At 37.9% G+C, this 144,179-nt stretch overlaps 14 protein-coding genes and 1 pseudogene across 15 annotated transcripts; 8 read left to right on the top strand and 7 right to left on the bottom strand.

The window, feature by feature from the left end:
* Positions 1-3,245: 3,245 nt before the first annotated feature.
* LOC307109604 (olfactory receptor 52E2-like) lies at positions 3,246-4,184 on the bottom strand (the record flags this gene model as incomplete). The annotated part of the gene is made up of 1 exon (XM_079788420.1): positions 3,246-4,184. One exon carries the CDS (start codon positions 4,182-4,184, stop codon positions 3,246-3,248), a length of 939 nt encoding a protein of 312 aa, XP_079644546.1.
* Positions 4,185-14,044: 9,860 nt separating this feature from the next.
* On the top strand, positions 14,045-14,980 carry LOC307109612 (olfactory receptor 52E2; the record flags this gene model as incomplete). The annotated part of the gene is made up of 1 exon (XM_079788429.1): positions 14,045-14,980. The coding sequence occupies one exon, from the start codon at positions 14,045-14,047 to the stop codon at positions 14,978-14,980; it is 936 nt and encodes a 311-aa protein (XP_079644555.1).
* A 3,567-nt stretch (positions 14,981-18,547) lies between these two features.
* Positions 18,548-19,480, bottom strand: LOC307109618 (olfactory receptor 52E2-like; the record flags this gene model as incomplete). Its single annotated transcript, XM_079788435.1, has 1 exon — positions 18,548-19,480. One exon carries the CDS (start codon positions 19,478-19,480, stop codon positions 18,548-18,550), a length of 933 nt encoding a protein of 310 aa, XP_079644561.1.
* Positions 19,481-24,344: 4,864 nt separating this feature from the next.
* LOC307110122 (uncharacterized protein) lies at positions 24,345-46,052 on the bottom strand (the record flags this gene model as incomplete). Its single annotated transcript, XM_079789166.1, has 3 exons — positions 24,345-25,315; positions 37,636-37,724; positions 45,115-46,052. The coding sequence occupies 3 exons, from the start codon at positions 46,050-46,052 to the stop codon at positions 24,345-24,347; spliced, it is 1,998 nt and encodes a 665-aa protein (XP_079645292.1).
* Positions 34,981-35,922, bottom strand: LOC307109600 (olfactory receptor 51G2-like; the record flags this gene model as incomplete). Its single annotated transcript, XM_079788413.1, has 1 exon — positions 34,981-35,922. The coding sequence occupies one exon, from the start codon at positions 35,920-35,922 to the stop codon at positions 34,981-34,983; it is 942 nt and encodes a 313-aa protein (XP_079644539.1).
* A 1,371-nt stretch (positions 46,053-47,423) lies between the features above and the next one.
* On the top strand, positions 47,424-48,419 carry LOC307110123 (myb/SANT-like DNA-binding domain-containing protein 3; annotated as a pseudogene). Its single transcript has 2 exons — positions 47,424-48,057; positions 48,309-48,419. The product of its transcript is annotated as a myb/SANT-like DNA-binding domain-containing protein 3 (transcript).
* Positions 48,420-51,672: 3,253 nt separating this feature from the next.
* Positions 51,673-56,644, bottom strand: MMP26 (matrix metallopeptidase 26; the record flags this gene model as incomplete). The annotated part of the gene is given in 7 exon segments (XM_079789167.1): positions 51,673-51,698; positions 52,378-52,539; positions 53,225-53,297; positions 53,300-53,358; positions 53,960-54,076; positions 55,070-55,319; positions 56,546-56,644. Coding segments are annotated over 7 exon segments (786 nt in total).
* Positions 56,645-80,101: 23,457 nt separating this feature from the next.
* LOC307109599 (olfactory receptor 51A4-like) lies at positions 80,102-81,043 on the top strand (the record flags this gene model as incomplete). Its single annotated transcript, XM_079788412.1, has 1 exon — positions 80,102-81,043. The coding sequence occupies one exon, from the start codon at positions 80,102-80,104 to the stop codon at positions 81,041-81,043; it is 942 nt and encodes a 313-aa protein (XP_079644538.1).
* A 6,599-nt stretch (positions 81,044-87,642) lies between these two features.
* On the top strand, positions 87,643-88,584 carry LOC307109595 (olfactory receptor 51A4; the record flags this gene model as incomplete). Its single annotated transcript, XM_079788408.1, has 1 exon — positions 87,643-88,584. One exon carries the CDS (start codon positions 87,643-87,645, stop codon positions 88,582-88,584), a length of 942 nt encoding a protein of 313 aa, XP_079644534.1.
* Positions 88,585-93,216: 4,632 nt separating this feature from the next.
* Positions 93,217-94,188, top strand: LOC307110126 (olfactory receptor 51A4-like; the record flags this gene model as incomplete). The annotated part of the gene is made up of 1 exon (XM_079789168.1): positions 93,217-94,188. One exon carries the CDS (start codon positions 93,217-93,219, stop codon positions 94,186-94,188), a length of 972 nt encoding a protein of 323 aa, XP_079645294.1.
* An 11,151-nt stretch (positions 94,189-105,339) lies between these two features.
* OR51G1 (olfactory receptor family 51 subfamily G member 1) lies at positions 105,340-106,299 on the top strand (the record flags this gene model as incomplete). Its single annotated transcript, XM_079788368.1, has 1 exon — positions 105,340-106,299. The coding sequence occupies one exon, from the start codon at positions 105,340-105,342 to the stop codon at positions 106,297-106,299; it is 960 nt and encodes a 319-aa protein (XP_079644494.1).
* Positions 106,300-111,305: 5,006 nt separating this feature from the next.
* Positions 111,306-112,247, top strand: OR51G2 (olfactory receptor family 51 subfamily G member 2; the record flags this gene model as incomplete). The annotated part of the gene is made up of 1 exon (XM_079788410.1): positions 111,306-112,247. One exon carries the CDS (start codon positions 111,306-111,308, stop codon positions 112,245-112,247), a length of 942 nt encoding a protein of 313 aa, XP_079644536.1.
* A 4,258-nt stretch (positions 112,248-116,505) lies between these two features.
* OR51A7 (olfactory receptor family 51 subfamily A member 7) lies at positions 116,506-117,459 on the bottom strand (the record flags this gene model as incomplete). The annotated part of the gene is made up of 1 exon (XM_079789169.1): positions 116,506-117,459. One exon carries the CDS (start codon positions 117,457-117,459, stop codon positions 116,506-116,508), a length of 954 nt encoding a protein of 317 aa, XP_079645295.1.
* Positions 117,460-131,893: 14,434 nt separating this feature from the next.
* On the top strand, positions 131,894-132,829 carry LOC307109616 (olfactory receptor 51A7-like; the record flags this gene model as incomplete). Its single annotated transcript, XM_079788433.1, has 1 exon — positions 131,894-132,829. The coding sequence occupies one exon, from the start codon at positions 131,894-131,896 to the stop codon at positions 132,827-132,829; it is 936 nt and encodes a 311-aa protein (XP_079644559.1).
* A 5,993-nt stretch (positions 132,830-138,822) lies between these two features.
* On the bottom strand, positions 138,823-139,818 carry OR51T1 (olfactory receptor family 51 subfamily T member 1; the record flags this gene model as incomplete). The annotated part of the gene is made up of 1 exon (XM_079788445.1): positions 138,823-139,818. Exon 1 carries the CDS (start codon positions 139,798-139,800, stop codon positions 138,823-138,825), a length of 978 nt encoding a protein of 325 aa, XP_079644571.1. The 5' UTR covers positions 139,801-139,818.
* Between the last annotated feature and the right edge of the window lie 4,361 nt (positions 139,819-144,179).

The following is a 144,179-nucleotide window of genomic DNA, read 5'->3' on the forward strand; positions in this document are numbered from 1 at the left end:
GAACAGAACTGAATCTCTGAGTTGTTTTATAACAATGTAGATACCTGGGATCAATGATAATCAGCCTAAGGGCAGGCTTCAAATTTTTTAACTTACAAATGCTTCCAGGATGGGAACCAAGTATTTCTAGCTTTTGGCTTCAGATTTAGTTAAAATTAGAGAGTTTCATAATTATAGAAGAGAAGCATTTCAGTACAAATTAAGCTTAACCAAATCTTGAACAGAATCTATGAAGTGCAGTTTAATTGCATTTCAAATTAACTACTAAAATTTGTATTCGGCCCGGCCAACACAACCTTCTATGTGGCTGAGCATCAACTTACTATGAACCAGGAGGCCATGGTTTGATTCCTGGTCAGGGCACATGCCTGGGTTTTGGGCTCAGTCCCCAGTAGGGAGCATGCAGAAGGCAGCCAATCAATGATTCTCTCTCATCATTGACGTTTCTTTCTCTCTTCCTCTCTGAAATCGAAAAAAATATATTTTTTAAAAATTTGCATTTGGTCTTTTTGACATATATGGAGATTTTTCCTAAATTCTAGCTGGCACTAATCTGAAAACCTCCAATAGATTGTAAAAGTAAATCTCTTTAAGAATTTTTCAATTGTATAAAGATTTAATCTTGCCTTCCCCCACCTCCCAAAGAAGAAATCTGGCCACCACCATATGCCATCCATTTGCATAACTGTTTAATAACAGTATGCATATGTATTAGCAGTGTTAACCTATAATCTCCATGGGAAAAAACTTATTCACTGGAGTACAGTGCTTAGGCATGGTTATTTTTTGCCTTTAGTCTCTCAGATTCCACTCATTTCCAAAGTTACTTAGGTTAACACATTTTCCCCCATCCACTTTAATGAGGTTGTTCTTTTTCCCTATATTTATAATGCACTGTATTTGTCAAAATCTTCATTTCATTTTGGGATCCTCTGAACTCCTACTAGTAAATGGTGTTTTTAAAATTACATACATTAAGGTATATAATTCTATGGGTTTTGTCAAATGTATAGTATCATGCATCCACCCTTATAGTATCATACAGAATATTTCACCAACTTAAAAATTCCCATGTGCCTCCTGTGTTTAACAACCTTCACTCCTCTTTCCTCTGCTAAGCCTGAATATGTTTACTGTCTCTTTAATTTTGCTCTTTCCAGAATGTAATATTACTAGAATAATAGAATATGAATCTTCTTCAGATTAGTTTTTTCTAAGTGAAATCACTCAGCAATGTGCATTTAAAGTTCATTTACGTCTTTATATAACTTGATATCTCATTTCTTATTAATGTGGAATAGTAACCATTGTGTTGTATACAATGGGTATAGCACAGTTTGAATAGCCTTTTATCATTTATCTGTTGAAGGGCATCTTCATTGTTTCTAATTTTGGCAATTATGAAAAAATAATATTAATGTATATGTGCAAGTTTTTGTGTGAATGTAATTTACAAACTAGTTGGGTCAATTCCTTGGAGTGTGATTGCTGGATTTTACAGCAAGACTATCTTCTATCTCTATATTTATGAGGTGTATAGACGAATATTTTGCTCAAACTTTAATTGCGTTATTTTTATTATGCATATATTTAGTTGTAGATTTTGATTATTTTTAAATCAACTTGAGAAAGTTCTCTATACCTTGTTTGCAAATGTTTTTATAAATATGTGCCGTGTTTTCTTTAAAGATTTTTCTTGCCCAGCCAGGATAGGTCAGTGGTTGAGCATCCACCCATGAACCAAGAGATCACTGGTGTGATTCCCAGTCAGGGTATATGCGCAGGTTTTTGGATTGATCCCCACTAGTGGGCATGTAGGAGGCAGCTGATAAATGTTTCTCTCTCATTGCTGTTTCTATCTCTCTATCCCTCTCTCAACCCTTCTCTTGAAATCAATAAAAACATATTTTTTAAAAAAGATTTTTCTTTAATCATTCATATGATGAATAGTATTTTTCTCCATTAAGCTGATGGTCTAGGTTGTTTTTGTTGATTATTTTTTGAATGTTGAACCAGCTTTGCATATCAGGAATAAACACCATTTGATCATGCTATATAGTTATTTTTATAAATTATTAGCTTCAATCTCCTAATATTTTATCAAGTATTTTTGCATCTGTTCATGAGAAATATTTTTGAGAAATAGTCAGCATTTTAAAAATTGCTTATTTTTTGGATAATATCTTGAGCTGGTTTTGGTGTTGGGGTATTTCCAGCTTCATAAAATAAGTGATTTTTTTCTGGAAGTGATTTTAGGTAATTGCTGGGATTTTCTTTTCCTTTAGTATTTGGTAGAATTCACTGGTGAAGCCATCAAAACCTGATTTTGGTGAGAAGGTTATTAATTAGTTATGCAATTCATTAATTAATATAGAGACATTTAGGTATTTAGAAAAATAAATTTCCTCCTATGGAAATTTATGTATTTCTATATTTATGGGCATTATATTATAAGTATATCTGAGGAGAAACTGAACTTAAAGATATTTTCAGTACTTTTACCACTGATTTCAACTTATCTTTTAGGCCATAGCAATATAAAGAAAAGTTAATGCTTAGAGACATATAAAAGACTGTTTAAAAAAGGCATATAAGGTAGCCTTTATAATTTTAATAGAAAACATATATCAATAGAAAACATAACTATTTATATCAATAGAAAACATAACTATTTATAGATTAATACATTTAAATTTTATCAATCACAGCTGGAATAAAGCACAGAATATTCCAAGCATCTATATCTGGTTAGTGTGACTCAGTGGTTGAGCCTCAACCTATGAACCAAGAGGTCATGGGTTCAATTACCAGTCAGGGCACATGCCCAGGTTGCAGGTTTGATCGCCAGTAGGGGGCATGCATGAGTCAGTCAAACAATGATTCTCTCTCATCATCGATGTTTCTACCTTTCTCTCCCTTTCCCTTCCTCACTGAAATCAATATATGTATATTTAATCCATAAGAATGATATAGAGTAGCTAGTGCACAGAAATATGGCACATTCTATAAATCCTACTTAATATCTACTGATACCATTGATGAAAAATTACATATAAAGACTGATGAGTCATATTTTTCAATATGAATTGGATAACAAAGGTTAGACTTTTGACTGCTTGAACTCATTAAAATGCTTACAGAAGGGAGCCAAAATAAATAAAAATTTATGTCAAACACATTTAAATTTACTGAATTTAATATAACAAGGCATTTTATCTCATATATTAAGCACTATTTCTTTTTAATTACTTATTTTTAAATAATATTTTTTTCACATGATTATATATCTGCTTTGTTCTGACTCCATATATGACAGGGTTGAGCATTGGTGGTACTATAACATAAAGATTCGCTAGAAGTATGTGAATATAGCGAGGGACATTTCGGCCAAAGCGATGTGTCATGAAGGAAAAGAGGGCTGGTGTATAGAAGGCAAGAATTACACAAACATGAGAACCACATGTGCTGAGAGACTTGAGCCGAGCTTCACGGGAAGGAAGGCGGAAAACAGCACGGAGTATCTGAACATAAGAAAGGGCAATGGCTACAATGTCAAACACTAGGATTGAAATAGCACCCAAGCCATAGATGATATTGATCTTGATGCTGGCACAAGACAGACGAGCAAGACCCATGTGCTCACAGTAGGTATGAGGAATGACATGATTCCCACAGAAGGGCAATCGCAAAATGAGAAATACAAATGGAATCACAGAAATAAATGACCGCACTACCACACCAAAACCAATCATTGAAACGACCTTATTGGTGAGGATGGTGCTATATCTGAGTGGGTTGCAGATGGCCACATAACGGTCATAAGCCATTGCCAAGAGGACTGCGGATTCCATACCAGTGAAATTGTGAATAAAAAACATCTGGGTGAGGCAGGCATCAAAGATGATCTCCCTGAGATTGAACCAGAAGATTCCAAGCATCTTAGGGATAGTAGCTGTGGAGAGACCCAAGTCAATGGTGGCCAACATGGCCAAGAAGTAGAACATAGGCTGGTGTAAGCTGCTCTCAGCCTGGATCACAAACAAAATAGTGAGGTTCCCTATGAGCGCAATCATGTACACAGCACAAAAGGGAAAGCCAATCCAAATGTGGAGCGTTTCCAGTCCTGGGATCCCCAGCAACAAGAAGGAGGAGGGGTGATACTGAGTGTCATTGAGAAGGGACATTCTGATGGGTAATTCATAAGTCCACGTTGCTTCCAAATGTGCTACTGCCAACATGTATGTAGGTTACCAGGAAAACTTTGCAATGTTTTAAACCTAAAGAAAAATGACAGCTTACAATTGTGAATATTCTATTTCTTAGTTAATTCACACAATTAGAAATGTACTACGTAAAAAGCAAAGTGAAGATGTGAATTATCAATAAGAAGGCTTTGAAAGAAGTTACACATAGATTTTAACAAAAAATTCTACATAATATATTCATCCTTCTTGGCACCATTTTTCCTCTGTTAGAAGAATGGTCTCCTTTGCAATGGTTACCTCATTGGTATTATGCTAAGATTTTGTGTTAATATCTGCTTCATTAATTACATTATCTTATCATCACCAACATAATTTACTTTCAATTTTGACATTCAAAGGGCTCTATCATCCTCTATAAATAGGTATTTCTATTCATTCCATTTGGTTGGTTGAATAGTAACACTTAAGTTAACATACAGGATGGGCAGTAAGTGCTGTTGAATACCCAGATTTGTTAAGATGTGTTCTCAAATACTAAAAATAAATCTAAAATATTAAAATCAACCTATTTGTTAATATTTATTTCTTATTATTACAAAATATGAAGTAAATCTAGTGAAAACATTATCAACTACCATTTATTGAGGTACTGCCTACCACATTCAATGCTGTCAGAACCTTTGCAAATATCATCCCTAATCTTTATAAACACACTTAACTTGAACTTTTACATATGGATCTGAACCTGAAATAGCTTAAATGACTTGCCAAATGCTTAAAATACTTATAATTGATAAAGGTGTATAAAAAGTAAGTAGAAAGTGGAGAGAATATAATTCAATTGAAATGGAAAGATAATGGATATAAGAAAAAGATAATCCGTGCCTCACACACATGTCATATATTCACAGCCCCCTCCTTCACACACATTTACTCAAACACAGTCTCTTTTAAGCTCACATATATCTAAAAAAGAGATATCAGTATCTTCACTATAAATCTGAAGCAATTGTATTTTTAAGTGTTTAAGATACATGGCAAATATTTTGAAGAAGGAACTAGATAAAAAGCATATTCTGAACCAATCATTTTCAATGATACTTACACTGTTCTTATGTAATTTCATGTACCTTACTTAGGACATTTTTTAGAGTGTATATTTTCAAAGCATTTGACCATTCATTATGTGTAACTGTTTTATAGTAAAAAGTGCCTTTTTATGATTTGGTATCACTGGAAGATTCCAAAGAATAATACTAATTACGATCACAGTTTCATTAAGATAATTGTGGTATTATGAAGACACTGATATCTGGGAAACAAAGCCAAGAAGAGTGTCCTTCCTGTTCAGGATAAATACATAATAAAAGGAAAGTACAATATGGGTGAGGAAACAAGGAACTCCTAGGAGTAAATGTTAAACATTGGAAAGGGATCTAAGAACAATAGATGTCATTTGTGTGGTAACACTCTGTGAAATGTCCAAAGGAATAAAGTCTTTCTACTATAATGTTCTGTCCTGGTCATGGAACAATGAATATTGCAAAAAGGTGTGACATGGACAACATAAAGAATGAAAGTAAGATTCAATTATGGAAGCAAAATTTTCTGTGATTTATCAGTGTAAGTTCCAAAGGCAACTTCTTGTATTAAATAAAGCTTTTATATTCATAAATAACATCTGGGAAGATCAGAAATGTGGGAAAACAGTCTCAGAAGATTAAGAAAACAATGTTTTCCTTTTTTCATCAACCCTAAGTGCACTAGATTCTCAAAAAATAAGAAAATTACTTTAGCTAGTAGGGGCAGAGCTCATCATTAAAGAAGAAAATAAGCTACCTTTTTGGGTTTTGTGAGGTTTTTTTAGTTGTTCTTAGAGGAAAGGATGGTATTATATTCTGTGGTCAAAAATAAAATAATGAGGAAATTATATCTCTCAACTCAGATAATGGTATTCTGCAGTAGAGCCTTATTAGCTAGTTAAGTAAAAAGACAGTGTAGCAATAATTTGAAGACATACAGAAAAATAAACTTTTGTACTTGTTTGTCTTGCATCATTATTATTCTGTGAACTGGCTAGATCAAAAAATCTGAATAGCATCTTGTTCCTCCCCTCCCAAACATTAAAAGCACAACTGATTCTACGTCTTCAATATCTTTAAAATCAGTACATTTGTTCTATTCTCATAGAGCTAGTTTAAATCCTCATCATTCCTTGGGTTTATTATAGCACAGAACTTTGTAATACTTAAAAGCATGAGCTCCACCATCAGACTAATTATGTTGAAACTAACTTATAAGAAAGATAAATGTGTTCATAGTTTTAAACAAGTAATTCATTTAAAACATTTTGAACCTATTCCAAAAAATACTATGTTATCTGTCATTCTTTAGATATCAGGAAATGGATTTTTCTAAAATGCACAACAAAAGGATTCAGGTTGAAATTTAGTGTTATATGGCCCTTCCTAAATGTGAGCCTATTCGATTCCTAAATTTCAGCCTTAATCTTCTTTCCCCAAAGCGTATGCTGTGACTCTTCTCTTCCTCTCCTATGCTTCTTTCTTCCTTCATCCATCACTGTGAAGTAAGGATGCACTGAGAGCTGGGACATGGGAAGACTCACCAGGCTGAGCACCAGGAATCTGGTCTCTACCTTGTCTCAACCTCTCAGTTTTTATGAGGGCACTACTCTTTGCCTGGGAGGAGCTTCCAATGGAAAAATCCCCTATGGGGCATTTTGTAAAGGACACAAGATCTCTGGGGATCTAGTGTCTAATCTGGCTCTAACTCAATAAGAGAGAGACATAAGGAGTTCTGGCTTTTAAGGAAATGAAGGCAGAAAAGTGAGATTTAGGGTAGTATGATGACAGAATAGGAGGTAGTAGCCCCCTTCCCCTCCCTCCCCCCTCCCCCTGATTGAAACATCAAGATAACAACCATAAATCTATGAAAGACCTTTGTGAGAGTTCCAGAATCCAGAGGAGAGGTTAGGAGAGGTTATAGGACCCCGGTAGAGCATAGAAGAAGAAAAGACATATTGAAAGAATATGAAGTAAAGTTTTACTTTACCAACATCACCCCTCCTCCCACCTATACAGCAAAAAGTTGTGGGCTCAATTCCCGATCAGGGCACTTACGTAATCTGCAGGTTTGATCACCTATTAAGATGCATACAGAAAGCAACTGATCAATGTTTCTCTGTCACACCAATGTCTATCTCTCTTTCTCTCTCTCTTTTCACTCACTCTAAAATCAGTGGAAACATATCATTGGGTGAGGATAAATAAATAATCAGGAAGGTATCTCAGTTGCAGAGGTCCCCCTTGAGGAGAGAGGAATCCCAGCCCCACACCAGGACCCCCTGAGTTCCAATGCCAGAAAGAGAGGTCCCCGTAATTTCTGGCTGTAAAAACAAGTAGGAATTGTAGCTGAGTGAGATGGAAAACTGCTGGTGTCCCAGCCATTTCTCTTAAAGGGCCCATGAACAGACTTAGTTGGATTCATCACCCTGAGCTCTAGTGCTAGAACAACAGATTGAAAGGAACCAGGGAACTAAGGGGAGGAATTGAAGTATCAGGATGACATCTTTAGGGGCAGCTTTCTCCCAGATAGAATGGCTGGCAGAGGCCATTGTTCCTTTTCTGAGCCTTTCCCCAACAGAGAGGGCAGGAGCTCTGCCCTGATAATTCCCTGAGACCCCAGCCCACCTAACTTGTGGGCCCACCCACAAGTGCTTCCAGTGGCTTTTCTATATGAATGGCCTGTCTTGGATCATGCTTCACACTTGCTTAAAATTCTTCAAACAAGTATCATCTGGCCTCAGTATGCTCTGTACCTCTCACTAAGTTGCTCTGTAACTCTCACTAAGCTTGGCCTCTCCTGGGCACCTCCAAGCCCTGCATAAGTAGCAGCCATCTACAGATCACTTTATAGCTCATGGCTAGTGCCACAGGAAGAATACCGGTGGTGGCTGACCTTGGCCTGCATCTTCTAGGACAGTGGTCGGCAAACCGCGGCTCGCGAGCCACATGCGGCTCTTTGGCCCCTTGTGTGTGGCTCTTCCACAAAATAACACGTGCGGGCACTCACATACAGTGTGATTCAAACTTCGTGGCCCATGTGCAGAAGTCGGATTTCAGCCTGGGAGAGTCTATTTTGAAGAAGTGGTTCTAACGCCGAGCCACACTCAAGGGGCAAAAGAGCCACATGTGGCTCGTGAGCCGTGGTTTGCCGACCACTGTTCTAGGAGGTTCCAGAGCCAGTGCATCTACTGGAAGGCTTCAGACCATATTGAAGCACCAACCAACCACCTCCACAAGCAATACACTCAAGAAGGAAAATCAGTGGGCACCAGAGATCAGCTGAAATAAGTCTTGCTCCATGAAGTGGGCCCTTGCACAGCTGATCCTACGTGGTTATAGAAGTTAGTCCTTGCAGTCAATTGGCCTGGGGTTAAATCCCTCACATTGCCATGCCAACAGCAATCAAGACTCAACTACAATAGGTGGGTGTACAGAATTCATACAGAGGGTGCACCTGGAGTGTCCAGCTTGAGTAATCAGGAAGCCTGTGCCACTGGACCCTACAGGACACCTATTATATAAGGCAAGTTTACCAAGCCCAGGAGATGTAGCAGATCTACCTAATACGTGGAAACAAACAGGGAGACTGCCAACATAAGGAAACAAAGAAACATGCCCCAAACAAAAAAAACAGAACAAAATTCCAGAAAAAGAACTAAACAAAATGGAGACAAGCAATCTACCAGATGTAGAGTTCAAAATACTGGTTATAAGGATGCTCAATGAACTTGGGGAAGAGTAGTTGAACTTAGAGAGAATTTCAACAGCATAAAAGGACATGGAAACCATAAAAAAGAACCAATCAGAAATGAAGGAATACATTACAGGAAATCAACAGGGGAGTAGATGAAGCAGAGGATCAAATTGGAGATTTGGAAGATAAGGAAGCAGAAAACACCCAATCAGAACAGCAAAAAGAAAAAGAAATTAAAAAAAAAATTAGGATTGTATAAGGAGCCTCTGGAACAACTATAAGCATACCAACATTGGCATCATGTGGGTACCAGGAGGAGAAGAGAGGGAGAGCAAGGAATTGAAAAACTATGTGTAATAATAATAATGAAAAACTTCCCTAACCTGGTGAAGGAAATAGACATACAAGTTCAGGAAGCATAGAAAGTGATAATCCCAAAGAGGCCCACACCAAGACACATCATAATTAAAATTCCAAAGGTTAAAGACAAAGACGGAATCCTAAAAGCAGCCAGAGAAAAGCAGTTAGTTACCTACAAGGGGTCTGTCAGCTGATTTCTCAAAAGAAACTTTGCAGACCAGAAGGGGTTGGTGCAAAATAGTCAATGTGATAAAAAGCAAGAATCTACAACCAAGATTACCTAGCAAAGTTGTCATTTAGAATCAAAGGACAGATAGAGCTTCAAAGAAAAGCTGAAGTAGTTCATTACCACCAGACCAGTATTACATAAAATGTTAAAGGGTCTTCTCTAAGAAGAAGAAAAATATATAAAATATGAATAATAAATGGCAATAAATGCATATCTATCAAAAAATTAATCTTTAAAAGAACAATAAATGAACAAGCAAAACAGAAATGAACTCACAGATACAGGAGACATTTTGATGTTTGCCAGATGGAGGGGGATGGGTAAAGGGGATGTGTGAAAAAGGTGAAGGGAATAAAAAGTTCAAATTGGTAGTTACAGAACAGTCACAGGGATGTGAAGTACAGCATAGGGAGTATGGTCAATAATATTCTGGTAACTGTGTATGGTGTCAGATGGGTACTAGATTAAGTGGGATGATAAGTTATTAAGTTCTAAAATGCAGTTAGTAAGTCATAAAATGTCTAATAACTGGATTTTACACCCAAAACTAATATAATATTGTACGTCAATTGTAACTAAAAAATAAAAAAATATATTTAAAAAAAATATGTGAACTCTAAGCACTTGGAACCTGAGTTCTGAACTCATATCTGCAACTCCCACTGGTTTCTTCCCTTGACACCACAGGGAGGCCATCTCCACTCCATACCCATGGGAGTCTCAGAAATTAGGAGACAAGTCTATAACTGAGCTCATTTGGAAAAATTGCAAGTCTTGTGAGAACTAATGTCTTCCTCAGACCAGGTAGGAAGACATTAGCTCTCAACCTGATCCCCACAGAACCCCTGGTGAGGTAAGGCAATGTGCAGTCACTCTCATCTGTGTCGTGGCTTCAGCACTCTAGTGAGAAACAGGCTTGTGTAAGTTTTCTTAAGAAAACTGAACCCACTTGGGTTTGTGACACCTGAGTAACTGCCTCTGTTTTACTCTGCTAGGGTTAGATTAGAATCCAACTTTCTTTGAGAATAAATCCAGGCATGGGTTTCTCTGCTTAGTTCAGTACATCAGAGGAAGGCTGATGAAGCAAGGCTGGGAGTATAGATGCATCAATCCTAAATTCTGAGCAAATCTATGATACTTGAGCAATGTTTCATGCTGCTCAAAGCAGCCTTACATGCATTGTTGTTTTACATTTACAAAATCCTATGGAGTATTCATCTCTTAAGGGATAATGTGAAGATTACAAATATTATAATTATACGTGGGTTCAAATTCCAACTCCTTGAATTTAGAGAATATTTTAAGGAAACTTAAATGAACATTCTTAGCTTGTTTTTTATCTGTGTTATGATTATCCAGAAATTCCCTTAAGGATTAAATGGTAATGTCTTCAATGTAAATAATACAATACCTAGTATAAACCAATTCACGCAGACTTATTTTACTCTTGTTAAGAGATGGATAGGAATATAGAATTTATCCAGAAGATATTATACTTTACTTTATTCCTCCCCCAAAGCAGACATGAGTTTCACTCCATTCTCTCTTTTTTTCTATTCTGGTATTCAGACAAGGAATGAAATGCCGACAGAATTCAATTTTGTTGGAGAGTGATCCCTGGGTGTGTTTGAAAGATTTAATATTATAATCAAGGAAACTGTTAATGAAGAGTTGTTTAGAAATAGTATGGACTAAAATAGATTCATCATGATTTCACTATCTTAAATTTATATTGAAATTATTTATCAGAAAATGAATAGAAATCTCTTATTTTCTCCTTTTCTCTTTTTCTTTATTCATTCATTGGAACAGCAAATATATGAAAATGCATGTCCTCTGCCAAGTAAGAATTTGTAATATAATAAAGGAAAAATATGCAGAAATATAAAACAAAGTGACAAGAGATAGAAGACAGGTAAGAGCATAGACTATAGGGACACTAAAGAGGGGCATGATTGATGGTTAAAGGTTTCTAGAAAAATAATCTCAAGGAGCTGGCATGTGATTAGACTTCAATTCTAAACAAGTTACTGAGGGGTTTTGTGTGTGAAGATATATCATGAAGAACAAAGACATATCATCACTTTCATGAATTAAATAGGTGAATAGTTTTCTATGTGGAGAAATACAGGAAAATGTATTTCAAGAGTTTTGAACAATTCTTAATATTTTAGATGACATGGAAGACAAAATCTTATTTGTAATTTCTTTTTTGTCTGATGAATACAATTGTAACTCTGCATTATTTATCTACTTACTTAAAAATACACAGATAATATATGAATATATAGAATACATTGGCACTGTTAAAAAAATCAAATCATAATGATACCAACTAAATTATGCTGTCTTTATACCTTTCCATCCATCCCACATTTTAGACATCTCCTTACTTAAATATGATCCTTTTAGGTCTTTTCTATATTTATAAGTGTATGTATGTATATATATATATATGTATATATATATATATGTGTGTGTGTGTGTGTGTACATATATATATATATATACACTTATATGTGTTTGTGTATTTGGTTATAGATACACACATATATATAAAGTATTACATAATAGTATACATACTTATATAATAATATACATAATTACATATAAATGTGTATATTTATATAACCACATTCATAAATATACATGAATATATGTTAGCTTTTATTGTGTTTTAATGTTAATGAAAAATCAAATGTCTACTTTATTTTTTTCATTTAGATATTTTCCTGTCAGTTTATATAAATATACTTTATTCTAAGTGCTTCTGAGTACTTCATAAAAATTATGCCACAGATTTTTAAGTTTAATATTTCTTTATTAATGGACACTTTCAATGTTTCAACTTCTATTTTATTACAGGCACTTTTACAATAAGAATCACTGTATATCATAGTACATCCATGTGTATATGTGAATATTAGTCCCTATTATGGCAAGTAGTTAAATTGCTCTGCCCAAATTTTTGCTTTTAATAATAATGGTTACTAAATAATCTTTTCTAAATGTTAGGTCAATTTTCTCCAATCAGTTGTGCACAATAGTCACTCTTTAACACAAACTAATGCTTGTTATCGTAAATCTTCATATTCTGTTATTTAAAAATATAATGTATGAGTTATAATCATTTTTAATTTTTAATTACGATTGCAAATAAGGATAAGACTTATCTTATGTGATTGGACATTTGCATTTATTTCAGTGTGAATGTTTTCACTACATAATTTATCCACATATTTTTTATTGATAAAATGTATTTAAATTTTGTAATAAGATAGAACAAGTAGAGAGAAGGTTATAGTTTATGTGAATTATGAGAATGATTATGGAATCACAAATATAAATAATATATATAGAGAGAGGTTTATATTAAGACCAAAAAAAGGAAAGCATTTATCTGATGACAAATGTTAATTTTTCCTTCTCAGGTATGTGCAAGGTAACTCTCATCTTTTCTCGTATTTTGAAAGGCATTGCATTGAGAGAGAGAGTTAATTAGGCAGAGAAAAGCTTAGATTTTTGACAGTTTCCTTTATGGGCTTTAAAAACAAAAGAGATTTTTAAATAATTATCCATAATGAAATTAATGGTGTTGGTATTTTCTAATTTTAGATACAGAACAATTCCCATCCTTTTACTTATATGCACAAATGCAAATAACTTTTCTTTCTTTTTTTTAAATTGATTTTATAGAGAGGAAGGGAGAGGGAGAGAGAGATAGAAACATCAATGATGAAAGAGAATCATCAACCAGCTGCCTCCTGCATGCCTCCTGGGAATTGAGCCTGAAACCCAGGCATGTGCCCTGACTACAAATCGAACCATGAACTCCTGGTCAACGCTCAACCAGTTAGCCACAGCGGCTGGGCCAAATATCTTTTCTAATGTCACTTTTACTAGTTAATTATTATAGCAACAATAGAAGTGTTCTGACTCTAGAGCCCTTGTTCTTGAACACAAAATTATACTGTCCACCTAAATAATGATACAGGATGCTGAGAGTATGTGTTCCATCTATCTTTGTGTGCTCTAACACAGATCACATTAACAAAAGGTTAATGGGGATTCACAAGGTAATCAAGAAACCTCTCTCTCTCTAAAAAAAAAAAAAATCAATAAAAACATATGGCTCAATACTAACAGATGGACCAATTTTAACCCTTTAAAGTACATTTTATATGTTGGCATAAATGTTGATGACTTCCGTATTTTGTTGATAGTTATTATCCCTGTGTGTTGTCATTTAATTAACTGGAACTAATTGTCATCACTATATTTATAAGCTGGCAGAATCCTAAATTAGTCAAACTTGAAGGGGAGATTCTATTGGTGATAATAACAATAACGAGAGAAGTTGGCTTAAGTGTTCTTAAATTATATTTAGGTCTTCAAAGCTACAGAACACTACCTGGTGACCTGTATATTGGATGAACATAAATTTCTGAAGACTTATGCATTATCTATCAGGATGTCTCTTCCCAATGCCACTCAGTTTCACCCCTCCTCCTTCTTGTTGCTGGGAATCCCAGGACTGGAAACGTTCCACATTTGGATTGGCTTACCCTTTTGTGCTGTGTACATGATTGCGCTCATAGGCAACCTCATTATTCTGTTTGTGATCCAGGCTGAGAGCAGCCTACACCAGCCTATGTTCTACTTCCTGGCCATGTTAGCCACCATTGACTTGGGTCTCTCCACAGCTACTATTCCTAAAATGCTTGGAATATTCTGGTTCAATCTCAGGGAGATCATCTTTGAAGCCTGCCTCACCCAGATGTTTTTCATTCACAAGTTTACACTGATGGAATCATCAGTCCTCTTGGCAATGGCTTATGACCGTTATGTGGCCATCTGCAACCCACTCCGATATAGCACCATCCTCACCAACAAGATTGTGTCTGTAATTGGTCTTGGTGTGGTAGTGAGGGCATTTATTTTTGTGATTCCATTTGTATTTCTCATTTTGCGATTGCCCTTCTGTGGGAATCATGTCATTCCTCATACTTACTGTGAGCACATGGGTCTTGCTCGCCTATCTTGTGCCAGCATCAAGATCAATATTATTTATGGTTTATGTGCAATTTGTAATCTAGTGTTTGACATTATAGCCATTGCCCTTTCTTATGTTCAGATACTCCGTGCTGTTTTCCATCTTCCATCCAATGAAGCCCGGCTCAAGTCTCTCAGTACATGTGGTTCTCATGTTTGTGTAATTCTTGCCTTCTATACACCAGCCCTCTTTTCCTTCATGACACATCGCTTTGGCCGAAATGTCCCTCGCTATATCCACATACTCCTGGCCAATCTTTATGTCGTAGTGCCACCAATGCTCAACCCTGTCATATATGGAGTCCGAACTAAGCAGATCTATGACTGTGTAGAGAAAATATTATTTCAGAAATAAGGAATGAAAACATAATGACACCTAATAACTGATTTTCAATGTGAAATTTTATGAAAGTTAAGTCAGAAAAATACTGTCTCACAAAAAACAATGTCAAAATATGTATTTATGTTGGCTCTCTTCTGAAATTATCTTATTTCCATCTTTGTTTCAGACCACTTCTCAATATCCATTGCTACATTATCTGTCCCTTATCATTTTATTTAGCAGGTTATATTATTTTCCCCTATGTTTTACAAAGTGAAATTTTTAGGTCATAGGAGAGGTGTAGCAGAATGTACATTTAACATTATAATACTTTTCACCCTCCACCATCAATTTATGAGATGTATAATTGTTCTCTATTTGTATTGTCATTTTGTATTGTCACCACTTCATGTTGTCAATCATTTGTCTGCATCTACTGAGTTATGAAAGGGCATTTTATTAAAGAGATAACTTGTATTTTCTTTATGATTAAAATTTCTAAGCATTTTTCTTATATTAATTTGATATTACATATCTTTTTTACGAGTATATGTCTAAGTTCTTTGCCCACTCTTTTATATTTTTATTTTTATCTCTTAATAATGAACTTATAGAATATCTTTATATGTCTGGTTACATGACCTTTGTTAGAACTATGTATTATAAATATTTTCTCCCTGTCTGTGGTTTGCCCTTTCATCTTTGTTTCCTTAAACAATAAAATATTTTAATGTTGATAAAATCCAAGGTATCTTCTTTTCTATGTCCTTTTTAAGATATATTTTCCTGCCCCAAGATCTCAAATATATATCTTACTATTTCTTTTAGAGATCTTATATTTTGAATTTTAATAATTAAATTAATAACTTGGATTTATCTCAAGAAATACTCAGAGCTTGGCTTTATCTCAACAAATTTTCAGATTTTGCACATAATTTAAAGGCAGAGTAAATGCAGTTGACTCAAAATTTGTATATGGATTTTAAGAGAAAGAGATGTGTCAAGGATAAATCCATGTTTTATTTTCCTTAAGATGTTGGAAATGGGATAGTGATGGTCAATAATTAAGATGTGAAATACAGGAGTGTTATGTGTATTTAGGAACATTGGCAAAGCTTTCATTTTTAAGTTAGGTTAAAAAGTAAACCGAAAAATGTGAAATAGAAGAAATGATTAAATAGTAGATACCAAATGTTTCTTTCTTTTAATCTTTTATTTCTTCCATAGTTTAATGGTATTTTATGATGATAAAATTACATATGTCCAACATTAAACATTTATGTAATTAATAAAACTTCCAAAAAAGAAATCTCAGTGGCTAGGTATAAATTGCTTAAGATCTGATAAATTTATATGTGAAAATTACATTTTTTTAATTTTGCATACTGTATACAATTTCATAACTTGAAGTTTTTCACTTAATACTGAATCATTAAAAGTTCCATTGTGAAAAGAATATCTTAAAATATTTCATTAAAATTATATATATGATTATATTGTAGCATAATTGTAAAAATCGAACTGGAATCACACTGGCTGAATTGGAATCCAAGCTCCATGTCTCACTGCTGCATGACATTGGGCAAACTACTTTAAGTCTGCACTTCTCATTTTCCTCACCTGTTACAGCACAGAAATAGCACCTATACTGAAGAATTGCTGTTAGAATGAAATCAAACATTTTATATAAGGTATATAAAACTATGCCTGATATACAATAAGAGCTTTAGAAGTATTATCTATTTTATGATTTTGAATAATTTATTTGTGTATTTTTATTTTAAATTTAAGGTCATACTGGTACTGATTTCAAATATACTATGGTTTGATTCCCATACCTAAATTTGTGGGCACCTCTTTCTTATTCTTATAATCCATAATATGTATATCTTAGAATAAAATCCATTAACCAATAATGTTCAAAGTGTATCATTGTACTTTGAGTATGTTAGTTTTAGTTTTAATTTAAAAAGAGCAAGAGTAAATTTACAATTAAATGTAAGAATAATGTGAAAGCAATAATGTTCAATAAGGTCCAAACATAGCAGTTGTCTAGGAAAAAATGAAATAATAATAGTCTCTTACAATTTAAGTCCATGTTATGTGTCCAGATTATCTCTTTTTGTCATAACAAATGTAATTTGCCCCTAGATTACACATGAGAGAACTTCTCATGTTATAAAATCTAATAATTATAAGTCAAATATCAAATCTTTTAACATAGAAAACAGGTGGTACATGATCTGATGTAAATCTTACCCTACTTGTATGGTCCTTTCAATCTCTATATTAACTCTACTGCTCCACCTTACATATGAATCTGCAAAAAAAAGGTTTTATCAAATTTCTCTGATCATCCTCATGTTGTTTTCTGTTGTGGAAATGCCTTTGTGTACCTAACAGAAAAGTAGTCCTGGGAGTCCATAACAATAGTTAATTTATACATGCTATCTGAGCTTGTATTCACTCCCCAAATAGAAATAGTCTCTTCCTATTGAGCAATTTGGTAGTATTTTGTAGATTTATAGGTTTCACTCTCAACATATTTCATTGAAAAATTCTATGTTTTCTAACAAAAACACAGCTGATTTTTGTAAATCAAATTACTTTTACAACCAATGTGTATAAACAAGACCAGGCAATTAAAAATTATTTTTAAGAAGAGGAGAGAGAGATTTGATATGACCAAATTGTATCCAAATGAATACTGCTTCTGTAAACCATATAGAAACTATTTTTAATGAGATGCTTATGTATTTAGTTTTAAACACTAAATTTCTAATACCTGTAAGAATATAATTTCCTTCTGCTTAGTTCCCAGGTCTCCTGCCTTTACCTACACTTTCTTGTTTCTAATTCCTTCTAATGTAGCTCTTTGATGAATATATTTTTAAATGCTGTTCCCCCACACTCACCACACTCTAGTCCTGTGGCATGGTCATTAATTTAGGGACTTAATTCAGTCTCTTCATTATCTAAAGTAATCCATTTACTGAATCAATCAACTACTCAATGAAACCAATAAGAAAAAAAAGCTATTTATGTTTTGAGAGTAAATGGAACAGAATACTAAACAAAGGTAGGAGGGGAGGATCAGGGCAGGAAGAGAAAGCTATAGTAAGATACACTGAAACAGGCTGACAGAGAAATATTGGAAGGAGTGAGAAAGAGAGAGAAAAAAAGAAAGATGAATAACAAAAGAAAGAGAAATAGGAGGAAGAGCAAGGGAGGTAAAGGAGAGAGAGAGAGAGAGAGAGAGAGAGAGAGAGAGAGAGAGAGAGAAAGAGAAATACCGTTACCCATAGTGGAAGTGGCAAAATGTCTTCTGTAATTTGACCACTTAGATTTCTGAGAATCATGAACATGGCTTATGTTATTCTTCAAAATAGTTATATAGAATCATTGTTCATCTATCTTAATAGTATTTAAAATTAGAAGCTCCTACTCCCTGAAAGGGTGAAATGCACACAAAAAAGACATTAACCTCCTTCCAATTAAGTGGTCATTTGCTGTTTTCAAAGCCTCTACTCTTTCCTTATATGAAAACATATTAACATTTAAGCCTCTGGACAAAACCTGGAGGGATCCGTCCACTATTTATCAATGGATGAATATTCTGAACATCCTTTCAAGGATCTGTTTGGTCCTAACTCCATAAATGATAGGGTTGAACATTGGTGGAATAACTACATAGAGACTGGCCAGAAGAATATGAATGTAACGGGGAACATTTTGGCCAAAGCGATGTGTCATGAAAGAGAAAAGAGCTGGGGTGTAAAAGGCCAAAATTACACAGACATGGGAACCACAGGTGCTGAGAGACTTGAGTCTGGCCTCATGAGAGGGGAGAAGAAAAACAGAACGGAGAATATATATGTAAGAGAGAGCAATGGCTATGATGTCAAGTCCCAAGATAGCAATGGTCCCCAAACCATATATGATGTTGACCCCGATGTTTGCACAGGCCAGGCGAGCAAGACCCATGTGCTCACAGTATGTGTGTGGGATGATGTGGTGTCCACAGAAGAGCAATCGCAAGATGAGGAATACAAAAGGGAAAACAGCGAGGAAAGATCTCCCAACCACGCCAAAACCAATAAGGGATACTGTCTTGTTAGTAAGAATCGTGCTATAACAGAGAGGATTACAGATAGCTACATAGCGGTCATAAGCCATGGCAAGAAGGACTACTGACTCCATGCCAGTAAAGATGTGAATGAAAAACATCTGAGTGAGGCAGGCATGAAAAATGATCTTCCCAAGGCTGAACCAGAATATTCCCAGCATCTTAGGGATGGTGGCTGTGGAGAGACCCAGGTCAATGGTAGCCAGCATAGCCAGGAAGTAGAACATGGGTTGGTGGAGGCTGCACTCAGTCTGGATGACAAACAAGATGGTGGAGTTTACAATGAGTGCAATCAGATACACAGCACAAAAAGGAAAGCCAATCCAGATGTGGATGTGTTCTAGTCCTGGGATTCCCAGCAGCACGAAGGAGGTGGGGTAGAGCTGGGTATTATTAGAAAGGGACATCTCTCTTGTGATTTCTTATGAATGTGTCCATTGCAGATGTGTGCTGACTCATATTGGAAGGTACCACTCTGTTACGACGATGCTTTATAATACTGGGGGGGAAAAGCAAATATCTTACCTGTTTATCACGTTATCAATAACCTCATCAATAGCTTTGTTGTCAGAATCATTGAAATCTTCATAGTAAAACTTTTAAAACTGGAATTTGATTATAGAACACTTAATTTTATTATTCTAAAATAGTTTCATAATGCATTTATTTATTTATTTGTTATTGTATGCAAGGTCATCTTTTACTATATGCATTTAATTATGTATCTCCTGGTTTACATATATATGTTTTATATACATACATGCACATGTGATACATGCACATGTGGGTATACATGCACTCATAATTAAAGCATAAGGTGTGAATGAATAAATGGGCTTTTATATGCACATGCTCACATAGCACACACACATTCACTACCCTCTTTATCAACTTGTCTCTGCTCTTTTCCCACATAGCAGATTATTAACCAGGAGCATATTCCTTTGTGCTTATTAACCCTCTCTGAGTTTCCCCCATATGTACTAATGACAACTGATGCCTGCTGATGAATTAAAAATCTTGACCAAAAATACAACACAATAACACACAGGCACAAGTTATTCTTTCTTCTTTGTCATTGTATTTTTAAATTGATGAAGGAGCTCCAGAGACTCTTAGCAATCACATCAGAAGAGGTATGTTTAAATTCATTATCTCTGAATGATGATCCTCGGAGGTTTTAATGTACTGATCTCCATAGTGGGTTACATGCAAACTCAGATGGCACAAAGAATGTTAATAATATATCAGTTTCCTCATTTATGCTTGTTAGTGACCAGTGGTTCAAAAATACTCATCAATTAACCAAAGTATTAAGGAGAAGATGAAATAGACATTAGACTATAAAGAACATTCTAGATCTCATAATGACCAACCCACTTGAAACCAGTAAAGTATCCCAAATCTTAAGGGATTCTTTATAGCACTCCCCCATTATAGTGGAAAGTCAGGTAGAGAAAATATCCTCTGATCTAGTATTTGATGATTTATAATTCCATTATGGTTAAGGCAAAGTAGATGTGAAAGTATTTGTTAGGATATGTAAATATTGGCCTGAAATTAAAAATCAGGTATACCCAGCAAGATGCTCCATGGCAATAGGAAGGTTTAGTTTAGATGCTTAAGTATGAAAGCCTTGGCTATTCTACGAAATGTTTTAATTGGGAAATAGAAAAAGGGAGAAAGGGAGAAAGAGACCACAAGTAAGATGTTATATATTGTTAGAAGTGGTTTTTTAGTGGAGCTTCTTCATTTTAACACAGCATTACGTGTGACCCTTGCTTCAAAAGGTGTGCTTCCTGCCAAGAATATGGAGTGGTAAGAGAGGCGGTTAGAGGGCTGAAAGTACTATTACTATTTGGCAACACACAAAAAAAAATCACAGACATGACAACCACAGGCTGTTTCTTATCAATACACCAATACATGCTCCTCCAAGGCAGCAGATGCTGAAAAACCTGGACCCGAAAAGATAGGTGGTAGCCAACACTACACGTGGAAATATGTTTGCAAAATCTCGTGACTCCTGGAGACAGAGCACGTTTGTCTTTTTTCTAGGGTTCACGGTCATCTGTTTATACAGCACAGTTTTCTTTTTTAGCATGGATTGAATTTTTTTACCTGCACTGCAAAAAGCAGTGCTCAAAAATGCACTAAACTGTTTCTATTGTTGTTTCTTAATGTCTTTAACTTGCCCTAGACTTGGGATGTGAGAGGACACATTTACAATTTATTTTATTTTATTTTATTTTTGCACCTCACCCTGATAGGAAGCAATAAATAAATCTTCCCAAGTTGAGACATCTGACCTTACAAAGATTGAAAAGATAAAAATCTAACAAGAGTTATCAGTGATATTTTGGCAATTATATGTAAATATAGAACTTCCTTCATGTCATGAACCCAGTCTCAGTTCTTCTGCTCTACAGCTTTATGCTACTCCTATCTTTTTTCCTTTCTTCTTTGCTCTCTTGTCATCCTATCCATGGGCTGGAAAAATGGGTAGTAGACTTACCAAGCTGTGTAACATAGGTGATTCTGAGCCTGTGAACCCAAATAGAGAATGGACTTTTTATGGTTTACATGATGCTCCTAAGGGAAAGACTCGTGAATTCCCTAGAGCCATATTTGTGAAGGAGAGGAGGGCCCAGAGGTCACCCCCCAGAGTGTCTGCCCTCCTCTAGGGATAAGGAGATCAACTATTCAGAATCAGTATTGTGACCTGAGCCTATGTGAATTGATTACACTCCTTTCCTAGGAGATAGGCCATTACTCAAATCAGAACTCTTACCCCCTCAAAGCAAGTATACTAATGTGATCGAGCCCTAAAGCAGCAGATTGTAATTGCCTGTATCCCCAAGATGGCTCATTCACTTACTACCTGAGTTATGTTGAGCAAGACACTTAATCTCATTAAGATATAATATTCTTATGAAGAAAGGGGGGAATGAAATAGTATATACCTCAAGTGGTTTATGTAAAGCTTAAATGACAGATAACATATAGTTTGCCTGGTAGTATGTAATTCACAAAATAAGTATTTAATAAATGTTAATAATAAACAGAAAATGCCCCTAGCTTTGTGGCATTTATTTTATGTCAAAATAATTCCCTAATGTTTCTTCACAGAATCAAAAACAGACTTGACTTACCAAATGCAGTTTAAGATCCCACCAAGTAATTCTCTTTTGCCTTCTCCATTTAGCATAGCAGAGCTTTCATAATTTTCAGTATATGATTTATAAGTAACTTCAGACTTCTTTATATTTGTATTTAATAATTTTCATTATGAAAATATTTTAAACAAGGAAATAACATAAGTAAAAAGTCATGCACTCATGGTTTAGACAAATATTAAAACATGGATTTAAATTCAAGTGTGCTATGGACTCATTTCTTGTTTTCTCATAAAATATAACTACTACTATCTTTGGATTTTATCAGTATCTTTTTTTTTTTACTTTATTACACATAAAAAGCTCATGAAGAAATAGATATCACTGCTTGGCATTAACTAGGCCCATGTTAATGTACCCTAAATTCCAAACTGTAGTGTAATATTGCCCAAATGGAAAAACAAACATGAATCGTCTTCTTAGCTATTTAATGCAAGAGCCAGTTGGTGCTTTTTCATAAATTATTATAAAGAACAAAAGGAGAATAAGAAAATTATAGGATAATCAGCTCTAAAAATTATTAAAATGTATTTGATCAAAACATCATGATACTGGTTGAAGAATAAACAGGTAAGCTGACTATATTAATAAAAACTAACTCTTGTACATAATCAAATTTAATGTTAAGAAAGAATAAAAAACAGTTCTGAAGTGCTTAATTAGTAAGCCAATTATATTATAAATCATTAAAAATAGACACAAAGTATTTAATTTTCTTACACTTTACACAAAAAATAAATTGCAGTTATATTAGAATTAAATGTAAAAATTAGCACACATATATGCTCTCACACACACAAAAAAAAAAACAATAATAAAATAGATGTTGGAGTGTTGACATATAATAAAACTATGCAAAAACCCTACATATAAAAGAGATAGAAGGGTGTGCAATAGGTACAATAATCAGTGTAATTTCCTTTAAAAATTTAATCTATTATATGAATATAAAGTATTAAATATAAAGACTTTAATCTATTATATGAATATAAAGTATTAATATAAAGACTTTAATCTATTATATGAATATAAAGTATTAAATATAAAGTCTTTATAGGATAATGTTAATATGTAAAGAGTACTCAAAAACACATGCAATGAGACTTTTAAATAACTGGGCAGAAAATTTGGAAATTACAGTAAGTATGAAACACAATACAAGAAAGCAAGAACATGACTTATTTAATCAGTAACTTAGTACCTAACAATTCTACCTCTAATTGTAAAACCTTCAGAAATTTTTCAAATATGCACAAATACTATTCATAAAGATGTCACAACATTAATCCTAAATTAAAAATACCAAATTATTTTACATATCAAAAGATGAGATAAATAAAATGCAAATAAAAGATTTTGTTACATTTTAAAAGAAAATAATGATATCCCAAAGGTATCAGGATAGATGGATCTCTAAACTTAATATTTAATAAAACAATTAGCTATGTAATGATATACAGTGAATTACCCTTTACATTAATTAAATTTACCATTCCAATTTACTTTCCCACCAAAATGTTTGAATTTGAAATGATAAATTCAGACTCTAAGACCAACAAAACAAAAAAAAGCCTGTGGTAGTCATTCTAGTCTCTGAGGATAAGAAAAATAGTGAATCCAAATTGGGGTAATAATCATAGAGTATTTCAACTCAGTTGTCTCATGTGTTTGATTAAAAATAACAGTTAAGATAAATAAATTATAGTAATATTTTTATGTCTGTGTTGTGAGAAGAAGTGTATTTGTTATATGTTTCCTTGTCTTTTTGTAAACTAAGGGACAATATACAACAATTTAAGGGGAGGGGGGTGAAGCAATGTTAACAAACGTAATGATGAAATGGTCATTGCTTGCACTATTCACTGTTACTCAAAGTGAAATAATGCAAACAGTTCTTGCTTCCACAATGGGTATTGGTCCTTGAACTTAAAACATGATGAAGATTTCTTCACAGACTTAATAAGGAGCCAGATCAAATTCCCTGGAATGTAATTTAGCTGTACTAACTTTAGGCAAAGAAATGTCTTTCTGAGAAGAACACACCAATTTTGTTTGCTGGATCAAAATGCTTGCTAAACAAAGGAGGTAGACATCCCTATTTTTTAATAAAGACATGGAGCACTTGCTCTCGTATCTGTTTGGTCCTCACACCATAAATGATGGGGTTGAGTGAGGGTGGAATAACCAAGTAGAGGTTGGCAACAAGAATGTGGATATACCGGGGTATGTTGTGTCCAAATCGGTGCGTGAGGAAAGAAAAGACTGAGGGAATATAGAAAATACAGAGGACTGCAACATGGGATCCACACGTGCTTAGGGCTTTTAGCCGTGCATCCTGCGATGGGAGGCGGAAGACAGCACGGAGAATGTAAGTGTAGGAAACGCCAATTAGAACCAGGTTCATAAGAAAGAGAGAGACTACAAAGAGCCCATAGATAGCATTGATGCGGATGTTTCCACAGGACAACTTTGCAATGCCCATGTGCTCACAGTAGGAATGAGCCATTATTCGGGCCTGACAAAAGGGCAGGCGGTAGATGAGATAGATCATAGGAAGTGTGAATAGGACTGGACGAATTACAATGTATAAACCCACGCCCACCAGCACCCGGGATGTTAAGATGGTGGTGTAGTGGAGTGGAGCACAGATCGCCACGTATCGGTCAAAGGCCATAGCCACAAGGACCTCAGCCTCCATGCCAGTGAAGGCATGGATCAAAAACATCTGGGCCACACATGCTCCAAAGTTAATCTCGTGTGCATCAAACCAGAAGATACCCAGCATTCGGGGCACGGAGGTTGTAGAAAGGGCCAAATCAACTGTGGAAAGGATGGCCAGAAAGTAGAACATGGGCTCCCGGAGGCTCTGCTTGGTCTTGATGACCAGCAGAATTGTGGCATTGCCCACTAAAGCCACCAGGTAAACAGAGCAGAAAGGCAAGGAGATCCAGGCATGGACCTCTTCCAGACCTGGGATTCCAATGAGGAAAAATGTGGCTGGGTGAAAAAGGCTCCTGTTGTGATAAAACATCCTTCCAAATGACAGAGGAGGATAAGCTCTCGCTCCTGGGAGGGGGAGGGGAAGAAAAGAAGTTGAAAGGAGAGATACTTATGAAAATGATTAGCTTAGTTTCTTTAGTATACATAGTGAAAATGAAAAAATTTGCTATTTGTAAGGGCCTAGTCATCCATTTTTTAAAATTCTAAATCAAGCCACGCTCACTTGAATGGGTCATTTTCAAAGCACTTATACAGATTTAATCTTTTTGTTTTTCCCCACATATAAGGCTTATCAGCAAGCCCATGGCAGAGTTATAAGAGAACTTGATATTAAGTATGGAGTAATTTGCCGTGCCCCACACCTACTGTGAAGCCCCTGTCTGAAGAGAGAAACATGAAAAATCAAGGATACACACATGGCAATGCAGACATAATGATAAGAAAACGGTCATATGAGAAAGTAAATGTATAGGCACAGATGTGCAAGATACCTCCATAATTAGAGAATGCAGAAGTTCTCTAATGATTCCTTCATCATCTGTTGGCACAGAGAAAATCCAGGATCAAGCCTAATACCCTGTCAGAAATACAAACAGAAAATCAGATGCACATTATCACAAACTAAAGTGCAGACACTCTGGGAATGCCTGCCCAGGAGCAAGCACAGGCTAGGTCATGCACCTCAAGAGCCCAGAAAGAAAGATAACAATATACCTCTGCATATTTTCATTGATGTCTCTATTTTCCCAAGACCATCCTATTTCATAAGAACTACTTTTAGGGAGTTATGATTGTGATGGATTCTAGTTCTGCTTGAAAGCTTCTTCATTCACTCTTTACTCCACATCAGTTCCTCTGAGGAAACCTGTGAATTTTACCACCGTATAGAGCTAGTTATTACTGTGTTCATTCCTTCTGCCTGGCTAAGGCAGTGGAAATGTGGGTAGAGGACAACCTAGAAGGCTTCAGGTGGTTATGAACCTAGAGAGAGCATTTTTGAGCAGTACTACCTGGAATAACAAAGTCTAATTTGAGAGAGAATTACTTTCTGTAATTATTTAAAGGAAATAGAGAAGGGCACTTTGCAATGGCTTCAAAATGATGAAGAAGGAACAGGGAACTCATAAGTCACATCATTAAATAGAGGCACTTTATCTGGGTCTCCAACTTGAGGCAGAGTGGATGAACATCAGGATAAAGTAGAACAGACTATTATTGTTATCCTTTTTAATTATAGCTTAATATTTATGGGATATATATCAATATGGAAATATAAAATACATTCATTTTGAGATTAGATGAGAGAGAAAGAGAGATAAGAGATGTATTTGTAGTTTTTAAGAACTGAAACATCCAGGTAACAGCTGTTGCTCAGTGGCAGGATGATGGCCAAGAATAAACCTTCTAGGCACCCTGTTGCCTACCTTGGGTTCATCTCCATAAATAAACTCTCCGTATTATGCCATTGTTCACCTCATAGTTTCATCATGTTTCCAAAGTCCATTTCATTCTCTATATCTCAAAACAGATGCAGAAATTATACTTTATCAACCAACTATGTAATAATTTTGTACATAGATTTTAGATGTAGAAAGAGTCCCCCCCACCCGCCCATTAGATTCAGAAATTGGACTGCCTGATGCATAGCATATCAAGCCCAGTTGTTCTCAGCCACCTTTGATCATCTCTCTTCCCTTTCAGTAAAACATTCATAAATCAAAAGGAAATTCACCTCTGATGCTTCACTCTTCAATAAAAATAGAGACACGAGTAAAATATTGAGCAGCAATGCTCTATCTCCCCTTTTTTGTACAGTCCACGGGAAGTTGTTTTATATTAAGCCTGCAACTATTTATGACAGCTGGAAAACAGAGTTAACTCAGTGTACTACTATTATGGTGTCCTGGGATTTAATCCTCTGAGATTGCTCACAAAACTCTTAGACTGTGATTTAGAAAAACAGAAGCCCAAGGGAAAGTGACATGGATAAGAATTTACACAGAGAAAATTACAAATGTAGGTCAAAACCATACAGATATTATTGCTTATATGTGGCATATATATAGATACATTTCCATGTATTCTATAGCCAGAGTCTATGGGTTTCTGTTTCTAGATAAAATTGTGTTTATATTCTACTAGAGGCCCGGTACACATAATTCATGCACTGGGGTGGGGGGTGTCCCTCAGCCCAACCTGCACCCTCTCCAATCTGGGACCCCTTGGGGGATGTCCTACTGCTCATTTAGGCCTGTGGGATCTGGCCTAAATGGGCAGTCGGATATCCCTCTCACAATCCGGGACTGCTGTCTCCCAACTGCTCACCTGCCTGGCTGCCTGATTGCCCCTAACCGCTTCTGCCTGCCAGCCTGATCACCCCCTAACCACTCCCCTGCCAGCCTGATCAACGCCTAACTGTTCCCCTGCCAGCCTGATTGCCCCTAACTGCCCTCCCCTGCATATTCCCTCTTTATTAGATAGGGTTTTTTTCCCTCAACATATTGGACAGCACTAACCCTTTTGGCTCAGTGGATGGAGTGTTGGCCTGCAGACTCAAGGGCACCAGGTTCAATTCTGGTCAAGGGCATGTACCTTGGTTGGGGGCACATACCCAGTGGGGAGTGTACAGGAGGCAGCTGATCAATGTTTCTCTCTCATCAATGTTTCTAGCTCTTTATCCCTTTCCCTTCCTCTCTGTAAAAAATCAATAAAATATATTTTTTTAAAAACATATTGGACAGTGTACCTGCCATGGTCTTGACAAACCAGTAAAAATGTAAACCCAAACTAAGTGTCATAAAATAAACTCCTTAAACAGGAATTTCATGAGACCTTGGAAAGGTGATATCATGTGGTTGTTTCTTCCTTTTTTCCTTCTCTTTCTTTTTCTTGATGTTTCATCTTTTGTCCTTTCTTTCTTTTCTCCTTTTATTCCTTTTCTGTCCTCTCTTTCTCTTAACTTTTCCATTGGTAGAATCGTCAGTACTTGAATTTGTCTCACTTCCAGAAGACAAAGAAGTGGGAAACACACCGTCATCTGAAGAAAAAGATGATCTATGTTGGGATCGGTGGTGTTTCTGGTTTTGCTCTTTTCCCTGTTTGTTTGTCATTTCTGCTAGCCCAGCATCTTCAGGACTTGTGCGTGGGCACTTCTTATTCATGTCTACAAAACCTCCCTGCCTTGGTGAGAACTGTAGGGGAAAAGGCCTTCCTGGGTGGGTTCAAGCCCTTCCCGAGGTGCTGAGGAACCAGGGCAGGGAGCACCCGACACTGCCTCTGCAGAGACCAACCTCCGGACCATGGGGTACTCTCCAGTAATGTAACTGCAATGTCGCAGTTTGCCTTCAGAAATTAGTTGTAAGTTACTTCTGATGTGAAACCCTACCTCAGACATTTCCTTTGCAGTTTGTAAAGATTTTAAACAAAACCCAGTTACCACCCCCCCTTTCCAATCACTCCGCTGGGGACAAGGGAAGTTCAAGGTGGACTCCCCTAGGCTGCCAGTGAGGCAGGATCACTGGCCCAGGTCACAGGCGCTTTCGAGGCTGACACCCTAAGGCTGCAGGTGTGTGTGTGGGGGGGGGGGGGATCACTCCATGGGGATGCACAATGTTCCGAGGCTGAGACCCCAAGGCTGCCAATGGGAGGAGATCACTCTGTGGGGGCGCTGGCGCTTCCAAGGCTGAGACCTAAGGCTGCAGGTGTGGGGGGAGGGGGAGGGTCACTCCGTGGGGATGCGTAAGGTCCCTAGGTTGAGACCCCGAGGCTACTGCTGGAAGGGATCACTTTGTGGGGGTGTGGGTGCTTCCGAGGCCGAGACCCTGAAGCTGCAGGTGTGTGCGGGGGGGGGGGGGGGGGGGTATCACTCCGTGGGGATGCACAAGGTTCCTAGGCTGAGATCCCCAAGCTACCACTGGGAGGGGATCACTCCATGGGGGCCTGGGGCTTTAGAGGCTGAGACCCTAAGGCTGCAGGTGTGTGTGTGTGGGGGGGGGATCACTCCGTGGGAATGTGTAAGGTTCCTAGGCTGAGACCCCGAGGCTACCACTGGGAGGGGATCGCTCCATGGGGGCCTGGGGCTTTAGAGGCTGAGACCCTAAGGCTGCAGGTGTGTGTGTGTGGGGGGGATCACTCCGTGGGAATGTGTAAGGTTCCTAGGCTGAGATCCCGAGGCTACCGCTGGGAGGGGATCGCTTCATGGGGGCCTGGGCGTTTTAGAGGCTGAGACCCTGAGGCTTCAGGTGTGTGTGTGGGTGGGGGGGGATCGCTCCATGGGGGTGTGGGCACTTCCAAGGCTGAGGCCCTGAGGCTGCAGGTGTGTGTGTGTGGGATCACTCCATGGGGATGCACAAGGTCCCTAGGCTGAGACCCCGAGGCTATGGCTGGGAAGGGATCGCTCCGTGGGGGCGTGGGCACTTCCAAGGCCGAGGCCCTGAGGCTGCAGGTGTGTGTGTGGGGGGGATCACTCCGTGGGAAGTGAATTTGTTTCTGTTTTTTTATAAAGGGTCAGGAGGGCCTCTGGGCAGCATTCTGCCAGGCCATTCACGCTGCCTGCTCTCAGCGGCCACCCTCCCCGGGACTGGGGGACTCTGGTGGGGCTGAAAGGACTGGGCACCGCCATCTTGTGGCTATGGGCGCCACCATTTTGTTGCAGAGTGACGGTTAATTTGCATATTACTCTTTTATTAGATAGGTTTGGTTTTAGATAGAGAGGAATAGAATGTTGGTAGAATATAAACATTAAAGGTGCTCAGGTGAGGTCTCAAATGGAAACAAAGGAAATACTATTGGAGACTGGGAGAAAGGTGATTCTTGTTATAAAGTAGCAAAGAACTTGGCTGAATTGTGTTTTTGTGGAAGGTGGAATTTGTAAGTGATGAACTTAAATATTTAGCTGAGGGAATTTCTAAGTGTTGAAGGCACAACCTGATTTCTTCTTGCTGCCTATAGTAAAATGTGAGAGAGATAAATTGAGAAGAAACTGCTAAACAAAATGAAAATAGAACTTGAAGATTTGGGAAATTCTCAGTATATTCATATTGCATTTATTTTTAATGTGCCTTCTGGAAACAGCATCAAGAATGTGGCTGGACAACCAGTTCCTGAAAAGATTATGGGTGTGACTCTCGGATCCATTATCCATTTTTGCAGAAGCCAAGAATAAAGACTGGGTTATCCAGGGAAGATCTGTAGACAACCCCGTTGGCTGATGACTTGGACCACTGTTAATTGTATGGAAGCCAACAAGTTTTTTGATAATTGTATACCAGCAAAAAAACTTGTCAGTTCATACCAATTGGGACAGAAATGGGACAGAATGAAGGACTTTGGGGAGGCTATAGGACTGGCCAATAGCTGAGAACATGTGTTAACCTTCAAGCAAAGGGTGGAATGATCCCAAAGGTGGTTCAGAGATCAGCAGTGCTTCCAAGGCGACCAAGGGCCTCTGGGGGACAGAGCTCTTTCCTCTTTGGTTTCAAAAGGTGAAGTCACTTCTTTGATTTCAATAAAACAGGATGTCAATACCTATTGAAGTGACACGGGCCTAAAATGCAGGGACATATTGTATGCATATGAAAGTGCAGCCCTTGCCAGTTTTTCCCAGTGGTTAGAGATTCAACTCTTAGACTGAAGGGTCTCAGGTCTAATTCTGGTCAAATACATGTACCTCAGATGCAGGCTCAATTCCCGGGTCCTGTCGAGGTGCGGGTGGGAGGTAACCAATCAATGTGTCTCTCTTACATCATTGTTTCTCTCTCTCTGTTTCTACCTCTCCTTTCCATTCTCCTTAAAAGAAAAAGATAAATGAGAAAAATAATATCCTTGGGTGATGATTAATATACAAAAGTGCAAAATAAGGAAATCTATTGAGCCAGAAAGTAGATTAGTGGTTCCTTAGGATCAGGTGGAGTATATGGGGTGGAGGTAATAGCTAAAGAGAATGAGATTTCTTTCTGAGATTATAAAAATTGATTGACAGTTATACATATCTATTAATGTATTTTAAAACATTGATGTATTTTAAATGGATGATGTATGTATGCAATGTAAATTATATCCCAGAAAGCTTAAAAAAAATTTTAAATAAAATAATACTTAGCAAACTATGACCTGAAAATACATATTTTTAGGTAAAGAAAAGGAAAAAGATATATCATGATAACATTAATCAAAAGAAAGCTAGACAAGCTAGATTAATATCAGAAAAGACATATTTTAAAATGAGAAAAAAACTATCTAGAATAAAGAAGAGCATTAAATTTTCATGAGGTGATTTCCAAGAAGACATAACAAATTTTAATATCTACACGCCTAAAAACAGTACATCAAAATACCTGGGGTAATGCTGATAGCATAACCAGGAAGAATAGACAAATTTATTATGATATTTGGAGACTTTAACATCTCTCTCTCAATAACTGACAAATTGAAAACAAATCAAAATGGATGAAATCTAGGTCTCAGAAGTATCTACCTAATCAGAATATTAAGGCTTCTATAAATTCCTCAACACAGAAACATCACAGTTTCTGGATCATTTGAGAGCCACACAAATCAGTTGAATTATTTGGGCCATGTTGCTTTCCTTTCATGCTTCTCAAAGTGTGAACTTCATTCATTTGTCATTTTCTCTTGATAGAAATTTTTCCTCTTGGAAACATTTTTCTGTGCTAAACAGAAGATCAAAACATGCATTTAAAATACATTCATATTATACCAAAACCAGATAAAGACAACACAATGAAAGAGAATTACAGGCAAATATCCCTCATGAACATAGATGCCAAAATCCTCAATAAAATTCTAGCAAATCGGATCCAGCAGTACATCAGAAATATCATACACCATGACCAAGTAGGATTTATCCCGGGGATGCAAGGATGGTACAATATCTGCAAATCAATAAACGTGATACATCACATAAACAAATTGAGAGATAAAAACCACATAGTCATATCAATTGATGCAGAAAAAGCATTTAACAAAATCCAACACCCTTTCTTGATAAAAACTCTCAGCAAGGTGGGAATAGAAGGATCATACCTCAACATAATAAAAGCCATATATGACAAACCCACAGCCAACATCATACTCAATGGGCAAAAACTAAAACCATTTCCGCTAAGAACAGGAAAAAGACAGGGATGCCCACTCTCACCACTCCTGTTCAACATAGTACTGGAAGTACTAGCCATTGCGATCAGACAAGAAGAAGAAATAAAAGGCATCCAAATTGGAAAAGAAGAAGTAAAACTGTCCTTATTCGCAGATGACATGATACTGTACATAGAAAATTCTAAATACTCCATCAAAAAATTATTAGACTTAATAAATGAATTCGGCAATGTAGCAGGATACAAAATTAATGCCAAGAAATCTATGGCATTTCTATACACCAATAATGAACTTACAAAAAGAGAGACTAAAAAAGCAATCCCATTTACCATCACACCAAAAAAATAAGATACCTAGGAATAAACTTAACTAAGGAGGTAAAAGACCTATATGCTGAAAACTACAGGACACTGAAAAAAGAGATAGAGGAAAACATAAACAGATGGAAGAACATACCGTGTTCATGGATTGGTAGAATCAACATCATTAAAATGTCCCTACTACCCAAAGCTATCTATAGATTCAATGCACTCCCCATTAAAATACCAACGGCATATTTTGCAGACCTAGAACGAACTTTCCATAAATTCATCTAGAAAAAAAGACCCCAAATAGCTGCAACAATCCTGAGAAAGAAGAACAAAGTAGGTGGGATCTCACTACCAGATATCAAACTGTATTTATTACAAAGCCACTGTTCTCAAAACAGCCTGGTACTGGCAGAAGAACAGACATATAGATCAATGGAATAGAATAGAGAACCCAGAAATCGACCCAAGCCACTATCTTCAATTAGTATTTGACAAAGGAGTCATGAACATACAATGGAATCAAGACAGTCTCTTCAATAAATGGTGTTGGGAAAATTGGGCAGATCCATGCAAAAAAAATGAAACTAGACCACCAACTAATACCATACACAAAAATAAACTCAAAATGGATAAAGGACTTAAACATAAGACTGGAAACCATAAAAATACTAGAGGAATCCATAGGCAGCAAAATCTCAGACATATGCCAAAGCAATTTCTTCACTGATACTGCTCCTAGGGCAATGGAAGTTAAAGAGAAAATAAACAAATGGGACTACATCAAAATAAAAAGCTTTTTTTACAGCAAAAGAAACCATCAACAAAATAACAAGAAAGCCCACTGCATGGGAGAACATATTTGCCAATGTTATCACTGATAAGGGCTTAGTCTCCAACATTTACAGGGAACTCATACAACTCAACAAAAGGAAGATAAACAACCCAATCAAAAAAATGGGCAACAGACCTAAATAGATACTTTTCAAAAGAAGACAGAAGGAAGGCCAAAAGGCATATGAAAACATGCTCAAAGTCACTAATCATCAGAGAGATGCAAATCAAAACGACAATGAGGTACCATCTCACACCTGTCAGAATGGCTATCATCAACAAATCAACAAACGACAAGTGCTGGCGAGGATGCGGAGAAAAAGGAACCCTTGTGCACTGCTGGTGGGAATGCAGACTGGTGCAGCCACTGCAGAGAGCAGTATGGAGTTTCCTCAAAAAACTAAAAATGGAACTCCCATTTGACCCAGTGATCCCACTTCTAGGAATATATTCCAAGAAACTAGAAACACCAATTAGAAAGGACATATGTACCCCTGTGTTCATAGCAGCACAATTTACAATAGCTAAGATTTGGAAACAGCCTAAGTGCCCATCAGCAGATGAGTGGATTAAAAACTGTAGTACATCTACTCAATGGAATACTACGCTGAGGTAAAAAAGGAGGAGTTCTTACCATTTGCAACAGCATGGATGGAACTGGAGAGCATTATGCTAAGTGAAATAAGCCAGGCAGAGTAAGATAAATATCACATGACCTCACTCATTTATGGAATATAATGAACAACATAAACTGATGAACAAAAATAGATCCAGAGACAGAGAAACATTGATCAGACCATTAAACCTCAGAGGGAAGGTAGGGAAGGGTGGGGGTAAGGGGGAGATATCAACCAAAGGACTTGTATGCATGCATATAAGCATAACCAATGAACACAAACAATAGGAGGATGAGGGCATGAGGGGGGGATGGGGGAAAGGGGGGAATAAGGACACATATGTAACACCATAATCAATAAAGAAATTTAAAAAATAAATAAATAATAATAAAATAAAATATATTCATATTAATGTCAGTTTTGTGGGAAAATATTGTTGCTCTTGACTACAGTGTCTATATTAGAACCAGAGTCATCTTGAAATTTAAATTTTGTTTAGAAATTCAGAACTTTATAAAGTATAATGAATAACTTCACTAAATTGTTGATTTGCTGTCTGTTTCTCAAACATTTATTGCCGATTATTAAAAGGAAAGTCAGAGTTCTTCTAAGAATGGCCTAACCTGGGTTTGGTGACCCTATTCTTTAGTATGTCAACATGAATATAAAACAAAACAAAACATGCCTTTATTCTCTATACTGAAAAGATAGGATTTACTATTATGGAAGTTGGATCTGGTTTCTTAAAGGCAAAGCATTATCAGTGATATTTAAACTAAAAATTCTATATTAATATGAAGTACTCTCATAAATATAAAGAGGAGGGGGAAGAGAGTTGTGTCTTAGAGTCTCTTACCTAAACTTTCTGTTGTTTGAATTTCTTGAGGATTCTGTCACGAATCTGCTTGGTTTTGACACTGTAGACAATGGGGTTCATGAGGGGTGGAACCAACAAGTAGACATTGGCCATGAGCACATGAACAATTGGGGAAGCATTCTGCCCGTAGCGGCGGATCATAGATAGCCCAATCATCGGTGTATAGAAGGTGAGTACAGCACAGATGTGGGAGACGCAGGTATTGAGGGCTTTCACCCTCTCTGTTTTGGAGGCTATACTCAACACTGTGCCAAGGATGAGAATATAGGAGAGGATGAGGAGTACTGAATCCAGTCCCATGGAGCAGATAACCACCATGAGGCCATAGATGCTGCTGACTCGATGGCTGGATACAGTTGTCTTTATGAGGTCCTGGTGCAGGCAGAAGGGGTAGGAGAGAATATTGACATGACGATACTGAAGCCTCTTTAGGAGGAAGGAAGCTGGAAAGACCAGAGCCAAGGCCCTTCCAGCAATTGCTGAGCCAATTCCAATGATTACACCATTGGTTAGAATGGCTGAGTAGCGCAGGGGCACACGGATGGCTACAACGCGGTCAAACGCCATGGCTAACAGCACAGCTGACTCAATAATTGAGAAAACATGAATGAAATACATCTGGACCAGACAAGCATTGAAGGAAATATCCCGGGCATGGAACCAGAAGACACTGAACATGGTAGGCAAGGTTGTAGTGGAGAGGCCCAGGTCAGTAAGTGCCAACATTGACAGAAAGAAGTACATTGGTTGGTGGAGGGAAGGTTCATTTCTGATGATAAAGAGGATAGTAATGTTCCCTGCAACTGAGGTGGCGTAAACAAAGAAGATGGGGAGAGAAATCAAGCCATAGCTGCTTTCAAGGCCTGAGAAGCCTGTTAGAAGGAAGCGAGGGTACAGAGCAGAGTTATTGAAGACAGACATTGTGCGGATGAAGGCACCTTCAGTCTAGGTGGAGAGACAAAAACATAGAACAATTAGAGTAAAAGTCAATATTGCAAAAAGAAGCTCTGATGCATGCTGCTCTGTTTACTGTTTCAATTACTCTTCTGCTCGTTATATGTAAATTACTACCAGCATTTATTATTTTACCAATGGATTAATTATTTGTTCATTGCACATTTGTTGAGAACATATTTTTCACACTACCCAAATTCCTAAAAGGAAATTATAGAGAAATATATAAAACATGCCTTCAAGTACTTATACCCGGATGGATGGAGAGAGCTAATATTAAAGCCAAGTGTTAGTTTAATATCAGGAAACTATCCTGACCCAGGGAGGTCAGGGAAGTTTTATTGAAGATAATTCTTGAATTAGGTTCTTGAATGACAAATATGAGTTTGATGGGAACAACTAGCTGATTGGCACCCATGTAAATGCAGAAAGGTTTTAGTATTACAAGTATAAGTAAATATAATTGAGGAAACTTATAGGGCTGATGGCTTTCCAGAGGGTTATGGGGAGCTAAACATTAACTAAAATGAACCAGAATTTCTGAAGGAAATTATGCATAAATATAAAGAGTTTGTATTTAATCTTAGAAGGTAGAAAATGTCTTTTCTTTAAAAGTAAACCATTTGACCAAATTTATATCAGTGCCAAATTAGAACAAATGTTATCTATAATAATAAAAGCATAATATACTAATTAGACTGGCTGTCCTTCCAGATGAAGCCGGGGCTGCAAGGGAAGCCTAGGTCCCAGGTGCCAGAGGGAAGCCGATGCCGGCAGCTGGGGGAAGGAAGGCCTACTCTTGCACGAATTTTGTGCATCGGGCCTCTAGTTTCTTTATATTTTTTCAACACAACTGAAACAGTTGTATTAAATAAAAGTTTATTGTCTACTGTTTACACTCATGTTGCTGCTATAAAGGACTACAATATACATGAATGGTCTAAATGCTGACAAAAGAGAAGGCAGGGAAGTCCTTTAGAAGGCGAGTGTAGTGATTTTTAAAAGTGGTTAAAGGTAAAATGTAACAGTAGGGATGATAAAGGTTAAATAGATATAAAAATTTATAAGGAGAAAAAATAAAATATTGGTCAATGATCATATGCTAAAAATGAGAAAAAGAAAGAAACCCAGGACACGTTCAGTTATTTGGTAGATTTTAGTGTCATTAAATAAAACAAAGAAAAAAATTAAAAACTTGGTGAAATTAGGGTGTATGATTAATACAGTTTGGTTAGGATTAACTTGAGGCATGTGTGTCAAAGAGATAGTGATATTTTTGGATCTGTAAAGGGTTGTCAAAAAATAAATTACTCCTACTCAGAAAAATTGGAAGGAAGAGCGAGAAAACAATCCTTAGAAAAAAATCAAGGCAACAATCAAAAAGAACACATGGGATGTTAGAAGAAGAGTGTAACAGCTTTAGTGCTCAGGACTCGGACACCAAGCAGATGAAATGTGCTCTAGGACACATAAGAGGCAGGGTTGACTAAGGACTGAAGAAGATGGGGCATGATAGGAAGACTCCTAGAGACTTCAATTACTGAGCATGATGGCCACTCAATTCCAATTATTCTGGGCACCAAATAGCAATAAAAATATCCACTTGGTATATTTGATGTTAATTTTTTTTTTCAAAATTCATCTGTTCCCCAATCTATCCTGTTCCACTGATATACTTACCTTTTATGGTTTCCTCTGACAGACTTAAGCTAAATCCCTGACCTCCTACAGGAGTCACAGGAACCTTTTCCTTCTGAAACCACTTCCTGCTTTTTTAGGAGCAGATACAATGAAAAGAGAAATTGCTTTACATATTCTCATCTTGTGATTTATATACTAGACTAATTATAGCATATTAGGCAATATTGGTCTTTACAAACCTCCCTCACTATCTTAGCTTTTATATCACAAACTTTTCCTCAGCTCATTGAACAGCACTAAACAATAATTGTTATCTCTTTGGTAGTTGCACACAATGATTTTCTTCTTCCTTGATACCCTCTCTCAAATCTTTCAATGTCTTCAGAGATTCCATCCTGCCCAGGTATGCCAGGCCTTCCCTCTAAGATCACTCTCACCTACTTCTTTGTAGAAAAGTCTCTGACTTAGGTTATTCATAAATCATCTCCCCTAAATGGGTCTGTTGGATATAGATACAAGCACCTTGTACTCAGTGGCTGCTCCTCTAGGGTCAGAGAAAACCTGATGATAACTGACATTCCTTATTTCTATCATTTTGAACAGATTACCAAACTTCTTTGAACATGAAAAATTGGGAAATGCATTACCTTATGTAATATTTAAGATATTCAAGAAAATGTATCTAAAGTGTTTAGCAAAGGGTCTGAGACCTAGGAGATACTTTAGACTTAAGTAAAGCAAAATCTTAATGGATATGCTGAAGAAGTCACAATCTTAAACATATCAGCCATATACAACTGTGATCCAAAGGCAGATGTGACCTGCAGTGCCCAACGTATCACTTGTAAAGATATCCCCCTCAGGACTTCTTTTGAGAATTACTTTGCCTAAATTCCTTTTTTGGCTCATAGTATTGCCAAATATGTATGATATGCATGAGATAGAAATAGAGGAGGTACTTAAATCATCATAAATATCATCATTATCATTTTGAACATTATAATATCAGATAGAAATGTTTTGAGAGACTGGAGATTTCAGTGCATGAACCAACCAGTTATAGTATCTATCCCTGGAGGTGGATTTTAAAGGCATTCCTTCCCAAAGCCCTTTTGAGCAGCCTTAGATGATGATGGTCTGGCTTCTCTAGGAGCATGCCAATCTGTACCTCTGACTTACCCGAAATTAGTAATTTCACTTGGTCAAATTCTTCAAATAGGTACTCATTTTTTACCCATTCTTCTCAACTCAGAAGCCCTCCTTCAGGCACACCTGAGCCCTCAGGTGTAGATAGCCATTCATCCTGCTATAGGTTGGTCAGACAGGCCTAGGGACTTCTTATAGACAGAGAGAGCCACAGTGGATCCTAAGGCGGATATTTCCTCAAGGAAGCATAGATTTCCTGAGTGAAGCATCCAATTTTCCTTCAGCAACTCCAGAGCCAGGATAGAATATGTTTGGGTTCAACATCCTTGACTCCATCCAGCGATGTGCTTCATCAGTACTATATTCTGTGCTTTAACTACCCTAAACTCAGCACCCTCTCTGGGTTAATCCATTCTCTCAGGACCTTTTTTTTTTTCTTAATGAAACCTCCAGGGAGGAGAAATTATGCCACTGCCACTGGAGCTTTTTCTCTTGCTTGGGGGAAGGAGATGATCATGTCAAATTCTCCAGCTGGGAGTCCAGCTATGGTAGCAACAGAGAAGTGTCCCTGAGATCTTCTGATGGAGGCTCAGTCAGTCAGAATCATGTACAAAAAGAAGACTGTGCTCTGAAAAACCAGAGACAGCAGTTACTAGCTGCTCAAAAATAATAATTCTTCATACTCCCTATATCAGATTTTCCTAAAATGTACAATAGGCTACTACTGAAATAGAATTAATGGCCAAACATATAAGAAAAGCCTTGGTCAATTATGTTTGGGACAAATGGTGCGTTGCAGTACCATCTACACTAATAAAAGAAAAACATGCAAATTAACCATCACTCTGCTACACCCACATGCCACACCCACCAGCCAATCAGGAGTGAGTATGCAAATTAACCCAACCAAGATGGCGGCTGGCCACGGAGCTAGAGCAAGCAGAAGGCTTGGGTTGCCCCCAGGGATGGAGGAAGCCAAGCTTCCCGCCGGCCCTGGCCTCCGCTCAAGGCTACAAAGTTTCAATTATAGAAGATAAATAAATCCTAGATACTTGCTTCCAAACAGCCCTGGCCTCCGCTCAAGGAGGCGCTGAAAAAAAAAAAGAAAAAAGAAAAAGGAGGGGCTGGGACCTTGGGTTGCTGGGGAGGTGGTGATCAGGCCAGGATGGGATGGTAGGGGCCATTGAAGGTAAGCAGACCAGCAGGGGGGCCAGTTGGGGGTGAGCAGGCCGGCGGCAGGGGGCAGTTGGGGGCGAGCAGGCCTGCAGGCAGAGTGGTTAGGGGCAATCAGGCAGGCAGGCAGGCAGGTAAGCGGCTGGAGCCAGCAGTCCCGGATCGTGAGAGGGATGTCTGACTGCCGGTTTAGGCCCAATCCCTGTAACTGGCAGTAGGACATCCTTTGAGGGGTCCCAGATTGGAGAGGGTGCAGGCTGGGCTGAAGAACAACCCCCACCCCCCGCAACGTGCACAAATTTCATGCACCAGGCCACTAGTTGTGCATAAATATCTATATTGCATGCTAATGGTTTCAGACTTTTCCAGACATATTTTATCCAGAAAGCATTTATTAACTTCTAAAATTTGTGTTCAGCAAAACTCCATTTGGGAAATGGGAGTTGAGAGAATCCTTAATTTAAGACAGTAATTCTCAGCAAGAAGAAAAATTTTCCTAACAGGGGATATTTTACCATGTCTGGTGGCATTTTTAGTTATCACATGCTAAGGCATCTAGTTTTTAGATATTAGGGATGATCCTAAACACCTTACAATGAGCACACAGGATCATTGGAGAATTATCCAATCCAATTGTTAATAATTCCAAGGTTAAAAAAAAAATAACACCTTTTTTTCAAGCTGGGGGAGGAGACTGTGGGTGTAAAAACTGATGGAGTGTGGTGAAGGGAATGTGACAAAATTAAACTAAAACTCAAAATTCTATGTTTCAGTCTCAGGGTAATATGTAAACAAAGAACGTGGCCTCTTTAACTATAACAGTAAAGAGCATGGACTGTGGATCCAGAGGTCCTTACCTTTGAATTCCTCTTCTGGCACTTATTGACTGTGTAGCCTTGGGAACATTGTTACTCAGCCTTTTTGTCTGTTTCCTTATGTATATAATGAGTTCATAATAATTTTATCTGTCTCCTATGTTTTTTAAATGTTCAATGAGTTAATATATGTATAGCATTTAGAACACAGTAAATAATTAATAACAAATCATCAAAAATTGATTCCCTGATGCTTTGATACAGATTTTTATTAAATTAGTCATTCCTACTATTCTGCCAGTCTACTAAGTCTGTGATCCTGTATTTTATTCCCTGAGCTGAAACTGATTTCAAAAACTTTGTCAAGTATTTGCAATGGGTGTAGAAAGCACCTGGGAAGGCACATGGGCATTTCTTTAATCATTGTCAGCTGAATCCAGTGGCGTCGGCAAAGCCACATCCTGGAAACATGCTTTGCCAAAAGGCAGGAGTGTTGTCAGCTTGACCTTCAGCCCAGGTGCCAGCGGGTGGGTTTTTTTATTTAAATTCAGCCAAGCACTAGGAATGAATAGGACTCACCCAATAAGCTCACCCAAGAATAATAAGCCCACCCAAGAATGCACATAATCTCCTTTGTCTTGACTTTTAGTAAAACTTTCTGTTTTTTGCTGTATAAAATAAACATGCTGTATTGGCTCGGGGTCCCTGTCTCTGTCCTTGTCCATGTCAGAGAACAGTGGTCCCACCCAGCCACAGCTTTTTCCTTCTATCTCTGTATTTGTCTCTTTCTTTCATTTTCTCAATCCCCAGCCTCTCCCACTTAGGAACTGGACCGCTCTCTAGCCACGCTGGACGCGGAAAAGAGAGAAATATTTACAAACGGGTGTATGAAATTACATAGCCATTATAATTTCATCATAAAACTAATTTCCCTGGATCTGATTTCATAAGCATCAGACGGCTTTTTTTATGCAGAGGCAAATGCATATTGCTTTACTTTTAAATTAAATTTATTGGCATGACATTGGTTAATAAGATTATATGGGTCTCAAGTGTACAATTCTATGATGCAGCATTATTCACGATGTCCAAGATGTGGAAATAACAGAAGTGTCCTTCAATAGACTATTAGATAAAGATATGTTACATATATATAATGGAATACTACTGAGCCATAAGAAAAGATAAAATACTGCTATTTGTAACAACATGGATGAATTTTTGAGAATATTGTGCTAAGTGAAATAAGTCAGACCGAAGAAGTTAAGAACCATATGATTACATTCATATGTGGGATATAAAACTGAAAGCAACAAATGAACAAACAGGAAAAACAAATGAACAAAAACTCATAGACACAAAGAGAACCAATATTTTAGAGACTGGCTCAGAAATTTTCATCTGAATGTGGTGTTCTGCAGGAATTTATGTCTTTCTTGAAAACCTTATTTTAAGGTTTGTAGAGAGAAAACCCAGGCCCAGAAAGCATCTTTAATGAACCATCCTATATTATAAAGAGGTGATATGCAAATTGACTGTCACTCCAACATACAAGATGGCCACCCCCATGTGGTCAAAGATGGCCACCCCCATGTGGACACAAGATAGCTGCCACAAGACGGCCAGCAGGGGAGGGCAGTTGGGGGAAACCAGGCATGAAGAGGAGGGCAGTTGGGGGCAACCAGGCCTGCAGGGGAGGGCAGTTGGGGGTGACCAGGTCAGCAGCAGAGGACAGTTAGGGGGACCAGGCCAGCAGGGGAGAGCAGTTGGGGGCAACCAGGCCTGCAGGGGAGGACAGTTAAGGGCAACCAAGCTGGCAGGGGAGGGCAGTTAGGGGTGACCAGGCCTGCATGGGAGGACAGTTAGGGATGACCAGGCCTGCAGGGAGGGCAGTTGGGGGAGACCAGGCCAGCAGGGGAGGGCAGTTAGGGGCAATCAGGCTGGCAGCAGAGCAGTTAGGCATCGATCAGCCTGGCAGGGGAGTGGTTAGGCGGTGATCAGGCTGGCAGGCAGAAGCAGTTAGGGGCAATCAGGCAGACAGGCAGGCGAGCGGTTGGGAGCCAGCAGTTCTGGATTGTGAGAGGGATGTCCCAGATTGGAGAGGGTGCAGGCTGGGCTGAGGAACACACACCCCCATGCACGAATATTGTGCACCGGGCCTCTAGTTTAAAATATTTAACTAAGAATAACAGAAACCCTACACATGTATTTCTTGACAATATTATAAAAGGGTCACTTCATAATGATTTTTATGAGGCAAGCATCACATATTCCATAATCAGATAATGACATCACAGCAGCTTAGGCTGCAAGTTATTTTTTTAAGAACTTCAAATTTTATTTTTTAATTACAGTTTACATTCACTGTAATTTTATATTAGTTTCAGATGTACAGCATGGTGGTTAGACATCATACTTTATGAAGTGCTCCCCTCGATATTTCTAGTACCCATATAGCACCATACACAGTTATTACAATATTATTGACTATATTCTCTATGTTGAACTTTGCATCTCCATTACTATTCTATAACTACAAATTAATACTTCTTATTCCCTTCAGGTTTTTCACAAGTTATTTAGGGGGGTGCTTGATCAGAAGGATTTGGGCCCCCCCTTTCACAAGTTCTTGATTGAAGTATGGTCTGAGTAGTGCATGTCCAAATCCACTTCAGAGTCCTTTCTAGTTTGAGATAGTGAGATAGTTTGGGCAAGTCTTAAGTTGCTCCTGGAGACTGGAGAAAATGTTACTCAGACATGTTCTTTCTACACTCTGCTCTCTTCATGCTACCTCCTTTTCCCGGAACGCCTTGCCCAGTGGTGTGCTGGTAAATACTTAACAACCAACTCTTCAGGAAAAATTTTAAAGCCCTGAAATTTAGTATTTATTTACCAGTTTCTGTTTTGTAAATACTCCCATCATGACCAAATCTAAACTACCAGTCTGACATTACAGAACATGCAGTTGGAATAAGACATGCACAATTGTCTTTTATAAGCCAATGTAAGTCAGCTGAAGCACACCAATTTTTCACACTTTGCCCAGCTGGCACTACTAAATTTGACTCACGAGGCACAACTAAAATGTCAACTACTTCAATTCCTGATTCTTAAATCTTCAATTAAAATTGGCCACTCTTCAGTAGTAATATTTATTTATTTCAGTGCTAGCATCTATTAATTTTACTAAGCTTTATACATATGTATCTCCACTATTAAACATTAATTTTTTAACATTAGAACCCATGCATTTTATTTTGTAGTTATCCACAGTATTTAAAGCAATAATTGTCACAGTTGGTATTTCATGTTTCTTAGTATAGTTTCATTGGATGAGTAAATAGGCAATAGGATTTACACTTACAACTATTTTATGAGTACTCATGATAGCTGGGGGAGATCAGACCCAGAGAGATATGTTAGTGTAGCAGCCATGACCCATACTCAAAAAGTTTATATTATAGCTGAGAAGAAAGTGAATATGTATGAAATAGGAAAATATCACTATTAATGCACATGTGTAAGTCATCTTAATGAAGAAGAGAAGAGTAACGGGTTATCTACAATAAAGATACTGAGAAAGATACAATATTAAAGATCTGCACAACATGTAGAATAAGAGTAGAAATAAAATTGTTAAAAGATGAGGGTGGTTATTGTGCACAACTCCCAACCCACTCACAGATTAAAACATGAAATCCTGTGCTGCCCTACTGAACAGGGAAGCTACACATTTGCCCAAATGTTTAGACCTGCACTGTCTTTTAACTGTTAAAAGAGTAGATAGATCTACAGTGGCAGTGGGAGAAAGACATCATTGCCCAGTGATGAGGTGAAGACTTAGCTCGTAGCCAACAGCCACAGTAGCATTTCAAAGTTCTGCCAGGAACTCAAGTTTCAAACTTGCTCCAAGAAGTCGGAAATAGTTTCATAAACAGTTATAACGTTTTGACAGGAGAAACAAAATATGGGCAAATGTATTAGAAAAAGAGAGAGAGAGAGATGGATTTCTGGGTTTTAGATCATAAGCATGGGAAACTATATAAACATAGTTACATTTTATAAGGAAAATTATTTCTATTATCATTACAAATAATAATTTAATAACATTGACAAATTTTACAGTTTTCCAAAACAATCTCTTTTATATACATTATCTAATATAAGTCTCATAATTAATTTGGGGATAAAAAAGGCCATGCTTATCACAATTTGACTCTGAAAACCTTGAATCTCATAAGGATTGTTAATTAACTGAGAATTAAAGTGAATTAGAAATTTAAACAGATGACTAAATCCCAAATATTTCATTTCTCATCTACTACAATAGCTGCCCCACAGTTTTTCAGTGGGAAAGCTAGAGGATCTAATTACTTAAAGCCGCCTCTCTAGCCCAAACTTACGGAGAATTCCTAGACGAATCTGTTTTGTCCTGACGCTGTAGACAATAGGATTAAGCACTGGGGGAAGGAGCAGGTAGATGTTAGCCATGAGGATGTGGACTATGGGAGACAGATGCTTCCCAAAGCGATGGGCCATTGACACCCCAATAACTGGCACAAAGAAGATGAGCACCACACAGATGTGGGATACACATGTGTTGAGTGCTTTTAGCCGCTCTTCAGGAGACGCAATGCTCAGCACAGCGTTCAGAATCAGGACATAAGAGAGAAGTATAAAGACTGAATCCATGCCCAGTGTGGCAATAACTATGCACAGTCCATAAATACTGTTGATCCTGGCATCTGAACAGGATAATTTCAGAACATCCTGGTGCAAACAAAATGGATGGGAGAGGACATTGACATGGCAATAGTGATATTGTCTCAGTAGCAAAGGTGTGGGGAGTACAACTCCCATGCTTCTTAACAAGCAGGCCAAACCAATCTTGCCTATTACGCTGTTGGTGAGGATGGTGGTGTAGTGCAGTGGACGGCAGATAGCAACAAAACGGTCGAAGGCCATGGCCAACAGCACTGAAGATTCCAGAAATGTGAATGTGTGGATGAAGAAGAGCTGAGCAAAGCAAGCACTTGCCTGGATCTCCCGAGTATTCAACCATAATACAGAAAGTATAGTGGGAAGAGTAGACAGGGACATACCTAGGTCATTTAGTGCCAGGATGGAAAGGAAATAATACATGGGCTGATGGAGCGAGGACTCGATCCAAATGACAGAGAGAATGGTAACATTACCAATAAGTATTGCCAAGAATACAAAGCAGAATAGAATTGAGAGCCAAGAATGAGCATGCTCCAGTCCAGGAAAACCCTTCAGAATAAATATGGGCTCCATAGTATCATTGGTATTCCAGACCACCATGATGACCCTGGCAAACAGGAGGAATAGTTCCTGTTATTCTTTTTTATCTGTCAGTTATATCCCTTGTGAGCATAAGCAGTGCAATCAGAATACAATGCAATCAGAGGTTTCCTCTAACCTCTCTAACCTCACAGAGAAAGAAAGGAGGTACCTCTTATGGTTTTCATATAAGGAACATTTTCCAGTAGCAGCGAATTCTGGAACAAAAGTGTCTACCACTCAAATCTGGTAATCTCTGACAAGAATTTTAATAGATTTGCATTGATAATCTTCCACTGATCAGCTTAAAATTGTTGAGAAAGATTGGAGTAAAATACTATGATATTTAGTACATCTCAAAATTGTTCACCTCTAAAGAGGATGACATCCATTTTTTCCCTTGCATAAATAATACATTGTTATTCTAGTGATTTTACTCTCTGTAGCCCTTGTAGATTAACACAAACTATGCCAAAACCTATACCTACTATTTATTTGCAATTTAAAAATTAACACTTACCTGAAATTTACATATAAGCCAGTCTCATCAATATGATGTTAATCATGTTACCAGTAGTCTGTTTCCCAAATAATCCAGTTTTATTTTGTCTGTCTCTGCCTAAATTTTCCTCCATTGTGGGTAAAGTCTCTCTCTCTCTCTCTCTCTCTCTCTCTCTCTCTCACTCTCTCTCTTTCTCTCTTTCCTCTACCCCTCCATTTATTTATTTTCTAAACACTCATAATTTATATTCATATTTTTTTCCTGGCTACCATTTCTTTCTATTTCATTTTATATAAATTTCTGTCTTATCACTATGTAATTCTCTATTTGTTTCCAGTCCTTTTATTGCCTCCATCTTTCTTCCAATTTTTCTTTGTATTTTTGTGCTTTTAGTTCTTGCTCTGTCTGGTTTATTTCTCACCCAAGAAGAGTTCCATCTCTATCTTATATATCAGTATAAAGTCAAATTTATATTGAATACAGAGGCTACAATTACTATCTCTATAAATACTCCTGGTTTCTCCTGAGGTAGATTGGATCTTCATGATTAGTGTCACAGTCTGCTGGATCCCCAGAGATGTAATTAATATAAACATCTCTTAACAACCACTGTGCCAAAAACATATGATGATTATCCTGAAAATTGTAGAAATGTGTTACAGGCCTCAGGTTCTGCTTTTATTGACATCAGGTTGGGCCGAGGATTTTTGGTGTCTCTTTTAATTGGTGAATTTAAAGTGTGGGAACAGAAAAAAACAAAAGGCCCAAATGGTCAGTTATCTAAGGAGCCTGGTGGAGGAAGAGGGGTTGGGGTGAAGGCCTGGCTCTTTAATTGTGTGGCTCACAATGTGTTTGAGATAGCCCGTCTTGTAAGTGGATGCCTCTGTGAAATGTATGACTTAGCAATCAAAGCTTGTCATACAACTGCATTACAAAAGAGAAAAGCCAGGGGTGTGCTGCAGGATAGCCAAGGGCCAGGAGAAATAGGGTGGAAAGTGCAAAATAACAAAATTATAAAACCTGACAAATACGTCTCAGAATTGGAAAAGAGCATCCTGCTTGCTTTAGTAGAAAATTACAAGTATGTGCTGGCATGTAAGAAAAGTGATGTCCGAACTATTGCCCTCAAGCAACATATCTGGCAGGGCCTTGTCCAAGAATACAACTGTCAGCCAAGATATGAGACAGCTGAAGAAGTGCTAGGAGAACATCAAGACTCCCACACAAAAAAACAATGGCCCATGAGAGGAGAGAGAAAGTAAAAGAGAGTCAGCCCATTTCTGAGTACCCTCCTCCTGGAGAAGGCAATCTCCAGCATGCTGCTGGAGCAGCTCTGCTCTCTGCAGATCCCTCCCTGAAGCCCACAGAGCAAGAATCCTTTGCTGTTTCAAATAGAGAATTGTGTGATGATGAGAAAGAGTTCATACATTTTCCGTATGTAAGGGGACCTCTCAACCCGAACCCTCATGTTCAGCTGTCAGAATAACAGCCAACAAAATCTACAGGAGCCAAACCTCTCAGGAAGTTGCTTTAAAAAAAAAATGCATGAGGGCCCTAGCTGGTTTGGCTCAATGGATAGAGCAGCAGGCTGCAGCCTGAAGGGTCCCGGGATCATTCCTGTCAAGGGCACATGCTTGTATTGTGGGCTCCATCCCCACTGAGGGGTGTGCAGGAGGCAGCTGAACAATTATTCTCTTTCATCAATGATGTTTCTATCTCTCTCTCTCCCTTCCTCTCTTAAATCAATAAAAATATACTTTTAAAAATTTTTAAAGAGCTTTAAAAAAATGAATAAGGAAGAACACCATGAACAAATGTCCATCTTACAGCAGCAGCTGATGCAAATGAATGAGGTGCATGTAGCCCAAATCCAGCAGATAGAATGAGAGAGGGAAATAGCAGAGGTGTTCATTGAGATTAATGATTTTTATGACCCATATGATTTTCTTCCATCGTATTAATTTTAATAAATTATATTGATAGATTTTTACTCTAGACTTTGCATTTCTAGAATAAGCCCAAGTTAGATGTGTCGCTTTATTTTTCCTTACTTTTTGCCAGATTTATCCATTTTTTTTAATCCTTATCCAAGGATATTTTCCCATTGATTTTTAGAGAGAGTGGAAAAGAGAGGGTAAGACAGAGAGAAATATCAATGTGAGAGAAACACATGGATTGATTGCCTCCTGCACGCACCCTGACCAGGGCCCAGGCCAGGGAGGAGCCTGCAACTGATGTAGGTGCCCTTGACCTGAATCGAACCAGGACCCTCTGTCAGCAGGATGACGCTCTATCCACTGAGCTAAACTGGCTAGGGCATCTTTATCAAGTTTTGCTATAAGGTTTTGCAGAACTCAAAATAACTTAGGAAATAGTTCTCTTTTCTTCCAACTGGAAGACTTGGAATATAATTGGCATGATTCTTTTATTAAATTACTATCAAGAGTAGTTTTAATTATAGTTTTGATAGATAACAGTTAAAAGACAAATCAGATTTTCTCCTTTATCAGTTTTGAAACTACTATCAGAGAGATATAATTATAGATTATATTTTGAAACATTTATAGGATTGCTTTCATTTTCTATTTTTCTCTTTGCCTATTTTTAGAATATGTATTTTGCATGTACATTTTGCTATTTTGGCTAAAAGTTACTCATTATATATTGTCATGATTTTCCAATGTTTTCAGGAGTGTCAAGATATTATCTTTTCCATATTAATGTTGGGTTTTTTTTATACATTCTCTCTTTTATACTTACCAGTTACATATCTACACTAATAAAAAAGAAAGATGCAAATTGACCGTACCTCCATGACGCACACCAGCCAATCAGGAGTGGATATGCAAATTAACCCAACAAAATGTCGGGTTAATTTGCATATGCAGGCACGGAGCGAAGACTGAAGGCTGAAGACTGAAGGCTCCGCTGTGGCCTGAGCCGAGCCTGAAGGCTGAAGGCTTGGCTCCACTTTGGCCTGGGTCCCAGGTGCCGGAGGAAATCCAGTACTGGCAGCCAGGGGAAGGAAAGCCTATTGCACGAATCTTCATGCAAAGGGCCTCTAGTCTATAATAATAGCCTAAGCAACCATTAAGGCAGAACTACTGGTCGCTATGATGTGCACTGACCACCAGGGGGCAGACGCTCAATGCAGGAGCTGCCCCCTGGTGGTCACTGCGCTCCCACAGGGGGAGCACCACTCAGACAGAAGCCAGGCTCACAGCTGGTGAGCGCAGCAGCGGTAGCGGAAGTCTCTCCTGTCTCTGCAGCAGTGCTAAGTAGGGAGCAGCGAGCAGGCAAGCAGTAAGGAGCGAGGGGTCCCAGGCATCCTCCAAGGGGTCCTGGCCTGCAAGAGGGTGCAGGCTGGGCTGAGGGACCCAACCACCATCACCAGTGTAAGAATTTCATACACCAGGCCTCTAGTTAATAAATATTTCATTGACCTTTCAAAAAGTCAATTGTCAGAGATTAGGTTCTCTAGAAGTATATACTAAGGCAGAATTTTGGATGCAAATTATTGTAAACAAAAGTCCAGCAGATCCTTTTAAGAAATTAAAAGAGAATTTATTCAGATAATTGATATGTGAGCCAGAAACCTAGTACTCAGCATGAAACAAGAATATGTTCCAGGATGGAGAGGATAGGGCAAGCTTTTAAAAGGCAAAAGTTGTAAGGAGTTAATGATCAAAGAGATGGGTTGCTAGGAAAAACAAGACCACAAACTTACCTCACTCATTTTCTCACTGATGGAGACAACTGAACGTTCAATAGTTGCCTGAATCAGTGGTCAAGCAAGTGGGGTTGTGAGATGAGAACAATGGGTAAAATGTAATTAAGCATTTATCAACATCATAGTTTCAGCCCAGACTGGTAAAAAAAAAGGGGGGGGCTGGCTTTTGGTTACACAGTTATAGTCCAGAGAGTATCATTTATCAGTGATGAAAGGAGTACAATCTATCAAACAGTATAATCAGCAGAGAGGGGCTGCTGGATCTCTAGGCAGTTTTAGAGCCTCAAAGGGCAAAGTCATGCCTTGCAAAAACTTCAGAGCTCAAGCTACAAAAATCCAAATGTTGGGTCCCAAGTTATGACATTAAAGTTCTTATAAGGCCTCAATATTTACTAGGAATTAACACCAGTGAGGGAAAGAGGGAGAGAGCAGCGTTGTGCAAGAAGAAAAGCTGAGCTGCAGCACAGTCCAAGCCTTTTCCATATTAATGTTGATTATACATACATTCTCTCTTTTATACTAACCAGTTAGACATTGGATAAATAATTTCATTGACCTGTAAAAAGTCAATTGGCTCTCTGCTGAATTACTTGGAAGAATTTCCCTGTGTCAGATGAAAATTATGAGGTATTTGCTTCCCAGCTTGTGATGGTAGAGAAAAGGCTTTCTGAAATTGAGGCAATTTGCAGAGACTCTGGTCATGTCATGTCCCATAACTCAAAGGATTCTCACGAATTTGATTGACTTCTCTCTCATCTACTTTCCTCCAGGGGCTCTTAGAAACTCAAAATCATCATTTTATACAGTTACTTGAGTTTTTTTATAAATCACTTTCAAATACTATTTGAATTTTCAAAAACAACTGTGAGGGTTTATCTGAACATTTTTGCTATATTCTCTCCTGTAATGAAAACACTAATAATATAATAGTTTCTTTATGAAATTTTCTTTTTTTATATGATTTCTTCTTTTCCCTTTTTGATACCTCTGTTAGTACAATCTTTCCTGACTCATTTTCAAAATAATGTTATTTAATAAACTAGCTTCACTTCCTGAGGCAGATGTCTTCACTTCAGTTTACCACCCAAAACTCAATTTCTTTATTTCAGGCTTTTTATTACCAAAGGAATATTGGTATAACAACCCCTGGTGTCAAAAACAAACAAACAAACAAACAAAAAAAACTTCCCCATTGCCTTGATTCTAAAACAGAAAAAATAAGTGTTTATGTCTGGCCAGGTGAGTAGAATAGCCTTTCAGACTAATACCTTGTACAGCTCCTTAGGGTTTCTTCTATGTCTGTTTACATACTGCCATCCTACCCATCTCATACTTTCCACCCAGGATTTCTTTCTCTAAATACAGGCAGTAGGATATAGACCTAGAAGAGTATATTTTTATTTAATATCTCAACTACAATACACTTTAATAATACCTAAAAAATGCCAAGCACCGATTAAAGAGGTTTATATTCATTATATCATTTCACACCATGACAGTAGATAAAGTTATTAAAATGATTTAACAAATGTTAAACTAAGTCACAAAGAGGTTAAATAACTTGCCCAAGGTCTCAGAGTTAATGAGTGGATAAGCCACCATCCTGACAGTTGGTTTCTATAGCTGCACTCTTCAATGCAGCATATATACCATTCCTCAAACTCTACCCATGTAGTATTCCAAAGTTCTATTCCTACTCTTATTTTTTTTCAGCTAATTAAAGCATTCCATGGCTATCTCTGCTAGAGTCCTCTACTCTGATACACTCTTCTCTGCCATTCCCTTAGAGTGATTTAACATACTAAATACTGAGACCAAAATTTTACTCTTATAAGCCATCTTTATTTTGACCCAGAGGTGTTCTGAGTTTTAACTCAGTTGTCCTGACTAAGTTCCATTCTTCAGGAGTTTGTTCAAGTAGTCTTGACAGCTGGTTTATTGCTTTGAGGTCTTTGACCCTCCAATGAAGCTACTGAAATGCCAGGTTAAATGATTCTGTGCCAGTGTCCGGGCATTTCAGATGAACATCTTTGTTCTAATGGGGGCAGAAAAATTAATAAAGTTTTCAAGGGAAGTTTTTTGCCCAGATCCCCACCCTTCCAGGGGAAACAGACCATACAGTTGTCGGATTTTTAGGATATCTTCAACACCAAGGTAGAAGGTCCTAGGGTTCTGATACTTATATCTGGGATACATTATGGAGTTCCGACTTTTGGAGTGCCACAGGCCCAAAGAATGACCCAGTTCATGAATGGCAACCAGGAGCAAATTAAACCCTGAAAAGTCACAGACAAAAGAATGAAAATTAACTAAGCATAAAGAAGGCAGAAACTGGTGTGTGAAAAAAAAAAAGGGAGGAAAAAGAAGAGAACAGAAAAGGAGGAAGGAACAAATGTTAGAGTGGGGGGAAAAGGTAGGCAGAGAGGGAAAGAATCTAAGTAGGAAACAAAATGACAAAATATATACATAGATAAATTGGAAGTGAACAAGAAACATGAAGAAATTTGGTAACTGGATGCAAATAGATAAAGAAAAACACAATATGAATGCATTTATTTTAGGAGCATCTTTGTTCAGATGCTCCTAAACTCACCCCACTCAAAGAGACCCAATTATTTCGTTTGTTTGTTGTTGTTGTTTACTTTCTTATTTAAAAAAATTTTTTTAATTTATCTTCATTGTTAAAAGTAATACAGATGTAGGCTTTTTTCCCCATTGACCCCTTCTAACCTGCCCTCCCCCCCCACCCCTCAGGCCTTCACCACACTATTGTCTGTATCCATGAGTTATGCATATGTGCATATATGTTCTTTGGTTCTTCAACCACGTCTTCCTGCCTCACCCTGGCCACTCTGAAACTTTCCCTCTCTCCTCTTTACTATATTCTAGGCCCAAATGGAGACCATCAATACAAATCCCCAAGCTCCCAATTTTAGCATTCCCACCACATAAGATCTTTACCTTTGTATGAAGTTGACCAATATTCTCCCTCATCAAAGTGGATAATTCCTGGAGTTTCAGAATTTGGTAAAAAAAAAAAAAAGCATGGGCTAAGATATGACCTGGCCCATCAAAGGGCCAACCATCTCCATGGTCTGTGGACAATGACAGAAGCTATTGTCACAATGGGAGGGGAGGGTCAAGAGCAGGAATGGTTTTAGAAAGCCTCAGTGCCTTAGGGTACTATGCAACTGGGTATTGCTGAGATATGAGAGGTCTGAGATCATCTATGCAGAGGAACGGGATGGGGCCAAATTCTAACTACTTCCAATCTTCAGCAGTAAAATAGAAGAGGGAAAGATGGCAAAGACTGTTTGAAAGTTATAGGTTAAACACAAAAACCTCCTCCCCAAATGGAGGGAAGTAGGGGGCGAAAACTTAGATTCTACAAGTTTTACAAATACGTTGGATCAACTTTCATAAGCATTTTAACAGATCTGAAAGCTATACAACCTTCTTTAAATGTGCAATACCCCCGCCCTTACTCTGTTCATACCACAGTGCATCCCCTCATCTACCTAATGCTTTATTGCACTAAAATGTTTTTCCTGTTATTGACTTATTTATTTCCTTTAGGATTTTGCCTGATTTTTTTCTCAGAAGCTAAACTAGGTGGACTAGATTTTTGCTTATAGATTGAGACTATTTGATCTTTACATAGGACACCAAACCCTCCCTCCCTTGTCAGTTTCTTACCCAACTCCCAGAAAGAAAGCTTGATGTCTGCATCTTGACTCTTCACTTGATGGAAGATCAAGGGGGTCACATTGCTCCAGACAGAAACTGCTTCATGAATAATGTCATTCACTATAGCTGGATTAATTTATTTTGGGTAATTGATAATACTGAAAAAAGAAACTTTTAAGTGAAATAGTTCAAAGGTAGGGGAATTATTCTAAAAAAGAATGACTCTCCTTTGGGGCAAATCACTGAATATGTTGGGACCTCATTTTGCTCATCTGTAAAATAGATAAATCCTAGACTAATTGAATCAGAAACCCAAGTAATTAAACCTGCAAAAGATGGGTTTCTGGGAATTTTAATAAATTTCCCACATTATTCTTTTTTTTTTAATCAATCCTCACCAGAGGATATTTTTTTTCCTTTTTTAAAAATGTATTTTATTATTTATTTATTTATTAGAGAGAGTGGAAAGGAGGGAAGGAAGAGAGAGAGAGAGAGAAACATCCATGTGAAAATATGAGAGAGACACATTGATTGGTTGCCTCCTGCATGTGCCCCAACATGGGCCAAGAATTGAATCTACAGTCCAGGTACATGCCCTTGCCTGGAATCCAACCCTCAACCCATCAATGCGTGAGCCATCACTCTAACCACAGAGAACACTGGCTAGGCCCCACATTATCCTTATATAAATGAAAGTCTGAGAACTATAGCCCTTAAAAGGTGATTGCAAGAAAAATAATTGTGAACTCAATTGTAATGTACACCATTTTATATAGTTTAGCATTGCTTTGCTTTGGATATATCCCTAATAAAGTAACCTACACAGGGAGCAAAAATATATCAAAAGTATACACAATGCACACCCCACCCCCATACATACACATAAAGACAGGGGGGAAATAATCGATTTAACTAAGAGGCTAATAGTGGGATCAGGCCAAAGGATAGCAATTAGGCTCCATTTCCTAAAGAGATTATCTGATTAAGCTAGAATGAGAACAGAGAGAACCACCTTCTCTAAGGGAGATTTGGGCTGAGGAGAGACAGGGAAAACAGAAGACAGTAGAGATGACTCCAAGGTGGGACATCGTAGGAAGTCCTTTGAGGTAATCACCCCACTTATCCCTCCAGGCCTTAACAACAAGCACCTATAGGTAAGATTGTGCTTATTCCATTTGGAATATTCTGGGGAGATAGAGCAGTTAGCCACATCAGTTATTCCACAGCGAGGGTGGTGGAGCTTAGCCAGCATCTGTTCATCCTGTGGGTCTGTCTCGTTCACACGTGTCTGCTGTGGAAACTGTATCTCTTTCCCCAGGGTAAGCAGTGGCCACTCTTTCTTGGTCACGGAACACCAATGGCAATTGTCCTGGGTGAGAGACAGGGAATGGATGAGTACTTGAAGACCAGCAGGGCAGAATCACAGTATCAGCACCCCAGGGCAGAGCCTCATTTGAGGGCCTGGGAAGGATGGTGCTTTGTAAACCTCCTGTTCCCAGTCAAATGATGACCACTAACCCTGATTCTCCTGTTACTGGGGAGAAATATTAAACACAGCTGATAAAATAAGAGTCACTTAGATAACCTGTCTAAAAATAAAGCATCTGAGTTTCAGGATAGAAAGCACCAAGCATAAAGGTCTCAAAAGTATTAGATAGGAATTGCCCAGGAAGATGGCCTCTGGTCTTTCTGATTGATTGAGGTTTTCTTAGGACAGAATCTATGACTTCTCAGACATAGAATTTGACTGGCTCTGTATACCCAGTCCATTTGCATTTATACATTGCCTTTCATTTATCTCCTACTCCCTGTTTCTATTGACTTTCCTACAAGGCCAATCTATTGAATTTTAATTTCCTGGGGAAAAGCCAGCAACTTGCATAATAGTCAAGATTCTTATCTGTATTTTTTAACCATAGCTGAACTGAAAGTACTTTAGGCAATGTTCATGTCTAATACAACTTAGTCTACACAACAGTTGTTAGGATAGTACTTGATATGAATCCATGATTGATTTTGGCATTTTGTATAAAATTGCATTTTCATGCTTTTATTTTATTGTGGCCTTGGCTGGGCACTCAGAGGCACCAGATTTGCCATATTTCTCTGGGCTAAGTCTTAGCAGGGAATTTCACCACATCCCTGAACTGTAATAAAATACATGACTATAACCAGTTATCAGGAGTTTAAGGTATTTGGGGGAAGTTTAAAAGTTATGGGGGGGCGGGGAATCAGTTTCTTGGGGAATTTGAAAAGTATGTAGTAGACAGTTTGAGAGATTTCTCAGTTGATAGAAAGGACATATTTATTTGTTCATTTGAATCACTTCCCTTGATCCCTTACCATCTCACAGACTCAGAGATCCAGATAACTGCATGTTTACTCTCTACCCAAGAGAAAGCAAAGAGTGTGAGAGATGATCTCTGGGGTCCAATTATTAATTAGGTACAATAAGCACAATACTTTTAGTGGGGGGTGGAGTCCCAAAATGATGTAATTATATCATGCAGTAAAGTGTATGCATGCAATACATATATGGAAAAAGAGCCCACGATAGTTATAACATGATAATATGGTCCTGATTAGCACACCTACCTTAACAAAGTCCAATCCTTTACAGTCTGTAGCAGGAGGCACTGGGAGGGTCAGGCACCAAGGCAGGAAAATTGTAGCTTTTAAGATGAGAGGCTGCATGGCAAATGCTCATTTCTTACCTGCTTGACTGTGCCTAACAGGGATCATGGAGCCTTTATAGCTTTGCCAGCAAGATCCAATGACTCACGCTGCTGTGTGGCCTTACTTTCTACTGGTTAGTGTTGTCATTGCCCATTTTGGGTTGAAGGCCAGCCTGCCAGGGCCATGACAGCAGCCATGTGATTTATTTTTCATATTCATTTCACACCTGATGGCCCTTAGAATACCTGGTCATAGCCTTGGCTAAGGAAATACTGGTACATCTCAGGTAACCGGGGACATTATTATTTAAAAACTGGAGAAATAAAAACTAAAAATAGGAGACATAGGAACAGTTTGTTACAGTTTTGCCTCTAGAATAATTTCTTTACTAACCACAGACAAATACTATCTTGCTCCAAAAGCTAAAGAGGAAAGATCCAGAGCTAAATATAAAAAAATCTCTGAGGCCCTTACCTGTTTGGCTCAGTGGATGGAGTGTCGGCCTTCAGACTCAAGGGCATCAGGTTCGATTCTGGTCAAGGGCATGTACCTTGGTTGCTGGCACATACCCAGTGGGGAGTGTGCAGGAGGCAGCTGATCGATGTTTCTCTCTCATCGATGTTTCTAACTCTCTATCCTTTTCCCTTCCTCTCTGTAAAAAACCAATAACATATATTTTTTTAAAAAATCTCTGAGAACCATATAGGAGAGATATAGGATCACACAGAAAGAGAAAATTGCTAAAAATATGTTTGAGAAAATAAATCATTAATGATAAGATGAGCATACACAGCACAATGCCTAAGCAGGTAGCCTTTGAAATTACATAGATATGGGTATGAATATTAACTCTATTACTTAAAAGCTGATCTGATTTAAGCAAGTTAGTTAAAGCTGTAATGCCTCTGACTTTTTATCTGTAATTTAAGGAAATGAATTATATTCATATAATACACCTCAGTATTAGAGATGGCACATGAGCACTGGGCCTGGTACACTGTAAATCACACAAACACAAAAGCTAAAGCAGAAACGAAGACCTGGAGACACTGAGAGAGAATGAAGCAAACACCGGTCTTTACTGAGCACTTTCCAAGTGCCCAGACCTGAAATTGTCCCTCCAATGAGGAGGAGATGCAGGGATTGGATGTGGGTCCATTTCCTGCCCTCTAGGAGCGTATCCTCTGGCAACCACAGGAACACCTGCTACACTAATCCTCAGAGAACAGAGTTTGCCAATATTCCGTGCCTCCCTCCCTCTTACTCCTGCCAATTTTTCCAGATAAACCAAATGGGATATACTGACCCTGTGAAAAGAATGGAAATAGGATAGAGAATAGATGGGGCAGGTAAGGGTGTTCACTACTTATGACTCACCCCCAAACCTCTAGATCCCCACCTCCACCTGAATTCCCTCCCAACAGCTGATCATAATCAAATTTCTTTCTCCTTCTTCCAGGTGTGCCTATTTCCTAAGCATAGTACCATCAAGTCACATTGTCCCTGCAAACACAACCTCAATAAGTCAAATTGGTTTGCCTTCTCTTATACTTTGAAAACACACCAGCATTTCTAGGGTAATGCATTTTCCGTCAGTTATTCCTATGGCAAATTGTAGCTCTCTGCTGTATACCCCATCCCTATTTTCTTTATGGCTGGGACAAACACCATATTTGATTGAGGTGTCTCTGCCCTGGCAATATTTGGCATTGAGTAATGGTGAGAGGAGGTGAATGAAGACTGTGCCAACCACAATCTTGGCATAAAACCAGGTTCACAATTTAATTTAATTTTAGCCTGGTGGCAAGAAGTGATGGAAGCCAGTTTTGGGCCTTGAGCCTATAGCAAAAACAAAAATCAAACAACAGGTATTAAGAATGAAAATTCAAAATCTATTTTGGGGAGTTCTAGCTGGTTTCGCTCAATGGATAGAGCTTCGGCCTACGGTCTGGAGGGTCCTGGGTTCGATTCTGGTCAAGGGCACATGACAGGTTACGGGCTCAATCCCTAGTAGGGGGTGTGCAAGAGGCAGCCAATCAATGATTCTCTCTCATCATTGATGTTTCTATCTCTCCCTTTCCTTCCTCTCTGAAATCAATAAAAAAATATATTTTTTTAAAATCTATTTTGGGGAGAGAATTTTAAGAAGGATTGGTATAAATTCATCTTTAAATATTTGCTAGAAATCATTTGTAAAGCCAGCTGGTCCTGGGCTTTTCTTTGTTGACTCTTTATATCACAACACATACAAAAAATCAACTCAAAATAGATTAAAGAGATGTAACATGAAAAAATAAAATTCTTAGAAAAAAACAGGAAAAATGTTTCTAGATATTGCACTGAGCAATGAGTTCTTAGATATGACACCAATAGCATAAGCAAGAAAAATAAAAATAATCAAGTGAAATTACATCAAACTAAGCTTCTGCACAACAAAAGAAACAATTGACAAATTGAGAGACAAACTATACAAGGGAGAAAATGTTTGCAGATTATGTATTTGATAAGGGGTTAGTTAATATCTAAAAAGATATAAAAAGTCATTCAACTGAAAAGCAAAATAACAAATAACCCAATTTAAAAATGAGCAAAGGAACTGAATAGACATTCTTTGAAGAAGACAATCAACTAGCCAACATGTATACAAAAGGTTTTCAACATCACTAATCATCAGGGAAATGCAAATAAAAGCCACAATGAGCTATCCACTCATACCTGTTAGCATGGCTATTATCAACAATAACAAAAATTAAAAACTCATGTGAAATGTGGAGAAAGGGGAACCCTTGTACACTAGTGGTGGGAATATAAATTGATATAGCCATTATGGAAAACAATATGGATATTCCTCAAAAAATAAAAATAGCCCTGCTGGCGTGCCCAGTGGTTAAGCATCAACCTATGAACTGGGAGATCATAGTTCAATTTTCAGTTGGAGCACATGCCCAAGTTATGGGCTGGATTCCCGGTGCAGGAGCAGCAGATCAATAAGTCTCATCATTAATGTTTCTCTCTCTCTCTCCTTCGTCCTTCCTCTCTGAAATCAATAAAAATATATTTTTTAAAAAATTAAATTATCATTTGATCCAACAATCCCACTTCTGGGTATGTATCCAAAGGAATTGAAATCTGTATTCTGAAGAGATATCTTCACTCCCATGTTCAATAAAGCATTATTAACAATAGTCAATATATGGAAAAACAATCTAAATGTCTATTGATGGATGAATGACTTCAAAACATGATATATACAATAGAATATTACTCAGCCTTAAAAAAGAAATTCTGCCATTTATGACAGCATGGATAGACGTGGAGGACAATATGCTAAGTAAAATAAGCCAGACACAGAAAGATAAATACTGTCTGATATTATGAATATACAGACTATAAAATAGTCAAACACAAAGAAGCAGAGAGCAGAGGGCATGACTATCTATATAGTAAATCTGTTGCTTTTTCTTTCTTTATATAGATACAAATTTTTGACCTAATTTTCTTTCTCTCTGAAGAACTTCTTTTAAAATTTATTGCAAGGCAGGTTTATGGGTAATAAATTTCTCAATATTTATCTGTCTGAGAATGTCTATTTCACCTTCACTTTTGAAGAATATTTTCTCAGAGTGTAGAGTTCTAGTTTTGGGGGAAGGGGCTTTATCTGAGCTTTAAGTATGTAAGGAAACAATAAAATATTTTACTCCATTCTTTTCTTACTTGCATGGTTGCCAGGGAGAAGTCATGTAATTCTTATCTTGTTCCTCTATAGGTAAAGTATTTTGTTCCTTTGACTTATTTTGGGATTTTCTCATTTTCTTTGATTTTAAAATGATACGCCTAGGTGTAATATTTTTGGATTTGTCCTGCTCAAGGTACTTTGAGCTTCCTGGTTTGCAGCTTGGTGTCTCAAATTAATTGGAGGGAAATTCTCAGTCCTTGTTTCAGATATTTCTTCTGTCCCTTTCTCCCTTTCTTCTCCTTCTAGTTTTCCAGTTACCCACATATCACACCTTTTGTAGTTGTCCTACAACCTTTGGATAGGATGTTCTGTTTTGTTCAGTCTTTTTTCTCTTTGCTATTTAGCTTTGAATTTTTATTGAGATATCCTCAAGTCAAATATTCTTTCCACAGCTGCGTCCAGTAGCTCATCAACGGCATTCTTGTCTTCCAGAACTGTGAGAAATCAATGTTTGTTGTTAAAAAACCCAGGGTATGCTCTTTTTGTTACAGCAGCCAAAATGGACTAAGAATGGTGGTAAATAGACAAATGCAAAAGATACATTTTGATAAATTGATGGTAGTCAAGGATTAAGTGCTAGCTGAGTGTGGAAGGAATCAAAAATGGATAAATGAGGACAGAAATAATATCTAACAGTTGGGGTCTCAGAATAGCTGCAGTTGTAAGTGGCTGTAGATCATCCCACTAACCATCCCCTTGTCAGTTCCCAATTTTGAAAAGCCCATAAGAATCCTGAAGAAGCTACATCCCAAATGTATTGCTGAAGTATGTGGATGCAAGAATGCAAGTACTGACTATAGTTGATGCTGTGGTACATCGCTCAGGTGTCCTTGTCCTGCTGGGCCTGAAGAACCCATTCCTCTGTAGGAGTGTTACTGCTAACAGATCTTATTTGATTCCTTCTTGAGAATTTCTGTCTTCTGAATGGAACCTACTCACCCAAGGTCATGTCTCTTCTTCAACCATATCCAATGACCAATCAGTGTTTGTGCCACGCCAGCACAGCCAAGTGTTCGGCGAGCCTGAGGGAGGTGGTGAAGGATGGAGAAATGATAGACGAAGAGAAAAAGCTGGGTCTAGGTGGATCTTCTGTGCCTGGCTGAGGGCACAGAACAGATCCAGACTACAAAGCTGGTGCTTTATTTATAATCAGGGACAAACATGGTAATCTACAATGTTGTTGTAAGTTTCACTTGTTTTGGCAGCACTTGCTGCCCCTCCCACAGCCCACTAGCTACCCAGGAAAGATCTAGGGAGCAGTCACAAGATCAAGCTTAATTATGCTTAGAGGACTGTGCCCTCCAAGCTGGGACTTGTTTGCGACTTTGCCAGCATATCAGTCTGAGGCTTAACCCTATAACCGCTTCCTACAAGTGTGTAGTTAGAAATGCCTAGGGCCTTTCTTCAATTCAGGACAATTCTAAAGGGTCATTTTAGCTCCAGAGATCTCTGCAGGATTGAATTAGCCTTTGTTAAATTCATGTGGAGTTCAACTTCTCCCTTCACTAGTTCGATTTCCTTCTCTCCCAACAGGTTTTAACCTGCAAGCTCTCTCGAATAAACTTCTACACATAAATGTTCACTTCAGTGTTTCATTCAAAGGGAATCCAACCTGTGGCACCAAAATTAAAAAAGATAAAAATACAAGTGACATAAAATGAAAAATTATTTGCAAAGCATGTCACAATGAAATGCTATATTCTTTCATATAGAAGCACTACAACAAGGTAATAATTGAATTTTTGTGTGGTTGTTAATCCTCATCCAAGGATATTTTTTCCATTGATATTTTAGACTGAGTGGGAGGGAGGGAGAGAGAGAAAGAGAAAGAAATATCAATGTAAGAGTGATACATTGATTGGTTGCCTCTCACATGCCCCTGACGGGGCAAGAGATTGAACCTGCAACCCAGGTATGTAGTCTTTACTGGGAATCAATCTCGAGACCCTTTGGTGGCTGGGCCAATGCTCTAAACACTGAGCAAACCAACCAGGGCATAACTGAATACTTTTAAAAGACATAATAGACTGACCTCTAAAAAGAAATTCAAATGCTCTTGAACATGAAAAGAAAACTAACATCATTCATTTTATAAGGTATAAATTTCATTTGTCAGCAAGTAGCAAAAATGAATCAGAAAACCCAATTATAGTGACACAAATGTTTTAACCTAAAAAAATAAAATGTGACAACCCTCCAGAAAAGCCACATACAGGTACTTGAAATTTCAGATGAGAGATCAATTAATTCTGCTTTCTGAAACAGGTGAGCCCTCATATGGTATTAACCATAAATGGCTAATTCATATGCATAATGGGAATTCAGCTGAACTCACTTAAGGGCATGCCTGGGGGTTTTTTAGTCCCTCTGGGTACAGCTCCTGAGCTGTCATCCCCAGAGGCCTTTGTTATACCAAAAAGGTATCCGAGTAAAAGGACCAGAATCAGACTGTCCTGATTAACAGCTGGGAATGGGATAGTTTCATCCTAGGTTTATCTCTTTTTTAACCTGAACTGGAGATGCAGTTGCCAGCTCCTTGGTTAAGTACTGCAAAACCTTCATTTCTACTTGTAGATCTCATTAATCAAAAACTTATCGCTCATACGCTGTTATGATTTTCTGTTTAATACTTACTTCAATCTCAGTATATACTTAAGACTGGAAACAGTCCTGATAACACCATTCTGACTGCATTAAATGTCACTCTACTTTAACATAAAGGACATGATGAATAACCTCATTCAACAATTCAATGTAAATTATGAACTTTATTTAACAAGTTGATTCTTGGTAGGTTCTTCTAAAATGAAAACAACATACTGAAAAATTTTCTGTACAGTGTCTTACTTTACTCTTGCTATATTGTAAATCAGAAGATGCCTTAATCAATAAGCCAAATTAATTTGGAGTCTTTTATTATTATGCTAGTACTAGCGGGCTCAGAGTAGAGTGCCTCTGTCAAATTCTGGGCCCCAAATAGAGAAAGTCTTTCCTATTTATACTTTAGTCAATTCTTTGTCTTCCAAATTTGGAATGAGACTTCCAGACCTTCTGAGAAAGTGGTCCTGTGTGCTGGGAAGGGGTCGTGAGACCACATCTTAAGGCCTGGCCTGGTGCCAGGACTGACAACTCTGTCTGGGACAGAGTTTATGGCCTCTCTGGAATGGGAATAGTCTTATTTTTCCCTATTATTTAAACAAGCAAGCGTTTACAGAAGCCAGAATAGCAGGTTTAAAATTTTAAACAGCAGTTTTTACCCAAGATAGAGGTTACTGTGCTTCACTCTAAACTCTTTACAAATATCACATTTTAAAGTAAAAATAAAATAGCTTTTCCAGAATGGCAAAGAATTTTCTAAAGAAAGAGATACTTTTTTTGTAGTTTAGAAATAGAGGTTGATAATGAAGAGTAAATAGAATGCTGCTTACAAATTTTCTTGTTACTCCATTTTTCTTGTATTTTTATTCTATTAAGAAAACTGATATGAAGATGAAGTTATTAATAGGATTTATTATGGAGACATTTATAACTCAAATGTTTAAATTGATTTAAATATTCATAACTCTTAGAGGCACTATTATATGTCAAAAATAATACCAAGTTATTGGAAACTTATAAAGTTTGGGCGAAAGTTTGCTAAATAACATCTGGGAAAAACATTGGAGCAGCAGAGTTTCCATATACCCAAGGAGGAACTTCTTGAAGAGGAGGTGGAGACATTGACAAATAGGGCTGATGAGATAAAGCCTGAACTGGGTGAATTCAACAAACAAGCTTGGTATAAGAGGGACCCCAGACAGCAAAACCAGCATGCTCCTCAAACATCTCCCTTGGCTTAACAAATTTAACATTAAGCATTTTTTGACACCATCTGTCCTGGAGAAAAAGAACTTCCAACAACCCCTATTTAATTGTATAGTTACCCAGACCTAGCAAGCAAAACTCCTGCCCTATCCTTATGCTAATCTTCAGTTTTTCATTGACCATTTATCTCACTTCTTTCAGATTAGCATCAGACGAATGTTTCAAGAATTGGAAGAGACTAGGTCTAACAAATAGACCTCTCTTGGTAGTTGTATCATGTGTCACTACTGGGTTAGTGTTGACGCAGATATTACAGTGGTTTTGGTCACAGTAACAATGGTTTATTTATTGCCTTCTATGAATTTGTATGAGAATCTCCCAAATTAAGGTGAAAACTACCCAAACACTGGCAGATTTTTTTTCTTCCCCACCCTTCCCCTTTTTGTTTTGTTTTTTAGAATATAGGATTATTATTATTATTTAATAATAATCCTATATTGATTATTATTGATTATTATTGATTTCAGAGAGAAGAAGGGAGAAAGAGAGATAGGGACATCAATGATGAGGGAGAATCATAGATCAACTGCCTCTTGCACGCCCCCTAGTGGGGATTGAGCCCACAACCCAGGCATGTGCCCTGTTGGGGAATTGAACATGACTTCCTGGTTCAATGGGTCGATGCTCAACCACCGAACCACACTGGCTGGGCTCTCCCCCTTTTTATGCATGTTATTTATTATATGATCCAGAATTTCCTAGGCATGTCTTTCTGTCTGCCTCCTTGACATCCCATTTTTAAGCAGAATAAATGTCACTGAAATGTTTACAGGCAACACAGAAATGGAAGTAGTTTGGGCAGAGAAAAATAAGTATAGGAATATGGAATTAAGTTGAAATTAAGCCCAGAAAACCCATTCAGAAGGCAGCAAAAAATCAGGAAGCAACAGCAACAGCCCAGAAACAGTTGAGGGTGGTGGGTTGTGAAGATTAGAGTTTGAGATTGGGTAAGAGAAAAATTGCAGAAAAGAAATAAGAAAGGAACATGAGCTTTTAAGAATTTGACATAACAGAATCATGGTAACAAAAAGATCAAAAATGTAAGTAAAGGTAAGAATTTTTTTTTAAATATATTTTATTGATTTTTTACAGAGAAGAAGGGAGAGAGATAGAGAGTTAGAAACATCGATGAGAGAGAAACATCGATCAGCTGCCTCCTGCACACCCCTCACTGGGGATGTGCCCGCAACCAAGGTACATGCCCTTGACCGGGATCGAACCCGGGGCCCCTCAGTCCGCGGGCCGACACTCTATCAACTGAGCCAAACCGGTTTCGGCTAGGTAAGAATATTAATACTAAGAAAGTGAAAAGGAAAATGGGGGGCGGGGGGCTTGCAACCTAGTTCAGTATCTGGTTAAAACTGTAGTCTTACTTCCCCGCTCTGAATGACTTGGGCAGAGCTGCAGAGCCCAACCCCAGGGCCCAGCCACAGCTGACTTGGGCGGAGCTGCGGGGACCCTCAGGGGCCCACCACAGGAGGAGATATATAGGTCAGAGCCTCCCCACATGTTTTCAGGCTTTGGATTCGGAATTCCCCTGGACTAGCAGATCTGCAAAATAAAGGTTAAACTTTCCTCCCTTAGAGTGCTGGCTGATCATTCTGCCGTGCATTCTGCCACAACAAAAGTGCCTAAACATTTCAGATCTTTCAGATCTGAGAGATATCATCAAATCTCCCAAGAAAAGGATTGTTGCTAAAACCTGCATTTAGCTTAGTAATTTCATTATTTTACTAGGAGCAAAAGAGCAAATAATTCTCAACAAAATCAGTTTTTTTCTGAACATAAATTCTAACAGATTATATTTATAAAATTGTATTTAAATTTTCATGGAGGATTTTATTCAGTGTGGTATAGCGAACAGAATCAGATATAGCAATTTGCACTCCCCACTAAACATGTAGCAATGATAGATACAATAATTTTAAAGTGATTTTTAAAAAGGGGGCATTGCCATGCTCCTTAAGTAGAAAACAAGATATGAAATACATAATTCATAGGTATACAGATTAATAGTTTTTATGAGATGCAGTGTATGAAAATACATACTTGCGTGTTGAAGTTGAGTCCATAAATCCACTTGGCTCCTGCTTTAGAACCATATTGGTAATTGGCAGCTCAGCACCTGTGTGGGACTTGGTATGATAGTGTCCTATGTTTGACAAGGGACCAGTCTAAGGTACCCTACTTGGGACATGAAGCTGTTAGCTACCCCACATGAAGGGTGGAGATAGCTATTGTCATAGGCCAAATCTGCTCCCTATAACAAAGTAGTCAATTTTCTTTTGAAACAAGTATAAAAACACTTAGTATAATTGAAAAACTTCAAGAAGTAAGAAAGAGCCGACTACCACATCTAATCATTGGAGCATGAACAAAATAAATCATCAAGCCAACAAGGAAATTTCTACTCAAGTTGAGATTACAACTAAAATTCTAAAACAAATCTGAAGGCTAACATCAAGAAAGAAACTATAATTTCAGTAAGAATACTTGCTCATGAGAAAAGAAAGTAGTATGACAATTTAAAATGAATTTTAAAGTAGGCATGCTAACACCCTCAAAAAATAAATATAGCACAATAACAATAAAATTAATAAAAATTATGGGAGAATTGTTATCTATAAATTGAAATGGAACTTCTTTAAAATAACCTTCATTAGAAAACAAAGAGTAATTGAAATAAAATTTAGTGGTTGGAATACATTTGAGACCAGACATATGAGGACAGAATTATTGCATAAAAAGATAGTACTAAAGAATGCACCACACTGCAACAAAGGAGTTTGAAAAGATGAAGCAATCTAACTAGAAAATTAGAATAAGAAAATACAACATTTTCCAGCTAGATATATTGCTGAATAGACAATGTTGGAAGTTCTAATGGCAGAAGATATTCAAAAGTAAAGAAATACATGAATTTTAAGGTTGAAGTTGCTAAGCTTCAAGCAAAATAAATTAATTATAAATCTCCATATTTGTGCTACATTTTGAATTGCAGAATATCATTGCTAAGGAGACTATCCTAAAGACTAAAAGAGGGGGAAAAATCTTAACTGAAAGGGATGAAAGATCATATGCCCGCCAGCAAGAGAAAGACATACATGAAAAGTCAATGAGGAGTGTTTATTGGAGGATTTCTCTGTGGAGGTGCATACAGGGTTAAAGGGACAAAAGAAGATGCAGAATTATTCAAGGATCTGTGGTAAGATGGGAGGATTCAAAAGATAATGACCAGCATGGACAGACAACAGACTTTTACAGCAAAAATCTGTAGTATTTTTCTAAATGAATAGTAATCATTGAGAAAAATAATAGAGAATAAATAATCCTATAAATAATGGCAAGAAAATTATAGGATTCTAAACATAAATTTTACAAAAGCTATAAAATCCTCTATGGAAAAAATGATGAAATATTTTTGAGAGACAAAAAGAACATTTAAAGAAAAGAAAACTCATGTTTACACTAGAGGACATTGTATAAAGCATTTTACTTGTCCCTGAATTTTATGTAAATTCATTAAAATGTTAAGGAAATTCTTAACAGTACATAGATTATAATATTTACATAATAAAAGTCTCAAGTACTTGAATTAGAAAGTAGCCACCTACACAATTATTTTAGTTGACCAATCCGTCTTTGTATAGAATTTATCCTATATAATAAAGAGGTAATATGCAAATTGACCATCATGCCCTGGCACAAGATGGCCACCCCCATGTTGCCATAAGATGGCTGCCCCCATGTGATCACTAGATGGCCACCACAAGATGGCTGGCAGTTGTGGTTGATCAGGCCAGCAGGGGAGGGCAGTTGGGGGGGAACAGGCCTGCAGGGGATGGCAGTTAGGGGCGACCAGGCCTGCAGGGGAGGCAGTTAGGGGCAACCAGGCCTGCAGGGGAGGGCAGCTGGGGGTGACCAGGCCAGCAGGGGAGGACAGTTGGGGGTGAAATCAGGCCAGCAGAGGAGGGCAGTTGGGAGCAACTGGGCTAGCAGAAGAGGGCAGTTGGGGGCAATCGGGCCGGCAGGGGACCAGTTAGGCTTCTATCAGGCTGGCAGGGGACTAGTTAGAGAGTGATTAGGCTGGCAGGCAGGCAAGTGGTTAGGAGCCAGCAGTCCCGGATTGTGAGAGGGATGTCCGACTGCCGATTTAGGCCCAATCCCATAGGCATTGGGCCTAAACCGGCAGTTGGACATCCCCCTAGGGGTCCCAGATTGGAGAGGGTGCAGGCTGGTCTAAGGGAACCCTCCCCCCCCTCCAGTGCACGAAATTTGTGCACCAGGCCTCTAGTATGTTATAATCCATATCTATTGTAATCATGTCTGTTGTAATCCATATTAAGATTTCATTTGATAACATTTTGTTTTCCTTTTCTCAGTTTTTGTATTCAGTTGGATTCTGATGTTTACATTTCTACCTGTTTGTTTGTTTGTTTTTCTATTGAAGTCTGTATGAAATCGCTTGAATTCATAAGACCTCAGTGATTACAATAAGATAGAGTCAGGCATTTGAGACACTTTGCTTGGAGCACTGGGGGAAGTCTCTCCTGAGCCTCATATTATATTAAGTGAAATGAGTCAGAAAAAGCTAAGAACCATATTATTTTACTCATATGTGGCATATAAAACTAAAACCAGTGAACACAAACAGCAGTGTGGTGATTGCCAGAGGGAAGGGGGTGGAGGGAGAAGGGGGTCCTAATATATAGTGACAGGAGAAGATTTGACTTTGGCTGGTGGGCACACAGTGCAATATACAGATCTTATAAGAGAAGCCCACACCTGAAACCTATATGTTCATGTTGACCAATGTTACCCCGATAAATTTAATTTAAAAAAAACAGATTTACATACAGAATCTCAGCTTGGACATTTAAAAGCTGCTTTTGTATGCTATATCTAGTATAGGGAGCTATAACCGAGAAATTATCTTTATCAAATTATTCCTTCAGGTATCTAATATATTTGGGCAATATTTTATTTTCTCACAACATCCCAGGATCCTAGCCTGACACAGAAGTTACCACTCTAACTGATGCAGGTGTTCTTAGGGTTTGCCAACCTGAAGGTCTGCGACCCATTGTGGGTTCTTGGTTTTACACAGGAAAAAATCCAAACAGGGGCCAGCAGAGAGTTTAAAGTGAAAGAGAGTTTATCAGTGAAGCAGTGGAACAGAAAGAAGGCTACTCCAAAGGCAGAGCCCCTCCCCAGTGGGATTTACTTCATATTGGGATTTACTTCATTCAATAAGGATAAGAAATATTCAGGTTTTCCACGAAAGAGGTAGAGACTTTTTAGAAGAGCTCTGTCAGATATTTTGTAACCTTTTAGGACTTTCTGTTTCCAATCATTTTGGCTGGGGGGCGGGGGGGAGGGGGATTTAGCATGCTGATGTATACAATGAGTGTATAATGAGACCAGGAGTCACCATAACGTGACATTTGTCACCATGTTAGATTGAGCTGGTCTTCCTCTGATTCTAAGCCATAAAACCATTAGAAGTTGCTCTTGGGATCTCCTTAATAGTCCCTGTTGTCCTTATAGGTTAAACCCTTTCACCATATACCTTATCTCATGACCACCTCTGAAAGGACTGGACCTGTAAACCAAATAACAGGTTCTGGGGAGGAAAAGTTTTTATTATAACCTTCTAGGTTCTTTGGTTGGTCTACTAATCAAATTAACATAAAACAGATTAACAGAAAAACAAATTTAATTACATACATAGGTGGGTGCATAAGAATATGAGGCCCATAGGCAGTTAAGATTAAAAGGCTTCTAAACTATCTTGAGCTAAAGGAGAAAGGAGGGTAGATGTCTAGGGCTTCAAAGGGAAGGAAGACAATTCACATGAGAATGGAAAGAGCAAATATTTGGTAAACAAATGTTTGCTGGGCCTTACAGAGACAATAGACACAAAGAGGACTTTGATCTCCAGGCCCTGCCTAACTTCCTCCACCTAGCCCATATCTTTTGTAATTATCTCTGAAATAGTTTTCTTCTTGTGCCAGGCCCTTTAAATTATTCGAGGCAGCTAAAGGGGAAGTTATAAGCTATTCCTGAGTCTATTTGGGCCTTGATATTGTATAGCTCAAAATAGTCCACACGCCACCGAAGTGGCACATTCTGGGGAGATTTGTTCTGAATCCCTTCACAGGCTAGTTTATCTGAAAGGGCTTTGTCAGCACTATACAAAGCCAACCTTGGTTCTCTAGAAGTGACCAGTTATATGTGATTTAATGAGCAACATTCACAAGTACGACATTTGAGGAAAGGCCCTGATTGTATAACTAATTTTTCAAATTATATTCTGATTAAAAAGAGGACAGGTTCTTTTTGTAATCCTCATCCAATGATATGTTTATATGTTTATTGATTTGAGAGAGGAAAGGAGAGAGAGAGGGAGAGAGAGAGAAACATCAATGTAAGAGAGAAATATTGATGTGAGAGAGAAGCATCAATTGGTCATCCCCTGTATGTGCCCCAACTGGGGATCGATCCCAAAACCCAGGCATGTACCCTGATCAGGAATTGAACCTACAACCTTTTTGGTGTACAAAATGACATTCCATCCAGCTGGGTAAAAGGACAGTTTCTTATTGTACCTGTGCAAATAACACATTGTTGTAAAAAGCAAGGACACTCAAGAAGAGTTTCTGGACTCTAAGGAGTCAATGAGAATCAGGTCTGACTTAAAAATGTTTTATTTCAGTTTACAAAAGCAGAGTCTACTAAATTATTGGTTGAAAATATCTTAAGAAAGGAAAACCTCAATATATATTCAGAAAATAGAGCATAAAACAACATTGAAACTATTACAAACATAATAAAATATTATTCATCAATTTATTCAACCCCATGTATTTCTTTTTTTTTAATATATATTTTTATGATTTCAGAGAGGAAGGGAGTGGGAGAGATAGAAACATCAATGGTGAGAGAGAATCATTGATCGGCTGCCTCCTGCACGTCCCCTACTGGGGATCGATCTTGCAATGCAACCTGGGCATGTGCCCTTGACCAGAATAGAACTTAGGACCTATCAGTCCACAGGCCAACACTCTATCCACTGAGCCAAACCAGCAAAGGCCTCATGTAATTCTTATTACACTGGATCTTGGGTTAGCAGGCCCATGGAACTACCTGTCTCTTGACTAAAAATGGCCCTGGATATCATGACTCAGCCCGCTGGAATACAGGCATAACTCATATAATTATGCATTACTTCCTTGCATTTCACAGATATTGAGTTTTCATCAACATCGAGGCAAGACCCTATACCGGCAAAAGAATAACAACTCACTGAAGGCTCAGATGATGGTTAGCTGCGAGTGTCCCCCCACGTCCCACGTGGTTCAGGGTTCAGGTTCAGGGTTCAGGTTCTGGAGGAGGCTGCACACAAACGAAAGAGACAAGACAAGAAAATACTAAATTAGTAATTGGGGGTCAGGCAGAAGCCCAAGAGAGGACTCAGCTTTGCTCTGGCCTTGCCATCCTTTTTATTCAGGTTTGGGATACACCCATAGCCCTTAAGCAGGCAATTGGTAACAGGCAGACTATCTTATCAGTAAGGATTTACATAAGACTAAAAGGTGGAAGATGCTTCAGCTACCTTTGTCTCCACCAGACAGTGGGTATATGGCTCTGACCCTTGCCAGAGCCTCAAGGTTGACCAGCCTTCTGGACTCCTTGTCCACCCCTTTTTGCCAGTGAAGGCAATGGGCAGCTTCCAACAGTTAGCATTTATTTTATAGCAATAAAGTATTTTTTAATTAAAATATATACATAGACATAATGTTATTGCGCATTTACTAGACTACACTATCGTGTAAACATAACTTTTATAAACACTAGGAAACAAAACAAAAAATTGTGACTGAATTTATTGCAATAGTTGATTAATTGCAGTGGTATAGAGCCAAACCTGAGCTATCTCCAAGGTATTCCTGTTGTAGTCTGAAAAGGTACCCAAGAGTCTCTTCTTTGAACTTTGAAGAGTTGGTGCAGTCCTTTTCCCTGGGCTCTGACAGGGTTCATCTCTGCTGAAGAGAAAGCTCTGGCCTGTTACTGATTGCAGAGGCTTCATGAATGCATCGAGTCAGACAGAAACTAATGTTTTAAGCCCTACCAGTGTGGCTCAGTGGTTGAGGCAACCAGGAGGTCACAGTTCGATTCCGAGTCATGGCACATGCCTGGGGTGGGGGCTTGATCCCCAGTGTGGGACATGTAGGAGGCAGCCTATCAATGATTCTCTCTCAGCATCAATGTTTATATCTCCCTCTCCCTTCCTCTCTGAAATTAATAAAAATAAATTACAAAGAAAAAAAAGCCTATTGTTTTAAGATAATTAAGCTAACTTAAGAAAGTTAAAATTATCTTTAATATGACTATTGTTAACTTGTTACTTATACCATTCAGTGTAAAAACTCTGACGAAAGTTGATAACACAATACAACTGACAAATAAATTTGATTGTTTCCATGGCATGCAAAACAAGATAATGAAACTATTACAAAAAAAAAAAAGTTTTAAACAAATGTCTGTGAGGATAATGATATAACCTATATTCAAAGACAGTGAATGTTACATCAGATTTATAAAAAATATCTAAGCATAATTTTATACTGGAAACAATATTAATATGTAACATAAAAATAATGATAAATATATGCATAATATATCAAGAAAATACCAAGATAATACTAAAAAAACAAAAACAAAAAAACACCACACATCAGTTAAAGAGACTCAGTGAATCCTGAGTAGGACTAGAAAGCTGCATTTTTATAAAACTCCATACTAAAGTTTGATGAGCACCCCAGGTTGAAAACCACTGTCCTTTCATATGCTAGATAAAAATTAAATTTTCAAGACTTTCTCAACTTGTAAAAGAAAACATCCATAAGTTTAAGGGAGTAAAATCTAGTGGAAGAGGCAGATGCATAAAGACGTAGTTATCATACACTGTGAAACTGCTCTAATATTCACATGGTGCTCTGGTATGGTCTGATAGATGACACTTAGCATAATTCTGCCAGAGGTTGCATGTGGGGAGCACAGGAGACTTGGTTGGGAAGTTTCTCAGGAGGAAATTTCAACCTAGGGAAGTTGGCTGAAGGTGACCTGCCCCTGTTTATCGGAATTCCAATTTAGGGAAGTTGGTCGAAGGTGGCCACCCCTAATTGTTCCTTGAATTTTCCTAACAAGAATGTGTACATGTGGACCCTCAGGTGTTTACCAGAATCTTTATGCTTAACCTTTAGGTGTCCTTGCTTAAAGGACACTGCAGACACATGTGTCCTCCCAAGATTACTTACCTTACTGATTGTATCTAAAAGATAAACGTTATCTCAAACTGCTGTTACAATTAAAGCCTAAAGAGGCAGGTGATTGAGGCTGTCTGGTTCCCTTAGCCAGGCAGTCCTTTAGCCCTCTCTTTCACAGCAATTGTGTGTCAGAGTAATCATTCATCTGTCGTTCAGGGTCTGCTGGTCAGCCCCAGCAGTAGCAAAGAAGACAAAAGGGGTGTTTTCCTCAAAGGATTAATTATTTCCATTTACATTTCCATTTACAGACTCTCCTTGTCTCCGGTGCCTTTAAGGGTTCACCACAGGGAGTTTTGTTTTTCTCTACATGGAGTCTGCTGAGCTGGAAATTTCTTAAGTTTTCTGGACCAATAGGAGAGCATCAGGGTGGCAGGACTCAATTTCTAAGGTCAGAATAAAAGTTGTGCCTACACAGCATTGAAGTTCTGGTGACTACATGCCACCTGCATTTTTCTCTTCACTCTGACATATGGTTCCAACAACTTACCAACTTACTGGTAAGTTTCCTAATATTCAGAGCTACCATTTACCTTTGAAGCAGCTCAAGCAAAAAATCTACATAGTATCTTTTTAACTGTGGTTGCCAAGTGATGAAAATGAATATCATCACCCTGACCCTCTAAAAAGTCCAATGATTCTGTTACTGCATGGTCGAAGCCTAGAGTCCTGCCAAATAATGCCAATCAACCAAGTGCTAAGCCAGAATCACTGGCTGAGCACAGAGAGAAATTCAAAGCCAGGTACCTGGACTTGTCTCTTGAGTGACATACTTTCTGAATGTTGAATGTATTGCCTTACTTGTTAATATAAATTGTTTCAGGGTGCAGATATTCAAGACCACTGAATTTTCAGTGAGAAGGCAATAGTGTCCACTAGGAGTTTCTTTCTCCATAGTCTGTCCTAAATTGAAATTTTTTTAAATTAGGTTTATATTTTTGCTTTATATTTTTCCTCTCTTGATAGATAAGAAAGCAATCTTTCTACAAAAAAAACTCTCTGTTCATGGATGATAAGTAATGGTGTGGAGGTGGGTGTTGTTGTTGTTGTTTTATAAATTCTACTTAATTATTTAATTTAAATATAGAGGCCTCCAAATTGAGAGTATAAGATATCGTTCATTCAATGTATGTCAGTGTATACCAAAATGATATATATTTAAATGAAATGCTATGCCAGTAGAGAGAGAATAAAAAGCAGCAAAAATGTCCAGAAGAACACACTATACACTGAGTTACTCTTACAATCATTACTGAGTTAGATCTTGACCAAGTATTTGAGATTAATTTGTGTTTACTATGTAGACAGGGTAGAATCAAACAACAGTTACCAAAACAAACAGAAAACCCTACAGTATTGCATAAAAGCAGAAACAGCAGATGTTGCACAAGTTTTGTTGTATGGTTTGATAGATGACACGAGCATAATTCTGCCAGAGGTTGCATGTGGGGGAACACAGGAGAACACACTGTAATGTCAAATCTGTCCTAGGTTCCTTTTTATTAAAGGGAAATAATTCATACTTTTTATTTTAAAAAATATATGTCCTTCAAACAAATCACTGCTTTGCATTGATCACTGAACACTTCATTTTAGATTGTCTTCTGGAGTCAGAATAAGAAGGCAGAAAGCTTTATGGTGTGTGTGTGTTTAGGAAATAATGGAGCCATCCTTTAGAAACAGGGGGTGTAAAAATAGTCTATATGCTGGAACTGTGCATAGCCCTTAACAGAGGAGAAGGCAGGTATTGCATTTGGATCAAAGTGTTTGACAGTGGGGATCTTTCTAAGATCTTTTAAGAGAAGACAATGAATAGACTAACATTAGAGGAAGACAAATCTTGCACTTGGCACAAAGGCATTTTGTAACAACTGTGTTCACATAGGGCCGCCTTTGATACCAGTAGTGAGTAACTTGCAAACTTGAATGTAAAGTTATTCAACTAATTGCCCGTAGCTTTTTATACTCCTCTAATTGTATTCAGAAATTTCTTTATAGTCTCTACTATTTAATCCTATCATTTTTGTCCATCTACTTCAAACTTTGTTTTGCTGTGGATATGTTTATCACATATGTTTATCATATCCTTATAAGGAGTCTAGTGATAACCATATCACAAAAACAAAGCAAGAAAATCCAACCTACAGAAATATAGTAACTCATGGGAAACCATTCAAAACTCAATACAAGAGGCCACAAAAGTAGCAGCTCAGAAACACATCAGCAGGCACATGCTGCACTTACAGATTATGAATTAGAGAAAAGAGAAAAGTCACGCGGAAAAAAGATACAAACGATCTCTCTCTCTCTCTCTCTTTCTCTCTTTCTCTCAGCAGATTACAAACAAACCTGCTGCTTCCAAGGGTCCTTTCCAGCCAGTTGTCCTTGCTTCCATTTCCTGCACTTTCTTCACCACACACACACACACACACACACACACACACACACACACTGTACCCCCGCCCCCCATCATAAATCCTACCATCTCTGCAACCCGCTGTATTTACAGGAGTGGGCAAAAGTAGGTTTACAGTTGTTCCTATGGAAAAGACACACTCAGAGGAAACAACCACCCCTATATTTACCACATGGTCATTTGATGACTATTACAACAGTAGAAAGTAAACTATTCTCATTTTTTATTATATAAATGTCTCATGATAACAAACCTTTGAAAAAGTTTGTAGAGTCCATGGACTCATATTGATATTTAAATTTTAAATAAAAATTAATCTGACTTCATTAATTGTTTGCTAATTAAGGTTCTTAGAAACCATTTATTTTTTTCCTGTAATACATTTCTGCAAACTCATTTTGAAACATATAGCAGTCTGAAATCTGGGACCAGACTTTATTTTCTATTCACTACATGGAAAAAAAATCCACATTATTAATTTTCCTAGTGAAATTCAACAATTCTTTTTTGGAGAGCAATATACCAAGAGTTATGCCTTCACCATATACCAAGCGGTATTCTACAACTTGAGTGTGAATTTTAAGGCCCCATTGAGAATAATTGTGGATAGTATTATGTTCAGCACCCCAAACAGTAATACAATCAACTCATAAAATTTTTAACTGTCGTTTTGCTATAACTTTCAAATCCTTTTTAGGTAGTTGATGTAGTTGATTCATAAAATCTTAGATTTATTTAGACAGCTAAAAATACGTCTCTTTGCCACACTAGTCTATATTTTCTGCTGCAACATAACAATACAACAGGCAGGGGCTTAATTAAAAAAAAAAAAGGAGATTTGCCTTTGGGTGGTGAATATCCAATGCAATATAGAGATGATGTATTATAGAATGGTATACTTGAAACCAATGAAATTTTATTCACCAATGTCATGCCAATAAATTTAATTTTAAAATAAAAGAGAAAAAAAATAAGAAGAAAGAAAAAAGACAAGTTTATTTTATTTCCTCCTATCACTTCTTAACATTTTTAAACGAATGTTGTTCTTTCCTGGCTCTTTGATGGAAACTGCGGCAGATAAGGTGAGATTTTAAATAATTCTTAGGTAATAGAAATTCTTAAGGTCACTTTAACTGGAAAAAAAAGTTTTATTTACAATAACCAAGACTTGGAATCAGCCCAATTGTCCATCCGTAGGGGAATGGATAAAAAAAGATGTGGTACATTTACACAATGGAATATTATGCAGCCGTAAAATAAGGAAATCTTACCTTTGTGACCGCATGGAGAATCTGGAGATTACTATGCTAAGTGAAATAAGCCATCAGAGAAAGGCAAATAACATATGATCTCACTAGAATCTAATGAACAAAATAAAAACAGAGGTATGACTACGTGGAACAGACTGACAGCTGTCAGAGGGGAGGAAGAGGAGGTGACTGGATGAGAGAAGGTGAAGGTATTAGCCAAAAGAACATATATGCATAACCAATAGACACAGATAAGAGTGTGGTGATAGCCAGGGGGAAGTGAGAGTGAGGGCTGGGTGGAGGTGGGCAAAGCAGGGGAAAATGGGGACATCTGTAATAGTGTCAACAATAAAAGTGAAATTAAAAAAGCAATTATAGTAAACAATTATTACAGAGAAAGACAACCATTTCTAGTTAATGGCTTCAATCTTCAGTCATAATTAATACTTCTCCCCTTCCCAAGGTAAGATCAGTTTCAGATAGCACCTTCCCTAATATGGAAGGGATATGTTTGTCTTCCTAACCCTTCTTTGCTACCTCCCCTTTTTATCCAGTTGACAAGGCCCTTTGAATTTGGTGAGCTAGAGCAAAGCAAAGAGACAGTGCAGGCAGAGAAACTCTTTATTTGACTAGTCTTGTCATAAGATAGCTTCAGGCTTTCCAAGTTTTGTTTTTGTTTTTTTGGGTTTCTTTTTAATATATTTTATTGATTTTTTTACAGAGAGGAAGGGAGAGGGATAGAGATTCAGAAACATCGATGAGAGAGAAACATCGATCAGCTGCCTCCTGCACACCCCCTTCTGGGGATGTGCCTGCAACCAAGGTACATGCCCCCAACCGGAAACAAACCTGGGACCCTCCAGTCCGCAGGCCGACACTCCATCCACTGAGCCTAACCGGTTAGGGCCTTTCCAAGTTTTATAGATATTTAAGGCTCCCTTTTTCTCTTCAGGGCACTTTGCAATCTTCATAGACTCCCCTGCCGGATCCTCTATTGCTACTCTGCTGATGAGCTATGCCTCTCTGTTAGTCAACTGACTTTTATTCCTCTATCTACGTCCTCATTGCTTTAACCGGAATCTCTTTTTAAATGACCCCAGGTCGGCATTCCTATATTATATTCCACATTTGATACCTAATTCATGCCCCTTTGACCCTACCTGGCTGCCCAGCCATCTCAGTTACTGTCAAATTTATTCTGCACCTCAATTACAGTGAGAACATATCAAGTGTTCCAGGTGGGTTTTCTTTAACAATAACAAAAATGCCATTTCCACACTTTAAGTTTCTTATGTAAGAAAAATATAAAGGTAAGTATTTTAGAATGCAGTTTCATTTTATTATATATCAGCTTTATTGAGATATTATTGCCATACCATAAAGTTCACATTTTTAAGTGTACAATTCAATGGTTTGTACTATATTCATGGTGTTACAAAATTGTTACCACTATCTTATAATATTTTTTTAATGCAAGAAGGTATTTTATATTAACTAGAAGTCCCTCTTCATTTATCCCTTTCCCCAGTCCCTGAAAACCATTAATATACTCTCTGTCTCTATAGATTTGCCTATTTTGAAAATTTCATACAAATGAATAATGCAATATGTTATCTTTTGTGACTGGTTTCTTTCGCTTAGCCTAATGTTTTCAAGGTTCAACTGTATTGTAGCGTATATCAGTACTATATTTTATTAGCAAATTATAGTCCATAGTAGGAATATACAACAGCTTATCCATTCATCACTTTATTGAATATTGGGCCTGTGTACAAGTATTTTTGTAGACATATGCTTTCATTACTGTTGGATAAATAACCTAGGAATGGAATTCCTGGGTCATATTGTAACTCTATGTTTAAAATTTTGGAAACCTACCAAAACGGGTTCCAAAGTTGGTGAACTATTTTAAAACCCCACCAATAATGTAGGAGAGTTCCAATTTCTCCACATCCTTACCAACAATTATAATTGTTGTTCTTTTTAATTTTAGCTATTCTATGTGTATGAAGCTGTATCACATTTTAATTTTGACTTGCAATTTCCTAATGACTAATGATGTTAAGGATCTTTTCATCTTATTTTAGAATTGTAGTAGTCCTTCATATACTCTTCATACAAGTCCAGGTATATGCTTTACAAAGAGTTTCATTCCGTCGGTTGTCATCACTTTTGTGATGATGTCATTTAAATCACAAAAGTGTTTAATTTTGATGAAGTCCAATATACATGATCTTTTCTGTTTGTGCTTTTGCTGTCATATCTACCTCCTGGTAACAAAAATTTACAACTGATATTTCCCTTTGTTGATTTAGCTCTTGAACTTATGTCTATAATACATCTTAAGATAATTTTTGTGCAAGGATTGAGATAGGGATCTATTTTCTTAAATGTGGTTATTCAAATGTTCTAGCCCCATTTTTGAAAGAATCGTGTTTCTTAAAAATTAATATTATTCGATAACTACAAATGCAATTGTATTAAGGGATGCCTTTATTTGATCCTACATTTATCTATACAGTTGTCAAATTTAATGGCACCACTATCCAAAAAGTTGCTACAGGAAATAGAAGCAGCGAAATTTATTATTTTCTTTCTGTATCTTAAGTCCATGAAAAGCATTTGAAATATTGTGTTGGTGATTAATTGTGCAGATTAATATATGTTTCTCTTAATATCTTACTTATATTGTTCCTGATATTGCTCTTATTTACATATTATACAGCAGTGTTTTAGTTCAAAAAATTATTGTAAGAAACTAGCTGTAATCTCAAGATTCATATCAACCAGATGATTAAAGCATACACATTTGAGCTAATCTACTTATGCCATTGCAGGAAGGCTCTTCTGAGACCAGTATCCTGATTCTATCACAGCCCTGTAATGTCAGTCTTTAACACCTCTAAAGTGGAAATCTCTACCTTCTTCCTCGTTGGGATCCCAGGGATGGAACATGCTCACATTTGGGTCGCCATCCCCATTTGCCTCATGTACCTCATTGCCATCCTGGGGAACTGTACCATCCTCTTTCTCATAAAAACAGAGACCACTCTGCATGAGCCTATGTACTATTTCCTCTCCATGCTGGCCTTCTCTGACCTTGGACTGTCCATTTCCTCGCTTCCAACCATGCTGAGAATCTTCTTGTTCAATGCCACTGGAATTTCCCCTGATGCCTGCTTTGCCCAAGAGTTTTTCATTCATGGATTCTCAGCTATGGAGTCATCAGCTCTTCTTATCATGTCTGTGGATCGGTTCATAGCTATCTACAACCCTCTGAAATACACCACCATTTTGACCAGTGTCAGAGTCATTAAAATCTGCCTGATATTTGTGGCATTAAGTATTTTATTTGTCATCCCTTTCCCCTTTATTCTAAAGAGGCTGAGTTTCTGTAAGAAAAACCTTCTATCTCACTCCTACTGCCTTCACCAGGATGTCATGACGCTGGCCTGTTCTGACAACAGGGTCAATGTAATCTATGGACTGTTTGCGGCTCAAACAGCTATGTTAGCCTTGGTGTGCATTTCTGTGTCTTATATGCTGATCTTGAAAACAGTATTGGGCATTGCCTCACACAAAAGCCGCCTCAAGGTCCTCAACACTTGCATCTCCCACATTTGTGCTGTGCTCATCTTCTATGTGCCTCTTGTCACCTTGGCTGCCCTTCCTCGCTTTGCCAAAAATGTTTCTCCAGTTATTAGGGTCATCATAGCTGATATCTTCCTTCTGGTTCCCCCACTAATGAATCCCATTGTGTACTCGGTAAAGAGTCAGCAGATTAGAAATCGGATCCTGGTGAAATTATGTGACAAACAAGGTTGATGGGAAATTTTGGCTATATAAAAACCCAGCTCAGTTAGAAATTTCTGAACAATGTGGGAATCTGAAAATGGTAATAAAAAAAATAATAGACTGCATATACTTAGTAGGCCCGTAAAATGCAAAGCTATTGGTTTAATACAGCAGCAACAACAATCTAGAGTATGTGATTTTTGCAGTAAGGCTTAGGGTTATAACCTTATAACTAAATGTTAAAAAGAAAACCACAGAGTCAAAATGGCATCACTCATGCTAAAAGCCCATGATGGCCATTGTAGACTTAATATCCAATTTAATTGCAGTTTCAACTTTCCTAGAAATATAAGTTAATCAACCACTCTGGAATTTTCTGGTTGAGCACCAGTAAGGCAATCTGTCACATGGGCCCTCTTCACCCCTTCCACCCCCACTCTCCATAGAAAGAAGAGACAATCTTCATGATAAAAACCTTGCTCTTTCCTTCCCCCCAAAAGCAAATATCCTGGTCTAAACATAATCTTTTATTTTCTTTGTTAATGTGTCCCTTGCCAAATCCTTCTTCCTATAAAAACCTTCCATTTTGTACAACACCCAGTGCCCCTCTAGTAGCTAGATGAGAGGCTGCTAGATTCAAATTCATTAATTGCTTAATAAAGTCAATTAGTTTTTCAAATTTACTCAGCTGAATTTTGTTTTTTTACATAAGTTTCCCACCTCTTTACTGACTTTTCTCTCTACACAATTAACTATATGGCAACCTTAGCTGTAGCAATCAAGTCTTAATTAGAATTAACCTTTTGCACTCGGATGTCGAGTGTGACTCGACACGGTTAGCATTAGAATAAAGGAATCGAGAAAAAAGAAAGCAAGTGCAAAGGGTTAAAGATATTTTAAATATTATTTTTAAATATTTTTAAACAAAAAAATTTTAAGGTAAAATAATGTTTGTTTAGGAAAAAAACAAACATTTCTCTAATTAACTCAGCCATGATCAGCAGTTCTGAAGAATGCTGAAAGATAAAACACACATTCAACCACACATGGTCTCAAAAGCCCCTAAATACTTATTGTGTGTATGGGTGTCAGTCATCAACAATTTATATAAACTATTAAAAATTCTCCTGTCCTAAGCATTGTGAAATATGTTTAGAGATATAAGGATCACATACATAAAATGATTAAAATTATAAAATAATAGATTAGAAAATACTTTATTATTTAAATTTTCAATTATTTACAATAGGTTACATGAATCACTTTTCTTTTACATATGTTTTTATTGATTTTTTGGAGAGAGAGGAAGGGAGAGGAAGAGAGAGATAGAAACATCAATGATAAGAAAGAATAATTGATCAGCTGCCTTCTACACGCCCCCTACTGGGGATCTAGTCTGCAACCCGGGCATGCACCCTTGACTGGAATCAAACCCAGCACCCTCCAGTCCACAGGCCAACACTTTATCTTCTGAACCAAACTGGCTAGGGTATGAATCCCTTCCTTTACATGTATATTGGGATAATTGTTTTTTATCCAAATCTGTACATCACTTTTTATTTGCTGCTGTTATAATCTTAAAGAACAGTATTATCTTTAATGTCTATACCTTCAATGTGCAAGTGATTTAATAAGTAGATATTAACTTCTGTCTTTGTCAGTATCCATCAAAGTATCTGTAACATCCTAGTTGTTAATTGTATGTTTATTAAAATTTTATGGTTTTAATCAATTTTGAAGATAAGAATAAAATATCTGATAGATAATCAAAGAAGCAATTAAACTATGTCTGGGAACCCTCATTAATATGGAGCTTACTTATTCTACAAATTAATTACTTGGGGCATAAAAAAATAAAAGCAACTAAAAATGGTGCTTGAAAATTACTTAAAAATAGAGTAATTTCATGCCTATAGAGTGTATAATCAGCTCCTCACTAAAAAGTTCCTTGACTGAAGTTAATTCAAACTCACTCTGAGAACCAAAAAGCCTGCTCTAGTAAGATACATATTCCATTTCAAGTGACAACAAAGCTAATAATATTTTCTTAAAAATCAAACAAACATGTTTAGGTAAGATATTGTCATAATGGCTGCCTGATTCATGTATTGCTTCATAAAGTCAATTAGATTGAGTATTTCTAGCATACTTAAGTGCTGAAAATAGGTCATTAGCACTACTCTCACTCCCTTCCCTGCTTATATTAGTATTCTGAATGAAGGCAACCCACATGGTGTGGTGAATGGTCACAAGTTGAATAAATAGGCAGAGAGGACCCTATTTATATCTTCAGCTCTACTTAAAGATATAGAGAAAGAATTGAATATAGCTTTCTTAATATCCTAAAGCAGAACTGATCACTATACCGATGGATATGATTTAATTTGATTGACAAAACTGGTCATGTGGAAATCCCTATGCCACTACCACAATCAATGTGATCACAGTATATAAAGTAACTAGATGCCTGAAGCACAAAATTTGTGCACTTGGTGACGGGGAGGGTCCCTCAGCTCAGCCTGCACCCTCTCACAGTCTGGAGCCCTCAGGGGGATGCCTAAGACATCAATTGGACATCCTTAGTGTTGCCTCAGAGGCAGGAGAGGCTCCAGCCACCACTGCTGCGCTCACCAGCCATGAGCCCAGCTCAGGGCTTCTGGCTGAGCGGCACGCCCCCTGTAGGAACACACTGACCACCAGGGGACAGCTCCTGCATTAAGCATCTGCCCCCTGGTGGTCTATAATAATAAAAGGTTAATATGCAAAACGACTGTATGGTGTCATAGAGACTGGCTGTTTGGTTGATTTGCATATTAGCCTTTTATTATAATAGATAATTCCATTTCCAGAGAGATTGAAGATGTGGCTTTGGACAGGATTCAATAAATAAATAAATAAATAAATAAATAAATAAATAAATAAATAAGAAACGAAACAAACCTAGTAGTTGTCTACTGGAGCTACCCAAAAATGGCAGAAGGAGAATATAAATTTGATAATCAACTTGTAAATTTTCACAATAAAATCTACTAGAATTTGACCAGAATTGTGCTGAGCCAATATATTAATTTGGGAAGATTGCCATCTTAATTATGCAGAATTTCAATTTTGTATATTGTTTTTATATTTGGCCAGCTTTTTAAATTTCACTTATGTTTAATGTTTATTGATTTTATATATAAAATTTTATCACTTACCAATAGAAACATTTTTATTTTATCCTTTCCAATTGTTATATTTCCATTTCCTTTTTTTTTGTATTGTACCTTGGACATCTCATACTGTTTTGAGTATTTCTAGCATACTTAAGTGCTGAAAATAGGTCATTAGCACTACTCTCACTCCCTTCCCTGCTTCTATTAGTATTCTGAATGAAGGCAACCCACATGGTGTGGTGAATGGTCACAAGTTGGATAAATAGGCAGAGAGGAACCTTTTTACATCTTCAGCTCTACTTAAAGATATAGAGAAAGAATTGAATATAGCTTCTTAATATCCTAAAGCAGAACTGATCACTATACCCATGGATATGAATTTAACTTGATTGGCAAAACTGGTCATGTGGAAATCCCTATGCCACTACCACAATCAATGTGATCACAGTATATAAAGTAACTAGAGGCCTGATGCACAAAATTTGTGCACTTTGTGGTGGGGAGGGTCCCTCACTTCAGCCTGCACCCTCTCACAGTCTGGAGCCCTCAGGGGGATACTAATAGAGACAATCTTGACTTTTCCTGACATTAATAGGACAATTTTTAATATTTTTTCATTAAAATAATATTAGCTATTGTATTTCTTACATATGTTTTTTTCAAATTAAGGTAGTACCTTTCTATTTCAATTTGCTCAAAGATTTTGTCATGAGAAAGTGTTTGAATTTTATTTAATAATAGAGGCCCGTTGCACAAAATTCGTGCACGGAGAGGGAGGTGTCCCTCAGCCCGGCCTGCACCCTCTTGCAATCTGGGACTCCTCTGGGGATGTCCCACTCAAAATCTGGGACTGCTGGCTCCTAACCATTCACCTGTCTGCCTGCCTGATGGCCCCTAACCACTCTTTCTGCCTGCCTGCCTGTCTGATCTCCCCTAACTGCTCACCTGACTGCATGATTACCCCTAACTGCCTCTGCCTCGGCCCCCACCGACTCGGCTTCATCTGGAAGGACATCTAGAATGACGTCCGGAAGGTTGTTCAGCTGTCCGGTTTAATTAGCATATTGCGCTTTTATTATTATAGATTGTCTGGTTTAGATATCACTCATAAAACCAGTTAGAAAGTATTCTAGTCTCTGAAAGAGTACTATAATATTGATGCTATTTCTTTTTTTTAATTTTCAATATTATTCTGTATTAGTTAGTGATGCCCAGGAGTATTTAGAAGAATCAATCTAGGCTTCAGGGGTAAAGCCTTGGCTAAAAATACATGTCATAAGCTGTCTGTCCTACATCACTTCCTTTAATGCACAGGTTCTACTCTTAATATCTGAGCTTTAATTATGTTCAGGGCAGAGGAGTAATATCTGAGCCAAATACCCAACAGAAGTGTCAGAGATTTTGCATAGCAGTTACTGTATTTCTCCCATACTTGGTTAATAAGAACTTCTCTAGCCAAAACCGGTTTGGCTCAGTGGAGAGAGTGTCGGCCTGCGGACTGAAAGGTCCCAGGTTCGATTCCGGTCAAGGGCATGTACCTTTGGTTGCGGGCACATCCCCAATAGGGGGTGTGCAGGAGGCAGCTGATCGATGTTTCTCTCTCATCGATGTTTCTAGCTTTCTATTCCTCTCCCTTCCTCTCTGTAAAAAAAAAAAAAAAAAAAGAACTTCTCTAACCAAAACAGTCCCTAATTTGGGTGTACTTATGCCAAAGTATTAACAATCTCTGTGGATTCACTGCATCTCTACATGTTTATTCTTATTCTCAGAGCAGATACGAACTGATTGCAATCCCTAGAGACCTCAGTGCCCCTCGAGCAGATGATTAGGAAGAAGAAAGAAACAAGCCCTCTTATATAAGGTGGAGTCTTTGGTATCAGGTGAATTGGGTGACTTCTGAAATTTTATGCTGAAATCTTTTAGCCAGTCTCGAAAGTGCTCTCCAAAATATATACTCTCTGGTAAGTACTCGGATATTCTTATCTATTTGACTTTCACTGTACTTCTCTTTTTTGACAGTCAACCACATACAACATCATGTCTCTAAAAGTCATATATTTAGGAAAATTGTTTTCTTCAGATATTATATAAATGGACTACTCACCTTTCCAGAAATTGGCCTTTAGCAGAATTCAAATTCTTCTAAATTGTGATATTGACACTTCAGGTTATTATTCTCCAATCAGCATGATGCAATTGATCACAAAGTCCTGGCCAGGAGAAATGAAACATATCCTATCAGACATCTCTGCACTGACTGCCTTTACAAATAGATACATGATTTGAAGATAGTGGAAATTTTTAAAAGAATATTTAAATAATAAACAATTTTTAGAAGATAGGGAATAAAACTAAGGGTGTTTTGATTTTGAGACAATCTTACTTTTGTGGGAGTTACAGGAGGCAGGAAGAAATTGAGTTGTGAGATTCCTTTGCTTTCCTATAGTGTTATTCTAGTAATCATATATTCTACCTAACATCTTATCTAAGATGTGAAAGCAAGTAGTAAAGGATTCCAGATTAATTGACTAGGGTTTAACAATATTTCACAGGGAAAATTAAATCAGGATGCTATTTTAGACTAGAATCTACTTTTGGCATGTGTTTTCTGTAGAGAAACTAGAAATGTATTTTGTTTTTCTTTTCAAATGGAACTGTCATTTGACCTAGTGATCCTACTTCTAGGAATATATCCTAAGAAACCTGAAAAATCTATCAGAAAGAATATATGCACTCCTATGTTCATAGCAGTGCAATGTACAATAGCTAAGATCTGGAAACAGCCCAATTGCCCAGCAATAGATGAGTGGATATTAAAGCTGTGGTACATTTATACCAGGGAATGCAACAGGAAGGATCATTTACCCTCTGAGACAGCATGGAGGGACCTGGAGAGTATTAAGCAAAATAAGCCAGGCAGAGAAAGACAAGTATTTCATGACTTCACTCATATGTGGAATCTAATGAACAATATAAACGGATGTACAAAATAGATCCAGACACAGAAGCATGGAACCGACTGATGAATCTCAGAGGGAAGGCAGGGGTGAGTGGGTGGGTGGGGAGAGGTTAACCAAAGAACTTGTATTCATATATGCATAAGCCATAGACACAGACAATAGTGTGGAAAAGGCAAGGGTGGGTGGGTGGAGGGGGTCAATGGAGTAAATGGTGGGGGGAGACATCTGTAATACTTTCAACAATAAAGATAAATTTTTAAAAATACATTTCTAGTTTCTCTATAGAGAACACATGCCAAAAGTAATTTTTCTAATCTATGATATAGGTAGATTCTAGTCTAAACTAGCATTCACTTCACACTACATAATAAGTTATATAAATGCTTTGTTCTGTCCAAAGAGAGCTGGAAATAAGCCGGAACCTTCAACAACTGCTTTTTTTAAAAAACAAATTTTCAGATATTGATATGTTACTAACTCAAAAATCTTTCATTGCAGAGCCTCTCAATGCATCATGACAATTATCAACACATCACATGTTGAAATCACCACATTCTTCTTGGTTGGAATTCCAGGGCTAGAATGTGCACACATCTGGATCTCTATCCCCATCTGTAGCATGTATTTTGTTGCTATTCTAGGAAACTGCACCATCCTTTTTGTCATCAAGAAAGAACCCTCCTTGCATGAGCCCATGTACTATTTCCTATCCATGTTGGCCCTGTCTGACTTGGGTTTATCCTTATCTTCTCTGCCCACCATGTTGAGGACCTTATTGTTCAATGCTCCTACAATTTCTGCCAATACCTGCTTTGCCCAGGAATTCTTCATCCATGGATTCACAGCATGTGAGTCCTCAGTGCTCCTGATCATGTCATTTGATCGATTCCTAGCCATCCACAACCCTCTGAGATACAGCTCCATTCTTACTACTGTCAGAGTTGCCCAAATAGGAGTAGTGTTCTCCTTTAAGAGCTTCCTCCTGGTGCTTCCCTTCCCCATCACTTTGAGAAAGTTGAAATATTGTAACAAAAGCCAATTATCCCATTCTTACTGTCTTCACCAGGATGTAATGAAGTTGGCCTGCTCTGACAACCAAATCAATGTCATCTATGGCTTTTTTGTAGCACTTTGTGGGATGGTAGACTTTATTCTGATTGTTGTATCTTACATTCTGATTCTTAAGACTGTGCTGGGAATTGCATCCCAGAAAGAACAGCTCAAGGCTCTCAATACTTGTACTTCACATATCTGTGCAGTGATCATATTCTATCTGCCTATAATCAACCTTGCCATTGTCCACCGCTTTGTCCGGCATGCCTCTCCTCTCTTCAATGTTCTCATGGCAAATATTCTCTTACTTGTGCCTCCACTGATGAACCCGATTGTGTACTGTATAAAAACGAGGCAGATTAGAATAAGATTTGTAGCAAAATTATGTAAAAAGCAGATATAGCAGTCATATATAGAATAAACCTAATTGGGTGGATATCTTGGGTAAGAGATTAAAGGTGAGTTTGAGAAAATCTAATATTTGACAAATAATCATCAATATGCTTTTCCTGTTAATATCGTAAGCTTTATTTTCTTTAAGCCAGATACTGAATATAGGCATAAAACCAGAACAGGAAATACATTTCTTGGGGTTTCCATCTAGTTAACAAAAAATAAAGGAATAAGTTCAAATCCAGACAGACAAATGGTAGTGTCTATCCCTCTGACAGAAATAGATTCCTTATCCCCATATTCAATTTATCTATACTAAGTTCTTTTGAATCTAGACACAAGTTACATCTTCATTTTGTTTCCTTTGCTTTAATCATCGCAATGTGTTACTAGCATTTTTTAGGGAAATACTGCATTAGCCTCTTTGGTTTCTAAATGACTACTCATGCTGCTTTCTAGATATCTATGCAAGTTAAGAGTAATCTTTTTAAAAGACAAATTGAATGATGTAATGTCTTTTTTAAGTATGAACTCTTATTTCTTTGGGAATAAAATTAAAGCAATAAAGTACATACTATAAGACTATTCTCTACCTCTTCAACAATATCACATTATCAAATTTCAGCTACGTTGGCCTTCTGAAAATTTGTCACATTTACCACTTTTCTATTTCTGGTAAGTTTTCATATCTGACCCATTTTTTTAGAATACTCTTGATTCCAATTTTGTATTTCATTTCTGTTACTTCTTTTAAATTTTAACTTAATTTCATTATAGATTACCTAATCCCTCAATTCAAATTATGACCCTCTCTTTTTTAAAAAAATCTCTTAAATTGGTTATCATTTATTCTTTCTTATACTTATTACTATTATAATTTTTAATTACAGATACAGTTGCTTATGTTTATTCTATTTGTTTCAACTTCCTAAATAAAGTATGCTACCAATGAAGGGAGAAAACATATCTATATTTTTATGCCTTTGTGCCTAATCTAGGATGTTTCTAATGCAGAGTAGATCTCCAATAAATAATTGTTATCAATTGAAGGTAAAAATGAGGCTATGTTTGGGGAATGGGGAATTGTTATCAGAAATATATTTTGCCTATATTAGAGATTCAAAAACAATGCTTACCTCTGTAAAAAAAATTTCATTGATTGTAAAGTACTATCTAGTCCCTGGATGATTATTGCTGTTTAAGCATTTGTCTCAGCTATTGTCTCTTGTTTCACCTGATGAGATTAGAATTGGTGTGGTATGTGAAGAGCACTTAGGTCAATGCGTGGACCCAAGAAAAAGATAAAAATTTGTCCTATGACATACAAGTTTTGAAGGTTATTCTGATACCCCAAATGGCAAGCTGGGACTCTCCTTGAAGGTTCTTGTCTCACAAAGTTTGAAGAATAAATCCATGGACTAAAAGATTTTAGGCAAAAGTGTGGAAATTTATTGTAAGCATATACAAACTCCCATGCAGGGAGGGGTTTCCAAGTGGGTAATCCCCTCAGGAGGGGTCCCCAAAATGGGAGAACCCAGCTCTCTTTCAAAATGGGAAAAAACCTAGTCCCATGAATCTCTTTGTCTACAGGTTTATAAGTGCTGGTAGCTTCTTTGTCTGTTCATTCCACTTTTTAACGGGAACCTTCCTTATTTTATGTCCCCCATTCTTTCCTAATTGGCCATTCCCCGCCCCCCGCCCCGCCTTTTCCCTGCACAGTATCAGTTTCAAAACTCACACAGTGTCCCCCTCTTCTTCTTCCCCTTATCTTGTTAACATTCTTGTAGTTTGGTGGCTTGGAGCTGACTCTGCCCATCACTTGTGCATTCCTCTCCCATGGACCTCTCCCCCTTTTCCTAACTGCCACTCTCTAAAATCCTTTCACTTCTTGGAATTTTTAGGCATATTTTCTATTTTGATTCACACAATAACCCATTTTTATAAAGCTTTTTTTTCTATTTTTTCAGTTGAAAAGATTGAGATTCTGAAGATTGGCTTAATGACTTCCACAAAGATAAGGTTTAACTTAACTCTGAGTTAAACCTTATCTTTTACACCCTAAAATTATCTATCTTGACTACATTTTAGCTTTCACATCAGGGATTGCATCTGTTTCCACAATGCTTTCTTAGTATATAAAATTATATCAATCAGATCAGAGCACTAAGTGTTTCTGTTGAATTTTAATATGGCCCCCAAGATCTTATCAAACTCAATTTTCTCAGCCTGAGCCTGTATTATGAGCTCACTGCTAGATAAACGTCCCTTGAGTCAATCCCATGGGCTCTCTGGACTTTATAAAACAGTGTTTACAAAGCAGAAAAGGGGAGTCTAAGAGATTCTTCCATGCTTCTAATCTTTTTTCTATCATTGACTTTAAGGTTGAGTATCATATTGTAAAAAAAAAAAAAAAAATACAAAACAAGGTAAGATATAATTCTACTCTTTCATTATATTTGACAAAATTTGCATTGCTTTTTCTATCTCATTTGATCCTGAAGAAATGGGCTAGATGTTGAAACAAAAGGAAATCAGCAGATCCCCATGGAGTTTGAGAATTTTACAGAACTACCAAGGAGAGACGAATGCACATGTTGGTACGAGTATGTGTCCAGGGAAGTTTTAGAAATGCTCAGTCTGGATGATATGTGTGAGAATGGTGTATATTTCAAGTATTACATGATTCTTCTTCTTCATGTCTCCTGACAGGTAGATACATGACCTTGGACAAGTTACCTCTCTAAGACTTGCTTTCTTATCTATAAAATGGTTAAAGTAATAGCATAAGAATATAAATGAGAAAATCTATATATATCATTAAGAGGGGTCATATTTATAATAAAGTTAAATTAATAATCACTAGATAATAAAATAATTAAATTTATGGATGCTTATCTTATACATTTAAATTAAATCTCAATAGTGCCTACTTCTAAAGAACAATGCAGTTTTAAAAACAATGATGAGGCAAAGGCCAGAACACAAATGGCCACAGTCTATTTACGTAAAATAATTTTAGCTATATCTAGCACAATTAGAAAGGCAAATTCTATGGCTCAGATAAGGAGTTTCAGAAGACTGATAATTTAATAAGGTGATGGATATCATGTCATTATCTGTAGCCTAGGCCTTTCGCTTAAATTCTGAACACTTACCCTAAATAAGCTATAGTTTTCCGAAGAAGCCAGGTCCTTGGACAGTACTCTGGGTACTCACCCATTTAGAAGTTGGGTAAAGAGCAAAATCCAGCAAAACAGCAGACAATGTGATATAGAAACACTAAGAGTAATTACACTTTTTTTAAAACCAAGGTTTATCCATACTCTCAATATTCTTGGAAAAGTCAGAGTCAACCTGACAGGTAATTGAAAATGATGAAGATTGTTTGGATGATTGAATAGTGAGTCATTAATTTTTAGATCATGAAGAAAATGGTGAAAAGAACCTATAATGGAATGACTTTGGAAGAGATAAATACTCTTTTGAGGAATTGTAGTCATATGTTAAGAGGTATCAATAGTTTGTCATTGTTTGAGGAGCACCAAATGAAGAATCTAAAGCAAAACAAACAACCAAAATTACACAGTTGTTTGATAGAATATAGGAAGTTTATTCTGAAAAAGAGATAACTAATGGAAGAAAATATTACTGTCTTCAACTTTGAGATATTATACTCAATTAAATAAAGAATTATGAAGCTACAACTATGTTCTAGTTACTATACTAGGCACAGTCAATGCAGCAGTGAACAGTGTAACCATGATTCCCTACCCTTAATGTCTAGTAATGAGAGAAGACAGAAATCCATCAAGTAAAAATAAGGAAAATATGTAAAAATGTAAAAAAAAAAAGAAGCTATTTTGTGTAAATGAGATTAGATTCTGTACCTTTAGAGAAAAGATGGAAACTTTTAGAAACATTAATCAATTCAAGAAAGAAAAATAATCTGAGTGTTCAGTCATGAAGTAGAAAGCTTTAGGTAGTAGTTAATATGATAATATTAGAAATAAGGTATAATATGTTAGCTGAAGGTAACCTATTGATTTAGAATGGTTTTGTACAAGCAAGAGACTAAGACTACATGTTTTTAAGGGCCCTTTAACTCTAAGACTGTATCATTATGAACTTTCAGTTCTGTCATTACTTGATATGTTATCCTATTAGAGATATACAGTTTTGAACATAACTATGGAACAATTTATGAATTCTACTTCCCCCACCACAATTCACAGTAAACATTACTTTTCCATTTAAGATTTTGTTTTATAAAATTGAAATAAGAGAATCATCAAATTGGAGACCTGGTTTTATAAGATCTAGTCATGGGTAGCTGCATGTGGTCAAAGGATTGCCTGGGATTCTTAAATATGCAAAGTCCAAATTGGCTGACACTTTTACAAAATTAAAACAAATTACTGGATGAGGAAGCAAGTCAGATCCTTCTCATTTGTTACTGTGTTTGACTTTTTTGACAGTCTAAACTGACAGTAGAAACATAGACTGCCTTATAAGAAGTCTCTGACTGCTACCTTAGTATCTATGACCTACATTGTACCAGAAAAGGACATCTTTTGTCAGACTTCATTGAAGAAATCTCCAAGTGCCCTGAGTAAGCATCTGGTTAGGTATCTTTTCGTGGGTCATGTCTCCTCTTAACGGCACAAACATTGAAGTTCTTAAATTCCTCCTTACTGGAATCCCTGGATTGGAGAAGAGTCACATCTGGATAGCCATTCCCTTCTCATCCGTGTACCTTCTTTCTCTCCTGGGAAACTTTACCATTCTCTTTTTCATCAAGACAGAGCCAAGCCTTCATGAACCCATGTACTATTTCCTTTCCATGCTCTCCATCTCTGACCTAGGGTTGTCTCTCTCTTCCTTACCCACCACTTTGGGACTATTCCTGTTCAGTGTCCATGAAATTCATGCATCTGCCTGCTTTGCCCAGGAGTTCTTTATCCATTTATTCACAGTCACTGAAGCTTCTGTGCTATCTGTAATGGCATTCGACCGATATGTGGCCATTCACAACCCTCTGAGATACAGCACAATCTTAACCAGCTCCCGAGTCATCAAAACAGGGGTCTTATTGACATCAAAAAATGTTCTTTTGATCCTTCCACTGCCCTTTCTGTTGCAACGGCTGATATACTGTCATCAAAATCTGCTCTCACACTCCTACTGTCTCCACCAGGATGTCATGAAGCTGGCATGCTCTGACAACAGAGTCAATGTTGTCTATGGACTCTTTGCTGCTCTTTCTACCATTCTGGATTTGTTGTTTATTACTTTTTCCTACATAATGATCCTAAAGACAGTCCTGAGCATTGCAACCCCCAGAGAGCAGTTCAAAGCCCTCAACACCTGCATTTCTCATATCTGTGCTGTGCTTATCTTCTATGCACCCATGCTGAGTGCAGCAATGCTCCACCGTTTTGCCAGGGATTTGTCACCGCTGATCCACATCCTCATGGCTGATGTTTTCCTACTGGTGCCGCCCCTGATGAATCCCATTGTGTACTGTGTGAAGACCCGTCAAATCCGAGAAAAGGTTGTGGAAAAACTTTGTCCAAAAAGAAAAATGATTAAAGGAATGAGAAAGGGAATACATTAGTAAGTGACAATTAAATAAACTTTGAACGTGTGGCTGGCATAAAGCATAGTATAGTAGAATGTCCTTGGGTTTTATAATCAGACAGAGCCCATAGAGTGAATGGTTTTTGATACTTAATACCCTTAGTACCCTGATGAGCACAGATGGAGACAAGCATGGGGTTGTTCAAATTGGTGGCACAACATCTACTATCTCAGCTGATCATCAAATATCACTTGGAGTGTTGTTATTTTACTCTCCTGTTCAGCTCCCACATTTATTTCTCACAAAGATCATACCAAGCATTTGTCAGGTTCTTTATTATCTCTACTCTGCTCCTTACCTGTATGCTTCCTTTAAAAGCAGTGAAACATGAATTACTCCCTTCTTTTTTTACCATCTGACCTTAAGTCTTTTATATATATTCTACCAATGTATTCCATTCCTCTTCCTAAGAAGAATGCCACTCTTCCCTATCAAAATTTAATCATAACCCCTAAAAGGTAAATTTCATTCCTCCCTGCCTGAAAAGATCTTGCTGCACTTCTGTATGTTTCCAATTTTTTCAATCTTCCTACTTATTAGCTATCCTTTCTCGGTCTATAAGCATGTTTGTTTTAAAAGAAAAACATTTTAAGAGATACATAACTTTACTTCCTCAACTTTCCCAGTTCTCGTGAATTTATTATTTTAATGTATTTAATGTATTTATGTATAGTGCTATATATACATATACATCACATATACATTTAACATGAATGCATGTTACATATTTTTCTATTATTTTGTTTCTTGCCTCTTCTTTTTTTATTTCTCTATTTACCCCACAGAATGACCAAATCACAATAACCCTCCAGGCAACTAACATTAACAGGGAGTAGTGTTTCTGAAAAGATGCACAACTTGCATTTGAGTCAGGAAAATACCAGATTGGAATGTTCTGCTTATTGTAGGATGTTTCGCAACCCATGAACACAATTCCAGTAGTTCACCCAGACTCTTGGCAATGGTAGGAACCCTTTTATAACCTTGTCTCATATTCTGTCCATACTCATACAATCATAGAATGGCAGATACGTTGATGGAATTTATGTTACGAAATACATTTGCATTTTTCAAACAACTCAAATGTGCAATAATCTCTCTTTTTGGCAAACATGTATGCATTTATCTTTCTACTATACATTTTTAAAATAATATTAATCATTTTAAACTCTACTAACTATTTTTAATTTTGTCTAATCATATTTTGTGTTACTTTTTCTAATTTCTTAAATTAGAAATTAATTTCTAAACATTAATTTAGAAAGTTAATTTCTAAACATTAACTTTTATTTAATTAAAACATTTAAAGGTAACAATTAGACACTTTTGAGAATTAATAGGGCTACAAAAATAAATATAATTATATGTAACATATTCATAATTGTACATATTTCATGATTCACTATATGCATATTTCATAATTATACATGTATTTATGCAATATGTATACATAAAATATATATCAATTGGCAAATTGTTTTAGTTTATTGATTGGTTAGTAAAACAGTTTTAAACAAAATGTATTTTCAAATAGAAAATATCCTTTAAAAACAAAGCAATCTATAGAACATATATAAGCTCTGTTTTCAAGTTTTGGGTTAGCAAATAATTTACATTTGTTAAAAACATCAAAGCTAAATATTTTGGTATTCCAATGTTTAGATAGTTTGATTAAAGATATCTAACCTACTTTGAACAAAACATATTTAGAAATTTAGAGATTGGGTTCTCTGGGAAGCAGATGATAAGACAGAGTTAGTATGTGAAGAACTTAAATTTGTAAAAGAGAGGAGACATTGCATAAGGGGAGACATTAGACCATGTTCACAGATAATGAAGTCTCTTCCAGGCCAAATGGGGACTCAAGAGCAAACATTGCTTTATGGAGGAGTTCCCTACTGATCAGAAAGGGCCAAGTACTTACACCACTGTTTGCTCGCTGATTATTGGGTCACCCCAAGAAATTATTCTTCAACTGGGATCTGAAAAATATGTGTTCACTTCAGTCACCAAATTAGTCTGGTTTACCAAGCATTCCTTCAGAAGCTCACATATCTTTAAAATCTTGTTGAAGGTAATGAGCAGAAGAGAAAGTTTGTACCATAATGCTAAAGTTTTTATATTTTTAAATTAAATATCAGCTTTGTCTCAAACTTTCCTAGTCCAATTACTCTAAATATGTATGCAAAGAAAAGAGACTAGAAGAATTGCCTGACTATAATCATTATGTTTAAACTATAACCAATTCCAAGTAGAAAAAATTCTTGATTTCATAAGAACATTGTTCTTTCCACATTATTGTACTGTAATAAAATACGCATTTATATCATCTCTACATTTAAAAAATGTATTTCTGTTGTTGAGTTTCTTAGCTGAACTCAAAATAAATAACATTCAAATCAAGGCCAGATGTTTTACAGAATGAAATCTGAACAAAATAAATGTTTAAAAAGTTAAATTTGAGTCATATATTAGAATAAATAATTATATAACTAATTGATTTTCAGAGTGACATCAGCAACATGGTGACAGAAAATGTCTTTCATTTGTCCTTCTCCCCCCAAATTAAGCATTCATCCATGAACAAACATGCCTCTGTGGGAGTTGTGGGATCCAGCACCATATGTCAAGGGACTCAGGAGAGGTCATACCCACCTATGCTTTGAGTAATAGGCAGATAGGCCTCAGTACTGACTGTGGTCTCCACAAAAACCTATGCTCCAGCTCCAGCCTCTCTTGGCCTTGGTCTGCTACTTTCTGGAAAACACTGGCTGGGGCAGTCACCCCTAGAGAAGAGAAGTTTATATTTCCAGAGAAGTTCCAATACTCCACTAGAGCAAAAAAATAAAATGAGTTTAGGTGAATGGAAGTTAGAGGAACAGCTTGACTGTGTCTGCATCACCCCTCCTCAAGGCAGCAAAGTCTAGGGCTAAGCAAGAACTTCTTTTTTATTGTTAATCCTCACCCGAGGACATTTTTCTATTGACTTTTAGAGAGAGTAGAAGGGAGAAGGAGAAACAGAGAGAAACATGGATGTGAGAGAAAGAACACATCAATTGGTTGCCTCCTGCACCTGCAACCGAGGTACGTTCCCTTGAATGGAATCAAACCTGGGACCCTTCAGTCCACAGGCCAACACTCTATCCACTGAGCCAAACTGGCTAGGGCATGACAAGAACTTCTTAGCCCTTGAGTTCTCCTGCAAGTGAAAAGAAGATCAGGTGATGAGTGCTACGCTTTCACAGCTGTGCAGGATGCTGCCAAAGAGACTCATTTCTCTTATAGCATCCAGAGTACTGAATCAGAATCTCCATGACGGGAGAGAGGGAAGGGATCAGTAGAGGGGCAGATGAAATTCTCAGAGAGCATTAAGGGACATTGTGGACTGTGTTGTGGATTTCATCAGGAAGTCCTCCCATGAGCTAATAGGAAAGCATCACTTGCAGAACCAATGATAACAAAAGCAAAAATTAAGAAGTAAGACTACATCAAGCCAAAAAGCTTCTGCTCAACAAAAGAAATAAGTAGCATAATGAAAAGGCAGGCTACCTAATGGGAGAAAATATTTGCAAACTATATATCTGATAAAATGTTAATACCTAAAATACATACTGAAGCATACATCTTATATAAAAACTGCTGTTTGAAATTTTAACCCTGCTATTTTGGCTTCTGTAAATGCTTGCTTGCTTAAATAATAAAGAAAACAACACTACTCCCATTCCAGAGAGGCCATAAACTATGTCCCAGACAGAGTTGTCAGTGCTGGCACCAGGCTAGGACTTGAGATATGATCTCATGGCCCCTTCCCAGCACACAGGCCTTCTTTCTCAGAAGGCCCGGAAGTCTCATTCCAAATTTGGGAGACAAAGAGCTAGAAAAAGTATAACTAGAAAAAGTTTCCTCCATGTTGGGGGGCTCAGAATTTGAAAAACACATTTTTCTCTGGCCCTGTGCAGAATCCTATCTAATAAAAAGGTAATATGCAAATTGACCATCACTCCAACACACAAGATGGCCACTCCCATGTGGTCAAAGATGGTCACCACAAGATGGCCAGCAGGGGAGGGAAGTTGTGGGCGATCAGACCAGCAGGGGAGGGCAATTGGGAGGGACCCAGGCCTGCAGGGGAAGGCAGTTTGGGGGGACCAGGCCTGCAGGGGAGGCCAGTTGGGAGGGACCAGGCCTGAAGGGGAGGGCAGTTGGGAGGGACCAGGCCTACAGGGGAGGGCAGTTGGGGATGCCTGGGCCTGCAGGGAAGGGCAGTTAGGGGTGACCAGGCCTGCAGGGGAGGGCGATTAAAGGCAATCAGGCTGGCAAGGGAGGGCAGTTAGGGGTGACCAGGCTGGCAGGGGAGGGCAATTAGGGACAATCGGGCCGTCAGGGGAGCAGTTAGGTGTTGATCAGTCTGGCAGGGAAGTGGTTAGGGGGTGATCAGGCTGTCAGGCAGAAGTAGCTAGGGGCAATCAGGCAGGGAGGCAGGCAGGCAAGCGGTTGGGAGCCAGCAGTCCTGGATTGTGAGAGGGATGTCCATCTGCCTGGTGGGATCAGGCCTAAATGGGCAGTCGGACATCCCTCGAGGGGTCCCAGATTGGAGAGAGTGCTGGCTGGGCTGAGGGACACATACCCCACACACACACACGAATTTCATGCACTGGGCCTCTAGTTTAATAATAAAATGTAACTCCCTTTCTCTAAGCATTGCTTGGTTTTTCTCCAGTCTTCTGTAACAATACAACTCTATAACAAAAACCAAATGACCTGCTTTTAAAAATGGGCAGAGGAGCTAAATAATAGTTTTCCAAGAAGATATGCAAAATCTCAGAGGGAAGGCAGGGGTGGGTGAGTGGGTGGGTGAGAAGAGATCAACCAAAGAACTTGTCTGCATATATACGTAACCCGTGGACACAGACAATAGAGTGGTAAAGGCCTGGGGAAGGGGCCAGGGCGAGCTAGAAAGAGTCAATGTGGGGGGGGGGGGGGGGGAGGGAGTCATATGCAATACTTTCAACAATATTTTAAAAAGATAATACAAAACAAAAAACAAATGGCCAATAGGTCATGAAAAGATGTTCAACATCACCAATCATTTGGGAAATACAAATAAAAACAATGAGATATCATCTTATACCTGTTAGAATGACTGTCATAAAAAGTTAAGAGAGAGCAGGTGCTGGCAAAGATGTGGAAAAAAGGGAATCCTTGTGCACTGTTGGTGGGAATATACTAGTAAATTGATGAAGCCACTATGGAAAACAGTATGGAAGTTCTTCAAAAAATTAAAAATAAAACTATAATATGACCCAGTGATTTCATTTCTGGGTATATATCTAAAAGAGATATATAAAAGGATATCAAAGACACATCTGTACTACAGTATTCATTACAGCATTAATCACAATAGCCAAGATAAGGAAAAAAACTATCTATCAATAGATAAATGAATAAGGAATGTGGTATATCCATATATGATAGAATATTACTCAGCCACGAAAATGAAAGAAATCCTGCCACTTGTGACAACTTGGATGGACATTGAGGGTATTCTGTTAGTGAAATAAGTTAGACCCAGAAAGACATCACTTCTATGTGGAATCTAAATAAAAATTAAAAAAGCCTGAACTTGTAGAAACAAAGAGTAGAATGTGGGGTGGTTAACCACAGGGAAATGAGAAGATGTTGGTCAAACGTACAAACTTGTTAGAAGAGGAGTCATTTCTGGAGATCTAATACACAGTGTTGTGATTATAGTTAACAGTAACGTATCACAGACTTGAATGTTAAGAGAGTAGATCTTAAATGTCCTCACTACCTAAAAGTAATGGTAATTAAGTGACAATGGAGGTAGTAGCTAACTCTATGGTGGTAATCATTTTGCAATATATAAGTGTATTGAACCAACACACTGTATACCTTAAACTCACACAATTTTATGTCTCAATAAAATCTCAATAAAGCTGAAAAAATAAATAAAATAATAAAGTTGAAAAAAACTGATTTTCTTTCTGAAGCATCTGAGCAGTGGCTTAAAATGAACATAATTTATCTTCTGCTAATGGAGCCAACACCTTAACAATTATCCCTTCCCTTTTCACAATGACTGGGAAAATTGCAATAAAAGGAAAACACAATTCATTTGAATGAAGTTATTTAATCTACATGAAAAATTGTGAATATATAAAATAAAATCTATCTTCAGTAGCTATGTATGCTAAATTACTACCTCCAGATACCATGTTCTTACGAGAATTCAGACATTTTTTAAGTGGATGCTGATTTTTTTTTCTTCTGGTCATCATGTGATCAATTTTATCAATTTAGCCACCATAGCAGTGGCACATATTGACAAAAATTTTGCTTACATTATGAGTTCATCATCAAATTTCCTGAGAAACAGAATAAAGAATTTAACTTCAAAGTATGAGCTTTCATTTTTTATCAATGGACTTATTAAAATATAAGATTACCAAACAATGAAATGAATTATATGTTTATAATAAATGATTAACACTAAACATTCATTAGTCTTTATTTCCCAAGCATTTTGTTGTTGTTGTTGTTCATGTAATCAAGTTATTCCCTATTGATCCCAGGCTACTGGCAGCCCAGTGGTTTCATTCATTTCACAGTCTTTGGCACGAGAAGCATCACAAGTGGTTGGTTTAAAAAAAAAAAATGAGTACCTGGAAGGGTAGCATTGCCAAATATGTCTACCACCACCAGTTGAACCTGGGAACAGTTAACTTTATCTACCTGCTTGTATACCAGTGAATTTTATTTTATCACCTGCTGTCTTTGCAGCTTTACTGATATTGCCTTGGATATGGTCAAGGAGAGAGATGAGACAATACTGATCATCTATCAGATTTAGATATGTGCTAAAGTAGGAACTGTGTTCACTGCACACATATCTCATAGGCCATTAGATGAAACTGCAGCAGAAAATTGAAGCACAAAGGAAAGATCTAGCTACCCATCCTGGCTGATTTTAATACAGTTACATATAACACTTGAGGTAAAATGAAAAAGATGGGACAGATTCCAAACTATTTGGGAAACCAACATAGTATAAATTAGGCTTATTCTTGGCAAACTATAATCATGGTCACACTCCTGATTATTTTTAAATGGTGTTTATTGAAAATCCATTAAGTATCAGTTATTCTGTTCAGATATTTCAAAATTGTTTAAATTGATTCTGGAAGAACTCTCAATATAGATAGTGGTAGTTAAAATGGGTTGACAAACCTTTTGAAGGTCTTAAATTAGCATTTTGGAGTACAGCCTTCTGAATTATGACACAGACCACATGTGTGCTAGGGAGAAAGCACAAGAAATGGTCAATAGGAATTAATAAACCTATAGTTAAGACTGAGGGCCATCATTCTCCCTAAATGCAAACCAAATTATACTCTAAACCATATGAAAATGCCTAATAGTACCAGGGACTGTGTAAAAAAGGAAGGGAGATGCTCCCTTTTTAAGATATAGGGAAATTATCTTTCTAAGAGATTAACTAACGTGTCCTAGAGTGCATAGTCACATTGGTAGAAAGTACCAGAGACAAGATTGGAATCAGCTTTACTTTTATCTGAATCTGAATTTTAAAAAAAAAATACTCTCTCAGAATATTGCTCTCCAGGCCTAGTGAGGTCTTTCTTAACCAGTTTCAGAAATTGAAATCTATAAATACAAACATCCCAACATCTTTATTCCTTCACATACTGGATGGAAATTTCTCAGCCTCCCAGGACTTCTATCCTCAGCTAAGGGTCTTGAGAACGCCTCAGGGGATTCTCAGCCTCCACCAAGGCCCCTGGGGAGAAGCTGCTGGACTCTTCAAAAAGACCCTGTGTTTTAAGCAGGGAATATTGCTGTAGCTGAATTCCGACTGAGAGGAATATGCACTCCAAGCCCCTCTCTCTGCAGCTGTTAGTGCTCAGGTATGTATTATAAGAATCACAGAGAATAGTCAGAAACAGCGAGATAACTGGGGCACATCTAACCTGGACCATACACCAAGCTATCAGTTTAGCTGGTTGCTAGTAAATCACCCACAGCAAATTAGTCAAGAGAGTTTTGAGTGGCAGATGAACTGGGGATAGGAGACCTGTGGGTCAAGTCCTATTTTGTCCCTGTGTGTGATTTTGTAAGGATACTTGACCTGAAGTGGTGGACACACAGTACAGTATACAGATGATATATTATAGAATTGTACACCTGAAACCTATATAATTTTATTAACCATTGTCACTCCAATAAATTGAGGTGTGTTTGTGTGGTTGTTTTTTTTGTTGTTGTTGTTTTTGTTTTTGGTCATCTTAATCATTCGGTTTAATCCTTGCTGCTTCTCATCTCTTTTTTCGTCATTTGGAGCATTAGTTCCTTTATCTTTAAAATTGAAATTGCAATCTCTACCTTCCTTGCCTAAATGTATTAAGATAATTAAATATTAAAATGAATTTGGCAGTGTTTTTAACAATCAAGTGTTTTATTCCTATAAGGTCATGCTTGTCCTTGGAAGTAATTTTGCAGAGCGTCATCAACACAGATGCTGATCATCTTAATTAGCTCTGTTTGTAATTATATGATGAATAAGTGTCAGAGAGAGTAGAGTGTTATCAAAGTCTCTGCTTAGCCTGTCTCTCCTCCGTTTCCCCCATAGACCCTAGGGTGACATCCCTTTACCTCAATAAATTGGAGCTGAAGGGAGGATCAAGAAAATATGATATCTTCTAGTGGAGAAATCATCTGACACTTTCTCTGATTCATTAGTCTGGAGGTGAGTGCCTTTGAGAAGAAACTGGAGAGTCACTGCACTAAAAATTATTGTATTTAATCCTTACTGCATTTTATCTCATTCATCCATTCATGCATTTATTCAGCATACTGTATTAGGTTCCAAACCTGTGCAAGGGTTGCAGGACTCTAGTAATTCCATCTCTCCAGTGCGGCTCGACTTCCTTCGATGTTTTTCTGCATCCCCCTACCTGGCACACTAGCCTCTTACTCACACCCAAAACATAATATGCAGGGAATGTATTTGGAAGAAGGATACTAACTGGAATGGGATACTATGGCTATAGCTCCTCACTAAGCAAGCACAATGATTCTTTCTGTCTGGAGATGTAAGAGTGAAATAAATGACCACTACATGTTTCTTCTATTTCACAAACTCCCTGAAATGACTCAGTGTGAGATGCATAGAAACCAGCTTTACTTAAGTCTGATGGCAGAAAAGCCACCCATCTCCCCCTAACTGATAGAAAATCTTGCATCTCCCTTTAATTGATGGAAAATTTTGCCTTCTTTATTTTTTACAATTTTCCTCTCAGTATTAGAGTGAGATTGCATTGTTGCCTCTGCCACCCACAGCATGCTCTCCAAATCCTAAAATATTCTTTTTCCTTCACAGACCTACTTCTTTCCAAGTCTCCACTTGTCTCCTTCATTTCTCCACTTTCCTATATGTGCCTCTTTATATCCATTTCCCATTTCTCCTTTGGAATCATAAAACCAGAGGGGCTTTATTCTTATTCTTTAAATATATTTTATTGATTTTTTACAGAGAGGAAGAGAGAGGGATAGAGAGTTAGAAACATCAATGATAGAGGAAAATCGATCAGCTGCCTCTCACACAACCCCTACTGGGGATGTGCCCGCAACCAAGGTACATGCCCTTGACCAGAATCGAACCTGGGACCTTTCAGTCCGCAGGCTGACGCTCTATCCACTGAGCCAAACCGGTTTTGGCTATAAATACATCTTAAAGGCACATGATATGCACCTGATCAACTATGAAAAACGGTGTGTAGTACCAGTTCTACTGATTGAATTGGAGATTCTTTTTTCAGGGAGAAAGACATGAAATAAGTTCCATCTGAGATTACCTCATTGAACCACTAAGAGTCCAACACTGGTGAACATACCACCTTAAAGGTAAGCCACGTGGTGCCATGAGCTATAGAAATCTGAATAAAGAGGGACTTTGGTTAATAACAATATCAGTTCAATAATTTTAACAAATATACCATATTAATATAGATGTAATAATTAAAGAGACTGGGTTCAGGGTATATGGGAACTCACTACTATTTCTCAATTTTTCTGTGAATTGAAAACTGTTCTGAAAGTAAAAGTAAATATATATATTTACTTTTATATAGTAAATAAATATATATATATACACGCACACACACTAGTGGCCCAGTGCACGAAATTCGTGCACAGGGTGGGGGTGTCCCTCAACCCAGCCTGTACCCTCTCCAATCTGGGACTCCTTGGGGGATGTCTCCTAAATACTCGTCTGCCTGCCTACCTGATCACCCCTAACCCCTCTGTCTGTCTGCCTGATTGCCCCTAACCACCTCTGCCTGCCTGATCACCCCTAACCACTCTGTCTGCTGGCCTGATTGCCCCCAACTGCCACCACTGCGGGCCTGCTCTCCCCCAACTGCCCCTCCTGCCAAACTGGCCACCCCCAATGCCCTCCCCTCCTGGTCTAATCACTCCTAACCACCTCTGCCTCAGCCCTGCCACCATGGCTTTGTCTGGAAGGATGTCCAGAAGGTCTCCCAGAAGATCTCCTGGTCTAATTAGCATATTACCCTTTTATTAGTATGTATGTATATATATATATATATATATATATATATATATATATATATAATATATAATATATATATATTAAGGTATTACATATGTGTCCTTATTCTTCTATTGCATCCCCCACTTCCCCCCTCTCCCCCGCTCATGCCCTCACCCCCTGGTGTCTGTGTCCATTGGTTATGCTTATACGCATGCACACAAGTCCTTTTGTTGATCTCTTCCCCTTACCCCCACCCTCCCCTGCCTTCCCTCTGAGGTTTGACGGTCTGATCAATGCTTCTCTGTCTCTGGACCTGCTTTTGTTCATCAGTTTATGTTGTTCATTATATTCTACTGGAGAGCATTATGCTAAGTAAATATATTTTTTAAAAACCCTCCTAAAAGCCCTTCCTGAGCCCCCCAGAAAAGGCTAATAGATCAGGTCCCCCAATTATTTGCAGACCCAGACTCTCTGGGCCCTGTCACTCTCTAGGAATCTCATTTTATATTGCAGATCGATGAATCCAAGATTGCAAAGCCATGACAATCCTTTATAATAGCAGCCTCCAAAAAGCCACTTTCTTCCTGACAGGCTTCCAAGGTCTGGAAGATCTCCATGGCTGGATCTCTATTCCCTTCTGCTTCATCTATTTGACAGTTATTATAGGAAACCTTACCATCCTCCAAGTCATCCGTACTGATGTCACTCTTCATGAACCCATGTACTATTTCTTGGCTATGCTGGCTCTCACAGACTTGGGCCTTTGCCTTTCTACACTGCCCACTGTGCTGGGCATCTTCTGGTTTGATGCCAGAGAGATTGGTATTCCTGCCTGCTTCACTCAGTTATTCTTCATCCATACCTTGTCTTTAGTGGAGTCTTCAGTTCTATTGTCCATGTCCATTGACCGCTATGTGGCCATCTGCAACCCCTTGCGTTACTCCACAGTCTTGACACCTGCTCGAATTGTCAAGATGGGGCTGATCTCTGTGCTTAGAAGTGCCTTACTCATCCTCCCCCTGCCATTCCTCCTGAAGCGCTTCCAGTACTGCCGCTCCCATGTGCTGGCCCATGCCTATTGTCTGCACCTAGAGATCATGAAACTGGCCTGCTCTAGCATCATTGTCAATCACATCTATGGGCTCTTTGTTGTGGCCTGCACCGTGGGTATAGACTCGCTGCTTATCTTCCTCTCCTATGCCCTTATCCTTCGTACTGTACTAAGCATTGCCTCCCGCCTGGAGCGACTTCGGGCTCTCAACACTTGTGTCTCCCATATGTGTGCAGTGCTACTCTTCTACATCCCCATGATTGGCTTGTCTCTTGTGCACCGCTTTGGTGAACATCTGCCCCACATGGTCCACCTCCTCATGTCTTATGTGTATCTGCTGGTACCACCTCTCATGAACCCCATTGTCTACAGCATCAAGACTAAGCAAATCCGCCAACGCATCGCTAAGAAGTTTGCGTTCATAAAATCCCTTAGGTGTTTTCAGTAGGGACAAAGTTTGTGGCATATAGCTCATAGGTATTTTTGGTTCTAGCTATGCCGTGGCAAAAATAACAAACTCCAATTATCAAGAAAAAAGCGAATTAACAATACTACGTAATGTATGTGCAACCTTATAAAAATTACCTACTTCTCTGTTCTTTGGTTCCCTCAAATGCATAATAAGTATGGAAATAGTTGCAATACCTTTCATGAAGTGACATTTTTAAGATTGAGATAATTCATGCAAATTTCTAAAGGTGCCTACCACATATCAAATCTCAACAAATATTTAGATTTTCTGCTGTTTAGACTTTCCAAATTCTAGTTTTCCCACATGTACAACTGAGACTTCTTCATTGCAGTAATAGAAATAAAGAGACAAAGAGATGTAAAAAAGCATGGAACATTCGTGAGAACTATATACTGCAGGCACCAAGTAAATGTAGATGGAAACAACTTTACTCACACTACAACTAGGATGTGTTTGTGGCGGGGGGGAGAGGGAAGAGAGGCGAAGGGGGGTTGTTAACTATTTTTTTTCTAAATTGCCTGTCTTCTTCATAAAATTCTACCAATTAACGGTCATGGAAAAATTGCAATAACAAAAAAAATGCTGAAATAAACACACACACACACACACACACACACTAATTTTAGCTTCAATTCTTTCAGTCTAATCCAATAGTATTTTCATTGGATTGGACTGTGGCTCATTTTCATTCTCTCCTAGTTCTGTCTCCTCTCAAGGAACCATCTTTGTGTATGAGATATTCCCTTACATCTTTTCTATATTTCTTTCTTTTCATAACAACTGAGATTAAAATTTTTTTTCTGCCAAAGCACATCTAATACTACCTATCTCTTGTCAGTGCTTAGACTCATAAGCTGTAAATACATATTACTTGTGAGTAGGAGGAGTATTATTTATAAAATACTTTCTAAATATATGAAAACTGATAGGATATATACATAGACAGATGTTATGAGCTGAGTTCTATCCTTCTACGAAAAAGGGTTGATTTCCAACCCTTAGTACTGCTAAATGTATTTTGAGGTAGGTCTTTAAAAAGGTGATTAAATGAAAATGAGGCCATTAGGGTGGGCCCAAATCTATTATGTCTGGTGTCCTTATTAGAAGAAGAGCCTAACCAGTATTGCTCAGTGGTTGAGTGTTGACCTAAACCAAAGATCACAGTTCGGTTCCCAGTCAGGGCACATGGCCGGGTTGTGGGCTCGATCCCCATTGATAGGTGTGCAGGAGGCAGCCAGTCAATGATTCTCTCTAATCACTAATATTTCTATCTCTCTCTTTCCCTCTCCCTCTCTGAAATCAATAAAAATATTATTTTTTAAAAAAAGAGAGAGACACCAATGATACTGATGCATAGAGGAAAGACCAGGTAAGGACATAGTGAGAAAGTGGCCCCTGCAAGCAAAGGAGAAAAGCCTCAGAAGAAACCAAACCTGCCAACATCTTGATCTTGGACTTCCAGCCTACAGAAATTTGAGAAAATAAATTTCTTTTATTAAAGCCACCCATTCTGTGGTATTTTGTAACTGTAGTCCTATAAATCTAATATTTTTTTAAAATCTAATATAAGAGGTAACTGTACTTTGGAATGAATTCCAGGCTAAAACTGAAGATACATTTTTAATTATAGAGAAAATAGAAAATTCTGAAATCAGAGTTGAAAACAAATCATTAATAAAAGGCTATGAGGAAAGGCGGAGGGTGAGGGGGTAAGAGATCAACCAAAGGACTGTATACATGCATATGAGCATAACCAATGGACAAAGACAGTAGTGGGGTGAGGGCTTGTGCAGGAGGGTTGGGGTGGCTGGGGAGAGGCCAATGGGTGAAAAAGGAGACTCATGTAATATTTAAACAATAAAAAATTTTAATTAAAAAATAAATAAATGCACCAAGACTTAAAAATAAATAAATAAATAAATAATAAAAGGATACATGAAATTCCTAAACTTTTGTGGTTGTCACAAATGTCAGTTTCTGATTTTGCAAGGATGAGGCCCAAGAGACTTGTATGCTAACAAGCATCCCAGATGGTTCTGATCCTGCTTATCTGGGTACTATGACTTGAATAATACTATTTCATAACACTCAAATGTGTATATATACATGCTCAACCAGAGATTAATGGAATGTGGCCAGAAGAGGATGCTCACCCCAGTCCAAAGGATCCAGTTAAACCAATGAATTGGAATAATTTCTTACAGCTGGATTGGGAATTCTAGAGTATCCCTTACTAGTTATACCTTTATAACCCCAAAAGGGATCCAATAAGCTGGATACTAATAACCTGGGAAATAAAAACACTAAAATGGCCCTTAAATCCTCAGGTTTCAGAGTCCAAAAATAGGTGATTAACTCTTCATACCTCTGTTTTAACATGTAAAACTCCTTTTTGGATTTACTATCCTTCCCAATGGTTTATGTTGCCCACAAGTTCTGAGACTAGATTAATTTCTCCAATTAGAAACACAGGGTTAAGATTTCCAAGAATTTGGGCTGACTTCTTGCTTTCTCTTTGGTGATAGAAAAAACATTAATTAAATAGCCCTTTTAAAGGTTGCATATGGTTATATATACCCAACATTCACACTGTCACATCCAATGTGCATAAACTATACAGTTATGATACATCAAACATAAAAAAATATCAATAGCACCCACTCTGCTTTCCTGAAGTAGTGGAGATTGTTTAAAACTTTTACCAAACCCTTCAACTGTAGCTACAAGTACATGGTATCCTTTGGGCCCCCCTTCCAGACATTTAACATGATTATTCTCTTCTCCTCTCTTTCCTCTTTCCCCAAGGTCTGAGATAATGAAGTTGAGGGAGACAGAGTAGGGAAATGATTAAAGATCCTTAAAAGGTTCTCCATGGGGACCTCAGGTAGTTGCATAAAAATCAGGGATTTAAGCATTCACCCTCCAGTCTCTCCATATTCCCAGAACCAGAGTCTTTAGTTTTAGCCTTCCTTCTTCCCATGGAAGGCCTAGAGTCTTTGGATGTAGCCGTGGTGTGTGAAGAGTCAAAATAGTAGGCAGGTACTTGATGTTGAGTTGTAGAACCAAGAAGAGGTCCCAGAATGCTCAGCCAGAGCTCTGGAGAGAGAAAGGAGAGAGAAGACTTTGAGGCACAAGAAAGGCTATAGCGGGTACCTGCCCAAGGTGGAGACTGCTGTAGTCAGAGATTGCTGACTTCATGTGATCCCAGGTCTCATTTAGAACTAGCTGAGAAAGAAGACAACAGCTTTCTCACATCTCTTCACTGTTTGGATTTGTTAACCTAAATGTTTCCAAATTTTCAGAATGTGCCTTGGAGCTCCAGAGATTTAAGTTTGAATTCCAGCTCTGCCACTGATTGGCTGAATGACTTTAGGCATATCATCAAATTTTCTAAGGTTCCCTCTCCTCATTTGCAAATTGAGGTAATAATATTAACTTTCAAGGCTTTACTAAGGTCTCATGCTATTTCTTTTGCAATGTTCCTAGTACAGTGTCTGATAAATAGTGAATGTTCATCAGATATTATAGTTCTTTCTCACCACTCTACTTCATTTGCATGACAAAAAATTTCTTCTGCCTCAGGATTTAGGAGTTAGATTGTTAACCACTATGTAGTTTGACTGTCCCTACTAAGCCCTTGATTTTGTGCTAATTTCTGCTAGGTGACAGTGAAATGTCATCAGTGTGAGAAGAAAGTGTAATCTTGTTTAGAGACTGGAATCTAAAGAAAAATTAGATCTCGGTTCAAATTCCATTTTGACCATTTACTATGCCTTTGATCTTGTAAATATTATTTTTTTCTAGGCCTCTGTTTCCTCATCTATAACATTATAATATTAATATAACTTTATTCACAGAATCATTTTAAGTAGATAAAACGTGAGTCAAGTTGGCAACAGCTAATTAAATAAAATTTGATTCTTATTCATGCATTTTTAAAAATTGCTGAGCACATGTGCATACCAGGGCACATTCTAAGCACTCTTTAACAAAGTAAACAAAGCAAAGCCCCTGCTATCTTTGAGCTCATTTTATAGTGGGATTATTAATTGGGAGTGAAATGACCACTGCTCTGGAAGTCAGGAGACTTAAATCAATATATGGCCCCTGTCTAGTGGCTGTCCCCTTCTGAGCCCTTTTTCTTCATCTGTAGAAGACTGAGCCCTACCAGCATCATTGCTTTTTGTTCTGTGGACTCTCAAGGACTCTGCGTTTTGATTGGCAGTGTGCCCATGGTTGATGGTACTTCAGTCTCTCCTCCCACTTATGTTCACATCAGATGATTCCTAAACTTCTAGGAAATGCCACTTACTGACTGATGTGAGGATCAGAGCTTTGATTTCTTATTCCATCCATCAAGAATAACTTTAAGCCATTCACATACTCTCCAGTTCTCTATGGAATTTTGTGAGCTGGGTAGCATTTATGCTCTATCTGGATTAAGCTAGCCTTCTATATCAGGAAGACCAGAGAAAAGGGTGAGTAAAAAATTTGTCTCTAAGGTTAACAATTATATGTGGCTAAGAAAGAAAGAAAGAAAAATAAAGAAAGAGGGAGGGAGGGAGGAAAGTAGGAAAAAATAAATAGCAAAGGAAGTAAGGTAAGATAAGAGAAAGGAAGAGAAGTTAAAGAAAATGTGGAATGTTCGTGAAAGTCTTGGCAGAAAACATACATGTGAGAAAAAAATTAAAGGTCTTCTCATAAAGGGTAGGCAAAGTTAAGTATAACTAATGGGAATAGTAAAGATGTTCAAACCTCTTAGCCTGAAGGAGCAAGGAGAAAAAACTTTAAAGAAAATAATTTTTCTATAAAAATGTTGAGAGGGAACCATGGTCCAGAAGGAAATGGTTCTGTGGAAGAGCTGTACAGTTCTAATCTTTTTTTTTTTTCTTTTAAAATTGTTTCCAGGTGTCGTCACTAGCTTTTTCTCAATTCATTTCAGGAATTTAGAGGGAATCCAATACCATTTCCCTCCACACACAATGACATCAGGATCCCTGGCAAACAGCAGCAGCATTTCCTCCACCTTCCTGCTGAGTGGCATTCCTGGGCTGGAGCACATGCACATTTGGATCTCCATCCCATTATGCTTCATATACCTGGCTTCCATCCTGGGCAACTGCACAATTGTTTTTATCATTAAAACAGAGCCCTCACTCCATGAGCCAATGTACCTCTTCCTGTCCATGCTGGCTCTGACTGACCTGGGTCTGTCTCTTTGCACACTCCCTACAGTGCTTGGCATCTTTTTGATTGGGGCACGAGATATCAGTCAGGATGCTTGTTTTGCTCAACTCTTTTTCATTCACTGTTTGTCCTTCCTGGAGTCCTCTGTGCTACTGTCTATGGCCTTTGACCGCTTTGTGGCCATCTGTCGCCCCTTGCACTATGCTTCCATTCTCACCAACACAGTCATTGGCAGAATTGGCCTGGCTTCCCTGGGCCGCAGTGTAGCACTCATTTTCCCATTGCCTTTTATGCTCAAGAGATTCCCTTATTGTGGCTCCCTCATCCTCTCCCATTCCTATTGTCTCCACCAAGAGGTGATGAAATTGGCCTGTGAAGACATCAAAGACAACAGCATCTATGGCATGTTTGTCATTGTGTCCACAGTGGGCATAGACTCACTGCTCATTCTCTTCTCCTACGCCCTGATTCTGCGTACTGTGCTGTCCATTGCATCCAAGGCTGAGAGACTCAAAGCTCTTAACACCTGTGTTTCCCACATCTGTGCTGTGCTCCTCTTCTACACTCCCATGATCGGCTTGTCCATCATCCACCGCTTTGGGAAGCAGGCACCTCATCTGGTCCAAGTGATCATGGGCTTTGTGTATCTTCTGTTCCCTCCTCTGATGAACCCTATCATCTACAGTGTGAAGACCAAACAGATCCGAGATCGTGTGACCCATATCTTTTGTTACTAGCTGGCTCTAGTCTTAGAGGCATTATTTCCTTAAGTGTATTCTTACTTCTCTATCTTTGTAATATCTAATGTGCATAAAATGAAGGAGGCTTTTACTTATTTACTAAACAAATCTATAATAATAAAAGCATAATATGCTAATTAGACCAGATGTCCCTCTGGCCAACCTTCCAAACAAAGCCGGGGCTGCTAGGGAAGCCTGGATCCCAGGTGCCAGAGGGAAGCTGGTGCTGGCAGCCGGGGGAAGGAAGGCCTATTCTTGCACGAATACCGTGCATTGGGCCTCTAGTATATACATAGGATTGTATTGCTCATAGTAAAAAGAAGTTGATATAGAAGCAAAAAGAGATATCTTCCTCCAGCAGGGGGAAGAGAGTGTCAAGAAAGTTTTCCCTGTCTTGAGAGCCTTAAGGGACATATAAGACTTGGGAAGTCAAAGTAGGAAATTACAGTCCAGTCTGAAGGAACAGCATGTGAAAAGCTGAAGCAAAGGTGTGAGAGAGGAAATGCATTCAGGGAAATAGCTGAAGTTGTTTTTTGTTGTCGTTTTCACACATGTCAGAAAAGAGTAGAGAACATGGGGTGGGGGTGAAGGGCTAACTGAAAACAGGTTGAGGCACTGACCATCTCAGGAAGATCAGGAGTCAATGAACCAAAAAGAGACAATTTCTTATGCCCTCTTATCTTTGCATTAAAAGCGTACCTCCACATTGCCCAGATTTTGAAAAAAATACATATATATCTTTTGAGTAATATATGTCAATACAGTATTTGTAATTTTGACTTGAGGTATCTCTGAGGAAAGCAAGCCTGGATAAGATGCTATCAAGAAAAGCTTTGAACATCTAGAGGGAAGTATGAGGATGTCATGTTCCTGCAGTTTTAGTGCAGGATCAAGAAAGGGAGTGGCAAAGAGCCAAAGGCAAAATCTTTCTCTATGAGGTTTATATGGAGCTAGTTCTCACATGAGATTGGTCTCTTCATGACTACCTAGCACATTTGACATTAAACTCATCCTGTCTGTTTCTGCAATGATGGGTATATCATGAAGAAGATCCTAGATTACTTAAACAAAGAAAATAGAATAAAATGGAATACTTATGTGAGTGTCATGGGTAGTGTATGTCTTAAAAAGAATAGAAACTATACTTTCAGGGTAATGAGAAATCAATGAAGTAGTTATCTAGGAAAGTAAAAAACAAACACATTTACATAAGAGATTCACACTGTCTATAATATAGAAAATTAATTAGGGAAGAATTGATAAGGAAGTGTAAATAGGAAGCCGTTAAAGTCATCCAGAAAACAAATCGTCATAACAAGCACCAAGGTAGAATGAGTGGAGGGTGAGATTGATGCAAGAAGCCAAATTAGGAGTCCATAAAAAGTTCTTGCATAAGATTATGATTTGAGATGATTATTCTTGCAGAAGAGATAGAAAAAAACAGAAACAATAATAAATGGTTGAGAGAGAGAAAAAAATAACAGAAAAAAATGATAATTGGTTGAGAGAGAAACTTCTATAGCAATTGTGCCAGTTTGAATATGGAAAATAAGGTGAGGTAGTGAACACTGATGTAAGAATAAATTTGGGTTGAGAGAAGTAATAGGGGAGGTTAAGTTCTCTGGCCTTTAACAAAGCAGACAGCAAAACTAGGCAAACACTACAGCTTTTGCTTTAGGCTTGGTGTGATTGTAGCAGTAGGAAAGGAGCTGCCTAAGGCTGCGATCATGTGCTCTAACCTGAAGTGGTTGACATGGTATATTTCAATCCTCTGTTCGCAGAGATGCTCCAGATTTTGAGCTTAGAAAATGAACAGTACTTTTATTCAATGATGGTTACTCATGAATTCACAAACTGACATATTTTTCAGGCCCTTCTTTGCCCAAGTATGTATTAAGCAATGCAGAAATAAATAAGACGTACAGACATTTATAAGTCATAGGATTTATAACTTAGCAAAGGCAAACAATGTTCAAACAATTAAAGGTTAATGATTGTTGAAATTATGTTGTAGTGCCCAACCGGCATGGCTCAGTGGTTGAGTGTCGACCTATAAACTCGGAGGTCATGGTTGGATTCCCAGTCAGGGCACATGCCAGAGTTGTGGGCTCAATCCCCAAGGTGGGGTATGCAGGAGGCAACCGTTCCATAATTCTCTCTTATCATTGATGTTTCTGTCTCTCTCTATCTCCCTTCTTCTCTGAAATCAATAAAAATGTACTTTTTTAAAAAGTATGTTGTAGAAATCAGTACACTGTGAAAGGAGACAAAATTCAGATATAAATTTGGTATACTTGGAGCAAGAAGATGTTAGCAAAATAACAGACGATGTATATTTAAACTACATCCTGCTAAGCTAATTGGGAGAAAGAAAAGTTGAGGAAATGCTTTTGTTTTAGGCATGCTAAATCCTCCCCACCCTCCCACCCTACAAAGATTTCAATGTCTTAATCCTTAAAATTTGTAAATATATCACCTTATATGATAAAAGGATACTTTGCACATGTAATTAAATTTATAGATTTGTGGGTTAAGGAGATTATCCTGGATTACTCAGGTAATTCAACATCATTACTAAAATTCTTAAGAGCAGATAGCCTTTCCTAGCTGTGGTCAGAGGGACACCTGATTATAGAAGGAAGGCAAGAGAGATGTAATATCACTGGCTTTGAACATGAAGGATGTGAGCCAAGAGTCAAGAAATGCAGGTAACCATAGGAGCTGGAAAAGGCACTTGATTCTCCTCTAGTGCCTCCAGAAAAGAATGCAGGCTTGCCAACAGCCTAATTTTAGCCCAGTAAGAATCACGTCAGATGTCTAACTTACAGAATTGTAATACAATAAATGTGAGTTGTTTTAAACCATTGTTTATAATAATTTATTATGCAACAATAGAAAACCAGTATAGCATCCTGACATAAAGCACACCATAAGAAAAGCTTTAGGTGTAACATGGTGATGTACTTGTTTGATAGTGTTGAAGTACAAGGCCAATTATTTACAGATAAGGTAGGAAAAAAAGCAGGTATTGAATGATGGAAAGGCTTTGTGCATATAGAGAGTCTTGCCATTATCTCATAACTTTTTGGACAGCTATTGAAAGGTTTCAAGTGTGGTAACATTTGCCTTTAAAAAGATCTTTCAAACAGTTAATCTTAATGTTCAAGATGATAGGCTAATCCTGGGGAAGATTTAAATCTGAATTAAAACAGCTGCAGTGGGAATACCGTAAATGGGGGAAAGAGAATCTTACCAATGGATGATCTTCACAGTTTGATGATCAAATCCTGTTTAAAATAGGTATTTACTTTCATGCCTACACCCAAGTGTTATTGTCTTGCAAAAGAGGACAAAGCTGTTTTTGTAGTCATGACAAATAAGCACCATGCCAGCCTCCTATTTAAAACTCTATATACAGATGTCTGTCTTCGAAAAATCAGTCACATATGTCTGTACATAGTTGCTTAGTGGAATTTGTGAGTTACGAATAAATTACGTTTGTCTTATAACAGCAAAACAATAACAGAAACCCTAAATAATTTCCTTCTCCCTCTCTCTGCCCATTCTCAGAATCACCACTTTAGTGGAATTATTACAACAGTCTTCTGTTGATCTCTCTTCTTCATCTCTCTCAAATCAGTCCATGTTACTCGTGCTTGCAGACATGCCATTCTTAAAATTTGATTTATCATGTTAGTTGTTTGTTGTAGCAATGAAATTGTCTCTTCAGGGCCTCATAAATTTAGACATTTCAAGGCTTTTCTAGGTACTCAAAAATCTACTTTATTCATACTATACAAATTTTTTTCTCATTATTTGCCAAATTATACTCTCTATTCTAGTCAGACCAACATCCTTCATAGCTGCTATGTTCCCTGCTAGTCCACTTCTCCTCCATAGTATGGAGTGACTGTGAATTGTATACCTATAAATTTAATAGATGCTATTTGAAAAATAATATCAATCTTTCCAAATTATATTCCTTCTTTAAGGGCTGACTCAAATCTACCTGCTCCATTACATAGTGTTTTGTTTCAACTACTCTTAAAATACTCATTAAACCTCTGTGAATCATATCATATGTCACCTGATTATTTCATCTTTCCTGTTTAATATTGTATTCTTGACTTTATTATAAATTCTGTACAGCACAGCTTTTCATACTCCCCCTCGATTTTACATGAGATAATGACCACTGGGGCACTGAACACATAGTAGGTGCCCATAAATACTTACTGTTTGATAATTTATTACCTCAATATTCAAGTTTGTAACTCCTACATGTGGTCAACAACTTTCCCAAGACCTTTTCCCGGATTTGTCGAGTCTTTACACAATAAACTATGGGGTTCAGTAGGGGTGGCAGCAACAAGAATATATCTGCAATAAGGATTACAATGAGGGGGCTTTTGTGTTGGGCAAAGCGGTGCATGGCAGCCAGGGTGATGATGGGTACATAGAAAATGAGCACAGCACAGATATGGGAGACACAGGTATTGAGGGCCTTGAGTCTCTCTGCCAGAGATGCAATGTTGAGTATAGTCTTTAAGATCAGCATGTAAGACAGAACAATTAATGCCAAGTCCAGCATAGTACAGAGAGCAACAAAGAAGCCATAGATCACATTGATCTTGTTGTCAGAGCAGGCCAGCTTCATGGTATCCTGATGCAGACAGTATGAGTGAGAAAGGAGATTCTTCTGACAATATTTTAGCCTCCTTAGAGTGAAGGGGAATGGAAGAACTAAGAGAAGGCTCCTGATGACTAAAATCAGTCCCATTTTAGCAACTCTGTTGTTAGTGAGGAGAGAAACATATCTCAGGGGATTGTGGATGGCAAGAAAACGATCCAAAGACATGACCAGAAGCACTGAAGATTCCATGACAGTAAATACATGGATGAAAAATTCTTGAGCAAAGCAGGCATTGTGTGAAATTTCCATGGCATTAAACAAGAAAATTCTCAGCATGGTAGGAAGGGAGGAAAATGACAGGCCCAGGTCAGAGATGGCCAACATGGCAAGAAAATAATACATGGGCTCATGAAGTGAGGGCTCTGTCTTTATGATAAAGAGAATGGTGCTGTTGCCCATGATGGCAACCAGGTACATGAGGCAAATGGGGATGGAGATCCAGATGTGGGCATGTTCCAGTCCTGGGATTCCAATCAAAAGAAAAAGCTGGACTTCAGAGTTATTGAAAATAGACATGAGTGAAAATATGAGCTCTTTATCCAGATCTGAAATCACATAAACAAAAACAGTCACACTTTTAGATAAAACTCAGTGTGGTATGGATAAGTAGTTCATGCATGTACTGTATTTAGAGACATATTTTTTCATTCTATTAATAAAATGCAATTTTCAATATTTCTTAAAAGTCCATAAACATTTTTATGTCTCCAACACAGGAATTTTACTTACAACAATTTATCCTAAGGTGGTAGTTTTCCAATAGTTTTATCCAAATATGAAAATTGTTTCAAAACAGAGCTGCTTTGATTAAGTCAGTGACAGGCACTTAGGATCTTTCACTCTCTTTTCCCACATGATCTTGAGTAGTTCTCTCTTGGTTTCATGACAAAATCCCTAACTTCTTGGAAGAAAGTTTAAAAATAATAGTCTAAGAAAATAATCAGAGATCCTTGAAAACACCAACACTATGGTAAATAAGTATTAAATGCTAGAAAGTACATGTATAGACTAAGTTTTACAATTATGAGGTAGGTATTTATTATCTGCTAGAGGCCCGGTGTACGAAATTCGTGCACGAGGGGGGGGGGGTGTCCCTCAGCCCAGCCTGCACCCTCTCCAATCTGGGACCCCTCGAGGGATGTCCAACTGCCTGTTTAGGCCCGATCTCACCAGGATTGAACCTAAATTGGCAGTCGGACATCCCTCTCATAATCCAGGACTGCTGGCTCCCAACTGCTTGCCTGCCTGCCTTCCTGATTGCTCCTAACTGCTTCTCCCTGCCAGCCTGATCACCCACTAACCACTCCCCTGCCAGCCTGATTGATGCCTAACTGCTCCCCTGCCAGCCTGTTTGCCCCTAACTGCCCTCCCCTATAGGCCTGGTCACCCCTAACTGCTCTCCCCTGCAGGCCTGCGTCCCTCCCAACTTCCCTTCCCTGCAGGCCCGGTTGCCCCCAACTTCCCTCCTCTGCCGGCTTGGTCACCCCTAACTGCCCTTTTCTGCAGGCCTGGTCCCTCCCAATTGTCCTCTCCTGCTGGCCTGATTGCCCACAACTGCCCTCCCTTGAAGGCCTGGTCCCTCCCAACTGCCCTCCCCTGCTGGCCATCTTGTGGTGGCCATCTTGTGTCCACATGGAGGCAGGATCTTGTGTGTTGGAGTGATGTCAATCTGCATATTACTCTTTTATTAGATAGGATAGAGCACTGGTGCACGGGTGGGGGTCGGCTGGTTTGCCCTGAAGGGTGTCCCGGATCAGCGTGGGGGTTCCCTTGGGGCATGGGGTGGCCTGGGAGAGGAGCCTGTGGTGGTTAGCAAGCTGGCCACACCCCCTGGCAACCCAAGCAGAGGCCCTGGTATCTGGGATTTATTTGTCTTCTACAATTGAAACTTTGTAGCCTGGAGCAGAGCCAAGCCTTCTGCTTGCTCCATGGGGGCAGCCATTTTTGTTGGGATTTATGTATCTTCTATAATTGAAACTTTGTAACGTTAAGCCGAGGCCTGGGCCAGCCAAGGTATGCAGAAAGCTTAGCTTCCTCCATTGCCGGGAGCAACCCTAGCCTCCTGCTCTTTCCAGCTCCATGGCTGCTGCCATTTCTGTTTGGATTTATGTATCTTCTATCATTGAAACTTTGAAGCCTTGAGTGGAGGCCTAGGCCAGCAAGGGCAGGCAGAAAGCTTGGCTTCCTCCATTGCCTGGGAAACCCAAACCTCCCTCCTACTCTCTATGGCCATAGCCATCTTGGTTGGGTTTATTTGCATATTCACTCGTGATTGGCTGGTAGGCATGGCTTGTGGGCATGACTTGTGGGTATAGCGGAGTGATGGTTAATTTGCATATTACTCTTTTATTAGATAGGATATTTTATATGTGAGTATAAACACCAATCTAGGTTCAATAAAGCACAAACATAAAAATATTAATATTGATTATACAATTTTTTTCCAAAAGAAGTGGGAGAAAAAGAGCAGATACACCTTTGGGAGTTATGTATCCTTATTGTCTTCATGTTTGTACTCCTTCATGAAATGGATAGTTCCTAGCTCAAGCACCTATGAGTCACACTTCATTTTATTATCCCAAGGGAAAGTGTTGAAGTCATACAGTAATATCATGGGCTTGTTAATCTTAGCTCTCTTGAGCAAATTATCTTATATTTTATCTCTGAGCAAATTAGGAAAAGAAATTCTAAGTGAAAAAATACTCAAATAACTCCATTTCTCTTTGTAATGTAAAATGTTTAAATCCACCTACATATTAAATTAAACCCTGATTTTATTGTTAGGGTCTCTTTTAAGGAGTTAACATATATTATCCAATGTAAATATACAAGCTTATGACATTTTCAATTTTTTGAGTTCATGGTATATCAATGTTAAATAATCAGTATAAATTACGGGAGAAACACACACATCTAAGTTAACCATCATAAATCCCATCTATACTTAGTAAGACTGATGAATACATGCATAAATAAATAGAAATTATTATATTTATAATTTAAAATGCAAATATAAAAGACTAAGGTGCAAAAATAAAAGGAGAGACCACAGAAAGCAAGAGTTCACATGAGTTGTTAACCTCACTCCAGAATTTTTTTAAAATTCAAATTGTATAGAGGAAAAATCATCACTGTACAATGGAAAATACATGGACAATAAAAATTTTGGGGATCCTCTAAATTAAAGCTTGATTGTGAATTAAAATTGTAATTTACAATTCTTTAGAGAATAACCAAGAAAAATGTAATACATAACAAGCAGACCTTGACTGATTTAATATTTTAGGGTTACTGTATACACAGATCTGTGTTTGTTTTTTTCAGCTTGTGAATGGAACTGCATCTGCAAATGGAGTTTGTAATGACTTTTTATCTCTTATTATGTCAGCAAACCAAATGCCAAACCCAGAGAAGTTATATTTTAGATGGTAGCAGCTATATATAAGCTGTATATAAGCTGTCAGAATGCCTATTTAACGAATTTTATTCTAACCCCTCTTTCCCAGGAGTCATAAGAAAAGTTCTCATTTTCACAAACACTTAATTTTTATTTTATTTTATTTTCATCTTTGGCAAATAGATATTGCCTTAGTTCTTCCAGGAAATATTTTTGTCATGCATATTTATTATGGTAGTTTCTACACTGTTTTATAATGTATTGTTTTTATGTATCTCTACCCAACACAACCCCACTACCGCCATATATAATGACTGCCAAATACTACAAAGCATAGATAAGATTTTATTTATATTCATATATCTGTCATCAACATAGTTTCTCAGCAAACATGCAAAGAATGCATGTGAGTGGAAAAAAATGTAAGACGTGTAGAATCATCTCTTAGTGCCTTCTCCCTTTCTTCTATGATAGTACCCAAGGAAAATTTATTCTCACTCTACTCACCATTTTCAGTGGTAAACTTGACATTACACAAAGTGAGCTTTTGGACATGGATTCTGAATTTCAAGAGAAATAACCCTATAGAGCTGTCAGGTCAGAAATATTGACATGAAGTTGGTATCTGAATTCATGAAAGTAGATGATATCACCCAGGAAAATGTACAAACACAAAATTTAAATTTCAGTTAGAATTATGAGTAGCAAGATTGTTCAGAGCATCTTGCCCAATCCATTAATATGGGAAAAAAATCTAGGAGAGTGGATGGAGTGGGTAACAAAGAAGACAACATCCCAAGAAGGATAGTCATCAGGTCTAACATCACCCAGATCACTTAGAATTTCAATTTCTTAAGTTAAAGAAATCAGCCCTCAAGTTTGATGCAAAAACATCTAGGTATAAATTTCAGCTTGGCACTGAATTTGGATAAGCTGCTTAGGCCTCCAAGCAGATCTTTGCTCTTCTGTTAAATACTGTAGAAAACAGTATGTATCTAAAGTAGTAATTTTATATATTATTATAAAAGATTTAACATAATTTACATAATCAGTCAATAGCAGTGCTAATTATTTCAACAAAAATTTCCTATAAAATCATTCCCATGTCAAGTACTTGATTGCCTTAAGAGGGATTTTTTTCTTCTTTTAATTGACAATAAGACTTACTTTTATTTGTCATACTATCAAGTAAATGGGACTCTACTGCTATCAGAGTTAATAAAATCCTTTTTAACCTTCAGGCCATGCAATCCTATCCCCTTACACACACACACACACACACACACACACACACACACACACACACCACTTCCTCTTAGTCATTTCTTCAGAAGTAAACTGTTTAACAAAGCCATAGGTTTAAGTTTTCAAAGGGATTTTCAGCTACTAGCACTTACCAAAACTGGATGCTCAATATGTCAATATTCTCAATATGTCTCAACTTTTACTTCCACCTTATATAGATGTACCTATTCCTCTTTCCCTCAGGGTTGTAGACTCTTGGGAGAAATAGAAATCAGCCTGCTCCCTGGGATCTCTGAATGAGTTTACAGAGAAAGTGTTGGGCTGAATGTGTTAACTCTTTGGTATCCAGGATCCCCAGCTGGAGCAAGAGATGAGGTATAATGCAAAGCAATGGGAAAACCACTCAAGTGAGAGGTGGAAATCACATTGATTGAGAAAGCTTGACATGTAACATTCATAGAGATTATGTAATATAGTTAAAAGAGCAAAATATTTTAATCTCAGTTTGAGGTCAGACTACTTTATTTATTTCACCTCAGCTTAATTAGCCACAAAATGGAAATCATAATACACAAGTATCAAATATTCATGCAAGCATCTTACAAACTACAGAATGGCTTACTGATTATTCCATTTATTCCTTTGAATGTTTGACAAATGCCATTGAAATAGACATGTCCTGCCACTCAGTGCTGGATTTCCAACCAGGTATCCCAAAATTACATGCCTTCTATACTAAGTATATATTGCATTCACTAGAAGCTATTTAAATGCTATCTTCGGGGTTTCATTATATCTTTATAATTATACAAGTCCTATATTGTGGTTCAATATCTAAATTAAATAATAGTTACTGAAGGTTATGAAGTGATATGATATTTTGATGATAATTTAAGTAAATATACTAGAATGTGTGTGTGTGTGTGTGTGTGTATGGCTCAGTGGCATGGCTCAGTGGTTGAGCATCAACCTATGAACCAGGAAGTCATGGTTCAATTCCCAGACAGACCATATGCCCTGGTTGCAGGCTCCATCCCTAGTGTAGGGTGTGCAGGAGGCAGCCAATTAATGATTTTCTCTCATCATTGATGTTTCTATCTCTCTCTCTCCCTCTCCCTCTCTAAAATCAATATATATTGATTTTATATATTCCTTACTTAAGAGAAAGTTTAGTCTGAATAATGCAGTTAGATCATATATTAATAATAAACAATGATATATTTGATAAAATTCAAAAGTGTAATTTAAATAGTTATAGCCAGGCTTAAATACATGATACACATCTCTGTGAATAAGAAAGGAACAGAAATTCAAAACATTGAGCAGGGATAAGCCTACTCATTGCTGGGTTTCATGTCTGGATAAGACAATCAATTATCATATGAAAAATGAGATTAAATATTCTCCATGAGATATGAGAGCATCTGAACCAAAATGACTTCTTAAAAATCAGAATGGGCCATTCTAGAGGATATTTTTGCTGTCCATCCTGTCTTCTTGTGACTTAACAGTTTATTATAAGACAGCCAGACTTCCAACTGCCAATATCTGCTTCCTTTTAAGTTAGAACCTCGATGGGTAGGCTCTGGCTTATACACAACACTGCAAAGTGCTTGAGATTCCAAAGAAATGAGCAAAGCTATAACAGAGAAGATAAAACAGATGGGACAATGAAGAAACTAAACAATGATGGACATAAAATAAATGTATTAATAATTATATTAATATACTTGATTAAAGACCTCAATTATAATACAGCACTTGTCACACTGAATTAAAAGTCATGCTGATTATAAAAGTTGCATATGAACTATAATGACACAGGTTAAAAGTAAAAAGATATGTCATGTATGCAGAAGATATGCCATACATACCAACATATATGGTGAAAGTAGCCATATTATTATCAGAGCATATGAAATTTAAAGCAAGCCATGTCACCAAAAAAAAGGGGGGGGAGAGATTTTGCAAAGATAAAAGAACTCATAGCAACCTTAATGCTTTACATGTAATAGGAAAGTTTCAAAAAACACAAAGAAAAAGTAACAGAACCAAAAAGAAAAAGACAAATTCATAATCAGATTTGGGGATTTTAGCACTTCCCTCCATTGAATGCTACTTGGTTACATATGTAAGTTAAAATCATTTGAGCTGGTCACTTCAGATTTCTGCATCATACTATAAGTAAATTACATTTTAATAATAAAGGGGGAAAATCATCATTGATTATAAGGGAATAAAAAGAAACAAAGATGGTGAACCTAAACTAAAATGTCAATTTATTTGGAATGAAATGATTTCTTGGTAGCCTCAGCTGCTTTCCCTAATCTCTGGGGCAAGGCAGGTTCTCCTGGATATGTTCAGGACTCCGCAAACTATGGTCCCGATCCAGGCCCTCTGCTGGGAATTTCTTGGATCTTCCTTAGGGAAATAACTTCTTTAGAGAAGGCCGCAGAGCTGGAGAACTTGGTGTCCCATGAGTGGAGAGCTCAGAAGACAGCTCCAGGAGCCTGGGACCTATAAGTAAAGGTCTTGGGCACAGAAGCTGAGAAGTCTCTAGCCTCCAGTCATTTCTGTTTCCCTCGGTGGTGAAATGGTAAGTTCAGCAGGGCCCTAACATAATACTGTCTTACAATGTGTCTGTCTCCTGAAGTGTGTGTGTGAAACAAGAGTACTCTAAGGACCGGGACTTGGAGAGGATTCTGAATAAGGCTGACTGTCTGAAAGCTTCCATAGTTTTTATATAGGAGGGACTTAATTTTTTTTTTAATGTTTAGTTGCATGAGGAATGAAGGGAACTTTTTCTTTGAGCTATGTTTTCCTGAGAAGAGGAGAGTTTAACTTAAATTTGGGGGAGAAACTATGAACATTTAAAATGCACTAAGTCTCCTTTTGGCCACCCATTGTCACTATTCATTTCACCCATCTATGGTTAAAAAGTATCCATTTATTCAGCACAGTTAGACAAAATGCTAGATAGAGTCAGAACTCTATGTGAGATAGAGAAAACTAGTCTGATGAAAGGCTGCATTTTATCTGCCCAACCAAAGAACTGCAAGTCAGACATCCCAGGGTCAGAAGTCAGACCATGGATAACCATCTTAGCCACTAGACTAAAATCAGAGGAGAAGGCTGTAGTCTGAGAAGTGAGGACAAGTAATATGACATTATGATCTCCTCAAGTTATTAGAACTTTAGACTAGAAACAAGAGAGCCACTTAGTTATGCCAAATGAGTCACATGAAATTGGAAAGGAAGTAATATAAGAGTTGTATACAGTGGAGTGGCATTCTGCGGGAGAGGAAGACACAACTAGGTTTGAATCCAGTTCTATCTCTTACGAGTTGTTGCTTTCTTTCCTAACTTATAGAGCAGAGATAATAATAGTACTTGCTCTGAGAATTAAATAAAAGTATGTATAGAAAGAGTTTAATATGTCATTTATCTGAGAAAGTATCCCTGAATTTTAATTCTTATCAATAACAAAAGTTTGAGGCTTTCTTTCAAGACAATCAATTTACTTAAGAAACATTTGAGTAATTTTTCTACAAAAGACACCATTCTTGAGAAATGCATTGGGTCCTTTTTAACAATAACTATTGCTAGTAAGATGTTTATTATATTTCAGGTTGATTAGGGATTTGCCAACTATATCTCTTATCCTCAAAATAATTCTGCTATTTTACTACTTCCTGTGCATCAGTAAGGCTATAAGGCCTCACAGATAAATATCTGTTTTCAAGGTCACATAAAAAGTAGAGCAAACATTTTGAAAACGAAACTATCTGACTGCTAAAATTATCTAACACAATGTCTGCACACAGTAATCCCTGCCAATGTTCTCTTTTTCCCTACTTTTAAAATATCTACCCCTCCCTCACCCCCACCTTGTTAAGAGCCATCTCTTATCTTCCTCACCTCTGGATCTGGCTGAACAGGTATTGATTATGCCCCTTTGCTTTTACTGTTTCACAGCTCATGCTACTTGCTGTACTTTGCTACCAACAATTTCTATGGGCCATTTATCTCCCCTCTAATGACATTTTTTCAGAAATGAAATTGAAATGACTGGTGTTAATTAAAATAGCTCTAGAGCAGTGATGGGCAACCTTTTGAGCGTAGTGTGTCAAACTTCGCCAAAACACTGAGCATAACTCGGGTAGTGAGTCACTTTGAGGAAAAAACATTATTTTGCGATATTTATAGTTTAAATAACATAAATGTATAATTGTTATATATAATTGTATTTAATAAACCTCAGCGGCCGCGTGTCATCAGAAATGGCTACGCGTGTCAGTGCTGACACGCCTGTCATAGGTTCGCCATCACTGTACTAGAGGTAAAGCATTGGAACTGGCTGTGTAGTACAGTTCAAGGCTTCAGGCTACCTTCATATTTATATTACTTATTAAATCACTAATCATTTACATGTCCTCCATTATAATGCAGTCTCCTTGTGATTTATTCCATTTTTAAACATATTAAGTAATACAAGATAGAAAGCATGGTATAATTAAAAAGCTTAAAATCAAATGACATCAGTTCAAAACTTATGTCTGTTCATAATAATATGTAGAGGTTTTTTTCAATAAATTAATTAATCTCTCTGTGCTTCATTTTCAAATTTGGACAACAGGAATAATAGTACCATGTAGTGATTAAATAAAATAACAAATATAAAACATCCAGCACAATGCAATAATGGTTAATATTCATCCCTTGTTTCTCACATTTCCCTATTTCCTATTTCAAAGCACTCTAATTTTTTCCCTCTCTTCTCCAAAACTAAGCATCTGGGAATAAGATGAATTATCCTATCTATCTATCTTTGAAGTGATTTATTTATTTATTTATGTATTTACTAATGATATAATGACATATGCAAAGGCTAATGAGTTATCCTGATAATTGTATTTTTAATTTTATGTATTTATTTATTGTACTTGTATTGAATTATTTTAATATTTTATAAAGAAAAATTTTCAACTAATGCTAAACTTACAATATTCTAAATTGTATTTACAAAATACAAAAAATAGTCTGGCTGGTGTTGCTCAGTGGTTGAGCGTCGACCTATGAATCAGGAGGCCACAGTTTGACTCCCTATTCCGGCACATGTCCAGGTTGGAAGCTCAACCCCCAGTAGGGGGCATGCAAGGGACAGCGGGTCAATGATTCTCTCTCATCATTGATGTTTCTATCTCTCCTTCTCCCTTCCTCTCTGAAATCAATAAAATATATATTTTAAAAATAATAAATAAAAATAAAATACAAAAAAAATATTTTGTTACATCCATAAATACAGATAGTGTTTTAATAAAGATATTCACTTATTTATTTTATCTAATAAATGTTATTGAGAGTTTACTATATGTATCCTTATAAACAAAAATTTAAACTTTTAAAGGGAGTTTATTCAGACAATAATTTATAAACCCAGAAATGCAACCTTCAGTATGAACTGAGAATATATTCCAAAATGGAGGGATTTGGGCAGGGCTCATAATGGCAAAAGTTGCAAGGAGGTGATGATCAAAGAGATGGTTTGCTAGGGGAAACGAGGCCATAAACTTATATCATTTGTTTTTTGATTGGTGAAGGCAACTGAACTTTCAATACTTGGCTGACTCAGTGATTGAGCAAGTGGGGTTGTGAAGTGAGAACAATGGGTAATACATATGATTAAACATTTATTAAGTCCTAGTTTCAGCCCAGGCATGCAGAACAATAAAACTATCTCTGATCACACAATAATGGCACAAGAAGCCTGATTTATCAACAATGCAAGTACAATTTATCAAACAGTACAATCAGCACAATGGGGCTGCTGGCTCTGTGGGTAGTTCTGGAGCCCAAAAGAGCAGTCATGCCTTGCAAGCAGCTTCAGAGCTCAAACTACAAAAATCCAAATTTGGGGCCAGGAGGTATGATATTAAAGTTCTTATAAGTCCTCATCCCAGAGGTGAACAAAGCAAAGTTAGTTCTGCAATGGAATTTGCCTTCTTATGGTAAAAACTAGGTAAGAACTACATAAAATAATAACAATGGAATAGCATATGACTGAGGCAGCTAGGGTGGTCAGGGAAGTCCTCTCTTAGGATGTGACTTTTGAGAAAGAGGAGTTAGAGCCAAGGAAACAGCAATTACAGTAGTCCTGAGAGGGGAAACCTATTGCAATGTTTGAGAAACAGCATGAAGAAATGTGGTTGTAGCACAGTAGAGAGGTTTCTAGAAGTTGTAGCCTATTAGTCCTTATCAGGAGGTTGATGGGGGAATGGGGAGGAACATATGTAATAATTCAATTATAATATAAATTTTAAAAATACATATAGATTTTAATATAAATATGAAAGAAAATATCAAAGAAAGGAGACTAGATGCATAATAAAAACTTTTCCATGTATGACTTTTGCTGCTTTTATGTTGATAATTAAACTTTTAAATAAAAGTATATCTAATCTATATATTATATAGAAAAGTTTTGCAAACAGGCTGGGGGGAGAAAGGGAAGCATTAAAAATAACTTTGACAATGGCATAGAGAATGAAGTTGAGAAAAAGGCCCAGGGAATCAGGAAGAGAGAGACAAGAAACAAGCATCACTTCCGGTCATCCCAGAGACAGAGGGTTAAATCCATGCTGAAAGATTAACTGTAGCAGAGGGATACTTAAGGGGCATAAAATGCTTTGTGTGTTAAAGAAATTTTTCATTGTGATATTGTGATTTATAGTAAGAAATATGCATTTGATTTTCATCCCTGTTCCTAGCACAGAGCTCTCTTGGAATTTCCTAAGTGATGGGAGCAATAAAGATGTCTTTTGTCATGTTAATGAGGTGACTTTTGGACTTCATCTGAGATTGGGGCTGGTTGCCAGGAGAACCAACCTTATGACTAGAGGGTTGGAACTTTCAGTCCCACTCCTGACCTCTGACCTCCAGGGAGGGGAAAGGAGCAGTTGATTGAATCAATTGTCAATGGCTAATGAATAATCAATTATGCCTAAAAGGACAGGGTTTGGGGAGCTTTCAGGTTGCTAAATACATGAAGATGAACACATGGAGATGCAGAGGAGAATGGCATACTCAGGGATGCATGGAACCTCTGGGTGCTTTCCTCAGACCATGCCCTATGCATCTCTTACATCTGGCTGTTCCTAAGTTATATCCTTTCATAACACACTGATAATCTAGTGTGTCAATGGGTTTCCTTTGTTCTGTGAGCCATTCTAGCAAATAAATCAAACCCATGTTGGGGGCTTGGGAACTTCTCATTTACTAGTATAGCCAGTTGGTCATAAGTACAGATAACAACCCAGATTTGTGATTTGCATATAAAGCCCAAGGAGGGGGTGGTGGAACCCTACAATCTGTAGCCAATTCGTCAGAAACACAATTGATAACCTAGACTTTTGATTGGCAGCTGAAGTTGGGGAAGGGGCTTATCTTATAGGACTGAGCCCTTAACCTGTGCAATATGATGGTATTTCAAATTAGATAGTATCAGAATTGAGGTGAATAATGTTATAACACCCTGGAGCTATTCTTTTTTTTTAAAAAAACCTTTATTGTTGAAAATATTACATAGGTCCTCCTTTTCCCCCCATTAACCTTGCTCCCATTCCTCCTCCCCTGACAGGCCCTCACCACCCCATTGTCTGTGTCCACAGGTTATGCATATATGTATACAGGTTCATTGGTGGATCTCTTCCCACCTACCTTCCCCTACCTTCCCTCTGAGGTTCAACAGTCTGTTCATGCTTCTATGTCTCTGGGTCTATTTTTTATCATTGGTTTATTTGGTTCATTAGATTCCACATATGAGTAAGATCATGTGATACTTATCTTTTTCTGACTGGCTTATTTCACTCAGCATAATACTCTCCAGGTCCATCCATGCTGTTGCAAATGGTAAGAGCTCTTTATTTTTTATTGCCATGTAGTATTCCATTGTGTAAATGTACCATAATATTTTTTATCCACTCATCTGCTGATGGACACTTAGGCTGTTTCCAAATCTTATCTATTTATATTAGCAACACCGAGCACATTTCCTGACAAATAGAACACATTCAATCTACTATTAATTGAATTTTATTAAACTGAATTAATTTCTATTCTGAGACCCAATTCCAACATGTATTAGTGGGGAGGGGACTTTCCACACAACACCAAGCTATTACCAGAACACCACCATGCAATTTACGATACCTGGCGGTGTTCTGACAATTGCTTGATGTTGTGTGGGATGTCCCCTCACCCCCTAATCAAGATCATTAACATTAAGATACAACTGGATCTTAATGAACTTACTGGCTACTGTGGAAGGCAGACAAGTAAATAACAAGCCACAGGACAATTTCAGATGCATAGAGTAAAAGAGATAGAAGTTATAGTAGAAGTACATAAATTCTGCCTGGAGTGATCAGGATGAAGACTTCAAGGAGCAAGCAACTCCTGAGCTGGCCTGATTAGAGTTGCTAAAGAGCTCAAAACACTTTTAAAAGACCTCTTCATACTTTCATGCTGGGGAGTGTAGAGGTGAGAGGGTGGCCAATACCCAGATCATGACTTAACCACTGCTTTATCCTTTTGGGAAGGCAGTTCAGGCTCCTAGAAGAAGATTGATCCTTAATGACTACTCATTAATGTCTCATTCTAGAGGATGAACTAGCTGAAAGCTGGGTTTCTAATTCCTAATACTGTTGCCAAGTCATCTGACAAAGCTGAGCCTCTCAATTAAACCTGCACTTTCTCTAGCCCAGAGTGGTAGAAACTAGTATGCTTTATGTATCTTAGAACCATATTAGAGGCCCGTTGCATGAAGATTTGTGCAATAGGCCTTCCTTCCCCTGGCTTCTAGCACCAGTTTTCCTCTGGCACCCGGGACCCAGGCCTTCACTTTGGCCGCCGCCTTCTGCCTTCACTCCAGCCGGAGTCTGCCGCCTTTGCTGCTAACTCTAGCCAGAGTCTGCCGTCTTCATCTTTGCTGCGGAGCGGCTGGGCAGTGGGGCTGCCGCCATCTTTGTCCTTCTAATTTGCATATTCCCTCCTGATTGGCTGGTGGGTCTCGTGGAGGTACGGTAAATTTGCATCTTTCTCTTTTATTAGTGTAGATTGTTCCTGATGAACTTAATTCCACAAAGAGAAACCTCTCAAAGGTACATAGTTAACTCAGTTGTCCATGAAAAAAGTTCTATAGTTATAGAACATCTATTTATTTTATGGTGTCAAAAAAAAGATTTAGAGAATACCAATCTTCCTCATCATCAACAGTCCAGATGACTAAACCACATTATGGCAGTCTGTGTTAGACTGTAGACAGAGTTCAAGAACCCCTTCTCTCCTCCCATGCTCAAGGATAGAGAGCACTACTGCTATTGATAGTCATTTTTAAGAACATTTTGTCTGCTTCCATACAAAAACATGGGATTTTTTCACTGTACTTAAGGAGAGGGTTAACAGTGAAGCTCACATGACCTACTTTCTGTCCTTTCTTGGTAGTGCTTCCTGTGGAGAAATTGTGAGTAAAATCACCTTTGGAAGCTCCAGGCTTGGCCTGAAAATTGTTTGGAGCAAAAAAAAAAATCTAGAAATTGGAAAAACCATTTATTATTGGCTCTCTTAAAATCTAATTCCTGCAGTTTGCTTTTTTTAAATTGCTTTTACCATATGTTTTATTTGTTTGTATATTTTTTATTGATTTCAGAAAGGAAGGAAGAGGGAGAGATAGAAACATCAATAATAAGAGAGAATCATTGATTGGCTGCCTCCTGCATGCCCCCGACTGGAGATCAAGACCACAACCCAGACATGTGCCCTTGATAGGACTCAAACCTGGAACCCTTCAGTCTGCAGGCCCATGCTCTATCCACTGAGCCAAACCAGCGAGGGCTTTTTTTTTTTTTTTTTTAAAGTTCTAGTCTCACTCAGAACCAAACAAAAAGAATTGCCTTGTAAAACTTTTTCATTGGTTTGGGGATAGGGAGGGGCAAAGCCTAATAGTAAAGGGGGAATTCATTTTTATGTAGGTATTTTTTTCCTGAGGACCTTGTGAAGAAGTGTGATTGATCAAGACACTACTTATATTTGTGGTTGTCTTTGTCAATAAACATTATCTGTCTCTATTATCAATTGTCTGTTTAGAAGAAATATCTCATTCTTCATTCTTTAATATGAGAAATGTCTCAAAATTGTATTTTTTTTTGTTTATGTCTCAGATAAAAGTGCTGAAAGGAGGTGAGATGAGCATAATAGATTCATGTTGAAAGTGTCCTTTCAAATCTGGAAATATTTTCCAACTGATGTATCATGCACATTATCAATTCCTCTAACACTGAGATCCCCACCTTCTTTCTGATTGGAATCCCAGGACTGGAGCATGCTCATGTATGGATCTCTATTCCCATCTGCCTCATGTACCTGGTGGCCATCCTCGGCAACTGTGGCATCCTCTTTGTGATCAGGACAGAACCCTCGCTCCATGCACCCATGTACTATTTCCTCTCCATGTTGGCTATCTCTGACCTGGGCCTGTCCCTCTCATCCCTCCCCACTGTGCTGAGGACCTTTGCTTTCAATGCTACCGGAATTTCCCCAAATGCCTGCTTTGCTCAAGAATTCCTTATCCATGGGTTCATGGATATGGAGTCCTCCGTGCTCCTGGTTATGTCTTTTGACCGCTTTCTGGCCATACGCAACCCTCTGAGATACAGCTCTATCCTCACCAATGCCAGAGTTGCCAAGCTGAGCCTGGTGTTTTTCCTAAAAAGCCTGCTCTTAGTGCTCCCATTTCCTTTCGCTCTCAAAAGCTTGACATATTGTAAGAAACACCTGCTTTCTCACCCCTATTGTCTCCATCAGGATGTCATGAACCTAGCCTGCTCTGACAACACAATTGACTTTTTCTATGGTTTTTTTGTTGCCCTCTGTATGATGTTAGACAGTGTGTTCATTGCTGTGTCATATGTATTCATCCTGAAGACCGTGATGGGAATTGGATCCCATAAGGAACGGCTCAAAGCCCTCAACACCTGCGTCTCTCACATCTGTGCTGTGCTCATCTTCTACGTGCCCATCACTGCTTTGGCCTTTATGCACCGCTTTGGCAAACACAAGTCCCAAAGTGCCACGATCCTCGCTGCTGACATTTTCTTGCTAGTGCCACCTCTGATTAACCCCATTGTATACTGTGTCAAGACACGGCAAATCCGTGAGAAGATTCTAGGGAAATTTGGTATAAAATAAAGGTCTGGGGGGAAATGAGGCAGGGCCAGCCAGGGTCAGAGACTAAAATAATACCTTTCTAAAAAAGTATTATGGATGATTTGTTCTTATGTTTCTTAATCATTCTTGCAATCAGCACAATACACGGACTGGGCACTGAGATCTGTGTACTTGGGATTGATCTGGGCATTGACAAGTACATCTGCAATGTCATTAAAATCATGAATTAGTACACTGATATGGAATCTTAGACACAATGTTTACAGCATAAGGATAAGCATACTTGGAAGTAAAGATTGTACACTTTTATAGAGAATGAATATTAAAGGAGCTAGAAGTTAAAGGATGTTACTCCAATCCAGTTACTGATTTTCTTTCAGGGAGCCTTCAGATATGTTGTATTTGTTGAGGGGTCTGCAGTCAATTTAGTGCAAATTCTTGATCTCCCATTTAAGTGAAAGAAGTTTGTTATCAAATATGAGTTGTTTAAGATTTTCTTTCTTTGCTCTTTCCTTAATAATCAAATGGGAACGACCAGTGATTCTTTTTAAGTTAAAAAGAATCACTGGTCGTTCCCATTTGAAATATGACAAATAAACTTCCTATTTACAACAGACCATCTTTTTTCTGTATACAACAGAGTTCCAAAAAGGTATGGTTACTAAAAGGGGCACAGAGGGACTACTTCACTGCTGGAGAGAAATAGGAAAGTAACAGTACAGAAAATGTTAAATCATTGATGTTATTGATTACGCTAAAATATATGTTCTAAATAATGGCTTTCATGCTTGTTCAGGTACTTGTTATTTTGAATTTTGATATTTTCAATTACACTAAACAAGCTATAAATCATTTTGTACTAGTGGAAAATATGATAATATGAAACTGTATTCATGCATATGTGGTTCTATTATAAAAAGATAAATAGCAAACTGAAGATGAATGGCTATCTCAAATGATTTTCTGTAAAGTTTATCTGTTTCTTGTTCATATGTTATTTGTAAGTACTTCAGAGCAGACAAAGGTATAAAACATAAACTTTAGAATAAGTCAATAAACCCTTAAAAATTTTGTATTGTGTATTGGGAGAAAACCATTGGTAATAAATTTCAATGTTTTACTGTCTAAGGTGAACTCACAAATAATATTATTTCCATTTAAAAATTATTTTGAAGAAGTTCTCTGATTAATAAATATTCTTATACATTTTGTGTCTCCAGGTGAGTTCAACTGAGTTCTTATTGTTCAATAACTGACCCTGTCTAGAACCGTAGCCTAATCCAGGAAGGGAGGGACAATCTTTTGCACCTCCTCCCAGGTTGTTTCAAATTGTGCTCTAATTGCTAGTTCACAAGTTTGTCTCTCTTCCTTGCACTCTTGTTTTTTTCAAAAGAACTGTACACATCAAGTGTGTTGGCATAGCTCCAGTACTTGTGCAGTGTATATCAATGACACATTTCCCAACTTGTTTAGGAAAAAAAACAGTAAAAACAACAAAAAGCCTTTGACAATTCAGAATATGATGATAAATTACAAGCATGCAGAACATTTGGAATGATAGAAAACTATTGCCAAGATCAGTAGGCAGTAATTAATAGTCTTTAAGTCAAAAGAGCTGCCCTGAAAAACAGTTCATGTCCTATTTATGCACACACACACACACACACACACACACACACACACACACACACACAAACAGACAAGAAAAGCAAACAGGTTGTCATGAAAGAAATATGGAGGAATACTAATCTTCCTTCTAGTATTTGTCTTCAACTCAGAAATTCAAATCTTTACAAGGCAGAAACAGCCCGCGTCTGAAGATGTCAATAGTTATTTCTGGATCAGAAGAGTGAAGAGGCTAAAGTTTATTTGTTTTCCTCAATTATAATATAGTTTTGATGCATTTTCCAATCAAGCTTCCAGTAACATTTTATTGAGAACTTACCAAAATAATTCTAAAACTAAGTTTACAAGAGGAAACTGGAGAATATAAAATTTTAAAAAATAAAAAATAAAATAAATTTCATATGATAGTGACATTTATTAAACATTTATTTTTATACTTTACAGTATAAAATTGTGAGTAGTTTGCTCAACAAATCAATAGGAAAAATAAAGAAATAGATCAAACACACTATAATATACTATGTATAATATGAAATAATATATATTTAAGGACTATCAAACAACATTGAAAATAGATTGATTATTCAAATAATACTGGTAGAAAAAAATTACAACCTATTTTAAAAACCATGTTTGTGTCTGATCTTTTATCCACACAAAAATAAACTAAAATAAATTAATAATTAAATACAAAAACAATTTTTAAATAAATAAGATATACACTTGAGTATTCACTATTGTCCTAATTTATAAATGTATATGTATGTGCATATATATTGGCTTAATAAAGAGATTAGGTCATATTTTATGTAATCTCTCAATAGTATCATGAGTAATTTCTGAAAATTTGTAATATTTTTCTCAGTTTCTCAATATATTCACAAAAATTTAATGAAATACAATACAGGATGAGGCAAAAGTAGGTTACAGTTGTGAGTACACAAAGCGCAGTTTATTCTTGTGTTATTAGTAATTATTGTATTATTTTCCATACAAACAAATGTAAACCTACTTTTGCCCCAACCTGCATATATGTGGAAAATATATATGTATATATGTGACATTAGCAATTAGAACAACCTCTAAACATATTAAATACATTCCTTGAAATATCAAAAATGGACAAATTCATGTTTTATTAACAATTACTTCAGAAAATGTTTTTGTTTTGAGCAAGTGAGTTGCATTTTGAGACTGATGTGAAAAGTATTATTTAGAACAATGAAAGATTAACATACATACTGCAGATTACTTTATACATTGATTATCACAAAACTGGAAGAATGATTGCACATTTTTACAATTTTTTATCTTACAATTTTTCATACTTTAAAAAGACGCTACAACCCTTGAGGCACTACTCTATAGTCAAACACAGCTATATTTCTGAAGTGAAATGTGTGAATATTCACTCAATACTGAATAAATAATGACCATAATTATATTGACACTAAAGGCCCGGTGCACAAAATTCGTGCACGGGGGTGTGTGTTTCCCTCAGCCCAGCCTGCACCCTCTCCAATCTGGGACCCCTCAAGGGATGTCTGACTGCCCGTTTAGGCCCGATCCCGAAACGGGCAGTTGGACATCCCTCTCACAATCCAGGACTGCTGACTCCCAACTGCTCGCCTTCCTGCCTGCCTGATTGCCCCTGCTTCTGCCTGCCAGCCAGATCACCCCCTAACCACTCCCCTGCAAGCCTGATTGACACCTAACTGCTCCCCTGCCAGCCCAATTGCCCCTAACTGCCCTCCCCTGCTGGCCTGGTCCCCCCCAACTGCCCTCCCCTGCAAGCCTGGTTCCCCCCAACTGCCCTCTCCTGCAGGTCTGGTTGCCCCCAACTGCACTCCTCTGCCAGCCCAGTCACCCCTAACTGCCCTCCCCTGCAGGCTTGATCACCCTCAACTGCCTTCCCTTGCAGGCCTGGTCCCTCCCTCCCCTGCTGGCCATCTTGTGGCAGCCATCTTGTGTCCACATGGGGGTGGCCATCTTTGACCACATGGGGGCGGCCATCTTTGGCCACATGGGGAAGGCCATCTTGTGTGTTAGAGTGATGGTCAATTTGCATATTACTCTTTTATTAGATAGGATCAGTCTATCTTAGCTTTTGCTGCCAATAAGTTTTAACAACAAACTTAAGAAAAAAAAATTTAAGTGTTTTTCCAGATGTTTTTAAATTTATAAATTGTGAATAGCTATGGATCTTAAAACAAGCAAACAAACAAAACTTTTACAATGGTCTTCCAAAGGAGCAATTAAGGAGCCACTGATATTCGTAAGAACTGATGAGGTCAAGTTTGTCTGGTCAGGTCAGGGTGTGGTGTGGGATTTCTACTCACACAGATTGATTTCAGGATCAGTCTCCATTGTTGTGTGATGTTCTCTTCTCTCCTGTTTCCTAGTTCATCCCCCACTGGTCATTCTTTGCTTCAGTACCAGTCCTTTTCCCTCTCTAAGCACAGCAAGACCTGGGCTTATAATCATGAATATTGAGAAATATTTGGCATTTTATATCATCCCCTAAAGTCCTCAGAGAATACCATGTCACCTAATCTAGCACTTCTAACATGCTCAATTCTATGACAGTTCTCTTCTCTCCATCCCCATGCCTCTAATTCTTAGTTAAATCACATATTCAAAATTCTCATCAAAATTCACAAATTCTCTGAAGTCTCTTTTCTTTAGTTTGTTTTATTCTGGGCTTACTAAGGGACAATGTGACTAAGAAAACATTTTCTATCTTTAATCTGTACTCTGGAACAAGATATCTAGAAATCAGATGCATCTTGACTCTTGAACTTTGGCATAGCAGTCATGTTTTATCCTGTTGAGGGGATAGAACCAAATAAACATTTATTCGGAATTAATATGAGAATAAAGACCTTAAATTTGAAATACAAAATTGTGGTATAATGGAATACAAAGACTTCCCACAAAGTGCATGATGCCAAGAGACATTCCGGTGGCAATGCTGGCCTTGAATTCTGAAAAACTGCATTTTATTCCCAGTTGCACTAGTTTCTGTATGATCCTGCACTACTTAGTCTCCACTTAAAATACTGGCTTCTGCCACACACTTTTGTGTATGGGACACAACACCAGGGAGATATCAAAAGTACCTGAATATGTTGGCTAAAAGGGAAATCACACAAACAATTTTAACTAGAAATAATATGTGATATTGTCATTAATGAGTAGAGAAAAGGGATTTGCGATTTGGGCAGAGTAAAGTCAAAAAGTTTTCAGTGTTTGAGTTGAACAGAAAGCTTGAACCAAATAAACCAGAGTTTTGGAGTGGTAGTCCCAGTTGGACAGGAGTAAGAAGTTGATGTAGGGCGAAGACAAGTGTCTTAGATCATAATATCTGCCTGGTTCCTTGGGCTCAGACATGAATTATCACGAGGAAACAATTATCAGAATAATTATCAGAGTTTCATAACTCGGTGTATGCAAGAAAAGTTCTCCCAACATCCTATCATCCCTATCCAGAAGTTACTTCTTCACAAAACAAATAAAGGTCATTCAAAGATTTCCCATTAAAAAATATCAGTCACATTGAAATTCTACAGTGACAAGAATAGTAAAAGTTTGAGAAGCCTAACAGCTCAACCAAAAAAACAGGGCAAAGAGATAAAAGGTATAGTCCTGGTGCAAAGGGACTGTGGAATCAAAATCAGAACTGTATTAGAATATCTAGGCAATGAAGAAAATAATAAGGCAATGTGGATCTTATATATTGAATTCATTGGAGGTATAATAAAGAGCAATTGAAACTGTGAAAATTTCACTTTTACTAAAGAGAAAGGGGATTAAAGAAAAGATAGAGGTTCAGGGAATGCATTTGTAAAGAAACAGAGCTCTCTAGAGGTGACTCTAGGAACTGAAAAGTGTGCAACAATGTCCTACAGTTTTAAATCACAAATTTCTATGCACATGCCTTTGCACACACCTGTAACTTTTTCATTTACCAGCTCAAGATAAAAATCTGCATTGCCCCTAGGAAATTTGACTACAGAAATAAATGATTTTGTTCAACTGAGTGCAAAAAATAAAATTGTCATTTATTTGTTTTCTGTTTAAGAATTACCATTTTTAAGCATAAGTAAATTGTTCAGCTAAAATAAAATTATCTAATTGTTCTTGTAATGTGCTTAGGAGTCCGTGTAATTGTTTTAAATATTTGAGTAACATATACATAAATGATTTGGTTTTGAATTGCAGTGGTTTTTAAAAAACTTTTTGATAAGCTTAGGGGAAAATTATTCTCTTCTTTCTGTTCCAAGAATTTAATTGAAACTGCCTCAGTAACCAAAATGCCTGAGGATGAGATGAACCCAAACCCCTTCCCTTAAATATGATTTATGTACTGCAATTTCTCCCCTTCAATTCTACCCACCTCTAAGACTCCTCACATTGGGTCCCCATGAACCTTTAGATTGGAGCAGCTGGATCACAGCCTGGCGGATGGTCTTGGTCTTCAAGCTATAAATTACAGGATTCAGGACAGGTGGTAAGAGCAAGTACACATTGGCCAAAATGCCACAGACCACCTTAGGGGTGGAGTTGAGGATGCGGTGTGTAATGGACAGGCTGATCATTGGCACGTAAAAAACAGTGACAGCACAGAGGTGACAGACACAAGTGCTGAGAGCTTTTTGTTGCTTCTTAGGGGCTACAATGTTCAGAACAGTACGGAGAATTAGGGCATAAGAGAAAAGAATGAACAATAAATCAGTGCCACACAGGTAGAGCTGAAGAAACATGCCCAAAAAGCTGCTGATCCAAGGGTTGGAATATGAGTATTTGATCACATCTGGGTGGTAGCAAAATGGGTGGGAAAGCTCCTGGCCTCCGTGGAAAGAAATACTCTTCAATACTAGAGTCATGGAAAAGAGAAAAATTACTTGTCGTAGGCAGATGACCAGTCCAATCACCATAATCATCATGTGTGTGAGGACAGTGGCATACTTCAGTGGGTTACAGATGGCCATGAAGCGGTCAAAGGCCATGGCTGCCAGCACCGAGGACTCCAAGAAAGAGAAGGCATGTACAAAGAGCATTTGAATGAGGCAAGCTTTAAAGCTGATCTCCCTGGAATGAAACCAAAGAACCCCAAGCACAGTGGGGAGGGTTGAAATGGTCAGACCTAGATCAACAACTGACAGCATGGAGAGGAAATAGTACATGGGCTTGTGGAGACTCTGCTCAACAATGATGACAAACAGGATCATGCTGTTTCCCAAGAGGGCAATGGTATACAGGCAGCAGACTGGGATAGAGATCCAGATGTGAGCCACTTCCAGCCCAGGGAACGCAGTGAGGAGGAAGTTTGAAGAGGATAATGTGGTGTTATTGAAAATTACCATGGTGGGTTGAGGATGCACTCTGAAAAGGAAGCAAAAATGAGATTGTTTGTCATATTGAGCCTTTTTGCAATCCATGACTCTTTTATAAACTCCAAATCATAAAATTATTTCTCTGTATTCAAACCCCCGATTTAATTATGGTACCTATAACATCATTCCCTTGTATCTTTAATTTTTCTTTTCAGAATCTGGTTTCATTTTTCCCCCCTCTACCCTTTCCCAATTACAGCCATCAAGCTCTCTAGGCTCATCCTCACCCTACTGCCCAGATAAGCCCTGATCTGAAATAGACAATGTTTATAGACATACATCACACATATGCACACACACTTATAGAACAACAGTGACAACCAATAGGTCTTTGTATTAGGTCTCCAAACTATATAAGTTGCTCCAGAAATAATGGGAAGTACATAAGAGCCACGAGGTACTTATAATAGCAAACTCTGTGATGTCCTTGCTGGAAGTTATTCTAGGATGTTGTAGCCAGAGGTATCCTTATACCTGAATCATCAGTCAGCTTCTCCTAGTAGACTCTATTGAAAATATCCTTTTGTATCAGGGATTCTTTATTCCTTTTCCTGTAATTCCCGTCTTCTCCACTCCACATGCATATGCGATTTAAGATTCATCTTGTGCTCTAATTCTGTTTCTCTTTTCTAGAACCACTGAAATAATAGGTCTTGTCTCCTTTATTCCATTTTACACCTTGGGGTATTTGTTTCTACTCTTTCCCATGGAAATCTACCATGTGACTTTGAGCCAATCCATAGTGAGTTGACTGCCCTGTGAATCCTGTGAAAAATTTCAAACAGCATTCTGGAATATATGACTTGAGGTGTCCTAATCTAGGCATAGTAGATAAAATACCATATAAAAGGCATGGGAACACAGCAACATGTGATGAATGACTTTGTAAAAAGCATGACTTGGATAGAAATAGGAACTAATACCTAAAAGGGAGTCATTTAGGGACAGTTAGGCATTACAAAGATGAGGTGACATTACAAATGAGAATATCAAATAGTTCACTATGTGGAAAAAGTCCACAGAATGATAGCTGCAAAGAAAATAGAGATGGTGTCAAAAAGGAGACATGATCTGTAATCCATATTTAAGATGATCATTGCAATTCTATTCAGGACTTGTTCACTGAGTGTTGGTGTCATCTTAACAAATTTTTAAATTTTTACTTAAGACATTTAGTCCTCAACAGACAGTTAACAAGGAGTGATACACCTAGCCCACTTGTTCTGTGGATTTGGCCAGCCACAGTATTCTTATTTTTCAGTTATCTAGGTTTTCTGCTTTTTTGCCTGAGTAGATACAGGGAATTTGCATCTGAATAGATATAAGGAATTCACTAGTAACAGACCCTGCCAGTTGTTATATAAGAACAAATATGAGGGATTGTTAGTAATTTTCTCCCCTTCCTTCACTTAGTCTACTGAAGATAGTGATAGAAATAATCACTATTACTCCAAAGGGGGAAAATAGACTAATTGCTCTTTCAGGTATAATATTTAGTATTATTATATTATACATGGCTGAGATATAACACTAAGAATCAAGAAAACTAGTACCAAATGAGATGTGGATTAGAATGCTGAATTAAATCAACCACTCAGACTCGTAATGATTATTTTGATGCCAGTTATTATAAGGATGGCCAGAGATACAGAAATGAGTTAAGAATAGTTTCTGTATTCTAAAGTCTCTCAACCTAATGGAATGTATAGTGTGAGAAGTCAAGGCAAAATATTCATGGAAGGCAATTACTACATGGGAACATGAGGGAAGACTAGTCAGACAAGAAAGCAGAAGGCTATTAAGATTTCTGTTTCATTCTTCTTCCTCTCAATCTGAAAAACATATATATACAGTATTAAGAGTAAATCTATCTCCTTCTCTGTGGTAACAATTCAGGAATCTCTCTGCAATGCAAAATCACTCAATCTAGTCACTCTTCTCCAAAGGTACTTTATGTATGCTGTTTATACCACTAAAGTCTTATTGCCTAATCACATTTCTTTCTTCCTCTAAAATGCTAGCTTTCTGGGAACATAAAACATATGTGTTAATTTTTATAAGCACAGTTATTGCTACATGATAAAAACTCGAATAATCTAATTTATAGTAGAAGTATTGACGGATGGATAAATGATAATTGAACAGAGATGGATAAAGACTAGATGAGAAAACTACAGATTGAGCCTGGAAGTTTTGCAGGAAGGATGAGCTTCAGGGAAAACATTTCCCCAGATACCAGGGAACATAGGAGAGCAATTTTCCTCTCATTGGTTGGGAGAAAAAGTAGAGGTAGGTTAAAAGAAAAAGAAAAGAACTAAGATCCTTTGTATATGTCAACATTTGATAGCCACCTTATATATAATTTTATATAATCCAAGGGGGGGGTTATATAGATATATTTCTCCTATTTTAAAGAAAGGATCCCATAAGGTAAAATAGTATTTCAAAGGTAAAAGAGTTAGATACAGATTCAAAATTCAAACCAGATTTACTAACTTCAAAGCTCCTTATTTTTTATTAAACCACAGAACATTAGAGAAGCCAGGCTTATGGGAAAAGCTAAACAGTTGGACAGTATGATTTCATTATTTTAAAATACAAGACTTCCCCTGGAGCCGGGTGAGCCCTGGGCCCCGGGTCGGGGCGAGGCCGCGGGCCCCTGGAGCCGGGTGAGCCCTGGGCCCCGGGTCCGGGCGAGGCCGCGGGCCCCTGGAGCCGGGTGAGCCCTGGGCCCCGGGTCGGGGCGAGGCCGCGGGCCCCTGGAGCCGGGTGAGCCCTGGGCCCCGGGTCCGGGCGAGGCCGCGGGCCCCTGGAGCCGGGTGAGCCCTGGGCCCCGGGTCCGGGCGAGGCCGCGGGCCCCTGGAGCCGGGTGAGCCCTGGGCCCCGGGTCCGGGCGAGGCCGCGGGCCCCTGGAGCCGGGTGAGCCCTGGGCCCCGGGTCGGGGCGAGGCCGCGGGCCCCTGGAGCCGGGTGAGCCCTGGGCCCCGGGTCCGGGCGAGGCCGCGGGCCCCTGGAGCCCGGTGAGCCCTGGGCCCCGGGTCCGGGCGAGGCCGCGGGCCCCTGGAGCCGGGTGAGCCCTGGGCCCCGGGTCCGGGCGAGGCCGCGGGCCCCTGGAGCCGGGTGAGCCCTGGGCCCCGGGTCCGGGCGAGGCCGCGGGCCCCTGGAGCCGGGTGAGCCCTGGGCCCCGGGTCCGGGCGAGGCCGCGGGCCCCTGGAGCCGGGTGAGCCCTGGGCCCCGGGTCCGGGCGAGGCCGCGGGCCCCTGGAGCCGGGTGAGCCCTGGGCCCCGGGTCCGGGCGAGGCCGCGGGCCCCTGGAGCCGGGTGAGCCTGGCCCCGGGTCCGGGCGAGGCCGTGGGCCCCTGGATCCGGGTGAAGCAGTGCCCCTGGGTCCAGCCGAGACCAAACCAGAGGGAGTCGGACCTGCATTACCACCATTTGTCCACCATCCAGAGCTGAGGGGTCAGTGCCGACATGTACTCATAGGGAACCGGTGGACATTGATATTGGGTCTCAAAAGAACTGTTGGTCCAGAAAGAAACTCACTACAGACTGATTCATTTGCCTGTCAGCATAACTATTTTTGCTCGACGCACATTCAATTCTTATAAGTATATCTATAGTGACACATGATTTCGCTCATCTAGGGGAAATGAAGAACAACATAGACTGATGAACAAGAACAGAACCAGAAACAAGGAGGCATCGATCGGACTATCGGGCCTCAGAGGGAGGATAGGGGAGGGTGGGGGGAGGGGGGAGAGATCAACCAAAGGTCTTGTGTGCATGCATATGAGCCTAACCAATGCTTAAGTTCAACAGAGGGTTGGGGCATCCAAGGGGAGGGGTGTGGGATGGGAATGGGGGGATGAGGACAAATATGTGACACCTTAATCAATAAAGAAATTTAAAAAAAAATAAAATAAAAAAATAAAATAAAATACAAGACTTGCTTATATTTTATTATATATCTATATGATTTAGAGAAGTAATAAAAAATAAGTAAAAGGAAGAAAGGTGTCCTCATAGCTTATTTTTAAAAGAATATTTGTGAAGTCTGTGTGTGTTTAAGAGAATATTTGAATGTTTGCATATGTTTGTATTGTGGGTCTCTATGTACTGGTGCATGTAGAAAGGAGTTTTGAAATAGAAGAGTAATTGAGATAAAGTAGATAATCATTATCTTCTGCTCTTTAAATTATATCTCATAAAGGCAAGAAGATGACCCTGGATGATGTAAGGGTTAAGAGGAGAGGAGACAATGGCTCATTTTGCTGGTAAAGTACTTGTTTTGTATGGAATGCAGATATGTGTACAGAAGGAACGGAGCTCCTTTTCCTCCAGACCCAGTGAC

The sequence above is a fragment of the Cnephaeus nilssonii genome, assembly GCF_951640355.1.
Source record: "Cnephaeus nilssonii genome assembly, chromosome: 13".
NCBI lineage: Eukaryota > Metazoa > Chordata > Mammalia > Chiroptera > Vespertilionidae > Cnephaeus > Cnephaeus nilssonii.